Source organism: Phyllobates terribilis, unplaced genomic scaffold (genome assembly GCF_046119375.1).
Source record: "Phyllobates terribilis strain yellow unplaced genomic scaffold, ASM4611937v1 Scaffold_70__1_contigs__length_7381418, whole genome shotgun sequence".
In the NCBI taxonomy this organism is placed as follows: domain Eukaryota; kingdom Metazoa; phylum Chordata; class Amphibia; order Anura; family Dendrobatidae; genus Phyllobates; species Phyllobates terribilis.
The window spans coordinates 2,417,151-2,561,329 of record NW_027362830.1 but is presented as its reverse complement, the minus strand read 5'-3'; positions in this window follow the sequence as shown (position 1 = coordinate 2,561,329).

Below are 144,179 nucleotides of genomic sequence, written 5' to 3'. Positions count from 1 at the left end.
CAAATCTGGTGCTTAGCCTCCACTTTTTTCCACTGCCCTGTAGCTATGTCAAGTGGGGTAAAGGGGTTGGGGTTCACATCAGCCTTGTAATGGCGGCTGACTGAAGCCAGGGATAGTAATGGAGGGTGTCTTATAAGACGCCCTCATTACTAACCGCGTAGTTAAGTGGTCGCTGCTTTTTCAATAAATACACAGCCAGAATAAAGTATTTTAATTAAATAAAAAACACACGGCTCTAAAAGAAATTTTATTACCCTCTCAGTCCCTGAAGCCTTCGATCTTCTGAAAAAAAAGTCAAATAACAAACAACCATATCCCTCACCTATCCGCCGTCAACGACGTAGTCCACGCGCCGCCAACAATTGTCCTATGATGATCCGTGTCACTTCTACAGGAGTAATATGAAAGAAAACCTCGGCACACCATTAGAAAAATAGAATATGGACAATGCAGATTGTGGAAAAAGAATATAGTTTATTCAGCCATCCTTTTCATAGTCCAAAAAATAGTTATACGTAAACATATACCATCCTTTACTGATTCATAGTCCAAGCATATTGTGATCAAGCATTCACCGACGTTTCAACCTATGTAGGTCTTTATCAAGGTAATTTGGTGTTAGATCAACAAGGACTGACGTTTCGACCTATGTACAGTACTCGCCAAAAGTATTGGTACCCCTGCAATTCTGTCAGATAATACTCAGTTTCTTTCTGAAAATGATTGCAAACAAAAATTGGTATTATTCTCTTTATTTAATTTGTCTTCAATGAAAAAAACACAAAAACAATTGTCCTAAAGCCAAATTAGATATAATTCCACACCAAACCTAAAAAAGGGAGTGGACAAAAGTATTGGCACCCTTTGAAAAATCATGTGATGCTTCTCTAATTCGTGTAATTAACAGCACCTGAAACTTACCTGTGGCACCTACCAGGTGTTGGCAATATCTAAATCACACTTGCAGCCAGTTAACATTGATTAAAGTTGACTCAACCTCTGTCCTGCGTCCTTGTGTGTACCACATTGAGCATGGAGAAAAGAAAGAAGACCAAAGAACTGTCTGAGGACTTGAGAAACCAAATTGTGAGGAAGCATGAGCAATCTCAAGGCTACAAGTCCATCTCCCAAGACCTGAATGTTCCTGTGTCTTCCGTGCGCAGTGTCATCAAGAAGTGTAAAGCCCATTGCACTGTGGCTAACCTCCCTAAATGTGGATGGAAAAGAAAAATTGACGAGAGATTTCAACGCAAGATTGTGCGGATGGTGGATAAAGAACCTCGACTAACATCCAAACAAGTTCAAGCTGCCCTGCAGTCCGAGGGTACAACAGTGTCAACCCGTACTATCCGTCGACGTCTGAATGAAAAGGGACTGTTTGGTAGGATACCTAGGAAGACCCCACTTCTTACCCCGAGACATAAAAAAGTCAGGCTGGAGTTTGCCAAAACTTACCTGAGAAAGCCTAAAACGTTTTGGAAGAATGTTCTCTGGTCAGATGAGACAAAATTAGAGCTTTTTGGGAAAAAGCATCAACATAGAGTGTACAGGAAAAAAAAGAGGCATTCAAAGAAAAGAACACAGTCCCTACAGTCAAACATGGCGGAGGTTCCCTGATGTTTTGGGGTTGCTTTGCTACGACTGGCACTTGACTGCTTGCAGCATAATGTAGGGCCCAGTGTGAGAAAGCTGGGTCTCCCTCAGAGGTCATGGGTCTTCCAGCAGGACAATGACCCAAAACACACTTCCAAAAGCACTATAAAATGGTTTTAGAGAAAGCACTGGAGACTTCTAAGGTGGCCAGCAATGAGTCCAGACCTGAATCCTATACCCGGAAATACATGTCACTATATAGGGAGCATGCGCAAGAATCCCTATGCGGTTCACCATGCGTTCCACAGACAGGAAGCGCTCTCCCGGAAGTTCAATGATGTCACTCGGGCTCTTAGCGACGAGCTTCACCGGATATACCGACCATGCATGTGGGCTACGGACACGCGATTGGATGCGGACACAGGGCATAATCACCAGCGTGCATATATATAATACACCCCTGTGCTCACTTCACTCACCGCTCCTGACACGGGACGAATCCTTTGGCCAGCACTCTCTATCCCTCACACGTATGTCGGTACAACACTGCAATTCGGCAAATTAGGTTTGGATATGTATCCATTATCTCTCTAATAGTTTGGTCTTCTCTTTAAAAAGAATTTTTTTCCTTTTATCAGGTTTTCCCTTAGCACCCCAGCGGCCTTTATTCCATTGGTCACTATTGTCCTAACAACATATATCAGTAAGTTCTCTGACTTTATGGGCATTTGTTTTCATGATATACGATGATATCAGATTTTTTTTGATAATATTTATTCATTTATATATGCCCCTCTATGCAAACGGGCCTGAGTTTAGAACTAACAGTATATGTCAGTATCCTTTTCATATACGGATATTTGTCTATTAATTCACTTGCTCTTCCCCCCCCCCCCTTTTTTTCTTCCTCTTTCCCTTTCCTAACTACATTTCACTCTTATACGTGTGTAGTCGCTTACCTTTCTCCATTGTATATGACCAGTTCACCAATGTCTTTTTCTATTATAAAATTACCTTATATAGACCTACATAGGTCTAAACGTCAGTCCTTGTTGATCTAACACCAAATTACCTTGATAAAGACCTACATGGGTCGAAACGTCGGTGAATGCTTGATCACAATATTCTTGGACTATGAATAAGTAAAGGATGGTATATGTTTACGTATAGCTATTTTTTGGACTATGAAAAGGATGGCTGAATAAACTATATTCTTTTTGCACAATCTGCATTGTCCATATTCTATTTTTCTAATGGTGTGCCGAGGTTTTCTTTCATATTACTCCTGTAGAAGTGACACGGATCATCATAGGACAATTGTTGGCGGCGCTTTGACTACGTCGTTGACGGCTGATAGGTGAGGGATATGGTTGTTTGTTATTTGACTTTTTTTTCAGAAGATTGAAGGCTTCAGGGACTGAGAGGGTAATAAAATTTCTTTTAGAGCCGTGTGTTTTTTATTTAATTAAAATACTTTATTCTGGCTGTGTATTTATTGAAAAGCGGCAACCACTTAACTACGCGGTTAGTAATGGGGGCGTCTTAAAAGACACCCTCCATTACTGTCCTGGGCTTCAGTCAGCCACCAGTACAAGGCTGACGTGAACCTCAACCCCTTTACCCCACTTTACATAGCTACAGGGCAGTGGGAAAAGTGGAGGCTAAGCACCAGATTTGGCGCATCTTATGGATGCACCATTTCTGGGACTGTTGAGGGGTGATATTATTAGCTGCAGAGGGGGCTAGTATCCATCACCCCTTCCCTAGCTATTAAGATTAGCCCGCAGCTGCCTGTTTAGCCTTTTCTGGTTAGATTTTATAAGGGAACCCTACGTCAATTTTTTCTGGGGTCCCCCTGTAATCTAGCAAGTAAAGGCTAAACAAACAGCTATGGGCTGATATTAATTGCCAGGAAACATCTTTGGCTAATAGCTTCTTCCCCGTCTACTAATATCAGCCTTCAGCTGTCGGCTTTCCCTCTGCTGGTTATAAAAATGATGCGCTTTGGACGCATATTTTTTGCTGCGTCCAAAACGTTGCGTTCTATTGAATGTGTTCACTGAACCATGTAGATTTAACACATTCTATACTTTCTCATGATCAAATTTCAGTTGCGAAGACTAGCGACTCTGCAAGAGAATTTGACATGCAACTGTCCTGAAAGACACATTGCATGTCCGTCTCCACGAGTGATTCTTAGCCTCTGATGCACGCATAGCGGACATGGGATTCCTACAGATCCCATCCACTATGCTGTAACATCTGAATGCTGCGGGTATGACGCTGCACAAGTACACAGCGTAAAACCTGCAACGGCTCCTGAACGTGGCCTCGTACCCAAATTCACTGGCAGCATGTCAATTTCTTTAGCAGACACGCTAGTCTCCGCAGCAGATTTTGACCGAATGAAGTGTCATTATATAATTTAAATGAATAAAGAATGTGTCTGTTGTATTTCAAATAAAGTGTTTACTCTGTGTCTGTGTGTTTATTTTATTCTTTACTTTACTTAGGTGATGAAAGGGTCTGATTCACACTTTGTCATCACCAAACAAAAGAGTTAGATTTCAAACATGTTCCCTAATAATAACAACTCAGAGCTGATTCCTTATCCGCTACATCCCCACGAACAGATAGAAGGAGCACTTTAGACTCAGCGTATTTTGCATTGCATCCAAAATGCAGGGTTCTAATGCCGCAATTTTGTTGTCAGTAAATATGAATCCAATGCATATAATGACACTTCAATCTTTCAAAATCTGCAGCGGAGACTCGAGTTTAGATTTAGGATAAGAACCCCACGTTTTGAACACAACAAAAATACGCTGCATCCAAAGTGCTGCTTCTAGCTGTTCGTGGGGATGTAGCGGCTAATGAAACAGCTGTGAGCTGTTATTATTAGGGAACATGTCTATCTATAGATAGATAGATAGATAATAGGTAGATTATAGATAAATAGATAAAAGGTAGATTATAGATAATAGATAGATAAATATGTTTTAACCACCATTGTCTTATATAATATAATATTGCTATATACAGTACAATATGTGAACTTGTTGTGCTTCATATTTAGTTTGCGATTAATGAACTGACTTGGCACCACCTTTGTCACATGGATGATGGTCTGATGACGCAGGACGGCCAGGTGCTGTTTACATTTGGGATTTGCGCCAAAACATTTTATGCAATTCAGGATGTTGTTCTCTGCCAGCAAGTAAAGAACAAAGATCATAATGTTCCCAATTAAAGTTAGGATTATAGTTCATATAGAACTACAGATGCCATTGGCGCTTACAAGAGACCCTTCCCCACAAGCAGCCCTCCACCCACCCATCCAACCGGCACAACTTGTATATGATGCAAGTGTAAAGAGGTACGCGGATGCAACAGCATAGATAATGAGGAGACAGTAGCACTTACCAGACACTTCTAACGATGTACAGTGGGGTAAATAAGTATTTGATACACTGCCTACTTTGCAAATTTTCCCTCTAAAAATAAATCCTGAAAATCACATTGTATGAATTTTGCATAATTAATTTGCATGTTATTGCATGAAATAAGTATTTGAGACAGTAAGAAAACAGAACTTAATATTTGGTCCAGAAACCTTTGTTACAGTTACAGAGGTCAGACGTTTCCTGTAGTTCTTGACCAGGTTTGCACACAGTGCAGCAGGGATTTTGGTCCACTCCTTCATACAGATCTTCTCCAGATCTTTCAGGTTTCGGGGCTGTCGTTGGGCAACATTGAGTTTCCGCTCCCTCCAAAGATTGTCCATTGGGTTCAGGTCTGGAGACTGGCTAGGCCACTCCAGGACCATGAAATGATTCTTACGGAGTCACTCCATAGTTGCCCTGGCTGTGTGTTTTGGATCATTGTCATGCTGAAAGACCAAGAAACTTCAATGCTTTTACTGAGGGAAGGACGTGGATGGCCAAAATCTCGTGATACATGACCCCATCCATTCTCCCTTCAATACGGTGCAGTCATCCAGTCCCCCATGCAGAAAAGTGCCCTCAAAGTATGATGTTTCCCCCATCCATGCTTCACGGTGGGACGGTGTTCTTACGGTTGTACTCATCCTTCTTCTTCCTTCTTACACGACGAGTGGAGTTGATACCAAAACGTTCTATTTTGGTCACATCTGACCACATGGCCTTCTCCTATGTCTCCTTTGGATCATCCAGATGGTCACTGGTGAACTTCAATCGGGCCTGGACATGTGCTGTCATGAGCAGGGGGACCTTGCGTGCCCTGCAGGATTTTAATCCATGACAGCGTAATGTGTTACTAACGGTAATGTTTGAGACTGTGGTCCCATCTCTTTTCAGATGATTGACCAGCTCCTCCCATGTAGTTCTTGGCTGATTTCCAACCTCTCTTAGTATTATCATTACCCCACGAGGCGAGATCTTGCATGAAGCCCCAGACCGAGCAAGATTGACAGTCATCATGTGTTTCTTCCATTTTCTAATAATTGTGCCAATAGTTGTTGCCTTCTCACCAAGCTGCTTGCCTACTGTCCTATAGCCCATCCCAGCCTTGTACAGGTCTACAATTTTGCCCCTGGTGTCCTTAGAAGAAAGTATACAGGATGATACCCAGGGTGATACTACCCAGCCCAGCCTCATCTCAGCACAGAATGGGTAATAAAGAGGAGCAGGCTGAGGAGGAGAAGGAGGAACAGCAGATGGTTGCCTGCACTACAGAGGATACCAGCAAAACCATCTTCATTTAGTCTGTTCAGCGTGGATGGGCTGAAGAGGGGGAGAAAGAGAGGGAGTAGGAGTAGATGCAGAGTCATCCTCCTGGTGAGGACAGTGAAGTCTTGCCTGTTTGGAGTCTGGCACACAAGGCTGATTTTATGTCTCGCTGCCTTTTCCGTGAACTTCGCGTTATATGCATTTTGTCCAACACTGATTACTGGTTGTTCACCCTTCTCGACCCAGTCTACAAGGAGAACTTTTCATCACTCCTTCCTGTGGCGAACAGGACTAGTAAAATGGTGCAATACCAGAATTCCCTAGTCAAACAATTAGTTAAAAAAATTACCATCTGACAACACTGGCGGCAGAGGACATAGTTCCTTGGGCAACCAAAGAGGAGAGATGAGGGCGACACACACCAGGTCCAACAAAGGCAGGTCAACTGAAAATGCTGACAGGCCGACTCTTATCAAACTGAAAAAGGGCTGGATTGGGCCTGACTTCTCAACACCACCGGATGACAGCAGCGTAACGTAAAGCCAATTCAAATGTTACTTTTTTTTGTATTCCCATGCACCACGTCACATCCAAACAAGGGTATACGACTCATAGTTTCTTGTTTTTCTTGTCCTTATTTTTCACATTTCCCCATCCATTTCCATTGCCTCTTTTTCTTTCACCGTACTTTTTATTGCATTATAATTAATATTTGTTTTTACCGCCACAATTTCCACTTTCCAAAAAAAAGGAGCTAAGAAATTATAGATAAATGTCCAAAAAAATAACAGCAGCAAAAGTCTGCCTTATTAGTGTGTCATGTACACACATCGGATGAGACTAATTTAATAGGTGTGAAAAGCTGATATTGCTATGTGACAGGCGCACTAATTATTTTACTCACTTATATAGCGCCATTAATTCCACAGCGCTTCACAGACAATATCGGCACTGTCCACATTGGGGTTCACAATCTACATTCTCTATCAGCCTTTGGAGTGTGGGAGGAAACCGGAGAACCCGGAGAAAACCCACACAAACATGGGGAGAACATACAAACTCCTTGCAGATGTTGTCCCTGGTGGGATTTGATCCCAGGACCCCAGCGCTGCAAGGCTGCAGTGCTAACCACGATGAATCCGTCACAAATTGATATTCACTTCTCTATGGCATTTATTTATCACCATTATCCACTTCCCATAAAGGAGCGACCAAGGAATACAAGGTACACAATTAAATAACCGCAGCAGCAGTCCACATTATCATTGTGCTGTGAATATTTGGCAAATTAGATTAATAAAACAGGTGTTCAAAAACTCCTCCTGTTTGTGACATGAACACTTTGTGAGGTGTCATAGAGGTAAATGCTCTTTTTATTTTATTTTCTTTCAGCAATATTTGCGGCTTGTTTCTGCATAAATGTAAAAAAGAAAACATGCTGCAAGGTGTAACATACCTGGCGGCGTCCTTGCATGGTGGTCCATCTCCCACTGTGCAAGAGGGCGCACTTGATCTCCTGTCCAGAATGTCTCTCTGGCTTCCCTCCATGCTGTCTGTTTGTGTCTGTTTCTGCTGCTTAAGGGCGGCGCCCGATCACTTCCTGCCTTTTGTACCTGCTGTGGGTCACACCCCTTGTGCGTCCTCAGCCTATTGCTGTCTGTCACTTGGTATATAGCTCAGCAGCTCCCTTCTATCCCTGCCTGAGCATAGTGTTTCCTTCAGTGTGTGCTTGCACTCTGAAGGTGCCAGGTCCCGTCTCTTGTCTCCTGCTTTTTGTATCAGTTCCCGTGTCTGAACTGAGTCCTGTATGTCTCCTGCTTTGCGGTATCAGCTCCCGTGTCTGAACTGACTCCTTTCTGTGTTCTCTTGTCTGTCCTGTCTGAACACGCTCCTAGCCTGTTCCTCTCGCCTTCTAGTGGCCGATTTCCTAGACCCGCTCCTGTGTCTGGTCTGTCCTGTCTGAACACGCTCCTAGCCTGTTCCTCTCGCCTTCTAGTGGCCGATTTCCTAGACCCGCTCCTGTGTCTGGTCTGTCCTGTCTGAACACGCTCCTTGCCTGTTCGTTCCGCCTCTCTGGGGGCCGTATTCCCAGACCCGCTCCTGTATCCCTCTGCAGTGTCGGTCTCCTCCGTACACTCAGTTCCAGTCTGAACTCTCTCCTGTCCTTTACCTGTTTTGCCTCTATGTCCGTTCCCTTCCTTTTTCTGCAGAGTCTGAACTCGTACCTAACTCCTGCTTGTTGTCTCTGCAAGTACTGTGTGAGTATCTGGCTCTGTCTTTCCCTTCCTGTCTGTTCCGTGTGAACAGAGCCCTGTCCTCCCTGCTCAGCCTTGTCTGCACTCTAGCTGTGCTTGCCTGTAACCCTCTGCCTGTATTGTTCCTGAGTCCCGGTGTGTACTGGGTCCTATCCCGCCTGTGTTCCTACCTGCTAGTGCCTCCCTGTCTGCACTCTAGCTGTGCTTGCCTTTACCCCCCTGCCTGCATACCCGCCTGCCTGCATACCAGTCGTGCCTGCCTATACCCTCCAGTCTGTGTGCCAGCCTACCAGCCTGTTCCTGTATTTCCCTGTGTGGGTCAACAGCCGTGTCCGGGGTCTGTCCTGGAGTAGCACCTGGTCCCTCTGCTCGGTTCCTCCTTGGTGCACTGGCGTCGTATGCCGTCGTGCGACCCTGGTCGGATCGGGTGAATACTTAGTCACGCCCCTCCAGGCATTCACTCTCCGGCACGGTCCAGTGGAATCACTACCAATCACACGCACACGCCGCTTAGCCCGGGCGTGTGCATAACACAAGGGAAACCCAGCGGCACCATGCGAGGCCATGTGATCCTTCTCTGGCGGACGCCGTCTTCTGCAATGTAGAAAATCATCTTTGGAGACTTACACAAAGACAATCACATATTGCTTGATTTTGCCAAGTTAGGTGGATTTCTAAAATTTAACACAAATTCAATTTGCATCAATTTCATTCCCATATTTCTATTACCAGGATTATATATGATGAACGGTATCAGAGACGTCTCATTCATGGGGAAGGAGTGTCATGTTCTTGGAGAATGCCCCCTATTGGTGTCACCCAGGCTTTTCAGTATTGGGGTCTATACCAATTACTGAAGATAAGTGGATCGCCTGTCAGTACATTTATGCGTCTGGTGCTCCAATGTCATCAGGGGGCAGAGATGGTCAATGTGGCGTCTCTCGTACTTTACAAATCATTGCGTGAGCTGCAATCTTGGGGACAGCGTGACAATATTTGCTCTTAACTTTTTAAGCTGAGATCAGTATCCTCAACCTCATTAATGTACTGGCACAGAATCCAGAAGTAAACCACTCCTGTGTCTGCAGACAGTCATCCATGTGACAGAGACGGCCGCCAAATAATTTACGAAATTGCAAAGCAAATATGAAGCGCATGAAAAGACATACAGAAACATCTCTAAGTTTATTAAATGTACAGAGTATTATTATCCCATAAAAGACAATGGAGACTGAAGCCTGGATCTCACATCCATCTTACCCCGTGGGCTGTGGGGTACTCGGTGCTGGGGGATGTCACTGTGGCGGTAACCCAGTCCGTGACCCAGGGCGGTCAATAAAAAGGGGATTATAGTTTTTATAGGTTTATGCTCCTGACGACACCTGTGGAATGCGGCGATATGGAGCCGCCGCTGCGGTGCAGTTCCTCTGGACCTGATAGTGATGCAGCAGAGTTGGGACAGCTCTCCACAGGCAGAGCTTAGCTCCAGGGCAGGAAATGGTGATGTTATAGATGGTGCTGTGCAGTGTAATGCAGGGGATGGCGCAGATAATAACCAGTCCACAACTTAATGGTGGTTTCCTCTTATCTTTACTTGTGGTGGTTAGGCAGACCGGGGCACGGGTACTAGCTTGTAGTAGAGGTCCGGGCGGCTTGGAAGCAAGTTGGGAATCCACCTTGCCAGGTAAAGTTGGAGGCCTTCTCTTTGCGCTAATCTCTTTGGCCCTGCTGTAGATAGCTGTGCTGTGGCCCTTGTCCCTTAGTAAAACGTCTCTGTGCTCACCCGTATAGCAGGCAGCTCGGGCCTTCCTGGAGTGTCACTCCCACGTGGCGGTGCTGGACCCTCTGTGCTGCTGAGCCTCCGGGCATCTGATGGGGCCAGGAGACCTGCAGTCTCCTGCCCTCCGATTTCTGCTGCTGAGCCTTCAGTGCCCCACAACCTCAGACTCCGGTGTCCAGTTCTTCTACGCTCCTCTCTGGGGTGAGCTGTCGTGCAGGCTGGGTAATCTCCTACGAATTCTTTGGCTCACCCTGAGTACAACAGGTTCACTGCTAGCAGAGGGTAGATTCTCCTGATCTGCTGCTGATGAAGCATCTGTCTCTGGGGCTGATTGGTCTGTTTGCTGTTCTGGAGCCTCTGCAGCTTCCGGTGAGTCCGCTTGGAGAAAGGTCAGGACCGGTACCACAATTGCTCTGTTCACCTGCGTCCAAGGCCGGGAAAATGCTCCAAGGACTGTCTGGACCGTTTCCTTCACTTTTTCTATGGGCTGAGGGCTGTCTTGGTCTTCTTCTTTGTGTTTCAACTGTTCAGGGCATATCTTCAGGTGTTCTCTTGAGACTGCCGCTGAAGTTTCCCCTCCATCTTTACTGATGAGGCACATTTTGGTGTTATCGTAATTTGAGGGTAGGATGGTGTATGGCTCAACCTCCCACTGGTCAACCAATTTATGGACTTGTCTCTTCCTCTGTAGTGCCTGTTCTCCAGGTGATAAGGGAACTACCGGTGCGTGCTGATTGTAAGTATTCTCCTGCTTATGTCTCGCCTGGGACAAACTTCTCTCCACACATTCTACTATGGTCTACTATGCTCTACTATGTTGAGAGCGTAGACATAGCCTTACCGGCTTGGGGCTAGCTTCACGTGGTCCATGGCTACCAGTTCAAGTGGTTGTTTGGTGATTATGGGCTGCAGGGGAGCCCTCTGGCTGTCACGGTCTTTCTGTCTCAGGTTGCATGGACCACATTCTTGACACCATCTCTCGATTGCTTTCCTCATGCCAACCCAGTAGATAGCTCACATAGCAGGACTTCCAACTTCTTCCACCCGAAGTGTCCTGCTCCATCATGGTATGCTTCTAAGACCATTGGTGCATCCCGCCTCGGGAACACCACCTGCCAGACCAGTTCATGTTTTCGGGAGTTGATACATCTTGGACACAGCTTTCCCTCATAGATGAACAGTTTGCCCTTCTCCTTCCACAACTCTTGGTTCTCCTGAGAAGCATCTGGATCAGGGTGCGAGTCAGCTTGTGTCAGAAACTCCTTTACCAGGTGGACAGCCGCGTCGCTATCCTGCGTCTCTGCCCATCCATGGTGGGGAAATGGGTTGAACGTGGCCTCTCTGTTGGCGGAGCGCTGGTCCCTCACGCAGTGGGAACACTGGGTCACCCCATAGCGATGGAAAGCGGGTAGCTCTATCTCCTCCAGATCTTCCGGGTCTTCTCCCCAATCTGGCAATTTGGGCATCTTGGATAGCTCTTCAGCATTGGTGTTTTAATGCCCCACCTGATACTTGATGGTAAACTCATAGTTAAACAGTCGGGCCATCCATCGTTGCTCTAGGGCACCAATCTTTGCTGTCTCCAGGTCCGTCAGCGGATTGTTGTCTGTGAAGACTGTAAATCTGGAGGGGGTGAGGTAGTGTTTGAAGCGCTCCGTTACAGCCCAGACTATGGCTAAAAACTCCAACTTGAAGGAACTATAGTTGTCGGGGTTCCTTTCTGTAGGACGGAGCTTCCTGCTGGCGTAGGCAATCACTTTCTCTCTGTCCTGCTGTACCTGGGACAGCACCGATCCCAGTCCCACGTCACTGGCATCCGTGTAGAGTGTAAAGGGTTGGCCATAGTCGGGGTAGGCCAGGACTTCGTCTCCAGAAAGAGCCATTTTCAGTCGCCCTGCTGGTGCATTGTCGCTGCGGCGGTGGTTGGCGCGCAGCTCCGCTCCCGTTCAGGCAGGAAATGTTAGGACCCACTACGAGGTTTGCTGTGACGTGGCTGTGGGCTTCATACAGTCTGATCAGAATGTTAAACTAAGAACCTCATGTTCAGTTTTATATATTTTTGCCGAGAAGCATTAGATGAACGTATGTTTTTGGAGGTGCTCTCCATTCTCCTTTTTTCAGAGCATTAGATCAGGAACTGCGTGCAGTACAGTGGTGGGCACAATAGTTTAGGATAGAAACAGTTAATGTGTTTAGCAATAGCTCCAGTGTAAGAGGAGCCGGGGTAGTAATGGGGAAGTCTGCCCAGTAACCTAAGGAAGATTGGTGATTGGCCCAGTCAAAAGGGGGAGGAGTTTGGGCCAGGGCAGAGCAACGTTTTTTCCTGTCAGTTAGTTAGTTATAGTCTGAGGGAGAGATGTGACAGAGCAGTGGTTGGTGGTCCAGGGGGCACAGAAGCATGTTCAGTCCAGCAGCAGAGTAATTTTAGTCAGGGACTCTGAAACAAACTTTCCCTTAATGTTCGGGACCCACGATCCACAGGAGCGAGCAGAGCGGCTTGTCTCAAAAATCTACCCAAGAGGGTAAGTCTAACTGAGAACAGTACAGAGAAGACAATACGAGACTCTTAAAACTGCGAGCATCTCAGAGGCCAAAGAGGTCGACTATGGAAGGGACAGCTCAGGAGAAACGGACAGTGAATATTAAAATATGCTGTGCAATGAACTGTCAACCTGAAAAAGGATGTCCCCAATACTGCATGTTCCCTCAGGTTGAAGTTGGACTGTTAAGTAAAGTTCTTTTTTATAAAATGGAGTGGAAGTCCCCTATTGTCTGTGCGGTGGTTCCTGAAGTGGAAAAACTGAAGATAGCAGAGATCTACGACCAAAACGTGAGTGTTCTACACCACACGCACAGCACAGAAGAATTGGGACATTTGTCTTTGTCATGGAGCCAGGGTGTAAGAACACAACAACAGTCTCTCGCCACTACTACCACCCTGCACCCCTCACAGATGTATAGTTCAAGGCAGATGAAGACAGCGGGTGCCGCCCAGTGTCTGACCAGGAATCTACACCAGGGGATGAAGGTATCCACCTAAAGCCAGTGAGGTGTGCCGGCCGGTCAAACCTATGTGGCAAAAAAACAAAAAAAACAAGGATGTGTGCGCTCTGTATCAGTGTGACATCACAAAGGCTATGGGATTGCTCTGAAAGGAGGTTCACCCAGCGCTAATCCAATGAGTTTCTGAGTCTACGGCCTCCTTCATTAGGATTCCCAGGTAGTATCACATGTTTAACATTTTTATATAAATATGGGTAGCATTACAGCGCATCCTTGCAGTTTTTATTAAAGAAGTTGTCCACTACTTTATCCCCCCCTAATGTATCCCCCCCAATGTATCCCCCCCCCAATGTATCCCCCCGGGGCCCATAAGACTTCTTCTTCTAATACCTTCTATTGCTGATAATGCCTGTGAGCGGCGCTATCGGTGGCCACTCACAGGCATCTCGTGACCCCGCGCTGACATTACGGCAAATGAGGCATGATTCAGCGCTGGGTTCCCCGTGGTGGCAGCTGGGTGTGGGCAAGGTTACCCCCGCTTCATGCCCAATGAATGAGGAGAGGCAGAGCGCACTGTGGATGCCGGGTGTGACGCGGGGGTAACCCCGCCCACAGCCTGGTATCCATCGTGGAACCAGGAAGATCGTGACCCCCGGCTGCTGTCAGCAATTGTCATGACATCAGCGAATGTCAGAGCCGGCTGCAGCCGGGGGTCACATGATGCCTGTAAGCAGCCAGTGATAGCGCCGCTCACATGCATTTCAGCAACAGAAGGTATTTACAAGAAGTCTTAGGGCCCCGGGGGATACATGGCGGGGGGAAAGTAGTGGACAACCCCTTTAATACAGGATGTAACTCAGGATCAATACATGTTACACGCACAGCTCTAGGTTCAGATAGGGGCAAGATAGGTTACATGAATTTTTTGGAATCCTGGGGGAACCATTACTCAGGGCGACCAAAGACCATGTGCTGCAGATTCTTTCAGTCAAACAGGGGTATTGACCCTCAGGCACAGACACATATGTCGTTTCACTTGCTGACCAGACACACTTGACAAGAGTCCTCATAAACGGTAGAGCAGTAGCATTTAATAAGAAGCCGCACAGACAGTGCAAGTTAAGTCTTATGAGCAACAGGCTCCAGTGACAAAAAGTACAGTTTCCTTAGCAGCACAGCAGTTCACAGTCTTCCCATTAGTACAGAGCAGCACATTTCTAATGCAATGGCACATTAATGAACACAGCATTCTTTACAGCACAGTGAGATGGAGGAGTGGGTGAGGGAAATGATCCCTGTGACACCATTTCTTGCAGTCCTTATCTTTCTGCCTGACAATACTCCGCACTGCTAGTTCAGGAGCTCTACCTGACCTGTGCTTATCTTCACTCCGGACTTGAATCATTTTCACTTGCAGGGGCACTTCTGTGAGATACAGAACACACACAAAACCTTTCTCTTTGGATCCAGCCAGACAGTAAACAACTTCCCTACAATCTACCTGGGGCTCTGCTAAAACACTCCACTTCCACTGTGACTGTGTTAACCCCTCTAGCTACTGGATGCTTCTGGAGAACAACACTTCCTGTGCTTGTGCTACTTCTAATAGTTGCTGAATGCTTTTAAAGCAACAGCACTGCTTCTGCATGTCATACTCCGCAACAGCACTACTTCTGCATGTCACGCTCTTCCCTCCTTTTTGAATGTCATCCTTGACATTCGTCTTAATTGGTCAATCTGATCAATTCTGATACAGTGATGAAAGTTGGATAACTTCATATAAATTGATAACAACCTAATCTTATGACCTTTTTCTTGTAGGATGCCTGTAAGAAATAAACAATTAACACAATTAAAACAATCAGCATCTTTTCAGCTGGAGCTTTTTGTACGTCTTCAACCAGCTCTCTCTCACTAGGCTTTAACAGTTCTTTGTTTCTACAAAGTCTTTTAAGGAAAATCAAAGCATGAAAACAAGTCTTTCAACCAGGCAACATCTTCCATAGTGCCTCTCGGTGGTGAATACCACGCAAGTGAGCTTACCTGGTCTGCAGGCAGAGATACCTGTTTCCAGTTAAATGTCCTTGGCACTTGTCTTGGTTCACCAAGTGTCTCATCATGCCGTTTTACCTCATGCAGCCGTTATACCTCATGCGCCGTTCTGTGGTTTGGTGAGATTTGTATTTGCTTCGGGGGCCTCCTCCGTGTCATGGTTACCAGTCACTCCGCACTGGCAACTCATGTCTTTTAACCCAAATGACCATTTGCATTCCTTGGCATAATGTCATTCCTCACCAAATCTTAGACAGTGGACACACATAGTACTCTGATTTTATGAATGGCACACTTCACAAGCCGGGTATCTTCTGTTTTGGAACCCACTTCTGGGTCTGGGGGATACCAGTTCGGGCCTGAAACGAACCAACTTTTTCACCTCAATCAACTCGGCTCTCAGTTTTCCTATTACTTCCTCCCAGTCAGCGCTGGCAGTCCTCCCTTTTGTTGATGATTAAAGGTTCCCACTCGGAGGTGGCACTGGAGGGTCTCTATGATGATCTTCGGACTGGCCACTGGGGGTTTCCAACTTCAGCAGACTCATTTTGGTGATTTTAGGAGCAGAGCCTTTCTTTAACTTCAGTTCTCTCTCTGACTCCAAGCTAGCTGCCTCATTCATTTTTTCAATTAGGACTTCGTCCAGAATGCCAACTTGATGTCTTTGCTGATTAACCCTGATCCCAATGATCTGAAGAACTTCTTCTGGACTAGTTCAGCATCAAACTTCTCCTCCGCTTCTACATCTCTGGATGCAAACAACAGTCTATGTGAAGCCCAGCTGTGCTTGGTATCACAAATCCTAGAAGGGTGTATTGAAGGATTCCTCCACAAGAGGCCCCCATACCATTCACACATCTCCACCTTCCACCTCAGACCACCAGAGGGAGCCCGTTAGGGAGATATAAAAGGGAAGGTGGAGCCAGGCAGCAGTTAGTCTAAGTCAGAGTCTGGTCTAGACTGGAGTTGACAGAGAGTAAAAGTCTGTTGAGAGAGTTCCTGCAGAACGAGACATAGAAACAGGTCAGTCTGCAGTGGCGCACAGTCCAGACTCAGTTGTAGCTCAGAGCAGTGAGCTTTAGGTGTGCCGGCGCCATAAGATCGGTGAAACGCGGCACGCTGCCGTTAGTGTGAGTAGCCTATTGAGGGTCCGAGTAGGCCGAAGGCAAAAGAATAGAGAGTTAGTTCATAGGGGGCAGAGGAGCTTAATTAGCTCACCCCAAAGAAGAAGTAGTTACCGGACACCGGGTCCGAAGCTTGCCGGGATCTCCACGACCCAGTAAGATATAACCCGAATCCCTGGAGAACTACAGGTCCCAGGATTGCTAAAGTGCTGATACGTACCAGAGCCAGGAGACACATAGGCCCCGTAAGTCGGGAGCGTGCACTCCAAGAAAAGGCCCTACCACAAGATCAGCCGGTGCAGGACAGAGACAAAGTTAGGCCTAGCTCCAGGCAGGTCAGAAACTTACTACGCAGAAACCAGAACCAGGAGGCCCAAAACCTGCTCATTGGGGAGGATCCGGACATACACCCTTCACCCTACAGTGCTCCGGGGAGTGCCTGAAATTCCACCAGTAAAAGGTACTGAAGTGACAATCGTGTCTGTCCCTGTTCTTGCTCTGGTCCGGCGGAGTCTCTTTGTCCTGCATCCCAGTTCCTATACTGCCCTGAGGCCCAGCTCTACCTGTGGGGAGCAATACCATCAAGCTGCCTTATCACCGGCCTCAGTGGAGTGCGCAGCGCTGGTGATCCTCACCAGAAGCCACAGGTGGTGTCACAAACTCTTTCTTTTATAAACTTTACAAATATCAACCCCCATTTTAAAGAGCGACCCCAGGGTACGGGCCCGGGAGCCGACCACCGTGACATCCCTAAAGACCAGGCTAAAGGCCCAGGTACCGAGTCATCCCCATTCCCCTGGGCTGGTCATCTATCCTTCAGTTCAATTGCTCTGAACAAGAAACTTTGGGGTGATTTATTATTTTTCTGTGAGAGGTTAATGAGTCTGTGGAACAATTCTGAAGTACTCTTTATAGTGCCCTTTTAAAATCATCTTCAGCTGTTGCAAGGTCATTTGACTCTTCATTTCTAGCATACTACGGAGGTTCAGTCCTGGGCTGATCACCACCCCCTCAACGATCTCATCTGGCTGGTAGCCTTTCTGTAAGCCTGCATCGATCTGATGCAACAAGTTGCTATAAAACAGTATCTCTTTCTGTTCACACTCTCCAATCTGTCCAATCTGTCCTAGGATCTTGAATTCTTTCCTTATGGTGATTTGTGGTGTTAGAGAGGACTGTCTCCCTGATTTATCTAACCCGAGCAGGGTAGAGATCCTGTCTGAGTCCTGTCACCCGTTCAGAGGTTTTGCTCGATTCCTGCAGGGCTGTTGTTAGGGCTTTGAATTGTTCTTTCAATTCCTGTAGTTCAGTCTGTGGATGGAGATTCCCGCTTTTGGTAATTGGTGCTGCCCCTCTATCCTCCAACTTCAACCTGGTTAGAAACTGTGTTAGTTTCTGGAGGAATGTCCCCATGATGTCTTCAGCTTCTTTCTCCCCCAGCTCATCCATTTTTGCATTAATGGCAGCTAACAGTTGCCTGCGGTTGTGTGCTTTCGAAATCTGTTCTACTGACATCTTTATATGTTCTGCTACTGTTCTTCACAGGTTAACTGAAGAAGCAGCTCACTAATTCTGTCCATTTGTATTTTCACATTCATTGCTGCTAGTGAGTTTTCTTAAGGGCTGGTCCCCTTTAACTGGTGTAGCAGATTTGAGTTGAGGTGCTGTGCTGCTGTGTTTTTCCAGACACTTTTCCTCTTCTCCCTGTACACGCTAATTCCTGCTCAGGATTCCCCGTACAGGCCACCAATGTTACGCGCACGCCTCTAGTTTCAGATGGGGGTGAGACAAATTACATGAATTCTTTTGAATCCTGGGGGACCATTACTCAGGGTGCCCATAGACCATGTGCTGCAGCGTCTCTCAGGCACACAGGGGTATTGACCCTCAAGCACAGACATGTAGGTTGTTTGACTTGCTGACCAGACACACTTGACAAGAGTCCTCATAACCAGTAGAACAGTAGCATTTTATAAGAAGCCGCACAGCCAGTGCAAGTTAAGTCATATGAGCAACAGGCTCCAGTGACAAACAGTACAGTTTCCTTAGCAGCACAGCAGTTCACAGTCTTCCCAATAGTACAGGATAGCACATTTCTAATGCAATTGCACATTAATGAACACAGCATTCTTTACAGCACAGTGAGATGGAGGAGGGGGGGGGGGTTTGCTGAGGGAGAGGATCCCTGTGACACTATTTCTTCCAGTCCTTATCTTTCTGCCTGACAATACTCTGCACTGCAAGTTCAGCAACTCTACCTGACCTATGCTTAGCTTCACTGCTGACTTGAATCCTTTTCACTTGCAGGGGCACTTCTGTGAGATACAGAACACACACAAAACCTTTCTCTTTGGATCCAGCAAGGCAGTAAACAACTTCCCGACAATCTCCCTGGGGCTCTGCTAAAACAGTCCACTTCTCCCGTGACTGTGTTAACCCCTCTAGTTGCTGGATGCTTCTGGAGAACAACACTTCCTGTCTCATGTGCTTGTGTTACTACTAATAGTTGCTGAATGCCTTTAAAGCAACAGCACTACTTCTGCATGTCACACTCTGCAACAGCAGTACTTCTGCATGTCACACTCTGCAACAGCACTACTTCTGCATGTCTCATACAGGATCAGTAATGTAAAATGTATGTACATAGTGACTGCACGAGCAGAATAGTGAGTGCAGCTCTGGATTATAATACAGGATGTAACTCAGGATCAGTACAGGATCAGTAATATAATGTATGTTCATAGTGACTGCACTAGCAGAATAGTGAGTGCAGCTCTGGAGTATAATACAGGATGTAACTCAGGATTAGAGATGAGCGTTGTTCGACTCGAACTGTTCGCCAATCTCAAATTCGAGCTGTTTTGGGCGGTGTTCGAGCCTTTCGGCGAACACGAACGATTTGAGAAAAATTCGGCTGTTCGAGGTTATGTTCGATAACTGTTCGTGCACCAAAATCATAACTGGATTTTTTCTCAGTAATGATGAAAATTAATGTTAATACGCAGTTTGAGTGTACAGCGGAGTGGGGGGAGGGGCAGGGGATGGATCTCTGCAGGAATAATGAAGATCTCCATTTTTTTTTCTCTTTCCTGCATTTACAGTGGGAAGGTGCAATCTGTCAGCCTATCAGCAGCGCACACACGGAGCGAACTGCTTTTTTTCACACAAGCAAGGGCATGTGTCATTGGCAGTGTATGTCACATGTCCTTGCCCTATAAGACCCAGCCATTTTCCCCGTCGCCACCATTTTCTCACTGCTGCAGCTGCGTGTTAGACGGCACCGCTGTTGCTGTGTGCGCTATACCTTGTTAATTTCAAGCCAATTTTCGCACAAATTTACAGATAGCTTGGGAGTAGGGAATAGTTGTGATTGCAGTCCTTTTAAGGACTAGGTTACATCATTTCCTACGACTTTTATCAGGCAGGTCTGTGCTCTTAAATAGATAGGTTGGGAGTAAAGACTAATTGTAATTGCAGTCCTTTTGAGGGCTAGGTTACATCAGTTCCTATCAGTTTTTGCCATGTGGTCTGTGCCAGTGCTGTGCAAGTTTTTTTCACAGCATTTGGCTGAATCTAGCAAAGCTAATCCTTTTTGGCCTATTGCAGAGTGTGTTAGTCAGTGGAGTAGCCTATCTGTGTTGCAAGATATACCACCTGTGTATAGAATACCAATTTTTTTACTGCACCTAGTGAAGTAAAACCTTTTGGGCATAGCATCATTCTATTAGTCCATCTATACTGACCTCCATCAGGTTGCAAATTAAAAATAAATTTTTGTCTGCATCTAGCTCTGAAAAAATATTTGGCCTTCTAGCAGTGTGTGGGACTCATTGTATTAGGCCATCTATACCAAGCTCCACCAGCTTTTAAATTAATAATAATTTTTAGCTACATCTAGCCCTGAAAATAATTTTTTTTCCCAATAGTGGTAGCAATAGAAATATGGGGCGCGCTCCTGGCTCACACAAATATATTCTTCATAACAAAAACCACCAGCCTAGCGCACTGCATTAATAAGATGGCATCATCGTCTCTCCCAGTGCTAGGCCTACTACCCAGGCTAGCATTCCTGTGCCTAAAACACAATGTATGGGTCGCGCTAGCCACTATGCTGAGGAGTCTAAAGCTGCTGCTAACGCTTTATAACAATTCAATTGGCAGATTTTCACAGAGCTCTTCCACAACGCCCACCCATCGGGCAACAGTTGCCCACCTTCCCTATGGGATCTAGTGAGGAATAGTTGATGCCATTAATCAGAGCGTCAGTTGCCCCGTCGACGTGGCAAGCATACGGTAAGGCATGGGAAGAGTGGACACGACTAGTAGCAGGCAGACGGGTTGACCAATGTGAACAAGCCAGATCACAAGTCACCATAGAATTTCTCCACCAGCTAATGATGAGGGGCATATCAGGGGCGTCAGCGCAGCGGTGTCTGACCGGAGCAGCATTTCACTTCCAACTACTGAATTGGGGAGATGTGACAAAGATTCATCATCAAACAATCCATAAAAGGGTGGAAAAGGGGTCAGCCAAGTCAGGAGTGTAGACGTCCCGTCCCGTGTCACTAAAACTGATTTTTCACATCATATCCCTAACACCATTAACATGACTCTCACAATTTGAAGCAACACTACTGTCTACTGCATTTGTGATCGCCTTCTTCGGGGCGCTATGCATAAGCGAAGTAGTCCCTCAATCCAAAATTACCACAAGTGGAGGCTTATTACACCAGGACGTAGTCATAGCCAATAATGCAATATGTCTACGCATACACAAATCGAAAACTGTTCCAGCGGGCAGGGGCACTTGGGTACTTCTACAACTCACAAACGGTACACTGAGTCGGGTAACAATAGTAAAAACATATCTAACCATCAGATCACAAAGTAATTTCTTCCTATCACACATTGATGGAACGCCATTATCAAGATACCAGTTCCAAGCTATATTTAATAAATGCATTACATCGGCAGGGAACCACCCCAAAGATTACGGGACACACTCATTCCGCATAGGCGCGGCCACGGAAGCAGCAAGAGCAGGACTGTCAGAAACGGAAGTTCAGAGGATAGGGAGATGGCGATCCACGTGATTGGCAAGATACATAAGACTGGACTTGTTATCCTAACGTGGTTTGTTTCTTTTACAGGTGACGCTAAGACAACAGTGTGGGTGATAGGCCACTCGTATATATATTGGGCAGAAAAAAGGGCGAAAGTCCGCACAGGCGGGAGGAAATTAGAGTTTCATAACACATATTTCAACAGGAGAGGTATTAGAGGCCTGCTATGGCCACAGGTACTAATGGAGCTCATCAAGGTAGGGAGAGAGGCAAGATGTCCGGTCATCTTAGTTATACAGGCCGGGGGAAACAACCTAGGTCATCACAAGAGCGCATAACTATTGGCAATAATGAAACTAGACACTGAGCGCTTCAGAGAATTTTTCACAAAACTAGCTATAGTATGGTCAGAGATTGTGCCAATAGCGGTATGGCAAGGTGCGCGAGACATCACGGCCATCGAACGGACAAGGCGGGTAATAAATATTCGGATGGCAAAATTTAGAAGAGACAGAGGTGGTGTAGTGGTACGACACCGACAACTGAAAGGAGATAAAGCAGGCCTCATACGGCCCGACGGTGTTCACTTAATGGATATTGGACTGGGCATATTCCTGTCAGGACTCCAGGACGGAGTGGAACAAGCGTTAAGAGTGATGGGTGGGGGTCAGAGTCCTGCATACGAGTATGCAGGATCCTCCGTGGCCTGGAAATAGAAAGGACATGTTGGAGAGTTACACTTGTTGGCCAAGTTGCCGGAGTGGAGACCCAGGGCATGCTGCAACAAGCTGAATTATTTTAAAATGCCTTTCTAATGGAATGAGTATAAAGAGTTAATAAAGCTGTGACCGATCCTCACCCATCCAGTTGTAAGAGTTGCATTATTGTATTGTCAAGGAAAGGGGGGCGGTAGGGGGGCTGAGCGTCTGGGTTTGGTTGGGGGTCCCCATAGTCTGCCTAGGCTAGATGCATTTAAAAATTCTTATTAGATACACAGGCGGTGCAGCTTGCTTCGCAGCTGGGCTACTACGCCCAAAGTATTGCCTAGGCTAGATGCAGTTAAAAATTCTACGCTGACTAGCAGACACTGAAGATTTGGAGCAGACCTCTGAGTAAACAGCTCTTCAGACTCAACCATCTGTGTTACCCCAAGCCTTAGTGTATGTAGTTTCTTACAGTTAAAAGGGGGGGTAGCGACCCAACCCACCTGGAATTGACGATGCCAACGTCACGTAAGACACAGCAAGGGGACTCCAAAAAGAGTCTCCATTTTACCCCAAAATTGTGGCACAGACACCACTTAACCCTAGAACGCATACCTGGGGCCTCGCAGTCCCGCCCTGTTAATTGTTTTCTATTTTCTGCAAGATTACTTTAGTTAGAATTTTGAAACTCTAGGTATTCTTCATGTATATTGTTTGTCATTTGAGTTTCAGTTATTCCATGTTATTTGCACATGGGCCTAAAAGGCCCCAGGTATATGAATTGTAGATTTTTATGGTCATGCGTTCTAGGGTTAAGTGGCATCAATTGCCCCACAGTTGCTTAAAACGGTTGGTGAGGTGATATTACCAAATCCTCAAGCTTTTAGTCTCCCAAGGATAACACAGGGTTAGAAAAGTCCTTCCGAATCCATGATTTGTTCATCTTTATGAACGTGAGTCTGTCTACATTCTCAGTGGACAGCCGCGTGCGCTTATCTGTCAGCACACCATCAGCAGCGCTGAACACACATTCAGAGAGAACACTGGCTGCAGGGCATGACAAGATTTCCAAGGCGTGAGTGGCGAGCTCCGGCCATTTTTCCAGATTGGAATACCAAAATGAGCAAGGGTCCAGTGACACAGTCATGGCTTCGATGTTCACTTGGAGATACTCCTGCACAATCCTCTCTAGGCATTGACTATGTGTCAGACTTCTTGTCTCCTGTGGCCTTGCAAAGGATGGTCTAAAAAAGTGGTGAAACGATTCCACAAAATTGCTGTTACCAGCAGATACTGTGTTACTGTTACGGTTTGAGTGATGAAGACTCGACAGTCCCACGGTTGGCAAGTTAGAACTATGAGATTCACTTCGTGCACCACTGGTGTTTTGTGGAAAAGCACATGTAAGATTCTGCAACAGCGTCTGCAGATACTCCTGCATGCGTCAATCCCTTTTTATGGCAGGAATTATTTCGGCAAATTTACTTTTGTACCGGGGATCTAAGAGTGTGGCAACCCAGTAGTCGGGATTACTTCGAATTCTGCAATCTGAGGGTCATGTTGCAGGTAGTGCAGCAAGAAGGCACTCATGTGTCTTGCGCATCCAGGAGGACCAAGTCCTTGTTGTGTTGGTAGCGAGGTAAGAATCATGCTTCCTTCCTCTGCCCTCTCCCCCCAACCTAGCACAACAGAAATGTGATCAAGGTCTCCCTCATCTGATGAGTCTTCCATGCCCATCGCCAGTTCATCCTCCACTTCTTCCTCGGCTCCTGCACCTTCCTCAACAGTTTGGCTGCTACCATGCGCCCTGGTTAATCCCTCTCCCCCACCCTCCCATGCCTGCCGCCTTGGTGCTGCCAACCGTCTGGACCTTGGAGATGTTATCCCTTCCGCATACGACTCCTCCTCTACTTCCTCCACCTCCTCTTGTCCCACCACCTGACTCTGAATTCTGTTTAATGTGTGCTCCAGCATGTAAATCACCGGAATAGTCATGCTGATAATGGCATCGTCGTCAGCACTAAACATCTTCGTCGCCATTTCAAAACTGTGCAGAAGGGTGTGTGGCGCCCCTGAGGGTTCAGTCGCCACAGAGTTACTGCATCTCACTCAGAGGTGTGGTATCTCACCCTCAGGTAAGGAAGGCGTATGGCTCGGGAAACCTAACACCTGCATCCAACACATACCCGCAGTGGGGGTAGGGCGAGATTGCTCCTAACGGAGAGCACAATCCCAGGTCCCAAGCTGGTGGGAGGGTCCTATGTAGTGGGTGCTTAGGGGAGCAGCTTAGGGGAGCACATGACAGGGAGAGTATAAATAGGAAGCCATCTTAGAAAGAACAAGCCAGTCAGAGGAGGAAAAGTGATAGGAGCAGAGGCTCGGCATGAGCTCTGCTCCGGAGGCGGGCCTAGCCTGGGAGGCCCAGGACTGAAGGAGAGAAGAGAGGAGTGGGAGCAGGAAGGCTCCAGGAACCGAAGGGACCCTAGGGCTACTGGCCGTGCAGAAGGCCACCCGTACTCCCGCTGCTACCAGGAGGTGGAGGGGTCAGGCCAGATAAGGGGAACCGGTCCCTCAACTAGAGGAGAAACAGCAAGGCTCAACTAGAAACCGGAGGCTGCAGCATTTCATGTACTGCAGGCAAAAGTCCACACCAGTCTCACTAAGAAGGTAGCCACATAGGATCCAGGGGACGGAACACAAGTCGCACGCCAAGGCCCGAGGATACCGGATAGAAGTGTCACTGGGTGTGAGGTGCAGGGAGAAGGCCAGAGAAAGGACACACAGAAGGGGGTCCTGCTAAGTACTCCGGAGCTATCTGGGGGTGGACTGAGCCCCTCACTGAGTACGCACAGCACGACGGGTGAGATTGCTCTGGTACCTGTAATCTGGACGGCAACAACTGTGAGTAAAGATCTTGGGACTGCATCACACGGACTCTGTGTTCATTACTGACTCCCTGCACTACAACCACCATCATCCACCCACACTGCCCTGAAGCTACACTCTTCCTGTGGTGAGTAATAATACCATTGCTGCAAAACCACCAGCTTCAGAGGACAGTTCCGCTGCGGCGGCCCCTTTGGCCGCACTCCAGGTGGCGTAGTCGGACATTATAAAATCCATATAAACAAATTACCATTGGATTGACCACGGACCGGGTCACGGACACCGGGTCACCGCCACAGTGACTACAACCCCCAGCGTCTACCGGCCCGGCTCAGGGTACCCCACGGCCCAGGGGGCGCGTCAACCTCATAGGTCCCTGATCTGAGACCACTCCTGCAGCGTGATTTGCCCCACCTCTGGATCTCGTTGGCCCAGACTATACGTCAGAACGTATTGCACCAGGGATTTTCGGTACTGCCACAGTCGCTGCAACATGTGCAGAGTTGAATTCCACCATGTTGGCACATCGCATTTCAGCCAGTGAACTGGCAGGCCCAACGACTTCTGTTGAGATGTAAGTCGTTGAGCTGCGGGATGCGAACGGCGGAAGTGAGCACACAGCGACCGTGCCCTCTGCAGAAGGCCATCTAGTCCGGGATAGTGGGCTAAAAATTTATGGACAACCAGGTTCAACACGTGAGCCATACAAGGCACGTGTGTGACATTGCCCCGGCTAAGGGCCGCACCCAGGTTTGCAGCATTGTCGCACACGGCTTTCCCTGGTTGCAGGTCCAGTGGAGACAACCATTCATGAAACTGGGTCTCCAGAGCTGACCACAACTCCTCAGCTGTGTGACTCACATTTCCCAGACATTTCAAAGTAAGCACTGATGCCGTTGAGCCCTGCTGCCAGCATAGTAAGGAGGTGTGCAGGATTCCTTCTGCGCAGTTAGAAAGCAGGTGGCATTACCAGACAGGCTTTGGGTGCAGGTGGAGGACCGAGAGGAGGTTTAGGAGGCAGAAGCAGTGGAGGAACTTCTAGATAAAGAGGATTGACGCAAAACTCATGGGGACGGTAAGACTTGGACAGCAGCCTCTTGTCCTGCTGTCACCATAGTTACCCAGTGCCCAGTCAGCGACATGTAACGCCCCTGTCCATGCCTACTCGTCCAAGTGTCTGTGGTGAAATGCACCCTGTCACACACAGAGTTTCTCAAAGAAGCGGTGATGTTGTGTGCGACATGCTGGTGGAGCGCAGGCACACCTTTCTTTGAGAAGTAGTGCCGACTGGGCATCTGGTACTGGGGCACTGCGACGGACATAAGGTCTTGAAAATCCACTGTGTCCTCCAGGCGGAAAGGCAGCATTTCTGTAGCCAACAGCTTGCAGATGGTGAAATTCAACCTCTTAGCTTTCTCATGGCTAGGAGGAAATGGTCTTTTACTTTTCCACATCTGAGGGACCGAGGGCTGACTGTTGTGCTTTGACGGGGTTGAATAGGGTGTCCCCGGCAAACTGCCGGTCTGTGAGGAAGATGCAGGCGGACATGTTAGGTTGCCTTGATCCAAAGGTGGTGCTCTCGATGTCAGAGAGCGCTCAACACCAGCAGGTGTTTCCACTTCCCAATGAACTGACGACCTGCCAATCACACTGGCTATTGCAGGTAAAGAGGTGGCAGGTCTGCGTCCAAAAACATGTGTGACTGCTGTCCCCCCAGTCACAGAGGATGAAGAGGCCGCGGATGCACAAGATGGGGCAGACGGTGGTTGGCCCAGCCTGCTAGGCCGCATTGAAGCACAGTGAGCTTCCCACTGCAACTTATGCTTCATATAGCTTTTGGTGACAAATATTACAGATAACACGAGTTGGGTCATCCTTATCGATCTGAATAAATGCCCAGGCTATGCAAGGCTTAGAGCCCATGCGACCTGAAGAGCCACTACGACTTGTGGTCAGAGGCAGAGTTGTGGTTGAGGATGCAGTTGTTGACGTGCTTCCAGTACTCCGTCTCTGTCCAGGAAGGCGCAAAATAACCTCGTCGTCAATAGCATCTGTGACGCCCCGCTGCGCTTGGTATCACAGATCCTAGAAGAGTGTATTGATGGAATCCTCCACAAGAGGCCCCCATAAACATTCACACATCTCCACCTTCCACCTCAGACCAGCAGAGGGAGCCCGTTAGGGATATAAATAGGGAAGGTGGAGCTAGGCAGTTCAGTTCCTCTGAAGAGTTCCTGCAGTAGAGAAGCCTAAGAGAGGTCAGTCTGCAGTGGAGCTCAGTCTAGTCTAGAGAACTCAGTTAATAGTTCAGCAGTGGAGCACGAGGCTCCTGCTAGCTAGATTCAGGGAGCCCAGATAGAGCTTAAGGTGTGCCGGCGCCATAAGATCGGTGAAACGCGGCAAGCTGCCGTTAGTTTGTATAGCCTAGTCAGGGCCCGAGTAGGCCGAAGACGAGTGGCGAGTTAGTACATAAGGGGCAGAGGAGCTTAACCACCTCACCCCGAAGCATTTACCGGACACCGGATCCGAGCTTACCGGGATCTCTATGACCCAGTAAGGCATAACCGGAATCCCTGGAGAACTACAAGTCCCAGGATCGCTAAGGTGCTGATACGTAACAGAGCCAGGAGACGCTTAGGCCCCGCATACTGGGAGCGTGAACTCCAAGAGGAGGCCCTACCACAAGGTCAGCCAGCGCAGGACAGAGACAAAGTTAGGCCTAGCTCCAGGCAGGTCAGAAACTTACTACACAGAGGCAAGAAACAGGAGGCCCTACACCCGCTCATTGGGGAGGATCCTGATATGCACCCTTCACCCGACAGTGCTCCGGGATGTGCCTGAATTTCCTCCAGTAAAAGGTACTGAAGTGACTACCGTGTCCGTTCCCGTTCTTGCTCTGACCCAGCTGGGTCTCGCCTGTCCTGCATTCCCCCTGCATACGCTGCCCTGAGACCTAGCTCCACCTGTGGGGAGCTATTACCATCGAGCTGCCTTATCACGGGCCTCAGTGGACTGCTGCAGCGCTGGTGCTTCTCACCAGATACCACAGGTGGCGTTACGAACTCTTATAAAATTAACAATTATCCACCCTTTTAAAGAGTGACCCCAGGGTACGGGCCAGGGAGCCGACCACCGCGACATCCCCAAGGCCAGGCAATGGCCCGGGTGACCTCATAGACTGGCTGACTGTGGGTTGACAGTAAGTGGGATCTCCAACCTTGTCATCATCACCCTGTGTGTTATCACACCCGTCGTCCTCAAAGCCAACCTCTTCCTGCCCTGACCGAAAAGTCAAGTTGTCGCTCCAATCAGGTATTTGAGTCTCATCATCGTCTTCATCATTGTCTCCACCAACAGGAGTTACAGTTTGGGAACGAGGGTCTACATTATGCTCAGAACCTTCTTCATCTGGTCCTGGATCCGACTTATAAAGATTCTGGGCATCAGTGCAGATCATTTCCTCATCTGGATTAACAGAAGCTCTGGAGCAGACCTCCATTTCCCAGGCTATAGTATGAGTAAACAGCTCTGCTGACTCAACCATCTGTGTTACCCCATACTCAGACGGGCAGCTGGAGACTTGGGAGCTGTGAGGAAGCAAGTGCGATTGGGGTGACACCTCTGAGGGCTGGAGTATTTGTGATGTTGAAATTGAGGTGGAGGAGAGCCCACTTGAAGGAGCACTTGATATCCGCTGAAGCACCTGCTGTTTTTGTGCCTCATCTGGAATTTGTAGCGATGGGCGTGTCCGTAACAAAGGGATCGTATCACACTGTCCACGAAAAGAAGTCGACATGTTAGTTTGGCTGGAAGATGGTCTTTCTTCTGCAGATGTTACCCCCCCCCCCACACCGCGGGGGGGCTCGACCCACCAGCGGACAGGCACCAGTATTGGGAGAGGGGGGCTGGCCGTCAGGGTCCACCGCGGCTCTGGCACAAACCCGGCGACACGGAGGTGGCACGGGCAGGAACGGACTGGCCGTGTCGGCTTCTCACTTTTTGGATTTTAGAAGGGCATGACATGCCTATATCTGTGTCTCCCCCTCCTTTTACTCCTCCACCTCTTTTCTTTTCGCATGACTATATGTACTTGTCACTTTTCCATGTGTTAGTTATGTCTTCTGAGCAGTTTGTCAGCTTTTGGACACCTTTGAAGGTGTTTTTTATGTGTTTCTATGTGTTTTTGTTTGCCTGCCATTGGTTTTAACGGTGTTCGAAGGTGTTCGACGAACAGTTCGACGAACAGTTCGGCGAACACAAGGGTGTTCGACGAACCGAACCGAACTCGAACACTACGGGGGTGGCTCAACACTACTCAGGATCAGTAATGTAATGTATGTACACAGTGACTGCACCAGCAGAATAGTGAGTGCAGCTCTGGAATATAATGCAGGATGTAACTCAGGATCAGTAATGTAATGTATGTACACAGTGACTGCACCAGCAGAATAGTGAATGCAGCTCTGGAGTGTAATACAGGCTGTAACTCAGGATCAGTAATGTAATATATGTACACAGTGACTGCACCAGTAGAATAGTGAGTGCAGCTCTGGGGTATAATACGGGATGTAACTCAGGATCAGTGTAGGATCAGTAATGTAATGTGTGTACACAGTGACTGCACCAGCAGAATAGTGAGTGCAGCTCTGGAGTATAATACAGGATGTAACTCAGGATCAGTAATGTAATGTATGTACACAGTGACTGCACCAGCAGAATAGTGAGTGCATCTCTGGAGTATAATACAGGATGTAACTCAGGATCAGTAATGTAATGTATGTACACAGTGACTGCACCAGCAGAATAGTGAATGCAGCTCTGGAGTGTAATACAGACTGTAACTCAGGATCAGTAATGTAATATATGTACACAGTGACTGCACCAGTAGAATAGTGAGTGCAGCTCTGGGGTATAATACGGGATGTATCTCAGGATCAGTGTAGGATCAGTAATGTAATGTGTGTACACAGTGACTGCACCAGCAGAATAGTGAGTGCAGCTCTGGAGTATAATACAGGATGTAACTCAGGATCAGTACAGGATCAGTAATGTAATGTGTGTACACAGTGACTGCACCAGCAGAATAGGGCGTGCAGCTCTGGAGTATAATACAGGATGTAACTCAGGATCAGTAATGTAATGTGTGTACACAGTGACTGCACCAGCAGAATAGTGAGTGCAGCTCTGTGCTATAATACAGGATGTAACTCAGGATCAGTACAGGATTAGTAATATAATGTGTGTACACAATGACTGCACCAGAAGAATAGTGAGTGCAGCTCTGATCAGCTGTTGCTCACTGTGGTGATTATGGGTGTGGTGGCTGCAGATCCTGCTGTGTGCTCCAGCTCTCCTGGGAACCAACACCTCTCCACCTGGGGATCTGCTCTCTCTCCTACCCAGGGAGGGAGTGGGTTTCCTGGGATGAGTGATGGAGCCAAGTCCCAGGCTTCTGCTTCCCGAACCAAGCCGGCGGGGGGCAGGAGAAACCAGCAACCGGCCTGCACAATAGAGGATTCGGGGGTGAGACGCTCCACCAAGAGTCACAGAAATGTGGCTCCTACGCCCCCTGGGACTGTGGAGACTCCCATAAGCCACAATGCTTCCAGCATGTAGGTAAAGCCGACAGCGGCGTCCATGATGGTGCTCCTTCCGGAGGAAAGCTGAGTGCTCGCAGAGGTGAGGCTGACCTCACTGAGGGGGGTTGGGGGCTGCAGGGACCCCGGGAGTCTGTGTCCACCTATGCCTCCCGGGTCATGATCCAACTCCGTGAGTATGAAGATGCATGTAAGCTCGTCAGGAGGCTTCGGGAGGAGCTGAGCTGCACAAGCGCCAAAGCAGCAGGTGCCTCCAAACAGAGGAAAGCTAAACTCCAGGCTGAAGTAAAGAGGCTAACATCTGAAATTAATGTGCTGGAACTAAGAAAAGCCACCATCAGAGAACAGAGTGGTCCATTTAAGGAAAAGCTGATAATGAAGACCGCTTCAGAGAAATGGCTGATAACAGAGAGCAAAGGCAGATGGGGATGCAGCCTGAGAGCCAGGTGGATGATGAGAGTGATGATGACCAGCAGGAAGCCCCACTTGGCAGCCTGCAATGTCACCCGCAGGCCACATGCAGCAAGCTCCCTGCAGGACATGCGACAATCACATCCGGTCGCAGTTCTGCCGACTCTGGGGAGGACAGTGACAGCAGCGGCCAGGGAGCATAAGCGGATTATAATGAGGGCAATCTGGGCTACCGCCCGGGGCCCGAGGCTCCAGGGGGGACCCATGAATTGCTCCCATTATAATGCGCAATCTTTTTTTTTTGTCACCGCCGTGCTGGCCAAAGGTTTAGATCATCACCGCTGCGGGCCCACAGGCACAGGCAGCTTGAATCATGCTGTGCCCGCTCTGACAGTGTCACATGATGTCAGACAGGGCAGGACCTAAATTTCAAAGCAGCCACTCACAGACACGCTGGCTGCATCACGCATCTGCTCCCATCCGGCCGGCTGCATATCCACCAGCGCTGATGCTGAGACCGCCCTGCCACATGATGTCAGGGAGGGCCCAGCATACACCGCGCTGGCGCGGGTCTATTTAAAAGATGAAATGGCTCACATGAGCCAGTGTCATTCTGCTCTGCTGAAGAGAAGCCACCTGCTTCCACACCACGCACCGTGACCCAGAGTTTCCCTGCTGCCGGGTCTCCTGCTGAGCCCTGCTGCTCCAGTCTCAAAGTGTGTATTCTGTCAAAGAAGTATGTTTTTTGTGTATATCAATCAATAATGATCCCTGCCATTTTATACAAAGTGCTTGCTGGCTGCCTTCTAAAGTTCCTGCCACTTGCCATAGACAAACAGTAGCTTAAATCATCATGTGTGCAGCCAGCAGCACTTGGTATGAAAGGGCAGGGGACCATTGTCATTTTTAAAATTTGTACATAATGTTGGTGATGCGAGAGGAGTGAACTGTAACTACATAAAGACAAATGCCCCTGCACACTGTGTACTCCGTCCCCCCATCATCTTAGAAATTTTGCTTGCATCATGTATTATTTGTATAAATATATGATGCAATGCAAGCAAAATTTCCAAGGTGGAGGGGCACATAGTGTCCCATGTAGTTTCAGTCTACTCCCATCCCCCACATTTTTTACACAATAAAAGGCTCCTTGCCCTTAGATACAGAGCGCCATTGCAAATTCTGTTTGTATATGCCCACGATCAGGAATGGTAGCGTTTTGGATGCAGCGTATTTTCGCTGCATCCAAAACGCTGAATTGTAATTACTGTACTTGTGTTTAGTTACAAGCAAATTTACCGCATCTAATGACATGCTATTGGTCATATACTGGAGACACTGGTCTTTGCTACAGAAATTCACATGCAGCCATGCTGCATCTTGTAAACCCCCACCACGGGTGAGATTACATAGCATTAGGCCGGTTTCACACGTTCGGCTATTTCCGGTACTGGAAAAAACGGTACTGGAGATATCCGTGTCCCGTGTGGCAACCATTTGTTGCATCAGGACCAGCGCCTAGTAATCAGCAGTACAGTTAGTGCTGTTCCCAAGTGCGGGTGCCGAATGCTGCCCTCATCACTGTTCCCTGCCAGCGCTGCGATCAGCGTGAGTAAGGGACAATGATGAGGGTAGTAGTAGTCTGCTCCCGCAGTGTCCCTGTGTATAAATAAGATTAAAATAATAAAATCCATATACTCACCTGTCTGGAGATGTCCCCTGCTGTAATCCTCTGACTGTTGACAGAGGAGCCAGTGAAAATGAGCTGCGCTCTGGAGCAGTGTCCTGTCACTCACAGAGCGCAGCTACAGAGCTCCTCGGCAGCAGCAGTCACATGGATTACAGTGGGGGACACCTAGGAGAGGTGAGTACAGGGATTTTATTATTTTAATCTTATTTTTGCAGGTGGACCCTACGGGAGCAGACTACTACTCTCGCTATTGTCCCTGCTCATGCTGATCGCAGCGCCGGTAGGGATCCATGATGAGGGCAGTGTTCAGTCCCCGGCGCTTAGGGACAGTGCTAACTGTACCACTGATTCCCAGGCACCGGTACGTGTCACACTGATGACACACAGATGTCATCTGTGTGTGTTCAGTGTGAGACAATTTTGTGGACCGTGTATCTGCAGAAAAAATGGACATGTCTCCGTGTGGAGCACACGGACACATGGTCCATAGAAACACACTGAGATGTGCACAGACCCATAGATTTGAATGGGTCTGTGTGTCAGTGTCTCCGATACGTGTGGAAACTGTCACCACTCGTAGAGACTTCTTTACATATTAAAGTTGGTCTGTTCAATATTGTGGCTTAAAGTGTTTTTTTAGCTGAAGGTAAATTTTAGATTAACAGATGTTTTTTATGTTATAGTTTCACTCAGCAGCTATTTTTTTCCGAAATAATGTTTTAGGTATATGGTGAACCCTGACCTGTCTTGTGGGGCGGCGGGGGGGCCCACGCAGTCTCAACTTCCCGGGGCCCTGGCTATCCTTAATCCACCCCTGCCAGGGAGTGGCGCTAATGGCAGAGATAAAGCTCCTGGAGTCCCCAGTGTGCCTCCAAAACTTCCATCTTGGTGACGATTTACCAGAAGAGGCACCTGGGGGCCACAAAAAGGCTAAGAAGACCAAGCCAAAGCTGCAGGAAGCAGTAAGATACGTATATGCCCCCTCCCTGTACCCCCTGAGTCGGTGGCAGGCTCAGCTCGCTGTATAAGCCCCGTTGCTCAGCCCAGCCCGGGTTCTGCTGTGGATCCTGTGCAAAGGCGTAGGGAGATTGCACAGTGCGGTAGTGAGGCACAGAGCTCCGTCTCTGCTTGTAGTAGCGGGGACGCAGCAGGAGGTGCATCAGCCGAGAGGCTGGACAGTGAGGGTGGCCCGGCGGCGGGCGTTCCGTCAGGCCACGATGCTGTGGTGCGCTCCTCAGTGGGAGGGGGGAGCAGCCCGGTGTCGGGGGCAGCTCCGGTAGCCTCGGCGCCTCTGAATGCTGTTGCCGCTGATCACTTAGTTGAGAAGCGGTGGCAGTGTGAGGGGGCTGTCGGGGCTGAGCGTTCCGGTCCTCCCACGAAAGTGCTATTTTGTGTTGGCGTCGCTGGTCCGGAAGATCCTGATGCTAAAGATCAGCAGCGCCTCACAGCAGCTAAAGATCAGCGGCGCATTATACCGAATGGCAAACAGAAATTACCGACTGATGATGTGGAGGGCACACATAAGACCAGGGGTGAGGTCGCCTCCAGTTCTATGGAGGTGACAGAGCCCCTTGTGCCTGATGATGTGGAGGTCAAAATGTCATCCACCATTGCTATTTGTCCAGCAGGAATGAATGTGGTGGTGGGTGTGAATGAGGCCAATTCATTGTCTAGTGGTGTGGTTGCTGGTTTGGTGGAGGGTGAGATGGAGGTGGGTAATGGTGATGCTGTTGGGGCTGATGTAGTCACTGGTCCAGTTGCCCCCCCAGTGGTGGCAACGCCTGTCCAGAGTTATGCCAGTGTCACCTCCGGGGCAAACAGGGCATCCTCCTCCTCCTCATCTCCGGGCTTTGGGGACGGCATGTTGCAACGGCGCTTTCTGGAGGCTCTAAAGAAAGGGGAGAGATCGCTAATGGTAGAGGGTCGAGAGGTTGATCTATCCTTCTGGATAGAGAGGCATGGCCTCGGGGCCTTCCGAGAGCAAAAAGGGGGGGGTACAGTGTGGTCCCTCCCAACAGCCGGGCCAGGTAATGTGCGTAGGAATGTGGTCCGTCTTCAGTGGAGGGGCAGTGAAGCATGTCCTCCAAGGTCTAAAGTTGTGGAGCTCCTGCTGAGGATGGGCTTCAAGGCGATTGACATCTACGCCTTGATACATCCCTATTCTGTGCCTGAATTTGATGTCAGCTTTGTTCGGCCGGAGGGGCTTGAGCTCTTCTGGACGAATTATGAGTTGGAAAAAAATGACTTTGCTGTTCAGGCAGTGTCTCGCCAAAACCTGATCAAGAAAGTGACCGTGATGACTCGTAATTAGTGTTGAGCGATACCTTCCGATATCAGGAAATATCGTATCGGATTGGATCGGGCCGATACCCAAAAAGTATCGGATATCGCCGATTCCGATACCGGAAACCAATGCAAGTCAATGGGACACAAATATCGGAATGAAAATAAACCCTTTCTTTCCTTGTAGGTTAATTCTACATGAAGTAAAACAACTAAGAATAATGTAGAATGACATGAAAAGCCGGCAATTCATCAGCGGCATTCACCGGTACCCGACAATTTACAACAGAAAGAATAGAGCTTCACACATAGATTAGGTAGATAGAACCATGTCAGTCACATATATATGAAGTACAGTGATAGTGTTGCTTACAGAACTTGTCATTTAGTGTAAATGATTTATTTAAAAAAATATTAGTGTTTTCATGCACCGTCTCTTTAAAAAAGCCGGCCGGCAATTCAGCAGCGGTACCCGGCAATTTAGAATAGAAAGAATAGAGAATCACACATACATTAGATAGATAGAAACATGTCAGTCACATATATATGAAGTACAGTGACAGTGTTGATTACTGTACTTGTCATTTAGTGTTAAAATAAAGGATTTATTTAAAAAAAAATTGGCGTGGGGTTCCCCTTAATTTTAGGCTCTAGCGGAGGTTAAGCAGACAGCTGGGGCAAATGTTTGAAGCCTGGGAAGGGGGTAATACCCACAGAGCTTCCCAGGCTACTAATATCAGCCCCCAGCTGAATACCTAGCCTTTACTAGCTATTAAAATGGGGGAACCCCCCCAAAAAAATAACGTGGGGTCCCCCCTAATTTAATAGCTAGCAAAGGCTAGGCAGACAGCTGGGGGCTGATTTTAATAGCCCAGGAAGGGTGCCATGAATATTGGCCCCCTCCCAGGCTAGAAACACCAGCCGTCAGCCGCCCCAGAAATGGCGCATCCATAGGATGCGCTAATTCTGGCACTTAGCCTCGCTCTTCCCACTGCCCTGTAGCGGTGGCAGTGGGGTAATAGGGCTGGGGTTGATGTCAGCTTATAATGCCAGCTGACATCAAGCCCAGGTTAGTAATGGAGCGGCGTCTATAAGACACCCCCATTACTAACCCCATAGTCAAAGTTAAAGAAAAACACAAACACCCAGAATAAAGTCCTTTAATTTAAATAAACACACAATTCTTTATTGTTCTAAATTAAACCATACTTACAGTGCGAAGCCCCACATCAATATTTTTAAAATTATTTCAGGAAATTCATGAAATAATTAAAAAAAATTGATGTGGGGCTTCGCCCTATATTTGTGTCCAATCAGGTACAGCAGGCAGGAACGGGCTGCCCCCAACCACCAGCTGCCTATTTGTACCTAGCCGGACACAACAATATAGGGAAGCCCTTTTTTTCTTAATTATTCCATGAATTTCATGAATTTAAAAAAAAAATACGTGGAGCTTCGCCCTATTTTTGTGTCCAGCCAGGTACAACTAGGCAGCTGGGGGCTGGAATCTGCAGCGCAGGGAGGCCCAAGCTTTCTGGGCCCCACCCGCTGCAAATTGCAGTCCGCAGCCGCCCCGGAAAATGGCGCGTTCATAGAAGCGCCATCTTCTGGCGCTGTACCCAACTCATCCAGGGCCCTGGTGCGGTGGCTCACTGGGTAATAAAGGGGTTAAGGCCAGCTTGGCATTATCAGCTGGCCCTAAGCCCGAAATTCATGGGGTCACGCCAATATTAGACATGACCACCATGAATTTCTAGTAAAGTATTTAAAATAAACACAAACACCCAGAAAAAAGTCCTTTAATTGAAATAAAGACACAATGCTTTATTGTTCTAAATTAAACCATACTTACCGTCACGCCCATTCCAGCTGAAGCCAACGATCTCCTGCAATAAAAGTAAAATAATAAAGCAACATCATCCTTACCTTTCCATGGCTCCTACGACAGCTTCAGGTCTGCTACATCGAGATGACAGGCTGGACCGCAGCAGAACGCTGCCATCCAGCCTGTCATCCCGCAGACACTGAGAAGCGCAGGCATGCTTGCGCTACTCAGTGTCTGGCTGTGACGGCATTCAGATGAGCCGAGGTCATGTCCAATGAACTCGGCGCACCTCATGCACGTCACTGACAGCGTGGGAAAATTCTCACGCTGAAGCGCTGAGTGCAGGAGAATTTTCCCACGCTGTCAGTGACGTGCATGAGGTGAGCTGAGTTCATTGGACATGACCTCACCTCATGTATGTCACTGACAGCGTGGGAGAATTCTCACGCTGAAGCGCTGAGTGCAGGAGAATTTTCCCACGCTGTCAGTGACGTGCATGAGGTGAGCCGAGTTCATTGGACATGACCTCGGCTCATCTGGATGCCGTCACAGCCTGACACTGAGGAGCGCAAGCATGCCTGCGCTTCTCAGTGTCTGCGGGATGACAGGCTGAATGGCAGCGTTCTGCTGCGGTCCAGCCTGTTTTTTTTAAATACTTTACTAGAAATTCATGGCGGTCATGTCTACACTGTGTTCCAAATTATTATGCAAATAATATTTTCTCAGATTTTCCCAAATTACCTATATGATTTGCAGTCATTGTAATTTCCCAGTCAAATAACTATTAGAGTACAATTGAAAGGTTTTTGTACAAACTGCCTATGATAACAGTATATTTTTAAAAAATAAAAAACTCAAACTGCACTCAAAATGCATGTTCCAAATTATTATGCACAGCAGAGTGTTCAACCTTTTCATTTTAATAAAGAACAAAAAAATGGTCATTTTTGAAATCATAAGCATTAGCAGGTTATTACACACTGAAATCAAACAGTTTTCAACTCAAAACTTTATTCTAGGTGATGTTACATTTGCACATAGGACCGCTTGTTCGAATGGAGCTTCTGAAATCTCTCGTCCATTGAATTTGTCAGGTTTTGGATGGTTTCTGCTTTAATTGTTTTGCATGATGACAGAATACCCTCCCAGAGCTGTTGCTTAGATGTGAATTGCCTCCTGCCATCATAGACACTCCTTTTGATGATGCTCCAGAGGTTCTCAATGGGGTTGAGGTCAGGGGAGCATGGGTGCCACACCATAAGTTTGGCCCCTTTTATGCCCATAGCAGCCAGAGATGCAGATGTGTTATGTGCAGCATGAGACGGGGCATTATCATGCATGAAATGATCTCGATGGTCCAGATGGATGGAGTGGAGGATGGCTGGTTGATGGACACCCCATGCAAACACGGCTATGGCGCTAACAAGGAGGAGGTGGAGTAATGTTTTGGGGTGGAATCATGGGGAGAGAGATTGTCGGCCCTTTTAGGATCCCTGAAGGGGTAAAGATGAACTCTATAATGTATGTTGAGTTTCTCAAACAGCACTTCCTTCCATGGTTCAAGAAGAAGAATCGTGCATTCCACAGCAAGATCATTTTCATGCATGATAATGCCCCGTCTCATGCTGCACATAACAAATCTGCATATCTGGCTGCTATGGGCATAAAAGGGGACAAACTTATGGTGTGGCACCCATGCTCCCCTGACCTCAACCCCATTGAGAACCTCTGGAGCATCATCAAAAGGAGTGTCTATGATGGCGGGAGGCAGTTCACATCTAAGCAACAACTCTGGGAGGGTATTCTGTCCTCATGCAAAACAATTAAAGCAGAAAGCATCCAAAACCTGACAAATTCAATGGACGAGAGAGTTCAGAAGCTCCTTTCGAACAAGGGGTCCTATGTGCAAATGTAACATCACCTAGAATAAAGTTTTGAGTTGAAAACTGTTTGATTTCAGTTTGTAATAACCTGCTAATGCTTATAATTTCAAAAATGACCATTTTTTTGTTCTTTATTAAAATGAAAAAGTTGAAAACTCTGCTGTGCATAATAATTTGGAACATGCATTTTGAGTGCAGTTTGAGTTTTTTATTTTTTTTAAAATATACTGTTATCCTAGGCAGTTTGTACAAAAACCTTTCAATTGTACTCTAATAGTTATTTGACTGGAAAATTACAATGACTGCAATTCATATAGGTAATTTGGGAAAATCTGAGAAAATATTATTTGCATAATAATTTGGAACACAGTGTAATATTGGCGTGACCCCATGAATTTCGGGCTTAGGGCCAGCTGATAATGCCAAGCTGGCCCTAACTCCTTTATTACCCAGTGAGCCACCGCACCAGGGCCCTGGATGAGTTGGGTACAGCGCCAGAAGATGGCGCTTCTATGAACGCGCCATTTTCCGGGGCGGCTGCGGACTGCAATTTGCAGCGGGTGGGGCCCAGAAAGCTTGGGCCTCCCTGCGCTGCAGATTCCAGCCCCCAGCTGCCTAGTTGTACCTGGCTGGACACAAAAATAGGGCGAAGCCCCACGTATTTTTTTTTAATTATTTCATGAAATTCATGGAATAATTAAGAAAAAAAGGGCTTCCCTATATTGTTGTGTCCGGCTAGGTACAAATAGGCAGCTGGTGGTTGGGGGCAACCCGTTCCTGCCTGCTGTACCTGACTGGACACAAATATAGGGCGAAGCCCCACATCAATTTTTTTTAATTATTTCATGAATTTCCTGAAATAATTTAAAAAAAATTGCCGTGGGGCTTCGCACTATATTTGTGTCCAGCCAGGTACAGCAGGCAGGAACGGGCTGCCCCGAACCATCAGCTGCCTATTTGTACCTGGTTGGACACAACAATATAGGGAAGCCCTTTTTTTCTTAATTATTCCATGAATTTCATGAAATAATGAAAAAAAAAAAAAACGTGGAGCTTCTCCCTATTTTTGTGTCCAGCCAGGTACAACTAGGCAGCTGGGGGCTGGAATCTGCAGCGCAGGGAGGCCCAAGATTTCTTTCCCCCCCCCCCGCTGAAAATTGCAGTCCGCAGCCACCCCGGAAAATGGCGCGTTCATAGAAGCTGGATGCTGTACCTGGCTGGCATACAAAAATATGGCGAAGCCCACGTCAAAAGTTTTGGGAAAAATTAATTAAAAAATAAATAATAATTTAGGGACTGCATCTTTATTAACTCCTCAAATGTCATTTAGTGTTAAAATAAAGGATTTATTTAAAAAAAAAATGGCGTAGGATCCCCCATAATTTTAGTCTCTAGCGGAGGTTAAGCAGACGGCTGGGGCAGATGTTTGAAGCCTGGGAAGGGGGTAAAATCCACGGAGCTTCCCAGGCTACTAATATCAGCCCCCAGCTGAATACCTAGCCTTTACTAGCTATTAAAATGGGGGACCCCCCAAAAAAAATTGACGTGGGGTCCCCCCTATTTTAATAGCTAGCAAAGGCTAGGCAGACAGCTGGGGGCTGATATTAATAGCCCAGGAAGGGTGCCATGAATAATGGCCCCCTCCCAGGCTAGAAACACCAGCCATCAGCTGCCCCAGAAATGGCGCATCCATATGATGCGCCAATTCTGGCACTTAGCCTCGCTCTTCCACGCTGCCCTGGTGCGGTGGCAGGGGGTAATAGTGGTGGGGTTCATGTCAGCGCCAGCTGCCATGAAGCCCAGGTTAGTAATGATGGGCGTCTATAAGACACCCCCATTACTAACCTACAAAGTGTTAAAAAGAAAAAACACACTACACCCAGAAAAAAATAATTTATTTGAAATAAAACACACCATTTTATTTAATTCTTAGTTTACTAAAAATAATAGTTACCTGTCCACGTTCCTGCGCTGATCTCCCATGTACAGCTGTCACATCTGGAGATGGTGACAGCTGTGCATGGCTGCTGTAAGCTCACACTGCCGGGAACACGTCCGCTCCCGGCAGCGGGAGCCACTGACTGAGGTCACCGGAGTGCATTCAGGCAGCGCAGCTCCGGAGACCTCCTTTACGGCAGTGCTGTACCGTGGGAATTTCTCACGATACAGCAGGGCCGTAAAGCAGCTAACCGGAGCAGCGCTGCCTGAACTCCGGCGAACCCGCTTATGCAATGACGGGGCTGCTTTACGGCCCCGTCATTCTAGCGGCGGCAGCGGTTCAGAGCGGTCACATTCTATGTGGCTGCTCTAAACTGGAGATCATCGTGGGACACTCGTGGACTACTACGGAGGGGTAAGGATAAGGTTGTGGTTTATTATTTTATATTTTATTACAGGAGATCAATGGCTTCGGGGAATTAGGTGTCTAGGTGAGTATAGGTGTAGTTTTTTATTTTTTACTTTATTTTAGGTGGCGATCGGCGGGGACAGGTAATGTATGAACTAATTTATTGTAGGTAACCACTGGCCACCAATGACATGTATTTAAAATTTATTGGGGCACAGTAGGGCAATTTAAATAGCAGGATCAGGCTGATGGGAACTACTGCTCCCATCGAGCTGATCCTGCTGCCACGAGTGGACGGGGGACAGACATAGGCCGATGGGAGTAGTAGTGTCACATCGGCCTATGTCTGCCTGCACGCACAGACACCGCGCACACCCGCACACACCCACAAACATCGCACAGACACCGCACACACACGCAGACATCGCACACACACCACGCACACACACGCACAGACACCCGCACACACTCGCAGACACACGCACAGACACCCACACACACCAATCATGACGGGCTGATGGTCTGGGAGGTGAGGCTGACCTGTGCGGCCGTGGGAAAGTTCATGTGAGTTCATGCAGTCAAGCATGAACTCACATGAACCCTCTGAGGGCACCGCGGCTACTTCAAATGAACAGCTGATCGGCATCAGCTGATACCTCAGCTGTTCATTTGAAATAACCGGCGGGAAAGCGCAGCACAGAACGGGAAAGCCGGCGGTGAAGTCTTTTCACTGCCGGCTTCCCCGCCCAGGTCCTTCGCTCCCCGCTCCTTGGTGCTGCTAGCTCCCCGCCCGGTCCTGACTTACGATTGGGATTGGAGGTGGCGAGGGGAGCGGAGGATCGGGGTGGGAGGCTGCGGGGAAGCAGTATGGGGCTGTGTGATTGTTTAAAAGCCGGCGGCTTTTTACCGCGCGCCGGCTTTTAAACAATCAGGAGAATTCTCCCCCGCTGGGATGACATTCTGATGACAGGCTGGATCTCAGCTGAGCGCTGCCATCCAGCTTGTCATCGTTCACAGACACGCAGAAAGCAGGCATTATGGGAACTTCCGATTCCGGTATTCGATATTGTAAAAGTATCGGAATTAAGTATCGGAATTCCGATACCGCGAATATCGGCCGATACCCAATATTTCAGTATCGGAATGCTCAACACTACTCGTAATGAGTCGCTTTCTTGTTATGACATCATGACGTGGCTTGGTCGGTATGGAGAGGTGGTGGAGATGCCAAAATAAAAACCACGATGAGTTTGGTATCTGGTCAGTGGCCTGGACGTTTATGGTAAAACTTAAGCATTCAGGTGGTACGGTTGCCCACATTCCATCATCTGCCTTCCTGGGTAGGGATTGTATCCTGGTCTTCTACCAGGGGCAACCGAAGCTCTGTCACAGGTGCGGCGACCCCACACACTTCAGTGCAAACTGCACTGTGCAGAAATGTGCGTTATGTGGGGGTGTCGGCCATCTTGCTGCCTCTTGTGTGGAGATTAGGTGCCACCTGTGTGGTGAGTTAGGTCACCCATTCAGCCGTTGTCCTCGCTCCTTTGCTAATGCAGTCAAGACCCCGGTGGGAGAAAGCCTTGAGGCCGATTCTGCTGGGGAGGGGACTAGCAGGGGTGGGGTAGCTGAGGGGCCAGGGAAGAAAAGCAATAAAAAGACACCTGCCCAGCTGAGGAGTCTAGACAAGCACAGACAGGAGAGGGAGCGGGGCGAGCCCCAGGCTACTGGGGCAGCCCCTATCCTGGATGCCAGTGTTGCTGCTGAGGCCCCGAGAAATGATGAGTTGGATGAGGAGGTCAGGAGGATACACAGGGAGGAAACCGCCTCTGCCTCAGAATTCTCCCATTATGAAAGTATGGATGAGGATAATAAGTGGTGGCTAGAGAACAAGCGTAAGATTGGCACCAAAAAGAAGAGAAAGAAGGAGATAAAACATCTTCTCCCGCTCTGACCAAGGTACCTAAGTAAGGTAAAACTGACTCCCCTCTAGTTGGTCTTTCTTACCGGTTCCAAGCCCTTGATAACATCTCTTCCTCAGAAGAGGAGGCTGAGGGTGATGTTCCGGCTTCAGCGGAGCTTACAGGGTGCGCCGAGTCTCCTTCTCCTAGGGATGCAAGGTCCTTGGGGGGAGGGACTGGCCCAGAGTCCGGAGACGAGGATGAAAAAATAAGGAAAAATGTGGGAATGGACACCTCTGTATCATTAAAGAGGGGGAAGGATTCCTCCTCTGAGGCAGAGGATAAGGGGAGTGGGAAGAAGAAAGCCATGTAACTCAATCACCAATGATGGCGGTACCCACTCCGTTGACGCTGGCGTCCATTAATGTCGCCAGCATTAAGTCAAATATGGCTAGATTTGCGTCCTTTGATTTTCTCAGCCGGGTTGAAGCTGACATTTTCTTTTGGCAAGAGACCAGGCTGCCAAATATGGCAGAGGTGTTTATCGCTAAGAGGGAGTGGAGACTCGGACCCTCCTATTGGTCTCTTGCGGCCGAGCCGTATAGCGGAGTGGTGGTCCTTTTTACCGCACTGGTAGAATGCCGACGGGTTATTGAGTTAGAAATGGGGAGGTGCCTGATATTAGATGTCCTCATGAAGGGACAAGAGCTCCGGCTCATTAACATCTATGGTCCCCAATCTAAGTGGGACCGGAAGTGTCTCTTTATGAGGATCAAGCCCTACCTTTTTACGAGTTGGCAGGTCGTCTTTGGAGGGGACTTTAACACTGTCACGAGGCCCTGGGATAGAGGAAGTTCCAGAGACAAGCTGACTTATGATGGCGTCGCCCTTAATAGTCTAGCTAGTGAAGCTCGCCTGGTGGATGTGTGACGCTCGCAGCCCTAACCCTGGGAAGATGGGGTGTTACTCGGAGCTGGGTCAGATGTTTTGGCGGGTTGCAGCCGTGGCCTGGACTCGTTCCGTACCCAGGGCCGTCACATTAAAAAGGATGTAATGGGCTATCAGGGTTGAGTGGTTGCTATCGACTACGCCACCTGTGGTACCTGGTGAAGGCCACCAGCGCTGCTGCAGTCCTCCGAGGCGGGATGTTGTGGCAGCCGACGTTGATACTACTCGCCACAGGTGGAGCAGGGCCTCAGGGCAGAGACGAGGATGGAGGGGGTTGTAGTGTAGGAGGTCTGGTGCTACGTGGTGCAGTGCAGTGCAGAAATAAAGAGTCCAGAGGCCATAGGGGTCGACTTCCAGGGTTTTTACTCACGTTGAAGAGTACAGCTGCAAGGCTTCTCCCTGCTCCTCACGGAGTTCTGCGGTCACCAGGAACGGGGACCGACAACCTCCGAGTAATTCAAGCGCTAAATCAGGACCCCGCACCAGAGTGTTCCTAGACTTCAGACCGAGTCCCTTTCCTGTCTGTGTGTGTGTAGATAGGCCGGGTCTCCCTCTGGACTTCGCTCAGAAAAAGGGTACGGGTGGCAGTTCCGCTCCTTCCGTTACCCGGTGGGATCCTCAGGGCCTGCCGGACTTCCCTGACTAGGATGTAGAGTAGCAAAGTCAGGTGTCGGGGGCCGGTACCCCTCTTGCAGCCGGAATCCTTCTGACTAGGCAAGAATAGCGAGGACAGGTTGCGAATACCGCTCCGTCTGCATCCCCCTGGGATCCTTTTGCGGTGGAGCTACACTCCTAAGCTCCAGGCCTTCTTGGCTATGGTACTTGACCGGGTTTGAGACATTTGTTTACTCCAACCTGCCCCTCGACTCAAGGCCAGGGTACGAGAGCCGTGTCCTTCCGCTGCAGGTTCACCCAGAAGCTACGTTCAAGGATGGAGAACACAATCAAAGAACCATGAGCCAAGATGGCAGTTTATTAAATATCAAATATTAAGTGTAACTAAATGTGAGTCCTCCACCCTCACCCACTAATTGGTTCCCCCTATCTCTTGGTTCCCCAGTCTCCCAATTTCTAGTAGGGGCAGCACCCTAGTGCCTACTAGCCCCCTCTGGTGGGAGAAGTGTGGTGTTGGATGTGGAGGTGGGGTCCTGACCATTGCACCGTTCTTACCTCGAAGGAGAAACACCACACCCCATTGAAGAGGTGCAGCATCCCTGTGGCGGTCGAACCCTCAGGGGCGCCACAGATGTCCACATCCGGCACACCCCAGGCCACGAGGGATTCACCTATCTTAGAGGTAACTGTAGGTCCAGGATAGACAGGTTTTATTTAAAGGAGGAAGCCGTCTCTTCAGCAGTATCTGTTGTCGAGGTGGAGTTCTCCGATCACTGTTTGATTTTGTTTTCTCTGAATGTTACAGAGACCCCCCGGATGGGAAGAGGCTTTTGGAGGCTCAATTCGTCTCTCTTGGAAGAAGCGGAGATAAGACAGTCCTTTGAGGATTTTATTCAGAGTCAGGTACCCTTACTGGATCTTTGTAGTAGTAAGTCAGAGTGGTGGGAGATGTTCAAGAAAAGGGTGGCGAGATTCTTCCGCCAGCTCTCGAGCCACAGGAGCCTGGACAAGTATCGCCTGTACCAGGGTCTGAGGAGGAAACTCGAGCATCTTGTCTCAACTGAAGGTAGCCGCGAGGAGATCTCCAGAGTGAAATCTTTGTTAATGAGGTGTCAGTATGATAGACACGCATCTTTGGTTTTTGAGAGGGATTATGGGAAGTACCTCTTGCCCGACCCTTACAGAAACTGAAAGATGTCAGTGAATAGTAAAGTTGTTACAGGACTGGTTGACACTGAGTGGTCCCTGAAAAGATCCAGATCAGGGATGCTGGAGGTTGTCAGATCCTTCTGCTCGCACCTCTTGGGGAAGAGGGATCTGGATTGGGATGAGATGTCGGGTTTTCTGGCTGAAGCAGTCCCCGAACCAGGGGTAGACCCCTCTCTTGGCATTTTGACAGTGATGATCAGGGAAGAGGAAGTTAAGTTGGCTATTGAAGGGCTTGCCCTAAAGAAATCTCCCGGTCAAGATGGCTTAACATCTGAATTCTATAAGACCTTTAAGGACGCCTTGGTTCCCCTCTTGACTGAGGTATTCAATGAGTGTCTTTCCTCGGGCACTCTGCCAAAATCAATGAGGAGGTCTGCCCTGATCATCTTGTCAAAGGGTAAGGACTCATCTTGCATTGAGAATTGCGCTTCTCAATGCAGATAGGAAGGTTTTGGCAAAGGTGCTGTTTAATCGGCTGGTGAAATTTGCGCCCCGGCTCCTTTCGGAAGCCCAGCATTGTTCTGTTCCGGACTGCAGTACAATTAGTGCTGTACTCTGTGTCTGAGAGGTGGTGGAGCAGGGTAGGGCTGTTCACTGGAAGGGGTACATGCTGTCATTGGACCAGGCAAAAGCGTTTGATCGGGTTAATCATGAGTACCTCTGGTCTGTCCTTCTGAGGTATGGCCTGCCGGGGGGGTTTGTTGATTGGCTTAAGACCTTGTACTCTGGGGCAGAGAGTTTCCCGCTTGTGAACGGTTGGATTGGCAGCTCTTTTAAGGTTGGGTGTGGTGTTCGCCAGGGTTGTTCCTTGAGCCCGCTGCTGTATGTGTTTGCGATTGACCCACTTCTTAGGAGGGTGGAGCGTGGACCGTTGGCTGGGATCGGGATGGACCGGGCAGCACCGGAAGCCACTCTGAGAGTGGTGGCGTATGCCGATGACGTCACCTTTTTTTTTCCTCTGAAGGGGAGGCAGAGTGGCTGATGTCAGAGGTAAATCGCTACTCGGAGGCATCCGGGTCCAAGATCAACCGGGATAAGTGTGAGAGTCTCTGGCTCGGAGGAGGAGATCCTGGTTTTGATCTCCCGGACACCCTTTCAGGACCCAAAGTCTCTGCAAAAGTTCTTGGCATCGAATTTGGCCAGGGAGATTACCCCAAACAAAATTGGGACAGCAGGCTAGAGATCGCCACTCAGAAGGTGAACCAATGGAAGGGTTGGTCTTTGACCTTAAGGGAAAGGGTAAACCTGATCAAAACTTACCTGCTCCCTTTGCTGATCTATCTGGGCAGTATGTGCATCTTGCCGGAGCCTCTCTGGACTCGGGTCTACAGTTTGTTCTTCCAACTGTTATGGGGGAAGAGACTGAACATGGTCAAGAGGGAGGTTACTTACCGTACAAGGAGACTAGGAGGGTTGGGTATGGTCAACCCTGTGGTATTCCTTGTGAATACCTTCATTAAGATCAATATTTCAAACCTCTGGAAAGAGTGGGCTCCTCCGTGGGTGTTCTCCTGTAAGGGATGGTTTCAGCCTTTCTTCCAGGAATGGGAGACAGGAGGGCAAGTGAAGGATCTATGTACACCGCATGGACATCACCTGGCTTACGCTACCGTGGTTCTGAAGGTAATTCGCCGGTGGGGTCTGGGAATGTGGGAGGTCAGGACTCTGCCAAGGAAGCTCCTTGACAAAAGGGTTCTGTTGACCCATTTTCAGAGGCCTTTGGTGCTCAGGGATTGCCCAAGTTGGGATCTTGGGGTGGGTCTGCCTCTTTTGAATTCTATCAGGATCCCCTCGAAGTTTTGGGACTTGGCTTGGCGCTGCTTCCATGGGAAACTGTGTGTGAGGGACAATCTGAAGTGTAGGAGCTCTGAGGACAGGAACTCGGGAGCATTGTGGTACCATGCTTGAAAGCATGGACCACTTCCTGCTTCGTTGTCCCTTTAACACAGAGGTGTACAACAGGGTGGGCGCCTCCATTGGCTGGCCCCGGCTGGCCAGTCTCTCTTATGCGGAATGGGCCTATGGAGCATTCGGGGACATGGGTGGTCGGGACCGCTGCACCTTATTTCTAGTTGGCGCAGTGGTTAGGTATCACACGTGGAACGCACGGTGCTTAGTATCGACGCAACGGAAAATCCTCCCAGTGGACGATGTGTTTAGGACCATACTCGGTGACCTGGTGAAGGTGCGTTCTCTGGAGTATGAGAGACTGGGCACACGGAGGTCCGCTCTCCTCTGGAGGGGCTTTTCTTTTAGTGTGCCCTAGTCTGGTCATCTCCTCTCCTGGTGGTGGGCTGCTGCTGACACCATAGATTTTTGTTTTTGATCAGTAGACAGTGATGTAGGGCTGCAGGCACTGAACTTGGGCTTTGTCAGTTGTGGTTATTGTATTGTTTGTTTCTGTATATATTGTATATATGGGTTTGGGTGTAGGTGTTAGGTTGGGTGGTGGGAAAAGGGGGGAGGTGAGTTCATCTTGAGGGACACTGGTTATTTGGGGGAAAAACTGGCACTGCCTGATCTGGCCTAAGGACGTTGGACATGGATTGAGGCATGAGACGCAGGACCAGCTCTCAGGTCAGTGCCGGGGTTGGGACTGGTGGGCTCGAGTGTGGGGGGTTTTGTTTAGTATTGTATATATTTGTATAGTCAGTATTTATTTTATATTATTTATAAAAAAAAATGTTTATGTACAGTACAGACCAAAAGTTTGGACACACCTTCTCATTTAAAGATTTTTCTGTATTTTCATGACTATGAAAATTGTACAGTCACACTGAAGGCATCAAAACTATGAATTAACATATGTGGAATTATATACTTAACAAAAAAGTGTGAAACAACTGAAAATATGTCTTATATTCTAGGTTCTTCAAAGTAGCCACCTTTTGCTTTGATGACTGCTTTGCACACTCTTGGCATTCTCTTGATGAGCTTCAAGAGGTAGTCACCGGAAATGGTCTTCCAACAATCCTGAAGGAGTTACCAGAGATGCTTAGCACTTGTTGGCCCTTTTGCCTTCACTCTGCGGTCCAGCTCACCCCAAACCATCTCGATTGGGTTCAGGTCTGGTGACTGTGGAGGACAGGTCATCTGGCGTAGCACCCCATCACTCTTCTTCTTGGTCAAATAGCCCTTACACAGCCTGGAGGTGTGTTTTGGGTCATTGTCCTGTTGAAAAATAAATGATGGTCCAACTAAACGCAAAGCGGATGGAATAGCATGTCGCTGCAAGATGCTGTGGTAGCCATGCTGGTTCAGTATGCCTTCAATTTTGAATAAATCCCCAACAGTGTCACCAGCAAAGCACCCCCACACCATCCTCCATGCTTCACGGTGGGAACCAGGCATGTAGAGTCCATCCGTTCACCTTTTCTGCGTCGCACAAAGACACGGTGGTTGGAACCAAAGATCTCAAATTTCGACTCATCAGACCAAAGCACAGATTTCCACTGATCTAATGTCCATTCCTTGTGTTCTTTAGCCCAAACAAGTCTCTTCTGCTTGTTGCCTGTCCTTAGCAGTGGTTTCCTAGCAGCTATTTTACCATGAAGGCCTGCTGCACAAAGTCTCCTCTTAACAGTTGTTGTAGAGATGTGTCTCCTGCTAGAACTCTGTGTGGCATTGACCTGGTCTCTAATCTGAGCTGCTGTTAACCTGCGATTTCTGAGGCTGGTGACTTGGATAAACTTATCCTCAGAAGCAGAGGTGACTCTTGGTCTTCCTTTCCTGGGGCGATCCTCATGTGAGCCAGTTTCTTTGTAGCGCTTGATGGTTTTTCCAACTGCACTTGGGGACACTTTCAAAGTTTTCCCAATTTTTTGCACTGACTGACCTTCATTTCTTAAAGTAATGATGGCCACTCGTTTTTCTTTACTTAGCTGCTTGTTTCTTGCCATAATACTAATTCTAACAGTCTATTCAGTAGGACTATCAGCTGTGTATCCACCTGACTAATGCACAACACAACTAATGGTCCCAACCCCATTTATAAGGCAAGAAATCCCACTTATTAAACCTGACAGGGCACACCTGTGAAGTGAAAACCATTTCCGGTGACTACCTCTTGAAGCTCATCAAGAGAATGCCAAGAGTGTGCAAAGCAGTCATCAAAGCAAAAGGTGGCTTCTTTGAAGAACCTAGAATATAAGACATATTTTCAGTTGTTTCACACTTTTTGTTAAGTATATAATTCCACAGGTGTTAATTCATAGTTTTGATGCCTTCAGTGTGAATGTACAATTTTCAAAGTCATGAAAATACAGAAAAATCTTTAAATGAGAAGGTGTGTCCAAACTTTTGGTCTGTACTGTATATATTAGTTTGTGTATATTTTTGTCAGCTATTGTTTATTTTACTTAATATATTGTTAATATTTTGTTTGGTAACCGGACCAGATGTCACAGTGTAAGTTGTTATTATTGTGTATATATGTATAATATGTGTGTGAGGAGAGAGGGAGCGGCTGGACCAGGTCATTACATTGTTTATTTTGTGGTTGTTAATTTTGTTATGTTTCTGTTATTATTATTGTTGTGTTTTTCATTTTTATAATAAAAGATCTACAGGATGTAACTCAGGATCAGTAATGTAATGTATGTACACAGTGACTGCACCAGCAGAATAGTGAGTGCAGCTCTGGAGTATGATACAGGATGTAACTCAGGATCAGTAATGTAATGTATGTACACAGTGACTGCACCAGCAGAATAGTGAGTGCAGCTCTGGGGTATAATACAGGATGTAACTCAGGATCAGTAATGTAATGTATGTACACAGTGACTGCAACAGCAGAATAGTGAGTGCAGCTCTGGAGTATAATACAGGATGTAACTCAGGATCAGTTATGTAATGTATGTACACAGTGACTGCAACAGCAGAATAGTGAGTGCAGCTCTGGAGTATAATACAGGATGTAACTCAGGATCAGTAATGTAATGTATGTACACAGTGACTGCACCAGCAGAATAGTGAGTGCAGCTCTGGAGTATAATACAGGATGTAACTCAGGATCAGTTATGTAATGTATGTACACAGTGACTGCAACAGCAGAATAGTGAGTGCAGCTCTGGAGTATAATACAGGATGTAACTCAGGATCAGTAATGTAATGTATGTACTCAGTGACTCCACCAGCAGAATAGTGAGTGCAGCTCTGGAGTATAATACTGGATGTAACTCAGGATCAGTAATGTAATGTATGTACACAGTGACTGCACCAGCAGAATAGTGAGTGCAGCTCTGGAGTATAATACAGGATGTAACTCAGGATCAGTAATGTAATGTATGTACTCAGTGACTCCACCAGCAGAATAGTGAGTGCACCTCTGGAGTATAATACAGGATGTAACTCAGGATCAGTAATGTAATGTATGTACACAGTGACTGCACCAGCAGAATAGTGAGTGCAGCTCTGGGGTATAATACAGGATGTAACTCAGGATCAGTAATGTAATGTATGTACTCAGTGACTCCACCAGCAGAATAGTGAGTGCAGCTCTGGAGTATAATACAGGATGTAACTAAGGATCAGTAATGTAATGTATGTACTCAGTGACTCCACCAGCAGAATAGTGAGTGCAGCTCTGGAGTATAATACAGGATGTAACTCAGGATCAGTAATGTAATGTATGTACACAGTGACTGCACCAGCAGAATAGTGAGTGCAGCTCTGGGGTATAATACAGGATGTAACTCAGGATCAGTAATGATCCTCCCTGGGAAGGGAGGAGAGCCAGGCGGAGGTGACCGAGAGGACCGGGAGGACCAGTAGGAGGCGACCGGAGGGACGAGCGCAAGAGAGCGCTGTGGCAGCGTGCAGTGCCGGCCGGCGGAGGGTGCCAGGTGGTGGTGACCAGGAGGTGATCAGGAGGACCGGTAAGAGGCGACCGGAGGGACAAGCGCACTGTGATAGCGTGCAGCGTCCCTAGAGGAGGTGAGTGAGGGGCAGGAGGCCACGATAAGCGGCCCTACTGAACCCAAGTGTGTACTGTACTGTATTGTATTTGTATCTGTATTGTAATTGTATTGTATTCCCTAGTCCATATTTAATTGATTACCCCCGTCCATATTTAATTGATCACCCCCCGTCCATATTTAAATTGATTCCCCTGAACACCCCCGTCCATATCTAACTGATCCCTCTGACCACATTAAATTGACCCCCCCGTCCTCATTTAATTGATCCCCGACCACCCCCGTCCATATTAAAGTGATCCCCCTGACCACATTTAACTGATTGACCCCCCCAGCCCATAATCGATTGATCCCCCTTGTCCTATTTAATAGATTCCCCTTGTCCACTTTTACTCATCCCCAGTCCCTATCTATTTGCCTTATCCCCCACCATATTTAATTAACCCCTGTCCATAATTAATTGATTGATTCCCCAGACCACAATTAATTATTTCCCCAGTCCATATTTATTGATATTATTGATACTTATTGATCCCCAGTCCTTAGTTAATTGACCCACCGTCCATACCTATTTATTTGCTTTACCCCCCATCCTATTTAATTAAACCCCCTGTCCATAATTAATTGATTGATTCACTAGTCCACAATTAATTATTTCCCCAGTCCATACTTATTGATCCCAGTCCATAGTTAATTGACACACCGTCCATACTTAATTAATCCACCTGACCCACTCAGCTGATCCCCCGTCCATACTTAATTGATCCCCCGTCCATACTTAACTGATCCCCCGCCGATATCTAATTGATACACTTGCACATCCCTAATTGATCCCCGTCCATACACCTATATATAAATAATTGTGTTTTGTACTTGTACATATATACTGACTGTATCCCCATATTTAGAATGACGTCCATGTTGGCCGGAGCCGTGTAGTGTACATCTTGCGCAATGTATGCATTCCCTGAGCTACCGCTCAAGGATCCATACTGCTGCGAGAGATGTGAGCATATCGTGCACTTGGAAGCCCAAATCCTGGATCTAAGTGCTCAGATAGCGGTACTGAGGAGCATCGACAACATGGAACGGAGTTTGCTGCTCACCGAGCAGACACTCAATGGGTCAACACTGGGGGTGGAGCTTAGTGGGGAAGCGCTGGCTGAACAGGCAGGGAGTTGGGTAACAGTTAGAAGGGATAGAGGGAAGAAGTATAGGAAGGCTGGTTCAGATCCGGCATTATTGGAGCACGACAGATCCTCTGACCGCCGGGGGAGTGTATGCTCCAGTAATGAGGGGGAGGGGGGAAGTGTAGGGCAGGCTAGACAGGTCCTGGTAGTGGGTGACTCTATTATTAGGGGGACAGACAGGGCAATCTGTCACAAAGACCGGGATCGCCGAACGGTGTGCTGCCTCCCTGGCGCTCGAGTCCGGCACTTCGCGGATCGGGTTGACAGGTTACTGGGTGGGGCTGGCGAAGACCCAGCGGTCATGGTCCACATTGGCACCAATGACAAAGTGAGTGGTAGATGGAGGGTCCTTAAAAATGATTTCAGGGACCTTGGTAGGAAGCTTAGGGCATGGACCTCCAAGGTAGTTTTCTCAGAAATACTACCAATCCCGCGAGCTACACAGGAGCGCCAACGGGAGGTTAGGGAGGTGAATAAGTGGCTAAAGAGTTGGTGCAAGGCAGAAGGGTTTGGGTTCATGGAGAACTGGGCCGACTTCACTGTCGGTTACAGGCTCTACCGTAGGGACGGGCTGCACCTCAATGGGGAGGGTGCAGCGGTGCTGGGGAAGAAGATGGCTAATAGGTTGGAGGAGTTTTTAAACTAGAGACGGGGGGGGGAACCAAGGAAATAGGTGGGATGTGAGACAAGCAAGGGGGAAGGGGAGAAGTGAATATAATGAGGGTGGAGAGGGGGGTGGGGATAGCACAGTTAGATCGTTAGAGAAGAATAGGATGCTAAATAACCCCAAAGTTTTATCTTGCATGTTGACCAACGCAAGAAGCCTGACCAATAAGGCGGATGAGCTGCGGGCGCTTATATCGGAGGAGAGGTATGACATCGTAGGTATAACAGAGACTTGGCTAGACGATAGCTACGACTGGGCGGTAAATTTAATAGATTATAGTTTATTTAGAAGGGACCGGAAACAGGGGAAGGGCGGAGGAGTCTGCTTATATGTAAAGTCACGTCTAAAGCCCCGACTAAGGGAAGATATAGGAGAGGGAGAAGAGGGGGTCGAGTCCATGTGGGTAGAGATAGAGGGGGCAAAAAATAATAATAAAATATTACTGGGGGTCTGCTATAAGCCACCAAATATAACAGAGGAGAATGAGAATCTGCTATTAGGATAAATAGACAAAGTAGCAAAACATAATGAAGTGATTGTAATGGGGGACTTCAACTACCCGGATATTGACTGGGAAACAGAAACCTGTAGATCGCGGAAAGGAAAAAGGTTCTTGACAAATATCAAGGATAATTATCTCTCCCAACTAGTGCAGGAACCAACGAGAGGGAAGGCCGTGTTGGACTTAATATTGACTAATAGGCCTGATAGAATAACTGAGGTACAGATAGGGGGGCACCTAGGTAATAGTGATCATAATATTATCAATTTCAAAATGCCCTTCAGTAGGGTTATCAATAAGGGAACAACAAAAACATTAAACTTTAGGAGGGCGAAGTTTGATCAGCTGAAAGAAAGCCTTCAACTTATAGACTGGGACAAAGTTCTTAATCAAGGAAATACGAATAGTAAATGGGAAACCTTCAAAATAATTCTGAATACTCAGTGCGAGAGGTATATACCGTATGGGAATAAAAGGGCCAGAAATAAGAGGAAACCAATATGGTTGAATAAGAACGTAAAAGGGGCGTTAAATAGCAAAAAAGAGGCATTCAAGAGATTAAAACAGGAAAACAGTAAGGAGGCACTAATGTGTTACAAGGAAAAAACGAGAACCTGCAAAAAACAAATAAAAATAGCAAAGGAGGAAACAGAGAGACGTATTGCTAGGGAAAGTAGATCAAATCCCAAACTGTTCTTTACGTATATAAATAGTAAAAGGATTAAATCGGATAATATTGGACCGATAAAAAGTGAGGAAGGCAAAATCATAGAGAAAGATGAGGATAAAGCTAATCTATTAAATAATTTTTTTTCGACAACTTTCACAAAGGAAATAGAACTAACAGGAGAAATGAGAAGTGACAAGCTTAATCCTCCACTAAGTATGACAAATCTAACCCAAGCTGGGGTACAGAAACGCCTCAGTAACATTAAAATAAACAAATCACCAGGACCTGATGGCATACACCCACGGGTACTAAGGGAACTAAGTAATGTGATAGACAGACCGTTATATCTTGTATTTAAGGACTTTGTTGAGACTGGGTCTGTGCCACTTGATTGGCGACAGGCGAATGTAGTGCCAATATTCAAAAAGGGAGCGAAAAGTGACGCCGGAAACTATCGGCCGGTGAGTCTGACGTCCGTTGTGGGCAAAATTTTTGAAAGCTTCATTAAAGAGGCAATTACGGAGCATCTTGATGCTAATAATCTTTTAATCCCGAACCAACATGGATTCATGAGGAATCGCTCCTGCCAAACAAACCTGATTGACTTCTACGAGGAGGTTAGCTCTCGAGTAGATCAGGGGGAACCAGTGGATGTCGTGTATCTCGACTTCTCAAAAGCGTTCGATAGCGTGCCACATAATAGGTTGGTATACAAAATGAGAATGATGGGGCTGGGGGAAAATGTCTGCAAGTGGGTAGCTAACTGGCTAAAGGATAGAAGACAGAGGGTGGTTATAAATGGAATATTCTCAGATTGGGTAAGCGTCACTAGTGGGGTACCACAGGGGTCTGTACTAGGCCCAATGTTATTTAATATCTTTATTAACGACATAGTCAACGGGATAAATAGTAAAATATCAATATTTGCAGATGACACAAAGTTATGTAAAACAATTAATACAAAAGAGGACAGAGCAGACCTACAGAGGGATTTGGATAAGCTGGGTAGGTGGAGCATTAAATGGCAAATGAGGTTTAACGAGGAGAAATGTAAGGTCATACATATGGGAAGGAAAAATGGAAGTCACCAGTACTCACTGAATGGGAAATCATTGGGGAATTCAGAGATGGAGAAGGACTTGGGCATCTTGATTGATAGCAAACTAAATTGGAGTGCCCAAAGTCAGGCGGCTGCTGTAAGGGCAAACAGGGTAATGGGATGTATCAGAAGAGGTATAGCTGCAAAGGAGGAGAACATTGTTCTTCCACTGTACAAAGCACTGGTCAGACCACACTTGGAATACTGTGCTCAGTTATGGGCCCCAATATATAGAAAGGATATAAATGAGCTTGAAAAGGTACAAAGGAGGGCAACAAAATTAATAAAGGGAATGGAGGGACTGCAATACCCAGAGAGGTTGGCAAAACTAGGACTATTCAGCCTGGAAAAGAGAAGGTTGAGGGGGGACATAATAAATGTGTACAAATATGTTAGGGGACAGTATAGAGATCTTGCCCGGGATTTGTTCAAAAGGAGGGATATTACGGTAACAAGAGGGCACTCACTAAGACTGGAAGAGAAAAGGTTTCAGCACCAGCATAGGAAGGGGTTCTTTACGGTAAGAGCAGTGAGAATATGGAATTCACTGAGTGAGGAGACGGTAATGTCGGATTCACTACACCAGTTCAAGCGGGGACTGGATGCATTTCTAGATACCAGGCAGATTTCAGCATATACTTAAAAATAAAATAAAATAGTAGGTTGATACAGGGATTTATTCTGACTGCTGGTTTCAGAGTCGGGAGGGAATTTTTCCTCAGGTGAAGATTGGCCAAATCATTTGGGGTTTTTGCCCTCCTCTGGATCAACTTTAGCAATTACAGAATTAACAGGTCGAACTTGATGGACGCAAGTCTTTATACGGCTTTACAAACTATGTTATCCTGCATTATACTCCAGACCTGCACTCACTATTCTGCTGATGCAGTCACTGTGTACATACATTACATTACTGATCCTGAGTTACATCCAGTATTATACTCCAGAGCTGCACTCACTATTCTGCTGGTGCAGTCACTGTGTACATACATTACATTACTGATTATGAGTTACATCCTGTATTATACTCCAGACCTGCACTCACTATTCTGCTGATGCAGTCACTGTGTACATACATTACATTACTGATCCTGAGTTACATCCAGTATTATACTCCAGAGCTGCACTCACTATTCTGCTGGTGCAGTCACTGTGTACATACATTACATTACTGATCCTGAGTTACCTCCTGTATTATACTCCAGAGCTGCACTCACTATTCTGCTGGTGCAGTCACTGTGTACATACATTACATTACTGATCCTGAGTTACATCCTGTATTATACTCCAGAGCTGCACTCACTATTCTGCTGGTGCAGTCACTGTGTACATACATTACATTACTGATCCTGAGTTACATCCTGTATTATTCTCCAGAGCTGCACTCATTATTCTGCTGGTGCAGTCACTGTGTACATACATTACATTACTGATCCTGAGTTACCTCCTGTATTATACTCCAGAGCTGCACTCACTATTCTGATGGTGCAGTCACTGCGTACATACATTACATTACTGATCCTGAGTTACATCCTCTATTATACTCCAGAGCTGCACTCACTATTCTGCTGGTGCAGTCACTGTGTACACACATTACATTACTGATCCTGAGTTACATCCTGTATTATTCTCCAGAGCTGCACTCATTATTCTGCTGGTGCAGTCACTGTGTACATACATTACATTACTGATCCTGAGTTACCTCCTGTATTATACTCCAGAGCTGCACTCACTATTCTGCTGGTGCAGTCACTGTGTACATACATTACATTACTGATCCTGAGTTACATCCAGTATTATACTCCAGGGCTGCACTCACTATTCTGCTGGTGCAGTCACTGTGTGCATACATTACATTACTGATCCTGAGTTACATCCTGTATTATACTCCAGAGCTGCAGTCACTATTCTGCTGGTGCAGTCACTGTGTACATACATTACATTACTGATACTGAGTTACATTCTGTATTATACTCCAGAGCTGCACTCACTATTCTGCTGGTGCAGTCACTGTGTACATACATTACATTACTGATCCTGAGTTACATCCTGTATTATACTCCAGAGCTGCACTCACTATTCTGCTGGTGGAGTCACTGTGTACATACATTACATTACTGATCCTGAGTTACATCCTGTATTATACTCCAGAGCTGCACTCACTATTCTGCTGGTGGTGTCACCATGTACATACATTACATTACTGATCCTGAGTTACATCCTGTATTATACTCCAGAGCTGCACTCACTATTCTGCTGGTGCAGTCACTGTGTACATACATTACATTACTGATCCTGAGTTACATCCTGTATTATACTCCAGAGCTGCACTCACTATTCTGCTGGTGGAGTCACTGTGTACATACATTACATTACTGATCCTGAGTTACATCCTTATTATACTCCAGAGCTGCACTCACTATTCTGCTGGTGGTGTCACCATGTACATACATTACATTACTGATCCTGAGTTACATCCTGTATTATACTCCAGAGCTGCACTCACTATTCTGCAGGTGCAGTCACTGTGTAGATACATTACATTACTGATCCTGAGTTACTTCCTGTATTATACTCCAGAGCTGCACTCACTATTCTGCTGGTGCAGTCAATGTGTACATATATTACATTACTGATCCTGAGTTACATCCAGTATTATACTCCAGAGCTGCACTCACTATTCTGCTGGTGGAGTCACTGTGTACATTACATTACTGATCCTGAGTTACATCCTGTATTATACTCCAGGGCTGCACTCACTATTCTGCTGGTGGAGTCACTGTGTACACACATTACATTACTGATCCTGAGTTACATCATGTATTATATTCCAGGGCTGCACTCACTATTCAGCTGGTGCAGTCACTGTATACATACATTACATTACTGATCCTGAGTTACATCCTGTATTATACTCCAGAGCTGCAGTCACTATTCTGCTGGTGCAGTCACTGTGTACATACATTACATTACTGATACTGAGTTACATTCTGTATTATACTCCAGAGCTGCACTCACTATTCTGCTGGTGCAGTCACTGTGTACATACATTACATTACTGATAATGAGTTACATTCTGTATTATACTCCAGAGCTGCACTCACTATTCCGCTGGTGCAGTCACTGTGTACATACATTACATTACTGATCCTGAGTTACATCCTGTATTATCCTCCAGAGCTGCACTCACTATTCTGCTGGTGGAGTCACTGTGTACATACATTACATTACTGATCCTGAGTTACATCCTGTATTATACTCCAGAGCTGCACTCACTATTCTGCTGGTGGTGTCACCATGTACATACATTACATTACTGATCCTGAGTTACATCCTGTATTATACTCCAGAGCTGCACTCACTATTCTGCAGGTGCAGTCACTGTGTAGATACATTACATTACTGATCCTGAGTTACTTCCTGTATTATACTCCAGAGCTGCACTCACTATTCTGCTGGTGCAGTCAATGTGTACATACATTACATTACTGATCCTGAGTTACATCTTGTATTATACTCCAGAGCTGCACTCACTATTCTTCTGGTGTAGTTACTGTGCACATACATTACATTACTGATCCTAAGTTACATCCTGTATTATACTCCAGAACTGCACTCACTATTCTGCTGGTGGTGTCACCATGTCCATACATTACATTACTGATCCTGAGTTACATCCTGTATTATACTCCAGAGCTGCACTCACTATTCTGCTGCTGCAGTCACTGTGTACATACATTACATTACTGATCCTGAGTTACATACTGTATTTTACCCCAGAGCTGCACTCACTATTCTGCTGGTGCAGTCACTGTGTACATACATTACATTACTGATCCTGAGCTACATCCTGTATTATACTCCAGAGCTGCACTCACTATTCTGCTGGTGCAGTCACTGTGTACATACATTACATTACTGATCCTGAGTTACATCCTGTATTATCCTCCAGAGCTGCACTCACTATTCTGCTGGTGTAGTCACTGTGTACATACATTACATTACTGATCCTGAGTTACATCCTGTATTATCCTCCAGAGCTGCACTCACTATTCTGCTGGTGCAGTCACTGTGTACATACATTACATTACTGATGCTGAGTTACATCCTGTATTATACTCCAGAGCTGCACTCACTATTCTGCTGGTGCAGTCAATGTGTACTTACATTACATTACTGATCCTGAGTTATATCCTCTATTATACTCCAGAGCTGCACTCACTATTCTGCTGGTGGAGTTACTGTGTACATACATTACATTACTGATCCTGAGTTACATCCTGTATTATACTCCAGAGCTGCACTCACTATTCTGCTGGTGCCGTCACTGTGTACATACATTACATTACTGATCCTGAGTTACCTCCTGTATTATACTCCAGAGCTGCACTCACTATTCTGCTGGTGCTGTCACTGTGTACATACATTATATTACTGATCCTGAGTTATATCCTGTATTATACTCCAGAGCTGCACTCACTATTCTGCTAGTGCAGTCACTGTGTACATACATTACATTCCTGATCCTGAGTTACATCCTGCATTATACTCCAGAGCAGCACTCACTATTAGTGTTGAGCCACCCCCGTAGTGTTCGAGTTCGGTACGGTTCGTCGAACACCCGTGTGTTCGCCGAACTGTTCGTCGAACTGTTCGTCGAACACCTTCGAACACCGTTAAAACCAATGGCAGGCAAACAAAAACACATAGAAACACATAAAAAACACCTTCAAAGGTGTCCAAAAGCTGACAAACTGCTCAGAAGACACAACTAACACATGGAAAAGTGACAAGTACATATAGTCATGCGAAAATAAAAGAGGTGGAGGAGTAAAAGGAGGGGGAGACACAGATATAGGCATGTCATGCCCTTCTAAAATCCAAAAAGTGAGAAGCCGACACGGCCAGTCCGCTCCTGCCCGTGCCACCTCCGTGTCGCCGGGTTTGTGCCAAAGCCGCGGTGAACCCTGACGGCCAGCCCCCCTCTCCCAATACTGGTGCCTGTCCGCTGGTGGGTCGAGCGAGCCCCCCTGTGGTGGAGGCAGCTCTAAGCTTTTTAATTTAAATTGTCTCTCTAATTTGAATGAATACACTTTAAATCCATTTACAAGGATCTATTGGGGGGCAAGTCTCATGCCAGCAGCCGCGTAATTCCAGCTCCAGTAGCGTCCACTAAAGCTGCTGCAGTTAAAAAGCTTTTATAAGGATCGAGCTCGGCTGTCCACCGCAAGGCATCCTACTGCCAGTCCCAGCCCCTATGCCTTGGGGTGCCTCCTGATGCTCTTCACTGAGTATCCCGTGGTCCCGAAGCATTTCCTTTGAAAAAACTAAGTGTCCAAACTACAGGTGGTGTAGCTTGCTTAACAGCCGGGATAATCCGCTGACTAGCAGACACTGCTACTAGGCACAAAGTATTTCCTGGGCAAGATGCAGTTAAAAATTTGTAATTAGATACTCTCGTTGGATGCTGAGAAAGCATTCCATAAAGTCTCCTGGCACGCCATATATTATTCTCTTAAAAAGCTTGGGGTAGGGGTCTAGGGGACCCTTTTATAGCCAAAATCACGGCCCTGTATCGCAATACGTCACCTAGGCTGAAGATGAATGGAACTGTAGCACCCTGAGGGCTCGGTTGCTACAGAGGTATTGCACCTCACCCAGAGGTGTGATATCTCACTCTCAGGTAAGGATGGAGTGTGGATCAGGACCCGACACCTGCATGCATTACACCACATTGCCGTGGGGCAGGTCGACCAATATGCCCCTGAGATGGGCACGACAGTCCCTGTCCCTGGCTGGAGTGGGGGGAGGGAACACTGAGGAAGGGGAACCCTGTAGTGCAGGAGCAGGGAGGAAGCAGTTCCTGGGTGCATTGAGAAGGGAGTATAAAAGGTGGGCACCATCTTAGTTCAGTGCAGAGAAGTCTGAGCAGAAGTGACAGGGAGCAGGGGCTCTGCATGAGCTCTGCTCCGGAGGCGGGCCTAGTAACAGAGGCCCAGGCCTGGAAGAGGGAGAAGGAAGGAAGAGGAGCGGAGAAGGCTCCAGGAACGAGGAATGAAGGGATCCCAGGGGTGCGGACGGGCGAGTCGCCACCGCACGCCTGAATCCACCTGCGTGGAGGGGTCAGGCCAAAGGGGAAGACTGGTCCCCGAAACTAGTGGAGGCAGGAAACGACCCTCAGCTAGAAACCGGAGGCTGTGACATTTTATGTGGCGCAGCCCCTCGCTACACCCGCTAGGAAGGCTCCACATAGGGTCAGGGAAACTGGCGCCAAGTTTACCAAAAGGAGGCCCGAGGCAGCCGGACAGAAGGGTTGGTAAGAAAGGCCAGACAAAGGACACACAAAAGGGGTCCTGTGAAGCACTCCAAAGTTATCTGGGAGTTGTCTGAGCCCCTCACCTGGTGAGCACAGTACGACGTGGGCAGCCGTTACCTGCAGACGTGGTCTGGATAATAAGAACTGTGAGTAAAGGCCCTGGACTGCATCACTGACTCCGTGTCGTTACTGCTGCTGCCCTGCACTGTCACCCCCATCCTCCGCATACACTGCCCTGAGGCTATACTCCTCCCGTGGGGAGTTATGCTACGCTCTGCTGCACCCACAACACCAGCCTCAGCGGTCTGCCCTGCAGCGGCGGTTCACTCTGACCGCAATCCACGCGTGGCGTAGTAGGACATTTAAACATCAAAACCACATAAATAGTTCCGCCACTGGTTTGACCGCCCTGAGCCACGGAACCGGGTCGCCACCAAGGAGACTACAACCACCAGCATCCACCAAAAAGGGTCCGGCTCCGGGTGTCCCAAGGCCCAGGGGATGCATCAGAACATTTTCATCACCTTTCACAATCACCAATGGGACAAGGCAGGGATGTCCTCTGTCCCCTCTCTTATACATCCTAGTGACGGAGCACCTGCTCTCATCAATTCGCCATAACCCCAATATTAGGTGGATTGAGGTGGGAGGCACCGAGTACAAGTGCTCTCTATTTGCTGATGATGTCCTAGTATATATCACTCAATCACATATATCCATCCCTGCTGTTATGGCTGAAATAGATCACTTTGTTACATGGTCAAATTTTAAAATCAATGCAGCAAAGTCTGAGGCCCTCGATGTCTCCCTCCCCAAATCCATCCAGTCCAACTTTCCCTTTGCCTGGCCCTCACAGGGTATCAAATACTTAGGAATTCCTATTCATAGAGACCTTTCCCGTCTATGTTATCTTAATTTTGGGCCCTTTATTGAACAACTCCTTACAGACCACGGTTGGCAAGTTAGAACTGTAAGATTCACTACGTGAACCACTGGTGTTTTGTGGAAAAGCACGTGTACACTGTGTTCCAAATTATTATGCAAAAAGTGTTTAGGAGTGATAAGGGAAGAATTTGTTTGTTTGTCAGTTAAACTCATTGATGGTGATGTGTGTCAGGGCTCTTTATATTACTGTAAGCAATTGCAGACACCTGTGCTAATTAGTTTGGCAGGTGTGTCCAATGAAAGGCAAGACTACTTAAGAAGGCTGTCCCACATTATTAAGCAGCCTACATTTTCTGCCAAAATGGGAAAGAAAAAGGATGTGTCGGCTGCTGAGAAGCAACAAATTGTGGAGTGTTTAGGTCAAGGCATGACTACAATCAACATTGTGCGATGATCAGGATGAAATGTCTTGGCAATCAAGAAGTATGTAGCTGATTCACAGTACACACGTGTGCGTGCTGATAAGGGCAAATTGAGGACTCTTTCCTACAGGCAATTACGTCAGGTTAAAAGAGCAGCGGCAAAAAAGCCTTGTCATAGCAGCAGACAAGTTTTTGAAGCTGCTGGTGCCTCCAACGTCCCCCGAACAACAAGATGCAGGGTCTTTCAGAGGTTTGAAGCTGTGCATACGCCATCCTGTCGACCTCCTCTATCCACTGCACACAAGTAGAAATGGCTCTAGTGGGCCAAACAATACATGAAGACTGACTTCAAAACTGTTTTGTTCACGGATGAGTGCCGTGCAACGCTCGATGGTCCAGATGGATGGAGTGGAGGATGGCTGGTTGATGGACACCCAACGCAAACACGGCTACAGCGCCAACAAGGAGGAGGTGGAGTAATGTTTTGGGCTGGAATCATGGGGAGAGAGATTGTCGGCCCCTTTAGGATCCCTGAAGGGGTAAAGATGAACTCCATAATGTATGTGGAGTTTCTCAAACAGCACTTCCTGCCATGGTTCAAGAAGAAGAACCGTGTATTCCACAGCAAGATCATTTTCATAGATGATAATGCACCGTCTCATGCTGCACATAACACATCTGCATCTCTGGCTGATATGGGCATAAAAGGGGACAAACTTATGGTGTGACCCCCATGCTCCCCTGACCTCTACCCCATTCAGAACCTCTGGAGCATCATCAAAAGGAGTGTCTATGATGGCGGGAGGCAGTTCACATCTAATCTAAGCAACAGCTCTGGGAGGGTATTCTGTCCTCATGCAAAACAATTGAAGCAGAAACCATCCAAAACCTGACAAATTCAATGGACGAGAGAGTTCAGAAGCTCCTTTCGAACAAGGGGTCCTATGTGCAAATGTAACATCACCTAGAATAAAGTTTTGAGTTGAAAACTGTTTGATATCAGTTTCTAATAACCTGCTAATGCTTATAATTTCAAAAATGACCATTTTTTTGGTCTTTATTAAAATGAAAAGGTTGATCGAAGAGTGTGGGGGATCTAAGAGTGTGGCAACCCAGTAGTCAGGATTACTTTGAATTCTGACAATCTGAGGGTCATGTTGCAGGTAGTGCAGCAAGAAGGCACTTATGTGTCTTGCGCATCTCGGAGCCCCAAAATTATTTTCCGGGCTAGATGCAGCTAAAAATTATTATTAATTTTAAATCTGGTGGAGCTTAGTATAGATGGCCTAATAGAATCAGTACTGCACACTGCTACAAAGCCCAAATTATTTTCCAGCCAAGATACAGATAAACATGATTAGTAATTTGAAAGCTTAAAATGGTTGGTGAGGTGATTTTAACCAATCATCAAGCTTTTACTCTCCCCAGGATGACACAGGGGTAGAAAAGTCGTTTCGGATCCATGATTTGTTCATCTTTATGAGTGTGAGTCTGTCTACATTATCAGTGGAGAGCCGCGTGCGCTTATCTGTCAGCACACCACCAGCAGCGCTGAACACACGTTCAGACAGAACGCTGGCTGCGGGGCATGACAAGATCTCCAAGGCGTGAGTGGCGAGCTCCGGCCATTTTTCCAGATTGGAATACCAAAATGAGCAAGGGTCCAGTGACACAGTCATGGCTTCGATGTTCACTTGGAGATACTCCTGCACCATCCTCTCTAGGCGTTGACTATGTGTCAGACTTCTTGTCTCCTGTGGCCTTGCAAAGGATGAGCTAAAAAAGTGGTGAAATGATTCCGCAAAATTGATGTTACCAGCAGATACTGTGGTTCTGTTACGGTTTGAGTGCTGAACACTCGATGGTCCCACGGTTGGCAAGTTGGAACTGTGAGATTCACTACGTGCACCACTGGTATTTTGTGGAAAAGCACATGTAAGATTCTGCAACAGCCTCTGCTGATACTCCTGCATGCGTGAATCCCTTTCTATGGCAGGAATTATTTCGGCAAATTTACTTTTGTACCGGGGATCTAACAGTGTGGCAACCCAGTAGTCAGGATTATTTCTAATTCTCACAATTCGAGGGTCATGTTGCAGGTAGCGCAGCAAGAAGGCACTCATGTGTGTTGCGCATCCAGGAGCACCAAGTCCCTGTTGTGTTGGTGGCGAGGTAACAATCATGCTTCCTTCCTCTGTCCTCTCCCCCCAACCTCGCACAACAGAAATGTGATCAAGGTCTCCCTCATCTGATGAATACAAAGAAATAGTCGGCACTCCGTAGTCCTCGTTAGTAGTAGTGGTGCACGTGGAGAGATTACAAGTAAGATGAAGAAATCCCAGCACTCACGTGTATTCGATCAGTTCATTTATTCCACAAGTAGGAAAACTACAACAGGACGTTTCAGCCCCTCACAGGCTTTTTTCAATTGCGGATAACAAAAAAGACTTTCACATATATATAAAGGAATTCAAAGGAAATGACATCATACTCGTAGATTGTGAGCCCTCGCGGGCAGGGTCCTCGCTCCGCCTGTACCAGTCGCTGTCACATTGTGTTCAAGATTATTGAAATTGTTCTTGTATTATACCCCCTTTTTCACATGTAAAGCGCCATGGAATAAATGGCGCTATAATAATAAATAATAATAATAATAATAAGACAATTTTACAAAAAATGACAAAGGAATATACAACAGAATATAACACAAAATACAACATGTACAAGATAATAAAGTATCATAAAAAACAAATGATATCTCCATGCTGATACAAAAGCAAAAAATGAAAATAAAGTGTCCCATTTTAAATGGTCCAATCCACCTAATCATAATATATGAATGAACAATCCACAAATTGCTATAAATGGTATAATTTATAGAATATTTTTATACATCACTAATTATATATATTTTTATATTTTTATGTTTTTTATATATTTTTGTTTTTTTGTTTCTATTAATTTTATAATTTTTATTATTAATTAAATAATGCTCACTCTATCTAATTAGTAACCCCAGTATATTATCACCAATCATTAAAATATTACCAACATTTAAATCATGTCATATATAATGTAATATCACAACTGTAACATCGCAAAATGCAATTATTACATGGAAAGTTCCCTATATAAACATCATATCAAAAAAAGGGTTTTTTGCTGAAGAATTTTTTATTTATTATTATTATTCATCTCATAATGCTCTCTGGATTGAGAAAAAACTAATCTCTATATGTATATACTAGATAACTAGATCTTTCTATATATCGTGCTCATAATCATCCAACTGTTAATCCTATTGTGAGGATAAATTAATTCCAGGTGATGGAAAATCTCAAAAACATAAAATTTCATGTCCCAAATAATATATTATATTGCTACGGAATATAATCATATCCCCAGATCACCTCTTCATAATATCAATAATCAAGTAATATCATACATAATCAAATCATGATAATTCCATGAAGAGTTTTTTGCAGATATATATTCCTCATTGTAGAGGTTTTTTTGTATATTCTATTTATTTATTTATTAACCCTACGATATTCTCTAGATTAATATGTGAAGAGATCGATCTTATAAAGTAGCCTCAATAATAAATCTTATAATAGAAATAAATTAACTCAAAATAATCAAAAATAAAAAATAAATAAATAAAAAGTCTCAGAAACACATCATTTCATACCCCAAGTAATATGTAACACTACTGTAGAATATAGCCATATCCACAGGTTGTTTTTTCCTTGACTTCATCCAATATTGTAATATCCAGAAAAAATGTTCAATGATTTTGAATGGTCTAAAAACGGGAAAGGAAAAAGGTTTTTTAGAACATTTGACTTACATTATAATCCCTATTAAGACCATTGGGAAATAAACTATTAAGTGTAAAGATCCAATATGCCTCTCTCTTCAAAAGAAGTTTTTTGAGGCTTCCCCCTCTTCTAGGTGTGCAGATTTCCTCAATTACTTGGTATTTTAATTGTGCCACAGAATGTTTTTTTTCTTTACAATGTTGTGGCAACGGGAGTGTGACATCGCTACATCTAATAGTAGATTTATGCTTGTTAATACGTACACCGACAGCCTGTGTAGTCTCGCCTATATAGATAGAACCACAGGGGCACTTAATCAAATAGACAACATTGGTAGATTTACAAGTGAAAAAACCTTTTATATTAAATCTCTTCCCAGTATGGGGGTGGCAGAAATATTCTCCTCTGATAACATTATTACATTGCGCGCATCCAAGGCAGGGATGTGTGCCTCTATTTCTTGTACTAAGGAATGTCTGTCTGGGGATCAATAAATCACTGCCTACATCAGCACGTACTAATTTATCCCTGATATTGGGAACCTTTTTGTTACAAATTCGGGGAAGTGTTTGAAACTCATTCACATTTGGAAAAGCTTCCTTCAAAATATGCCAATGTTTTTTAATGATTTTATCAACTTTAACGTTAATCGGGTGATGTTGTCTAACAAAAGATATCCGAGACGTATTATCATCTCTTTTAACCCTGTCCAATTCCATATCTCTCTCTGCCTGATCCAGAACGTGTTTGGGGTAACCACGGTGTTGAAAATTGTTCCTCATTTCTTTCATGCGCTGTTCACAAATTGCAGGATCTGTAACAATCCTTTTTACTCTTAAAAGTTGTGATTTGGGAATCGCCTCTTTTATAGAATACGGGTGGGCACTTTTAAAGTGTAAAAACTGTTTCTATCTGTAGTTTTTTTATATAGATCAATATCTACACGTTCAGTCCCAGTCTTAATAATCATTGTATCCAGAAAATTCATGCGTAAATGATAAAGTAAATTTTAATTCTAGCCATATACCATTCAAATAATTCTGGAACTCTATGAGTGTTTCATGTGGCCCCTCCCATATGCAAAATATATCATCTATAAATCTTAACCAAATTTTAGCATGGGTTTTAAATAAATCATGACAATAGACGAATTTTTCTTCAAAAAATGTCATATATAGATTTGCATATGGGGGGCCACATTAGCACCCATCGCTGATCCCCTTTTTTGTTTGTAAAAAACATCCTGAAATAAAAAGTAATTCTCATATAGAACAATTTCAAGTAAATCTGATACAAACTCTCGCCGTGCTTCAGGGACTTGAAATTCCTCCAATGTCCAATTAACTGCATTTAACCCCTTCTGGTGTTCAATGGAATTATATAAACTGACCACATCAATAGTGGCAATAATGGCATTTTCAGAGATATCGTCAATATTTTTAATTTTTTGCAAAAAGTCTCCTGTATCAAGTAGAAAAGATTTACTTTTTTTAGTAAAGGGGGTCAAAATACATTCTAAAACAATCGACAGAGGGCTCAACACAGATTCTGATGAAGCCACTATTGGCCTCCCGGGGGGGTCAATTAAAGTCTTATGGACCTTAGGTAACACATAGATCACAGGGGTAATAGGGTCCACCTTAATCAAATATTCAACCAATTCATCAGAATCTGTGTTGAGCCCTCTGTCGATTGTTTTAGAACATATTTTGACCCCCTTTACTTATTAAGACTGGGACTGGACGCATGGATGTTGATCTATATAAAAAAACTACAGATAGAAACAGTTTTTACACTTTAAAAGTGCCCACCCGTATTCTATGAAACAGGCGATTCCCAAATCACAACTTTTAAGAGTAAAAAGGATTGTTACAGATCCTGCAATTTGTGAACAGCGCATGAAAGAAATGAGGAACAATTTTCAACACCGTGGTTACCCCAAACACGTTCTAGATCAGGCAGAGAGAGATATGGAATTGGACAGGGTTAAAAGAGATGATAATACGTCTTGGATACCTTTTGTTAGACAATATCACCCGATTAATGTTAAAGTTGATAAAATCATTAAAAAACATTGGCATATTTTGAAGGAAGCTTTTCCAAATGTGAATGAGTTTCAAACACTTCCCCGAATTTGTAACAAAAAGGTTCCCAATATCAGGGATAAATTAGTACGTGCTGATGTAGGCAGTGATTTATTGATCCCCAGACAGACATTCCTTAGTACAAGAAATAGAGGCACACATCCCTGCCTTGGATGCGCGCAATGTAATAATGTTATCAGAGGAGAATATTTCTGCCACCCCCATACTGGGAAGAGATTTAATATAAAAGGTTTTTTCACTTGTAAATCTACCAATGTTGTCTATTTGATTAAGTGCCCCTGTGGTTCTATCTATATAGGCGAGACTACACAGGCTGTCGGTGTACGTATTAACAAGCATAAATCTACTATTAGATGTAGCGATGTCATACTCCCGTTGCCACAACATTGTAAAGAAAAAAACCATTCTGTGGCACAATTAAAATACCAAGTAATTGAGGAAATCTGCACACCTAGAAGAGGGGGAAGCCTCAAAAAACTTCTTTTGAAGAGAGAGGCATATTGGATCTTTACACTTAATAGTTTATTTCCCAATGGTCTTAATAGGGATTATAATGTAAGTCAAATGTTCTAAAAAAACCTTTTTCCTTTCCCCTTTTTAGACCATTCAAAATCATTGAACATTTTTTCTGGATATTACAATATTGGATGAGGTCAAGGAAAAAACAACCTGTGGATATGGCTATATTCTACAGTAGTGTTACATATTACTTGGGGTATGAAATTATGTGTTTCTGAGACTTTTTATTTATTTATTTTTTATTTTTGATTATTTTGAGTTAATTTATTTCTATTATAAGATTTATTATTGAGGCTACTTTATAAGATCGATCTCTTCACATATTAATCTAGAGAATATCGTAGGGTTAATAAATAAATAAATAGAATATACAAAAAAACCTCTACAATGAGGAATATATATCTGCAAAAAACTCTTCATGGAATTATCATGATTTGATTATGTATGATATTACTTGATTATTGATATTATGAAGAGGTGATCTGGGGATATGGTTATATTCCGTAGCAATATAATATATTATTTGGGACAAGAAATTTTATGTTTTTGAGATTTTCCATCACCTGGAATTAATTTATCCTCACAATAGGATTAACAGTTGGATGATTATGAGCACGATATATGATGATATAATTGTGATCTGATTCTATATAGAAAGATCTAGTATATACATATAGAGATCAGTTTTTTCTCAATCCAGAGAGCATTATGAGATGAATAATAATAATAAATAAAAAATTCTTCAGCAAAAACCCTTTTTTTGATATGATGTTTATATAGGGAACTTTCCATGTAATAATTGCATTTTGCGATGTTACAGTTGTGACATTACATTATATATGACATGATTTAAATGTTGGTAATATTTTAATGATTGGTGACAATATATTGGGGTTACTAATTTCATAGAGTGAGCATTATAAAATTAATAATACAAATTATAAAATTAATAGAAATAAAAATATATAAAAAACATAAAAATATAAAAATATATATAATCAGTGATGTATAAAAATATTCTATAAAATTATACCATTTATAGCAATTTGTGGATTGTTCATTCATATATTATGATTAGGTGGATTGGACCATTTAAAATGGGACATTTTATTTTCAATTTTTGCTTTTGTATCAACATGGAGATATTATTTGTTTTTTATGATATTTTATTATCTTGTACATGTTGTATTTTGTGTTATATTCTGTTGTATATTCCTTTGTCGTTTTTTTGTAAAAAATTTTCTTATGATGTCATTTCCTTTGAATTCCTTTATATATATGTGAAAGTCTTTTTTGTTATCCGCAATTGAAAAAAGCCTGTGAGGGGCTGAAACGTCCTGTTGTAGTTTTCCTACTTGTGGAATAAATGAACTGATCGAATACACGTGAGTGCTGGGATTTTCTTCATTTTACTTGTAATCTCTCTACGTGCACCACTATTACTAACGAGGACTACGGAGTGCCGACTATTTCTTTGTATTCGTAATTAAACTGATAGGACTTGATTTGGAAAGGCACACACCTGTCTATATAAGACCTCACAGCTCACAGTGCATGTCAGACCAAATGAGAATCATGAGCTCAAAGGAACTGCCCAAGGAGCTCAGAGACAGAATTGTGGTAAGGCACAGATCTGGCCAAGGTTACAAAAGAATTTCTGCAGTACTCAAGGTTCCTAAGAGCACAGTGGCTTCTGTAATCCTTAAATGGAAGAAGTTTGAGACCACCAGAAGTCTTCCTAGACCTGGTCGTCCAGCCAAACTGAGCAATCGTGGGAGAAGAGCCTTGGTGAAAGAGGTAAAGAAGAACCCCAAGATCACTGTGGCTGAGCTCCAGAGATGCAGTAGGGAGATGAGAGAAAGTTCCACAAAGTCAACTATCACTGCTGCCCTCCACCAGTCGGGGATTTATGGCAGAGTGGCCCGACAGAAGCCTGTCCTCAGTGCAAGACACATGAAAGCCCGCATAGAGTTTGCTCAAAAACACATGAAGGACTCCCAGACTATAAGAAATAAGATTCTCTGGTCTGATGAGATGAAGATAGAACTTTTTGGTGATAATTCTAAGCGGTATGTGTGGAGAAAACCAGGCACTGCTCATCACCTGCCCAATACAATTCCAACAGTGAAACATGGTGGTGGCAGCATCATGCTATGGGGGTGTTTTTCAGCTGCAGGGACAGGACAACTGGTTGCAATTGAAGGAAACATGAATGTGGACAAGTACAGAGATATCCTGGATCAAAACCTCTTCCAGAGTGCTCTGGACCTCAGACTTGGCCGAAGGTTCACCTTCCAACAAGACAATGACCCTAAGCACACAGCTAAAATAACAAAGGAGTGGCTTCAGAACAACTCTGTGACCATTCTTGACTGGCCCAGCCAGGGCCCTGACCTAAACCCAATTGAACATCTCTGGAGATACCTGAAAATGGCTGTCCACCAACGTTCACCATCCAACCTGACGGAACTGGAGAGGATCTGCAAGGAAGAATGGCAGAGGATCCCCAAATCCAGGTGTGAGAAACTTGTATCATTCCCAAGAAGACTCATGGCTGTACTAGCTCAAAAGGTGCTTCTCCTCAATACTGAGCAAAGGGTCTGAATACTTGTTTTTCTTTTTTAATAAATTTGAAAAAATTTCTACATTTCTGTTTTTTTTTCAGTCAAGATGGGGTGCAGAGTGGACTTTAATGGGAAAAAAATGAACTTTTTAGAATTTACCAAATGGCTGCAATGAAACAAAGTGTGAAAAATGTAAAGGGGTCTGAATACTTTCCGTACCCACTGTAGTGATTCTTCCTTTCCGAGCCATGGAAGCGAGATCTTCTGCCACATTCTGGTGTCGCCTTATTGTTGAGAAACTGCTTTAAAAATTGTGTAGCCCCCTATAAGCTCTTCCTGCCCACAGTGCCCCCATCCAGCGAGTGTTTGAGAAAGGTTATTACACTGAAACGTCCCGATATTCACAACCAAGGATCACAATCTCATTTATCATTGCTGCGCGCTGTTTACTGCATCAATGGAGGGAACAGCTGAGATTCTCTATTACTGGGATCCAACTCCACTCGCTCCTCACACTCAGCAATGTCTGCACTCCAGACTATATACCCGAAGCATCGCACACACGGCATCGTACACGAACTACTTCTGTTATATTCGTTCTGCTCCGCACACACACGGCTCCTCTCCATACACCTCGTACACACGCGGCTCCACTCCGTACATCTCGTACACGCGCGGCTCCGCTCCGTACGCCTCGTACACGCGCGGCTCCGCTCCGTACGCCTCGTACACGCGCGGCTCCGCTCCGTACACCTCGTACACGCGCGGCTCCGCTCAGTACACCTCGTACACACACGGCTCTGCTCCGTACAACTCGTACACACGCGGCTCTGCTACATCCACACTGTAAACCCCTCCTGACCCCACACATAAACTTCAGCTCATCCAGCACCATGACAACCAGCACAGCAGAGTCCTGCATCCACTGAGGCCCCTGATCATGTGACCCCTGACTCCTCCCCTCCTGTGACCTCATCACAGCTCCTGTGCGCACACAACAGCCATATATGTGGTGGCGGCTCTGCAGGTGGAGGTATGTGGAGACCCCATTACTGGGCGCAGGAGCCATTAACCCCTTCAGCACGGAGGCTCTTTTGGGGTCCTGTGTTGCCCCTTTATAAGAATCATAAGGTTTCTGTTCTGTTTCCTGTAATAGATACATACGACCCCACTATGGAGACAGGAAGGGAGGAAACGTATTGTTCTCAGAGTACAGGACCCCACAGTGTAATGCCCCCATAGTACCGCCACCCCCCCACACAGTACAATCAGAGGCATAACTAGGGTCTGATGGGACCTGTTGCGAGATTTCGACCACCCACCATCCTGATATATACAGTGGGTATGGAAAGTATTCAGACCACTTTACATTTTTCACACTTTGTTTCATTGCAGCCATTTGGTAAATTCTAAAAAGTTCATTTTTTTTCTCATTAAAGTACACTGTGCACCCCATCTTCACAAGGAAATAGACAGCATGTGACTTAAATATGAGTGTCTGAGCAAAGGGTCTGAATACTTATGACCATGTGATATTTCAGTTTTTCTTTTTTAATAAATTTGGAAAAATTTCTACATTTCTGTTTTTTTCAGTGAAGATGGGGTGCAGAGTGTACTTTAATGAGAAAAAAAATGAACTTTTTAGAATTTACCACATGGCTGCAATGAAACAAAGAGTGAAAAATGTACTGTTATACCAATTAAATATGTGAATAGAGTTGTTATAGACCCAGTCTGCGTACGGGCACTCTGACCTCTCTATGCACCAGATTAGATGTATGTTATGTATTTATGTTTTGAAAAATCAAATAAAAATGATGTTGGAAAAAAAAAGAGTGAAAAATGTAAAGGGGTCTGAATACTTTCCGTACCCCCTGTATATGTATGTCCCTTATCCTGGGCCTCAACCTAGTATATGTCCCCTGTTCTGCCTCTGTTCTTTTGTGTATAGAAAAAAAATAAACTATTATACTCACCAGGGGCGCACATAGAAGTGATGGGGCCCCATAACAGAAGTATAATGCACAGCCCATAATCCTCCATACAGTATAATGCACAGCCCATAGTCCGTACATGTAGCATAATGCACAGCCCATGGTCCGTACATGTAGTATAATGCACAGCCCGCACTCATCCATGTAGTATAATGCACAGCCCATAGTCCATACATGTAGTATAATGCACAGCCCATAGTCTGTACATATAGTATAATGCACAGCCCATAATCCTCCATACAGTATAATGCACAGCCCATAGTCATACATGTAGTATAATGCACAGCCCATAGTCCATACATGTAGTATAATGCACAGCCCATACTCATCAATGTAGTATAATGCACAGCCCATAGTCCGTACATGTAGTATAATGCACAGCCCATAGTCCATACATGTAGTATAATGCACAGCCCATACTCATACATGTAGTATAATGTACAGCCCATAGTCCGTACATGTAGTATAATGCACAGCCCATACTCATACATGTAGTATAATGCACAGCCCATACTCATACATGTAGTATAATGCACAGCCCATACTCACACATATAGTATAATGCACAGACCACAGTCCATACATGTAGTATAATGCACAGCCCATAGTCTGTACATGTAGTATAATGCACAGCCCATACTCATACATGTAGTATAATGCACAGCCCATAGTCCGTACATGTAGTATAATGCACAGCCCATAGTCCATACATGTAATATAATGCACAGCCCATACTCATACATGTAGTATAATGCACAGCCCACAGTCATACATGTAGTATAATGCACAGCCCATAGTCCGTACATGTAGTATAATGCACAGCCCATACTCATACATGTAGTATAATGCACAGCCCATAGTCCATACATGTAGTACAATGCACAGCCCATAGTACATACATGTGGTATAATGCACAGCCCACACTCTTACATGTAGTATAATGCACAGCCCATAGTCGTACATGTAGTATAATGCACAGCCCATACTCATACATGTAGTACAATGCACAGCCCATACTCACACATGTAGTATAATGCACAGACCACAGTCCATACATGTAGTATAATGCACAGCCCATAGTCTGTACATGTAGTATAATGCACAGCCCATAGTCCGTACATGTAGTATAATGCACAGCCCATACTCACACATGTAGTATAATGCACAACCCATAGTCATACATGTAGTATAATGCACAGCCCATGGTCCATACATGTAGTATAATGCACAACCCACACTCTTACATGTAGTATAATGCACAGCCCATAGTCCATACATGTAGTATAATGCACAGCCCACACTCTTACATGTAGTATAATGCACAGCCCACACTCTTACATGTAGTATAATGCACAGCCCATACTCATACATGTAGTATAATGCACAGCCCACACTCTTACATGTAGTATAATGCACAGCCCACACTCTTACATGTAGTATAATGCACAGCCCATACTCATACATGTAGTATAATGCACAGTCCACACTCTTACATGTAGTATAATGCACAGCCCACACTCATACATGTAGTAGTATAATGCACAGCCCATACTCATACATGTAGTATAATGCACAGCCCATAGTCATACATGTAGTATAATACACAGCCCATAGTCCATACATGTAGTATAATGCACAGCCCATGGTCCATACATGTAGTATAATGCACAACCCACACTCTTACATGTAGTATAATGCACAGCCCATAGTCCATACATGTAGTATAATGCACAGCCCATGGTCCATACATGTAGTATAATGCACAGCCCATACTCATACATGTAGTATAATGCACAGCCCATACTCTTACATGTAGTATAATGCACAGCCCATAGTCCATACATGTAGTATAATGCACAGCCCATAGTCCATACATGTAGTATAATGCACAGTCCACACTCTTACATGTAGTATAATACACAGCCCATACTCATACATGTAGTATAATGCACAGCCCATGGTCCATACATGTAGTATAATGCACAGCCCATACTCATACATGTAGTATAATGCACAGCCCATACTCTTACATGTAGTATAATGCACAGCCCATGGTCCATACTGTGAGGAGTTGCCCATTTTCTAAAGACTATGATACTTTTCCAGCAACGGACCACCATTTTTGTTAATATTATTATTGTGTTTTATTAGTGATTTACTTGTCATGTTTTATATAGTTCTGCTAACTTGTCAGTGTGTACACTAGATTCACTTGTAAAATGTCCAGCATTCCACTAATCTGTATCTCAGGAGTCCATTGTTTCAACAGCCAATGGTCTCATTAGGTGAGTTTGGATTGAGACACAGTGGGACGTCATCACAGGGGGTCTTACATCCTTTCTCAAATGAAGGCTTCTAGAATATTCTTCATTGTTTTTGGCTTACAGTGAATGCTTGAGTGGGAGGGTGATCACTTCTGTGGTGGGAGGGGGCTGACCCCAGAGATACAGAGGAAAGACATGTTTTAGTGGGGAAGTTGATGGAAGGACACTGGAGAGATAGGACCTATGGTTGTGGACGCGGAGCTGATGGATGGCTTATGGAGTGTTGGAGCTCAGTTATCAACTGATCCCAGGTTGAGAACTTAAGGACTGAGAGAACTGTATTTTGGCCATTTACTTGGAATTGCTGCATTACCATGGATGTGATTAATAAAATATTGTTGCATCGATAACCTGCCTAGGTGATTACATACAACCCTCAACTGCACATCTTTACAAGTGGTGGCAGCGGTGGGATCACCTATCTCTGGAGAGCATACCAGGGAAAGTTACCGAGCGGTGACTTGGCAGAAGAGATGATGGAGGATGGACCGACTGAGTTGAGGAGGATGCTGGACGCGCTAGGAGAGCGGGCCACGGAGATGGAGCGGGCGGCAGTGTTAAACAAATTTCTGGGTGTGCATGTAGCAATACCCCCACCCGCCCCAGTGCAGAGGACAATGGATAACAGGAGAGAGGAGCCCGCATCTTTAAGGTACCGAGATATACCACAGTTCAATGAGGACACCTCTGATATTGATGAACATCTCCAGTTATTTGAGAACCTCTGCCTGCTGCATGAGGTGTCTGTCAGTGACTGGCCCAGATATTTGAGTGTTGGCCTGACCGGAAAAGCAAGAGAAGCTTTTAATAACTTGTCTTCGGTGGATCAGAGATGTTACTCTACCATTCGCAGTGCATTGCTAGAGAGGTATGCCGTCACGCCGGAAACCTACCGGAGAAAGTTTCGGGAGACTGACAAGCCCGCTGCACACACACATCGGGAGTTTGCCAACACACTACGAACGGCATGCACTCGGTGGATAGAAGGACTGGGGGCTCAGGAAGCAGAACATGTAATGGATATAGTCATGCTGGAACAATTTATGTCAAAGCTCCCAGGTAATTTAAAGGAATGGGTGGCAGATAGAAAACCACTCAGCCTGGGTGAAGCTGCAAGATTGGCGGATGATTGGTCTGCTAATCGACCAGGGCAACGTGGAAGTACAGCCCCAGTAAGTCAGGAACAGGATTTTACAGGGAGGCCATTGAGACCCATGGATCGGCCAGATGAGGAACGGCAGGGAGTTCAGACTTCACAAAGAGGGGGAGGTTGCCCAAGCCCCCAAGTAAGGCCCATGTTGGGGCAAAGAAGGCTTAACTGCCATAACTGTGGACGAATGGGACACTTTGCCAGGGAATGCTGGGAACGTTCTAGCCCACATCACAACCTAGGACGAGAATTGGTGTGCCACTGGGCCAATGTCGTAACCCAAAGCCCAAGACCGCTTCTCACTGCTTCAGCCGAGAGGGAGCGGCACTATCTGCAGACTAACCCCCCACCTGTGGTGAGTAATACTCAAAATGCCATGACTGTCACAATGAAGGAATGTAATCTGGGGGAGGGCAATTACATCAGTGAGGAGGCCCAGGGACTTCAGAACACTGGATCTACCCTCACCCTGGTAAGCCCAGATACTGTCCCCCCAGAGCTCCCTTTACCAGGCCGCCAAGTGACTACCCCCCTAACTGGGTGTCAGCACTCTGGGGTTTGTCGCAATGAATACAAGTTTGGTTCTCATTGGGCACGTGTGGAGTTTCCCAGGACAAACTGGGGATCAGGAGAGGGATATGGAGGACCCCGCAGAAAGGACAGACCCCGGATCCAGCGAACTAAATACAGAGTCCTTGTCTCAGGGCTTCCCCCATCGGGAAGTTGGCAGGATCTGAAAGACCATATGAGAGAAGCTGGATGTGTCTATTACACTGATGTATACAAGGGTGGAATGGGGACTGTGGAGTATATTCGCAAGGACGACATGGAATATGCTTTGAGGAAACTGGATGATACAAAGTTTCGTTCTCATAAAGGCGAGACTTCTTACATTCGTGTCCGTGCTGAAAAAGTGGGGGAGGTATGTGAGGAGTTGCCCATTTTCTAAAGACTATGATACTTTTCCAGCAACGGACCACCATTTTTGTTAATATTATTATTGTGTTTTATTAGTGATTTACTTGTCATGTTTTATATAGTTCTGCTAACTTGTCAGTGTGTACACTAGATTCACTTGTAAAATGTCCAGCATTCCACTAATCTGTATCTCAGGAGTCCATTGTTTCAACAGCCAATGGTCTCATTAGGTGAGTTTGGATTGAGACACAGTGGGACGTCATCACAGGGGGTCTTACATCCTTTCTCAAATGAAGGCTTCTAGAATATTCTTCATTGTTTTTGGCTTACAGTGAATGCTTGAGTGGGAGGGTGATCACTTCTGTGGTGGGAGGGGGCTGACCCCAGAGATACAGAGGAAAGACATGTTTTAGTGGGGAAGTTGATGGAAGGACACTGGAGAGATAGGACCTATGGTTGTGGACGCGGAGCTGATGGATGGCTTATGGAGTGTTGGAGCTCAGTTATCAACTGATCCCAGGTTGAGAACTTAAGGACTGAGAGAACTGTATTTTGGCCATTTACTTGGAATTGCTGCATTACCATGGATGTGATTAATAAAATATTGTTGCATCGATAACCTGCCTAGGTGATTACATACAACCCTCAACTGCACATCTTTACACATACATGTAGTATAATGCACAGCCCACACTCTTACATGTAGTATAATGCACAGCCCATAGTCCATACATGTAGTATAATGCACAGCCCATACTCATACATGTAGTATAATGCACAGCCCATACTCTTACATGTAGTATAATGCACAGCCCATGGTCCATACATGTAGTATAATGCACAGCCCACACTCTTACATGTAGTATAATGCACAGCCCATAGTCCATACATGTAGTATAATGCACAGCCCATACTCATACATGTAGTATAATGCACAGCCCATACTCATACATGTAGTATAATGCACAGCCCATACTCATACATGTAGTATAATGCACAGCCCATACTCATACATTTAGTATAATGCACAGTCCACACTCTTACATGTAGTATAATGCACAGCCCATAGTCATCCATGTAGTATAATGCACAGCCCACACTCTTACATGTAGTATAATGCACAGCCCATAGTCCATACATGTAGTATAATGCACAGCCCATACTCATACATGTAGTATAATGCACAGTCCACACTCTTACATGTAGTATAATGCACAGCCCATAGTCCATACATGTAGTATAATGCACAGCCCACACTCTTACATGTAGTATAATGCACAGCCCACACTCTTACATGTAGTATAATGTACAGCCCATGGTCCATACATGTAGTATAATGCACAGCCCACACTCTTACATGTAGTATAATGCACAGCCCATACTCTTACATGTAGTATAATGCACAACCCATAGTCATACATGTAGTATAATGCACAGCCCATACTCATACATGTAGTATAATGCACAGCCCATACTCATACATGTAGTATAATGCACAACCCATAGTCATACATGTAGTATAATGTACAGCCCACACTCATACATGTAGTATAATGCACAGCCCATGGTCCATACATGTAGTATAATGCACAGCCCATACTCATACATGTAGTATAATGCACAGCCCATGGTCCATACATGTAGTATAATGCACAACCCACACTCTTACATGTAGTATAATGCACAGCCCATAGTCCATACATGTAGTATAATGCACAGCCCACACTCTTACATGTAGTATAATGCACATCCCACACTCTTACATGTAGTATAATGCACAGCTCACACTCTTACATGTAGTATAATGCACAGCTCACACTCTTACATGTAGTATAATGCACAGCCCATGGTCCATACATGTAGTATACTGCACAACCCACACTCTTACATGTAGTATAATGCACAGCCCATAGTCCATACATGTAGTATAATGCACAGCCCACACTCTTACATGTAGTATAATGCACATCCCACACTCTTACATGTAGTATAATGCACAGCCCACACTCTTACATGTAGTAGTATAATGCACAGCCCATAGTCATCCATGTAGTATAATGCACAGCCCACACTCTTACATGTAGTAGTATAATGCACAGCCCATACTCATACATGTAGTATAATGCACAGCCCATACTCATACATGTAGTATAATGTACAGCCCATACTCATACATGTAGTATAATGCACAACCCATAGTCATACATGTAGTATAATACACAGCCCATGGTCCATACATGTAGTATAATGCACAACCCACACTCTTACATGTAGTATAATGCACAGCCCATAGTCCATACATGTAGTATAATGCACAGCCCATGGTCCATACATGTAGTATAATGCACAGCCCACACTCTTACATGTAGTATAATGCACAGCCCATAGTCCATACATGTAGTATAATGCACAGCCCACACTCTTACATGTAGTATAATGTACAGCCCATACTCATACATGTAGTATAATGCACAACCCATAGTCATACATGTAGTATAATGCACAGCCCACACTCTTACATGTAGTATAATGCACAGCCCACAGTCATACATGTAGTATAATGCACAGCCCATGGTCCATACATGTAGTATAATGCACAGCCCACACTCTTACATGTAGTATAATGCACAGCCCATAGTCCATACATGTAGTATAATGCACAGCCCATGGTCCATACATGTAGTATAATGCACAGCCCACACTCTTACATGTAGTATAATGCACAGCCCATAGTCCATACATGTAGTATAATGCACAGCCCACACTCTTACATGTAGTATAATGCACATCCCACACTCTTACATGTAGTATAATGCACAGCCCATAGTCCGTACATGTAGTATAATGCACAGTCCATACTCATACATGTAGTATAATGCACAGCCCATAGTCTATACATGTAGTATAATGCACAGCCCACATTCTTACATGTAGTATAATGCACAGCCCATAGTCCATACATGTAGTATAATGCACAGCCCACACTCTTACATGTAGTATAATGCACAGCCCATAGTCATACATGTAGTATAATGCACAGCCCATAGTCATACATGTAGTATAATGCACAGCCCACAGTCATACATGTAGTATAATGCACAGCCCATAGTCCATACATGTAGTATAATGCACAGCCCACACTCTTACATGTAGTATAATGCACATCCCACACTCTTACATGTAGTATAATGCACAGCCCACACTCTTACATGTAGTATAATGCACATCCCACACTCTTACATGTAGTATAATGCACAGCCCATAGTCCGTACATGTAGTATAATGCACAGTCCATACTCATACATGTAGTATAATGCACAGCCCATAGTCTATACATGTAGTATAATGCACAGCCCACATTCTTACATGTAGTATAATGCACAGCCCATAGTCCATACATGTAGTATAATGCACAGCCCACACTCTTACATGTAGTATAATGCACAGCCCATAGTCATACATGTAGTATAATGCACAGCCCATAGTCATACATGTAGTATAATGCACAGCCCATACTCATACATGTAGTATAATGCACAGCCCACACTCTTACATGTAGTATAATGCACAGCCCACACTCTTACATGTAGTATAATGCACATCCCACACTCTTACATGTAGTATAATGCACAGCCCATACTCATACATGTAGTAAAATGCACAACCCATAGTCATACATGTAGTATAATGCACAGCCCATAGTCATCCATGTAGTATAATGCACAGCTCATACTCATACATGTAGTATAATGCACAGCGCATAGTCCATACATGTAGTATAATGCACAGCGCATAGTCATCCATGTAGTGTAATGCACAGCCCATAGTCCGTACATGTAGTATAATGCACAGCCCATAGTCCGTACATGTAGTATAATACACAGCCCATACTCATACATGTAGTATAATGCACAGCGCATAGTCCATACATGTAGTATAATGCACAGCGCATAGTCCATACATGTAGTATAATGCACAGCGCATAGTCATCCATGTAGTGTAATGCACAGCCCATAGTCCGTACATGTAGTATAATGCACAGCCCATAGTCCGTACATGTAGTAAAATGCACAACCCATACTCATACATGTAGTATAATGCACAGCCCATAGTCTGTACATGTAGTATAATGCACAGCCCATAGTCTGTACATGTAGTATAATGCACAGCCCATACTCATACATGCAGTATAATGCACAGCCCATGGTCCATACATGTAGTATAATGCACAGCCCATACTCATACATGTAGTATAATGCACAGCCCATAGTCCGTACATGTAGTATAATGCACAGCCCATAGTCCATACATGTAGTATACTGCAGAGCCCACACTCATCCATGTAGTATAATGCACAGCCCACACTCATACATGTAGTATAATGCACAACCCATAGTCATACATGTAGTATAATGCACAGCCCATACTCATACATGTAGTATAATGCACAGCCCATACTCATACATGTAGTATAATGCACAGCTCATAGTCATCTATGTAGTATAATGCACAGCCCATGGTCCATACATGTAGCATAATGCACAGCCCATAGTCATCCATGTAGTATAATGCACAGCCCACACTCTTACATGTAGTATAATGCACAGCCCACACTCATACATGTAGTATAATGCACAGCCCACACTCTTACATGTAGTATAATGCACAGCCCACACTCTTACATGTAGTATAATGCACAGCCCATACTCATACATGTAGTATAATGCACAGCCCACACTCTTACATGTAGTATAATGCACAGCCCACACTCTTACATGTAGTATAATGCACAGCCCATACTCATACATGTAGTATAATGCACAGTCCACACTCTTACATGTAGTATAATGCACAGCCCACACTCATACATGTAGTAGTATAATGCACAGCCCATACTCATACATGTAGTATAATGCACAGCCCATAGTCATACATGTAGTATAATACACAGCCCATAGTCCATACATGTAGTATAATGCACAGCCCATGGTCCATACATGTAGTATAATGCACAACCCACACTCATACATGTAGTATAATGCACAGCCCATGGTCCATACATGTAGTATAATGCACAGCCCATACTCATACATGTAGTATAATGCACAGCCCATAGTCCGTACATGTAGTATAATGCACAGCCCATAGTCCATACATGTAGTATACTGCAGAGCCCACACTCATCCATGTAGTATAATGCACAGCCCACACTCATACATGTAGTATAATGCACAACCCATAGTCATACATGTAGTATAATGCACAGCCCATACTCATACATGTAGTATAATGCACAGCCCATACTCATACATGTAGTATAATGCACAGCTCATAGTCATCTATGTAGTATAATGCACAGCCCATGGTCCATACATGTAGCATAATGCACAGCCCATAGTCATCCATGTAGTATAATGCACAGCCCACACTCTTACATGTAGTATAATGCACAGCCCACACTCATACATGTAGTATAATGCACAGCCCACACTCTTACATGTAGTATAATGCACAGCCCACACTCTTACATGTAGTATAATGCACAGCCCATACTCATACATGTAGTATAATGCACAGCCCACACTCTTACATGTAGTATAATGCACAGCCCACACTCTTACATGTAGTATAATGCACAGCCCATACTCATACATGTAGTATAATGCACAGTCCACACTCTTACATGTAGTATAATGCACAGCCCACACTCATACATGTAGTAGTATAATGCACAGCCCATACTCATACATGTAGTATAATGCACAGCCCATAGTCATACATGTAGTATAATACACAGCCCATAGTCCATACATGTAGTATAATGCACAGCCCATGGTCCATACATGTAGTATAATGCACAACCCACACTCATACATGTAGTATAATGCACAGCCCATACTCTTACATGTAGTATAATGCACAGCCCATGGTCCATACATGTAGTATAATGCACAGCCCACACTCTTACATGTAGTATAATGCACAGCCCATAGTCCATACATGTAGTATAATGCACAGCCCATACTCATACATGTAGTATAATGCACAGCCCACACTCTTACATGTAGTATAATGCACAGCCCATAGTCCATACATGTAGTATAATGCACAGCCCATACTCATACATGTAGTATAATGCACAGCCCATACTCATACATGTAGTATAATGCACAGCCCATACTCATACATTTAGTATAATGCACAGTCCACACTCTTACATGTAGTATAATGCACAGCCCATAGTCATCCATGTAGTATAATGCACAGCCCACACTCTTACATGTAGTATAATGCACAGCCCATAGTCCATACATGTAGTATAATGCACAGCCCATACTCATACATGTAGTATAATGCACAGTCCACACTCTTACATGTAGTATAATGCACAGCCCATAGTCCATACATGTAGTATAATGCACAGCCCACACTCTTACATGTAGTATAATGCACAGCCCACACTCTTACATGTAGTATAATGTACAGCCCATGGTCCATACATGTAGTATAATGCACAGCCCACACTCTTACATGTAGTATAATGCACAGCCCATACTCTTACATGTAGTATAATGCACAACCCATAGTCATACATGTAGTATAATGCACAGCCCATACTCATACATGTAGTATAATGCACAGCCCATACTCATACATGTAGTATAATGCACAACCTATAGTCATACATGTAGTATAATGCACAGCCCACACTCATACATGTAGTATAATGCACAGCCCATGGTCCATACATGTAGTATAATGCACAGCCCATACTCATACATGTAGTATAATGCACAACCCATAGTCATACATGTAGTATAATGCACAGCCCATAGTCCATACATGTAGTATAATGCACAGCCCATAGTCCATACATGTAGTATAATGCACAACCCATAGTCCATACATGTAGTATAATGCACAGCCCATGGTCCATACATGTAGTATAATGCACAGCCCATGGTCCATACATGTAGTATAATGCACAGCCCATGGTCCATACATGTAGTATAATGCACAACCCACACTCTTACATGTAGTATAATGCACAGCCCATAGTCCATACATGTAGTATAATGCACAGCCCACACTCTTACATGTAGTATAATGCACATCCCACACTCTTACATGTAGTATAATGCACAGCTCACACTCTTACATGTAGTATAATGCACAGCCCATGGTCCATACATGTAGTATACTGCACAACCCACACTCTTACATGTAGTATAATGCACAGCCCATAGTCCATACATGTAGTATAATGCACAGCCCACACTCTTACATGTAGTATAATGCACATCCCACACTCTTACATGTAGTATAATGCACAGCCCACACTCTTACATGTAGTAGTATAATGCACAGCCCATAGTCATCCATGTAGTATAATGCACAGCCCACACTCTTACATGTAGTAGTATAATGCACAGCCCATACTCATACATGTAGTATAATGCACAGCCCATACTCATACATGTAGTATAATGTACAGCCCATACTCATACATGTAGTATAATGTACAGCCCATACTCATACATGTAGTATAATGCACAACCCATAGTCATACATGTAGTATAATACACAGCCCATGGTCCATACATGTAGTATAATGCACAACCCACACTCTTACATGTAGTATAATGCACAGCCCATAGTCCATACATGTAGTGTAATGCAGAGCCCATGGTCCATACATGTAGTATAATGCACAGCCCACACTCTTACATGTAGTATAATGCACAGCCCATAGTCCATACATGTAGTATAATGCACAGCCCACACTCTTACATGTAGTATAATGCACATCCCACACTCTTACATGTAGTATAATGCACAGTCCATACTCATACATGTAGTATAATGCACAGCCCATAGTCTATACATGTAGTATAATGCACAGCCCACATTCTTACATGTAGTATAATGCACAGCCCATAGTCCATACATGTAGTATAATGCACAGCCCACACTCTTACATGTAGTATAATGCACAGCCCATAGTCATACATGTAGTATAATGCACAGCCCACACTCTTACATGTAGTATAATGCACAGCCCACACTCTTACATGTAGTATAATGCACAGCCCATAGTCCATACATGTAGTATAATGCACATCCCACACTCTTACATGTAGTATAATGCACAGCCCATACTCATACATGTAGTATAATGCACAGCCCATAGTCCATACATGTAGTATAATGCACAGCTCATACTCATACATGTAGTATAATGCACAGCGCATAGTCATCCATGTAGTATAATGCACAGCCCATACTCATACATGTAGTATAATGCACAGCGCATAGTCCATACATGTAGTATAATGCACAGCGCATAGTCATCCATGTAGTATAATGCACAGCCCATACTCATCCATGTAGTATAATGCACAGCCCATACTCATACATGTAGTATAATGCACAGCCCATACTCATACATGTAGTATAATGCACAGCGCATAGTCATACATGTAGTATAATGCACAGCCCATAGTCATCCATGTAGTATAATGCACAGCCCATACTCATACATGTAGTATAATGCACAGCCCATAGTCATCCATGTAGTATAATGCACAGCTCATACTCATACATGTAGTATAATGCACAGCGCATAGTCCATACATGTAGTATAATGCACAGCGCATAGTCATCCATGTAGTGTAATGCACAGCCCATAGTCCGTACATGTAGTATAATGCACAGCCCATAGTCCGTACATGTAGTATAATACACAGCCCATACTCATACATGTAGTATAATGCACAGCGCATAGTCCATACATGTAGTATAATGCACAGCGCATAGTCATCCATGTAGTGTAATGCACAGCCCATAGTCCGTACATGTAGTATAATGCACAGCCCATAGTCCGTACATGTAGTATAATGCACAACCCATACTCATACATGTAGTATAATGCACAGCCCATAGTCTGTACATGTAGTATAATGCACAGCCCATACTCATACATGCAGTATAATGCACAGCCCATGGTCCATACATGTAGTATAATGCACAGCCCATACTCATACATGTAGTATAATGCACAGCCCATAGTCCGTACATGTAGTATAATGCACAGCCCATAGTCCATACATGTAGTATACTGCAGAGCCCACACTCATCCATGTAGTATAATGCACAGCCCACACTCATACATGTAGTATAATGCACAGCCCATAGTCATACATGCAGTATAATTCACAGCCCACAGTACATACATGTAGTATAATGCACAGCCCATACTCATACATGTAGTATAATGCACAGTCCATAGTCCATTCATGTAGTATAATGCACAGCCCATAGTCCATACATGTAGTATAATGCACAGCCCATAGTCCATACATGTAGTATAATGCACAGCCCATACTCATACATGTAGTATAATGCACAGCCCACAGTACATACATGTAGTATAATGCACAGCCCATACTCATACATGTAGTATAATGCACAGTCCATAGTCCATTCATGTAGTATAATGCACAGCCCATAGTCCATACATGTAGTATAATGCACAGCCCATAGTCCATACATGTAGTATAATGCACAGCCCATACTCATACATGTAGTATAATGCACAGCCCATGGTCCATACATGTAGTATAATGCACAGCCCATACTCATACATGTAGTATAATGCACAGCCCATAGTCCGTACATGTAGTATAATGCACAGCCCATAGTCCATACATGTAGTATAATGCACAGCCCACACTCATACATGTAGTATCATGCACAGCCCATGGTCCATACATGTAGTATAATGCACAGCCCATACTCATACATGTAGTATAATGCACAGCCCATAGTCCGTACATGTAGTATAATGCACAGCCCATAGTCCATACATGTAGTATAATGCACAGCCCACACTCATACATGTAGTATAATGCACAGCCCACAGTCATACATGTAGTACAATGCACAGCGCATAGTCCACACATATAGTATAATGCACAGCCCATACTCATACATGCAGTATAATTCACAGCCCACAGTCCATACATGTAGTATAATTCACAGCCCATAGTCCATACATGTAGTATAATGCACAGCCCATACTCATACATGTAGTATAATGCACAGCCCATACTCATACATGTAGTATAATGCACAGCCCATACTCATACATTTAGTATAATGCACAGTCCACACTCTTACATGTAGTATAATGCACAGCCCACACTCTTACATGTAGTATAATGCACAGCCCATAGTCCGTACATGTAGTATAATGCACAGCCCATAGTCCATACATGTAGTACAATGCACAGCCCATAGTCCTCCATGTAGTATAATGCACAGCCCATACTCATTCATGTAGTATAATGCACAGCCCATACTCATACATGTAGTATAATGCACAGCCCATAGTCCGTACATGTAGTATAATGCACAGCCCACAGTCATCCATGTAGTATAATGCACAGCCCACACTCTTACATGTAGTATAATGCACAGCCCATAGTCATCCATGTAGTATAATGCACAGCCCACACTCTTACATGTAGTATAATGCACAGCCCATAGTCCGTACATGTAGTATAATGCACAGCCCACAGTCATCCATGTAGTATAATGCACAGCCCACACTCTTACATGTAGTATAATGCACAGCCCATACTCATCCATGTAATATAATGCACAGCCTATAGTCATCCATGTAGTATAATGCACAGTCCATAGTCCATACATGTAGTATAATGCACAGCCCATAGTCCATTCATGTAGTATAATGCACAGCCCATGGTCCATACATGTAGTATAATGCACAGCCCATAGTCCATACATGTAGTATAATGCACAGCCCATACTCATACATGTAGTATAATGCACAGCCCACACTCATACATGTAGTATAATGCACAGCCCATAGTCATCCATGTAGTATAATGCACAGCCCATGGTCCATACATGTAGCATAATGCACAGCCCACACTCTTACATGTAGTATAATGCACAGCCCACACTCATACATGTAGTATAATGCACAGCCCACACTCTTACATGTAGTATAATGCACAGCCCACACTCTTACATGTAGTATAATGCACAGCCCATACTCACACATGTAGTATAATGCACAACCCATAGTCATACATGTAGTATAATGCACAGCCCATGGTCCATACATGTAGTATAATGCACAACCCACACTCTTACATGTAGTATAATGCACAGCCCATAGTCCATACATGTAGTATAATGCACAGCCCACACTCTTACATGTAGTATAATGCACAGCCCACACTCTTACATGTAGTATAATGCACAGCCCATACTCATACATGTAGTATAATGCACAGCCCACACTCTTACATGTAGTATAATGCACAGCCCACACTCTTACATGTAGTATAATGCACAGCCCATACTCATACATGTAGTATAATGCACAGTCCACACTCTTACATGTAGTATAATGCACAGCCCATACTCATACATGTAGTATAATGCACAGCCCATAGTCATACATGTAGTATAATACACAGCCCATTGTCCATACATGTAGTATAATGCACAGCCCATGGTCCATACATGTAGTATAATGCACAACCCACACTCTTACATGTAGTATAATGCACATCCCATAGTCCATACATGTAGTATAATGCACAGCCCATGGTCCATACATGTAGTATAATGCACAGCCCATACTCATACATGTAGTATAATGCACAGCCCACACTCTTACATGTAGTATAATGCACAGCCCATGGTCCATACATGTAGTATAATGCACAGCCCACACTCTTACATGTAGTATAATGCACAGCCCATAGTCCATACATGTAGTATAATGCACAGCCCATACTCGTACATGTAGTATAATGCACAGCCCATAGTCCACACATGTAGTATAATGCACAGCCCACACTCTTACATGTAGTATAATGCACAGCCCATAGTCCACACATGTAGTATAATGCACAGCCCATACTCATACATGTAGTATAATGCACAGCCCATACTCATACATGTAGTATAATGCACAGCCCATACTCATACATTTAGTATAATGCACAGTCCACACTCTTACATGTAGTATAATGCACAGCCCATAGTCATCCATGTAGTATAATGCACAGCCCACACTCTTACATGTAGTATAATGCACAGCCCATACTCATACATGTAGTATAATGCACAGTCCACACTCTTACATGTAGTATAATGCACAGCCCATAGTCCATACATGTAGTATAATGCACAGCCCATAGTCCATACATGTAGTATAATGCACAGCCCATACTCTTACATGTAGTATAATGCACAGCCCATAGTCCATACATGTAGTATAATGCACAGCCCACACTCTTACATGTAGTATAATGCACAGCCCACACTCTTACATGTAGTATAATGTACAGCCCATGGTCCATACATGTAGTATAATGCACAGCCCACACTCTTACATGTAGTATAATGCACAGCCCATACTCTTACATGTAGTATAATGCACAACCCATAGTCATACATGTAGTATAATGCACAGCCCATACTCATACATGTAGTATAATGCACAGCCCATACTCATACATGTAGTATAATGCACAACCCATAGTCATACATGTAGTATAATGCACAGCCCACACTCATACATGTAGTATAATGCACAGCCCATGGTCCATACATGTAGTATAATGCACAGCCCATACTCATACATGTAGTATAATGCACAACCCATAGTCATACATGTAGTATAATGCACAGCCCATAGTCCATACATGTAGTATAATGCACAGCCCATAGTCCATACGTGTAGTATAATGCACAACCCATAGTCCATACATGTAGTATAATGCACAGCCCATGGTCCATACATGTAGTATAATGCACAGCCCATGGTCCATACATGTAGTATAATGCACAACCCACACTCTTACATGTAGTATAATGCACAGCCCATAGTCCATACATGTAGTATAATGCACAGCCCACACTCTTACATGTAGTATAATGCACATCCCACACTCTTACATGTAGTATAATGCACAGCTCACACTCTTACATGTAGTATAATGCACAGCTCACACTCTTACATGTAGTATAATGCACAGCCCATGGTCCATACATGTAGTATAATGCACAGCCCATACTCATACATGTAGTATACTGCACAAACCACACTCTTACATGTAGTATAATGCACAGCCCATAGACCATACATGTAGTATAATGCACAGCCCACACTCTTACATGTAGTATAATGCACATCCCACACTCTTACATGTAGTATAATGCACAGCCCACACTCTTACATGTAGTAGTATAATGCACAGCCCATAGTCATCCATGTAGTATAATGCACAGCCCATACTCATACATGTAGTATAATGCACAGCCCATAGTCCATACATGTAGTATAATGCACAGCCCACACTCTTACATGTAGTATAATGCACAGCCCAGACTCTTACATGTAGTAGTATAATGCACAGCCCATACTCATACATGTAGTATAATGCACAGCCCATACTCATACATGTAGTATAATGTGCAGCCCATACTCATACATGTAGTATAATGCACAACCCATAGTCATACATGTAGTATAATGCACAGCCCATGGTCCATACATGTAGTATAATGCACAACCCACACTCTTACATGTAGTATAATGCACAGCCCATAGTCCATACATGTAGTATAATGCACAGCCCATGGTCCATACATGTAGTATAATGCACAGCCCACAGTCTTACATGTAGTATAATGCACAGCCCATAGTCCATACATGTAGTATAATGCACAGCCCACACTCTTACATGTAGTATAATGTACAGCCCATACGCATACATGTAGTATAATGCACAACCCATAGTCATACATGTAGTATAATGCACAGCCCACACTCTTACATGTAGTATAATGCACAGCCCATAGTCCATACATGTAGTATAATGCACAGCCCATGGTCCATACATGTAGTATAATGCACAGCCCACACTCTTACATGTAGTATAATGCACAGCCCATAGTCCATACATGTAGTATAATGCACAGCCCACACTCTTACATGTAGTATAATGCACATCCCACACTCTTATATGTAGTATAATGCACAGTCCATACTCATACATGTAGTATAATGCACAGCCCATAGTCTATACATGTAGTATAATGCACAGCCCACATTCTTACATGTAGTATAATGCACAGCCCACACTCTTACATGTAGTATAATGTACAGCCCATGGTCCATACATGTAGTATAATGCACAGCCCACACTCTTACATGTAGTATAATGCACAGCCCATACTCTTACATGTAGTATAATGCACAACCCATAGTCATACATGTAGTATAATGCACAGCCCATACTCATACATGTAGTATAATGCACAGCCCATACTCATACATGTAGTATAATGCACAACCCATAGTCATACATGTAGTATAATGCACAGCCCACACTCATACATGTAGTATAATGCACAGCCCATGGTCCATACATGTAGTATAATGCACAGCCCATACTCATACATGTAGTATAATGCACAACCCATAGTCATACATGTAGTATAATGCACAGCCCATAGTCCATACATGTAGTATAATGCACAGCCCATAGTCCATACGTGTAGTATAATGCACAACCCATAGTCCATACATGTAGTATAATGCACAGCCCATGGTCCATACATGTAGTATAATGCACAGCCCATGGTCCATACATGTAGTATAATGCACAACCCACACTCTTACATGTAGTATAATGCACAGCCCATAGTCCATACATGTAGTATAATGCACAGCCCACACTCTTACATGTAGTATAATGCACATCCCACACTCTTACATGTAGTATAATGCACAGCTCACACTCTTACATGTAGTATAATGCACAGCTCACACTCTTACATGTAGTATAATGCACAGCCCATGGTCCATACATGTAGTATAATGCACAGCCCATACTCATACATGTAGTATACTGCACAAACCACACTCTTACATGTAGTATAATGCACAGCCCATAGACCATACATGTAGTATAATGCACAGCCCACACTCTTACATGTAGTATAATGCACATCCCACACTCTTACATGTAGTATAATGCACAGCCCACACTCTTACATGTAGTAGTATAATGCACAGCCCATAGTCATCCATGTAGTATAATGCACAGCCCATACTCATACATGTAGTATAATGCACAGCCCATAGTCCATACATGTAGTATAATGCACAGCCCACACTCTTACATGTAGTATAATGCACAGCCCAGACTCTTACATGTAGTAGTATAATGCACAGCCCATACTCATACATGTAGTATAATGCACAGCCCATACTCATACATGTAGTATAATGTGCAGCCCATACTCATACATGTAGTATAATGCACAACCCATAGTCATACATGTAGTATAATGCACAGCCCATGGTCCATACATGTAGTATAATGCACAACCCACACTCTTACATGTAGTATAATGCACAGCCCATAGTCCATACATGTAGTATAATGCACAGCCCATGGTCCATACATGTAGTATAATGCACAGCCCACAGTCTTACATGTAGTATAATGCACAGCCCATAGTCCATACATGTAGTATAATGCACAGCCCACACTCTTACATGTAGTATAATGTACAGCCCATACGCATACATGTAGTATAATGCACAACCCATAGTCATACATGTAGTATAATGCACAGCCCACACTCTTACATGTAGTATAATGCACAGCCCATAGTCCATACATGTAGTATAATGCACAGCCCATGGTCCATACATGTAGTATAATGCACAGCCCACACTCTTACATGTAGTATAATGCACAGCCCATAGTCCATACATGTAGTATAATGCACAGCCCACACTCTTACATGTAGTATAATGCACATCCCACACTCTTATATGTAGTATAATGCACAGTCCATACTCATACATGTAGTATAATGCACAGCCCATAGTCTATACATGTAGTATAATGCACAGCCCACATTCTTACATGTAGTATAATGCACAGCCCATAGTCCATACATGTAGTATAATGCACAGCCCACACTCTTACATGTAGTATAATGCACAGCCCATAGTCATACATGTAGTATAATGCACAGCCCACACTCTTACATGTAGTATAATGCACAGCCCACACTCTTACATGTAGTATAATGCACATCCCACACTCTTACATGTAGTATAATGCACAGCCCATACTCATACATGTAGTAAAATGCACAACCCATAGTCATACATGTAGTATAATGCACAGACCATAGTCATCCATGTAGTATAATGCACAGCTCATACTCATACATGTAGTATAATGCACAGCCCATACTCATACATGTAGTATAATGCACAGCCCATACTCATACATGTAGTATAATGCACAGCCCATACTCATACATGTAGTATAATGCACAGTCCACACTCTTACATGTAGTATAATGCACAGCCCATACTCATACATGTAGTATAATGCACAGCCCATACTCATACATGTAGTATAATGCACAGTCCACACTCTTACATGTAGTATAATGCACAGCCCATAGTCCATACATGTAGTATAATGCACAGCCCACACTCTTACATGTAGTATAATGCACAGCCCACACTCTTACATGTAGTATAATGTACAGCCCATGGTCCATACATGTAGTATAATGCACAGCCCACACTCTTACATGTAGTATAATGCACAGCCCATACTCATACATGTAGTATAATGCACAACCCATAGTCATACATGTAGTATAATGCACAGCCCACACTCTTACATGTAGTATAATGTACAGCCCATGGTCCATACATGTAGTATAATGCACAGCCCACACTCTTACATGTAGTATAATGCACAGCCCATACTCTTACATGTAGTATAATGCACAACCCATAGTCATACATGTAGTATAATGCACAGCCCATACTCATACATGTAGTATAATGCACAGCCCATACTCATACATGTAGTATAATGCACAACCCATAGTCATACATGTAGTATAATGCACAGCCCACACTCATACATGTAGTATAATGCACAGCCCATGGTCCATACATGTAGTATAATGCACAGCCCATACTCATACATGTAGTATAATGCACAACCCATACTCATACATGTAGTATAATGCACAGCCCATAGTCCATACATGTAGTATAATGCACAGCCCATAGTCCATACGTGTAGTATAATGCACAACCCATAGTCCATACATGTAGTATAATGCACAGCCCATGGTCCATACATGTAGTATAATGCACAGCCCATGGTCCATACATGTAGTATAATGCACAACCCACACTCTTACATGTAGTATAATGCACAGCCCATAGTCCATACATGTAGTATAATGCACAGCCCACACTCTTACATGTAGTATAATGCACATCCCACACTCTTACATGTAGTATAATGCACAGCTCACACTCTTACATGTAGTATAATGCACAGCCCCCAGTCATACATGTAGTATAATGCACAGCCCACAGTCATTCATGTAGTATAATGCACAGCCCATGGTCCATACATGTAGTATACTGCACAACCCACACTCTTACATGTAGTATAATACACAGCCCATAGTCATCCATGTAGTATAATGCACAGCCCATACTCATACATGTAGTATAATGCACAGCCCATACTCATACATGTAGTATAATGTACAGCCCATACTCATACATGTAGTATAATGCACAACCCATAGTCATACATGTAGTATAATGCACAGCCCATGGTCCATACATGTAGTATAATGCACAACCCACACTCTTACATGTAGTATAATGCACAACCCACACTCTTACATGTAGTATAATGCACAACCCACACTCTTACATGTAGTATAATGCACAGCCCATAGTCCATACATGTAGTATAATGCACAGCCCATGGTCCATACATGTAGTATAATGCACAGCCCACACTCTTACATGTAGTATAATGCACAGCCCATAGTCATACATGTAGTATAATGCACAGCCCACACTCTTACATGTAGTATAATGCACAGCCCACACTCTTACATGTAGTATAATGCACATCCCACACTCTTACATGTAGTATAATGCACAGCCCATACTCATACATGTAGTAAAATGCACAACCCATAGTCATACATGTAGTATAATGCACAGCCCATAGTCATCCATGTAGTATAATGCACAGCTCATACTCATACATGTAGTATAATGCACAGCCCATACTCATACATGTAGTATAATGCACAGCCCATACTCATACATGTAGTATAATGCACATCCCTTACTCATACATGTAGTATAATGCACAGCCCATAGTCATACATGTAGTATAATGCACAGTCCACACTCTTACATGTAGTATAATGCACAGCCCATACTCATACATGTAGTATAATGCACAGCCCACACTCTTACATGTAGTATAATGCACAGCCCACACTCTTACATGTAGTATAATGCACAGCCCACAGTCATACATGTAGTATAATGCACAGCCCATAGTCCGTACATGTAGTATAATGCACAGCCCATAGTCCGTACATGTAGTATAATGCACAGCCCACAGTCATACATGTAGTATAATGCACAGCCCATAGTCCGTACATGTAGTATAATGCACAGCCCATAGTCATCCATGTAGTATAATGCACAGCCCACACTCTTACATGTAGTAGTATAATGCACAGCCCATACTCATACATGTAGTATAATGCACAGCCCATAGTCATACATGTAGTATAATACACAGCCCATAGTCCATACATGTAGTATAATGCACAGCCCATGGTCCATACATGTAGTATAATGCACAACCCACACTCTTACATGTAGTATAATGCACAGCCCATAGTCCATACATGTAGTATAATGCACAGCCCATGGTCCATACATGTAGTATAATGCACAGCCCATACTCTTACATGTAGTATAATGCACAGCCCACACTCTTACATGTAGTATAATGCACAGCCCATAGCCATACATGTAGTATAATGCACAGCCCATGGTCCATACATGTAGTATAATGCACAACCCACACTCTTACATGTAGTATAATACACAGCCCATAGTCCATACATGTAGTATAATGCACAGCCCATGGTCCATACATGTAGTGTAATGCACAGCCCATACTCTTACATGTAGTATAATGCACAGTCCACACTCTTACATGTAGTAGTATAATGCACAGCCCATACTCATACATGTAGTATAATGCACAGCCCATACTCATACATGTAGTATAATGCACAGCCCATAGTCATCCATGTAGTATAATGCACAGCCCACACTCTTACATGTAGTATAATGCACAGCCCATAGTCCATACATGTAGTATAATGCACAGCCCACACTCTTACATGTAGTAGTATAATGCACAGCCCATACTCATACATGTAGTATAATGCACAGTCCACACTCTTACATGTAGTATAATGCACAGCCCATAGTCCGTACATGTAGTATAATGCACAGCCCATGGTCCATACATGTAGTATAATGCACAGCCCATGGTCCATACATGTAGTATAATGCACAACCCACACTCTTACATGTAGTATAATGCACAGCCCATAGTCCATACATGTAGTATAATGCACAGCCCACACTCTTACATGTAGTATAATGCACATCCCACACTCTTACATGTAGTATAATGCACAGCTCACACTCTTACATGTAGTATAATGCACAGCCCCCAGTCATACATGTAGTATAATGCACAGCCCACAGTCATACATGTAGTATAATGCACAGCCCATGGTCCATACATGTAGTATACTGCACAACCCACACTCTTACATGTAGTATAATACACAGCCCATAGTCATCCATGTAGTATAATGCACAGCCCATACTCATACATGTAGTATAATGCACAGCCCATACTCATACATGTAGTATAATGTACAGCCCATACTCATACATGTAGTATAATGCACAACCCATAGTCATACATGTAGTATAATGCACAGCCCATGGTCCATACATGTAGTATAATGCACAACCCACACTCTTACATGTAGTATAATGCACAACCCACACTCTTACATGTAGTATAATGCACAACCCACACTCTTACATGTAGTATAATGCACAGCCCATAGTCCATACATGTAGTATAATGCACAGCCCATGGTCCATACATGTAGTATAATGCACAGCCCACACTCTTACATGTAGTATAATGCACAGCCCATAGTCATACATGTAGTATAATGCACAGCCCACACTCTTACATGTAGTATAATGCACAGCCCACACTCTTACATGTAGTATAATGCACATCCCACACTCTTACATGTAGTATAATGCACAGCCCATACTCATACATGTAGTAAAATGCACAACCCATAGTCATACATGTAGTATAATGCACAGCCCATAGTCATCCATGTAGTATAATGCACAGCTCATACTCATACATGTAGTATAATGCACAGCCCATACTCATACATGTAGTATAATGCACAGCCCATACTCATACATGTAGTATAATGCACATCCCTTACTCATACATGTAGTATAATGCACAGCCCATAGTCATACATGTAGTATAATGCACAGTCCACACTCTTACATGTAGTATAATGCACAGCCCATACTCATACATGTAGTATAATGCACAGCCCACACTCTTACATGTAGTATAATGCACAGCCCACACTCTTACATGTAGTATAATGCACAGCCCACAGTCATACATGTAGTATAATGCACAGCCCATAGTCCGTACATGTAGTATAATGCACAGCCCATAGTCCGTACATGTAGTATAATGCACAGCCCACAGTCATACATGTAGTATAATGCACAGCCCATAGTCCGTACATGTAGTATAATGCACAGCCCATAGTCATCCATGTAGTATAATGCACAGCCCACACTCTTACATGTAGTAGTATAATGCACAGCCCATACTCATACATGTAGTATAATGCACAGCCCATAGTCATACATGTAGTATAATACACAGCCCATAGTCCATACATGTAGTATAATGCACAGCCCATGGTCCATACATGTAGTATAATGCACAACCCACACTCTTACATGTAGTATAATGCACAGCCCATAGTCCATACATGTAGTATAATGCACAGCCCATGGTCCATACATGTAGTATAATGCACAGCCCATACTCTTACATGTAGTATAATGCACAGCCCACACTCTTACATGTAGTATAATGCACAGCCCATAGCCATACATGTAGTATAATGCACAGCCCATGGTCCATACATGTAGTATAATGCACAACCCACACTCTTACATGTAGTATAATACACAGCCCATAGTCCATACATGTAGTATAATGCACAGCCCATGGTCCATACATGTAGTGTAATGCACAGCCCATACTCTTACATGTAGTATAATGCACAGTCCACACTCTTACATGTAGTAGTATAATGCACAGCCCATACTCATACATGTAGTATAATGCACAGCCCATACTCATACATGTAGTATAATGCACAGCCCATAGTCATCCATGTAGTATAATGCACAGCCCACACTCTTACATGTAGTATAATGCACAGCCCATAGTCCATACATGTAGTATAATGCACAGCCCACACTCTTACATGTAGTAGTATAATGCACAGCCCATACTCATACATGTAGTATAATGCACAGTCCACACTCTTACATGTAGTATAATGCACAGCCCATAGTCCGTACATGTAGTATAATGCACAGCCCATAGTCATACATGTAGTATAATGCACAGCCCATAGTCCATACATGTAGTATAATGCACAGCCCACACTCTTACATGTAGTATAATGCACAGCCCATACTCATACATGTAGTATAATGCACAGTCCATACTCATACATGTAGTATAATGCACAGCCCATAGTCATCCATGTAGTATAATGCACAGCCCACACTCTTACATGTAGTATAATGCACAGCCCATAGTCATCCATGTAGTATAATGCACAGCCCATACTCATACATGTAGTATAATGCACAGCCCATACTCATACATGTAGTATAATGCACAGCCCATAGTCATACATGTAGTATAATGCACAGCCCACACTCTTACATGTAGTATAATGCACAGCCCATAGTCATCCATGTAGTATAATGCACAGCCCATACTCATACATGTAGTATAATGCACAGCCCATACTCATACATGTAGTATAATGCACAGCCCATACTCATACATGTAGTATAATGCACAGCCCACACTCTTACATGTAGTATAATGCACAACCCATAGTCATACATGTAGTATAATGCACAGCCCATACTCATACATGTAGTATAATGCACAGCCCATACTCATACATGTAGTATAATGCACAGCCCATACTCATACATGTAGTATAATGCACAGCCCATACTCATACATGTAGTATAATGCACAGCCCATACTCATACATGTAGTATAATGCACAGCCCATAGTCCGTACATGTAGTATAATGCACAGCCCATACTCATACATGTAGTATAATGCACAGCCCATAGTCCGTACATGTAGTATAATGCACAGCCCATACTCATACATGTAGTATAATGCACAGCCCATACTCATACATGTAGTATAATGCACAGCCCATACTCATACATGTAGTATAATGCACAGCCCATAGTCATCCATGTAGTATAATGCACAACCCATAGTCCGTACATGTAGTATAATGCACAGTCCACACTCTTACATGTAGTATAATGCACAGCCCATAGTCCGTACATGTAGTATAATGCACAGCCCATAGTCATACATGTAGTATAATGCACAGCCCATAGTCCATACATGTATTATAATGCACAGCCCACACTCTTACATGTAGTATAATGCACAGCCCATGGTCCATACATGTAGTATAATGCACAGCCCATACTCATACATGTAGTATAATGCACAGCCCACACTCTTACATGTAGTATAATGCACAACCCATAGTCATACATGTAGTATAATGCACAGCCCATACTCATACATGTAGTATAATGCACAGCCCATAGTCCGTACATGTAGTATTATGCACAGCCCATAGTCATACATGTAGTATAATGCACAGCCCATACTCATACATGTAGTATAATGCACAGCCCATACTCATACATGTAGTATAATGCACAGCCCATAGTCCGTACATGTCGTATAATGCACAGTCCACACTCTTACATGTAGTATAATGCACAGCCCATAGTCCGTACATGTAGTATAATGCACAGCCCATAGTCATACATGTAGTATAATGCACAACCCATAGTCATACATGTAGTATAATGCACAGCCCATACTCATACATGTAGTATAATGCACAGCCCATACTCATACATGTAGTATAATGCACAGCCCATAGTCCGTACATGTAGTATTATGCACAGCCCATAGTCATACATGTAGTATAATGCACAGCCCATACTCATACATGTAGTATAATGCACAGCCCATACTCATACATGTAGTATAATGCACAGCCCATAGTCCGTACATGTCGTATAATGCACAGTCCACACTCTTACATGTAGTATAATGCACAGCCCATAGTCCGTACATGTAGTATAATGCACAGCCCATAGTCATACATGTAGTATAATGCACAACCCATAGTCATACATGTAGTATAATGCACAGCCCATACTCATACATGTAGTATAATGCACAGCCCACACTCATACATGTAGTATAATGCACAGCCCATAGTCATCCATGTAGTATAATGCACAGCCCATAGTCCATACATGTAGTATAATGCACAGCCCATACTCTTACATGTAGTATAATGCACATCCCACACTCTTACATGTAGTATAATGCACATCCCACACTCTTACATGTAGTATAATGCACAGCCCATACTCATCCATGTAGTATAATGCACAGCCCATACTCATACATGTAGTATAATGCACAGCCCACACTCATACATGTAGTATAATGCACAGCCCATAGTCATCCATGTAGTATAATGCACAGCCCATAGTCCATACATGTAGTATAATGCACAGCCCATACTCTTACATGTAGTATAATGCACATCCCACACTCTTACATGTAGTATAATGCACAGCCCATACTCATCCATGTAGTATAATGCACAGCCCATACTCATACATGTAGTATAATGCACAACCCATAGTCATACATGTAGTATAATGCACAGCCCATAGTCATCCATGTAGTATAATACACAGCCCATAGTCATACATGTAGTATAATGCACAGCCCATAGTCCATACATGTAGTATAATGCACAGCTCACACTCATCCATGTAGTATAATGCACAACCCATAGTCATACATGTAGTATAATGCACAGCCCACACTCATACATGTAGTATAATGCACAGCCCATACTCATACATGTAGTATAATGCACAGCCCACACTCATACATGTAGTATAATGCACAACCCATAGTCATACATGTAGTATAATGCACAGCCCACACTCATACATGTAGTATAATGCACAGCCCATAGTCATCCATGTAGTATAATGCACAGCCCATAGTCCATACATGTAGTATAATGCACAGCCCATACTCTTACATGTAGTATAATGCACATCCCACACTCTTACATGTAGTATAATGCACATCCCACACTCTTACATGTAGTATAATGCACAGCCCATACTCATACATGTAGTATAATGCACAACCCATAGTCATACATGTAGTATAATGCACAGCCCATAGTCATCCATGTAGTATAATACACAGCCCATACTCATACATGTAGTATAATGCACAGCCCACACTCTTACATGTAGTAGTATAATACACAGCCCATACTCATACATGTAGTATAATGCACAGCCCATACTCATACATGTAGTATAATGCACAGTCCACACTCTTACATGTAGTATAATGCACAGCCCACACTCTTACATGTAGTAGTATAATACACAGCCCATACTCATACATGTAGTATAATGCACAGCCCATACTCATACATGTAGTATAATGCAAAGCCCACACTCTTACATGTAGTATAATGCACAGCCCACACTCTTACATGTAGTATAATGCACAGCCCACACTCTTACATGTAGTATAATGCACAGCCCACAGTCATACATGTAGTATAATGCACAGCCCATGGTCCATACATGTAGTATAATGCACAACCCACACTCTTACATGTAGTATAATGCACAGCCCATAGTCCATACATGTAGTATAATGCACAGCCCATGGTCCATACATGTAGTATAATGCACAGCCCACACTCTTACATGTAGTATAATGCACAGCCCATAGTCCATACATGTAGTATAATGCACAGCCCACACTCTTACATGTAGTATAATGCACAGTCCATACTCATACATGTAGTATAATGCACAGCCCATAGTCTATACATGTAGTATAATGCACAGCCCACATTCATACATGTAGTATAATGCACAGCCCATAGTCCATACATGTAGTATAATGCACAGCCCACACTCTTACATGTAGTATAATGCACAGCCCATAGTCCATACATGTAGTATAATGTACAGCCCACATTCTTACATGTAGTATAATGCACAGCCCATAGTCCATACATGTAGTATAATGCACAGCCCACACTCTTACATGTAGTATAATGCACAGCCCATACTCATACATGTAGTAAAATGCACAACCCATAGTCATACATGTAGTATAATGCACAGCCCATAGTCATACATGTAGTATAATGCACAGCCCATAGTCATCCATGTAGTATAATGCACAGCTCATACTCATACATGTAGTATAATGCACAGCCCATACTCATACATGTAGTAAAATGCACAACCCATAGTCATACATGTAGTATAATGCACAGCCCATAGTCATCCATGTAGTATAATGCACAGCTTATACTCATACATGTAGTATAATGCACAGCCCATAGTCCATACATGTAGTATAATGCACAGCCCATACTCATACATGTAGTATAATGCACAGCCCATACTCATACATGTAGTATAATGCACAGCCCATACTCATACATGTAGTATAATGCACAGTCCACACTCTTACATGTAGTATAATGCACAGCCCACACTCATACATGTAGTATAATGCACAGCCCACACTCTTACATGTAGTATAATGCACAGCCCATAGTCCATACATGTAGTATAATGCACAGCCCACACTCTTACATGTAGTATAATGCACAGCCCACACTCATACATGTAGTATAATGCACAGCCCACACTCTTACATGTAGTATAATGCACAGCCCATAGTCCATACATGTAGTATAATGCACAGCCCATACTCATACATGTAGTATAATGCACAGCCCACACTCCTACATGTAGTATAATGCACAGCCCACACTCTTACATGTAGTATAATGCACAGCCCATAGTCCATACATGTAGTATAATGCACAGTCCACACTCTTACATGTAGTATAATGCACAGCCCACACTCATACATGTAGTATAATGCACAGCCCACACTCTTACATGTAGTATAATGCACAGCCCATAGTCCATACATGTAGTATAATGCACAGCCCATACTCATACATGTAGTATAATGCACAGCCCACACTCTTACATGTAGTATAATGCACAGCCCACACTCTTACATGTAGTATAATGCACAGCCCATAGTCCATACATGTAGTATAATGCACAGCCCACAGTCATACATGTAGTATAATGCACAGCCCATAGTCCGTACATGTAGTATAATGCACAGCCCATAGTCCGTACATGTAGTATAATGCACAGCCCACAGTCATACATGTAGTATAATGCACAGCCCATAGTCCGTACATGTAGTATAATGCACAGCCCATACTCATACATGTAGTATAATGCACAGCCCATAGTCATCCATGTAGTATAATGCACAGCCCACACTCTTACATGTAGTAGTATAATGCACAGCCCATACTCATACATGTAGTATAATGCACAGCCCATAGTCATACATGTAGTATAATACACAGCCCATAGTCCATACATGTAGTATAATGCACAGCCCATGGTCCATACATGTAGTATAATGCACAACCCACACTCTTACATGTAGTATAATGCACAGCCCATAGTCCATACATGTAGTATAATGCACAGCCCATGGTCCATACATGTAGTATAATGCACAACCCACACTCTTACATGTAGTATAATACACAGCCCATAGTCCATACATGTAGTATAATGCACAGCCCATGGTCCATACATGTAGTGTAATGCACAGCCCATACTCTTACATGTAGTATAATACACAGCCCACACTCTTACATGTAGTATAATGCACAGCCCATAGCCATACATGTAGTATAATGCACAGCCCATGGTCCATACATGTAGTATAATGCACAACCCACACTCTTACATGTAGTATAATACACAGCCCATAGTCCATACATGTAGTATAATGCACAGCCCATGGTCCATACATGTAGTGTAATGCACAACCCATACTCTTACATGTAGTATAATGCACAGCCCATACTCATACATGTAGTATAATGCACAGCCCATACTCATACATGTAGTATAATGCACAGCCCATGGTCCATACATGTAGTATAATGCACAGTCCACACTCTTACATGTAGTATAATGCACAGCCCATACTCATACATGTAGTATAATGCACAGTCCACACTCTTACATGTAGTATAATGCACAGCCCATACTCATACATGTAGTATAATGCACAGCCCATAGTCATCCATGTAGTATAATGCACAGACCATGGTCCATACATGTAGTATAATGCACAGCCCACACTCTTACATGTAGTATAATGCACAGTCCACACTCTTACATGTAGTATAATGCACAGCCCATACTCATACATGTAGTATAATGCACAGCCCATAGTCATCCATGTAGTATAATGCACAGCCCATAGTCCATACATGTAGTATAATGCACAGCCCACACTCTTACATGTAGTATAATGCACAGCCCACACTCTTACATGTAGTATAATGCACAGCCCATGGTCCATACATGTAGTATAATGCACAGTCCACACTCTTACATGTAGTATAATGCACAGCCCATACTCATACATGTAGTATAATGCACAGCCCATAGTCATCCATGTAGTATAATGCACAGCCCATAGTCCATACATGTAGTATAATGCACAGCCCACACTCTTACATGTAGTATAAGGCACATCCCACACTCTTACATGTAGTATAATGCACAGCCCACACTCTTACATGTAGTATAATGCACAGCTCACACTCTTACATGTAGTATAATGCACAGCCCACACTCTTACATGTAGTATAATGCACAGCCCATGGTCCATACATGTAGTATAATGCACAGCCCATAGTCCATACATGTAGTATAATGCACAGCCCACACTCTTACATGTAGTATAAGGCACATCCCACACTCTTACATGTAGTATAATGCACAGCCCACACTCTTACATGTAGTAGTATATTGCACAGCCCATAGTCATCCATGTAGTATAATGCACAGCCCATAGTCCATACATGTAGTATAATGCACAGCCCACACTCTTACATGTAGTATAATGCACAGCCCATAGTCATCCATGTAGTATAATGCACAGCCCACACTCTTACATGTAGTAGTATAATGCACAGCCCATACTCATACATGTAGTATAATGCACAGCCCATACTCATACATGTAGTATAATGTACAGCCCATACTCATACATGTAGTTTAATGCTCAACCCATAGTCATACATGTAGTATAATGCACAGCCCACACTCTTACATGTAGTATAATGCACAGCCCATAGTCCATACATGTAGTATAATGCACAGCCCATGGTCCATACATGTAGTATAATGCACAGCCCATACTCATACATGTAGTATAATGCACAACCCATAGTCCATACATGTAGTATAATGCACAGCCCATGGTCCATACATGTAGTATAATGCACATCCCACACTCTTACATGTAGTATAATGCACAGCCCATAGTCCATACATGTAGTATAATGCACAGCCCATGGTCCATACATGTAGTATAATGCACAGCCCATACTCATACATGTAGTATAATGCACAGCCCATAGTCCATACATGTAGTATAATGCACAGCCCATAGTCATACATGTAGTATAATGCACAGCCCATAGTCCATACATGTAGTATAATGCACAGCCCATGGTCCATACATGTAGTATAATGCACAGCCCATACTCATACATGTAGTATAATGCACAGCCCATAGTCCATACATGTAGTATAATGCACAGCCCATAGTCATACATGTAGTATAATGCACAGCCCATAGTCCATACATGTAGTATAATGCACAGACCATGGTCCATACATGTAGTATAATGCACAGCCCATACTCATACATGTAGTATAATGCACAGCCCATAGTCATACATGTAGTATAATGCACAGCCCATAGTCCATACATGTAGTATAATGCACAGCCCATAGTCATACATGTAGTATAATGCACAGCCCATAGTCATACATGTAGTATAATGCACAGCCCATAGTCCATACATGTAGTATAATGCACAGCCCATAGTCATACATGTAGTATAATGCACAGCCCATAGTCCATACATGTAGTATAATGCACAGCCCATAGTCATCCATGTAGTATAATGCACAGCCCATAGTCCATACATGTAGTATAATGCACAGCCCACACTCTTACATGTAGTATAATGTACAGCCCATACTCGTACATGTAGTATAATGCACAACCCATAGTCATACATGTAGTATAATGCACAGCCCATGGTCCATACATGTAGTATAATGCACAACCCACACTCTTACATGTAGTATAATGCACAGCCCATAGTCCATACATGTAGTATAATGCACAGCCCATGGTCCATACATGTAGTATAAAGCACCGCCCACACTCTTACATGTAGTATAATGCACAGCCCATAGTCCATACATGTAGTATAATGCACAGCCCATAGTCTATACATGTAGTATAATGCACAGCCCACACTCTTACATGTAGTATAATGCACAGCCCATAGTCCATACATGTAGTATAATGCACAGCCCACACTCTTACATGTAGTATAATGCACATCCCACACTCTTACATGTAGTATAATGCACAGCCCACACTCTTACATGTAGTATAATGCACAGCCCATACTCATACATGTAGTATAATGCACAGCCCATAGTCATCCATGTAGTATAATACACAGCCCATAGTCATACATGTAGTATAATGCACAGCCCATAGTCCATACATGTAGTATAATGCACAGCTCATACTCATACATGTAGTATAATGCACAGCCCACACTCTTACATGTAGTAGTATAATACACAGCCCATACTCATACATGTAGTATAATGCACAGTCCACACTCTTACATGTAGTATAATGCACAGCCCATACTCATACATGTAGTATAATGCACAGCCCACACTCTTACATGTAGTATAATGCACAGTCCACACTCTTACATGTAGTATAATGCACAGCCCATAGTCCGTACATGTAGTATAATGCACAGCCCATACTCATACATGTAGTATAATGCACAGCCCATACTCATACATGTAGTATAATGCACAGTCCACACTCTTACATGTAGTATAATGCACAGCCCATACTCATACATGTAGTATAATGCACAGCCCACACTCTTACATGTAGTATAATGCACAGTCCACACTCTTACATGTAGTATAATGCACAGCCCACACTCTTACATGTAGTATAATGCACAGCCCACAGTCATACATGTAGTATAATGCACAGCCCATAGTCCGTACATGTAGTATAATGCACAGCCCATAGTCATACATGTAGTATAATGCACAGCCCATAGTCCATACATGTAGTATAATGCACAGCTCATACTCATACATGTAGTATAATGCACAGCCCACACTCTTACATGTAGTAGTATAATACACAGCCCATACTCATACATGTAGTATAATGCACAGCCCATACTCATACATGTAGTATAATGCACAGTCCACACTCTTACATGTAGTATAATGCACAGCCCATACTCATACATGTAGTATAATGCACAGCCCACACTCTTACATGTAGTATAATGCACAGCCCACACTCTTACATGTAGTATAATGCACAGCCCACACTCTTACATGTAGTATAATGCACAGCCCATAGTCCGTACATGTAGTATAATGCACAGCCCATAGTCATACATGTAGTATAATGCACAGCCCATACTCATACATGTAGTATAATGCACAGCCCATACTCATACATGTAGTATAATGCACAGCCCACACTCTTACATGTAGTACAATGCACAGCCCATTGTCCATACATGTAGTATAATGCATAGCCCATAGTCCATACATGTAGTATAATGCACAGCCCATAGTCCGTACATGTAGTATAATGCACAGCCCATAGTCATACATGTAGTATAATGCACATCCCACACTCTTACATGTAGTATAATGCACAGCCCATAGTCCATACATGTAGTATAATGCACAGCCCATAGTCATACATGTAGTATAATGCACAGCCCATAGTCCGTACATGTAGTATAATGCACAGCCCATAGTCATACATGTAGTATAATGCACATCCCACACTCTTACATGTAGTATAATGCACAGCCCATAGTCCATACATGTAGTATAATGCACAGCCCATACTCATACATGTAGTATAATGCACAGCCCATGGTCCATACATGTAGTATAATGCACAGCCCATACTCATACATGTAGTATAATGCACAGCCCATAGTCCATACATGTAGTATAATGCACAGCCCATAGTCATACATGTAGTATAATGCACAGCCCATAGTCCATACATGTAGTATAATGCACAGCCCATGGTCCATACATGTAGTATAATGCACAGCCCATACTCATACATGTAGTATAATGCACAGCCCATAGTCATACATGTAGTATAATGCACAGCCCATAGTCCATACATGTAGTATAATGCACAGCCCACACTCATACATGTAGTATAATGCACAGCCCATGGTCCATACATGTAGTATAATGCACAGCCCATACTCACACATGTAGTATAATGCACAGCCCATAGTCCATACATGTAGTATAATGCACAGCCCATAGTCCATACATGTAGTATAATGCACAGCCCATAGTCATACATGTAGTATAATGCACAGCCCATAGTCATACATGTAGTATAATGCACAGCCCATAGTCATACATGTAGTATAATGCACAGCCCATAGTCCATACATGTAGTATAATGCACAGCCCATACTCATACATGTAGTATAATGCACAACCCATAGTCATACATGTAGTATAATGCACAGCCCATGGTCCATACATGTAGTATAATGCACAACCCACACTCTTACATGTAGTATAATGCACAGCCCATAGTCCATACATGTAGTATAATGCACAGCCCATAGTCCATACATGTAGTATAATGCACAGCCCACACTCTTACATGTAGTATAATGTACAGCCCCTACTCATACATGTAGTATAATGCACGACCCATAGTCATACATGTAGTATAATGCACAGCCCATGGTCCATACATGTAGTATAATGCACAACCCACACTCTTACATGTAGTATAATGCACAGCCCATAGTCCATACATGTAGTATAATGCACAGCCCATGGTCCATACATGTAGTATAATGCACCGCCCACACTCTTACATGTAGTATAATGCACAGCCCATAGTCCATACATGTAGTATAATGCACAGCCCATAGTCCATACATGTAGTATAATGCACAGCCCACAGTCCATACATGTAGTATAATGCACATCCCACACTCTTACATGTAGTATAATGCACATCCCACACTCTTACATGTAGTATAATGCACATCCCACACTCTTACATGTAGTATAATGCACATCCCACACTCTTACATGTAGTATAATGCACAGCCCACACTCTTACATGTAGTATAATGCACAGCCCATACTCATACATGTAGTATAATGCACAGCCCATACTCCATACATGTAGTATAATGCACAGCCCACAGTCCATACATGTAGTATAATGCACATCCTACACTCTTACATGTAGTATAATGCACATCCCACACTCTTACATGTAGTATAATGCACAGCCCACACTCTTACATGTAGTATAATGCACATCCCACACTCTTACATGTAGTATAATGCACAGCCCACACTCTTACATGTAGTATAATGCACAGCCCATACTCATACATGTAGTATAATGCACAGCCCATACTCCATACATGTAGTATAATGCACAGCCCACAGTCCATACATGTAGTATAATGCACATCCCACACTCTTACATGTAGTATAATGCACATCCCACACTCTTACATGTAGTATAATGCACAGCCCACACTCTTACATGTAGTATAATGCACAGCCCATACTCATACATGTAGTATAATGCACAACCCATAGTCATACATGTAGTATAATGCACAGCCCATAGTCATCCATGTAGTATAATACACAGCCCATAGTCATACATGTAGTATAATGCACAGCCCATACTCATACATGTAGTATAATGCACAGTCCACACTCTTACATGTAGTATAATGCACAGCCCATACTCATACATGTAGTATAATGCACAGCCCACACTCTTACATGTAGTATAATGCACAACCCATAGTCATACATGTAGTATAATGCACAGCCCACACTCTTACATGTAGTATAATGCACAGCCCACACTCTTACATGTAGTATAATGCACAACCCATAGTCATACATGTAGTATAATGCACAGCCCACACTCTTACATGTAGTATAATGCACAGCCCATAGTCCATACATGTAGTATAATGCACAGCCCATACTCATACATGTAGTATAATGCACAGCCCATACTCATACATGTAGTATAATGCACAGTCCACACTCTTACATGTAGTATAATGCACAGCCCATACTCATACATGTAGTATAATGCACAGCCCACACTCTTACATGTAGTATAATGCACAGCCCACACTCTTACATGTAGTATAATGCACAACCCACACTCTTACATGTAGTATAATGCACAGCCCACAGTCATACATGTAGTATAATGCACAGTCCATAGTCCGTACATGTAGTATAATGCACAGCCCATAGTCATACATGTAGTTTGATGCCCAGCCCATAGTCATCTATGTAGTATAATGCACAGCCCATAGTCATACATGTAGTATAATGCACAGCCCATACTCATACATGTAGTATAATGCACAGCCCATACTCATACATGTAGTATAATGCACAGCCCACACTCTTACATGTAGTATAATGCACAGCCCATAGTCCATACATGTAGTATAATGCACAGCCCATAGTCCATACATGTAGTATAATGCACAGCCCATAGTCCATACATGTAGTATAATGCACAGCCCATAGTCATACATGTAGCATAATGCACAGCCCACACTCATACATGTAGTATAATGCACAGCCCATAGTCCATACATGTAGTATAATGCACAGCCCATAGTCCGTACATGTAGTATAATGCACAGCCCATAGTCCGTACATGTAGTATAATGCACAGCCCACAGTCATACATGTAGTATAATGCACAGCCCATAGTCCGTACATGTAGTATAATGCACAGCCCATACTCATACCTGTAGTATAATGCACAGCCCACAGTCATACATGTAGTATAATGCACAGCCCATAGTCCGTACATGTAGTATAATGCACAGCCCATAGTCATACATGTAGTATAATGCACAGCCCACACTCTTACATCTAGTATAATGCACAGCCCATACTCATACATGTAGTATAATGCACAGCCCATACTCATACATGTAGTATAATGCACAGCCCACAGTCATACATGTAGTATAATGCACAGCCCATAGTCCGTACATGTAGTATAATGCACAGCCCATAGTCATACATGTAGTATAATGCACAGCCCATAGTCATCTATGTAGTATAATGCACAGCCCATACTCATACATGTATTATAATGCACAGCCCATAGTCATACATGTAGTATAATGCACAGCCCATACTCATACATGTAGTATAATGCACAGCCCATACTCATACATGTAGTATAATGCACAGCCCACACTCTTACATGTAGTATAATGCACAGCCCATAGTCCATACATGTAGTATAATGCACAGCCCATAGTCCATACATGTAGTATAATGCACAGCCCATAGTCCATACATGTAGTATAATGCACAGCCCATAGTCATACATGTAGTATAATGCAAAGCCCACACTCATACATGTAGTATAATGCACAGCCCATACTCATACATGTAGTATAATGCACAGCCCACACTCTTACATCTAGTATAATGCACAGCCCATAGTCATACATGTAGTATAATGCACAACCCACACTCTTACATCTAGTATAATGCACAGCCCATAGTCATACATGTAGTACAATGCACAGCCCATAGTCATCTATGTAGTATAATGCACAGCCCATACTCATACATGTAGTATAATGCACAGCCCATACTCATACATGTAGTATAATGCACAGCCCATAGTCATCCATGTAGTATAATGCACAGCCCATACATACTCATACATGTAGTATAATGCACAGCCCATACTCATACATGTAGTATAATGCACAGCCCATACTCATACATGTAGTATAATGCACAGCCCATAGTCACCCATGTAGTATAATGCACAGCCCACACTCTTACATGTAGTGTAATGCACAGCCCATACTCATACATGTTGTATAATGCACAGCCCATAGTCACCCATGTAGTATAATGCACAGCCCACACTCTTACATGTAGTGTAATGCACAGCCCACACTCTTACATGTAGTATAATGCACAGCCCATAGTCATACATGTAGTATAATGCACAGCCCATACTCATACATGTAGTATAATGCACAGCCCACAGTCATCCATGTAGTATAATGCACAGCCCATGGTCCATACATGTAGTATAATGCACAGCCCACACTCTTACATGTAGTATAATGCACAGCCCACAGTATTACATGTAGTATAATGCACAGCCCATAGTCATCCATTTAGTATAATGCCCAGCCCATAGTCATCCATTTAGTATAATGCCCAGCCCACAGTCATCCATGTAGTATAATGCACAGCCCATAGTCCATACATGTAGTATAATGCACAGCCCATACTCATACATGTAGTATAATGCACAGCCCATACTCATCCATGTAGTATAATGCACAGCCCACACTCTTACATCTAGTATAATGCACAGCCCATAGTCATACATGTAGTATAATGCACAGCCCATACTCATACATGTATAATGCACAGCCCATACTCATACATGTAGTATAATGCACAGCCCACACTCATACATGTAGTATAATGCACAGCCCACACTCTTACATGTAGTATAATGCACAGCCCATAGTCCATACATGTAGTATAATGCACAGCCCATACTCATACATGTAGTATAATGCACAGCCCACACTCTTACATGTAGTATAATGCACAGCCCACACTCTTACATGTAGTATAATGCACAGCCCATAGTCCATACATGTAGTATAATGCACAGCCCACAGTCATACATGTAGTATAATGCACAGCCCATAGTCCGTACATGTAGTATAATGCACAGCCCATAGTCCGTACATGTAGTATAATGCACAGCCCACAGTCATACATGTAGTATAATGCACAGCCCATAGTCCGTACATGTAGTATAATGCACAGCCCATACTCATACATGTAGTATAATGCACAGCCCATAGTCATCCATGTAGTATAATGCACAGCCCACACTCTTACATGTAGTAGTATAATGCACAGCCCATACTCATACATGTAGTATAATGCACAGCCCATAGTCATACATGTAGTATAATACACAGCCCATAGTCCATACATGTAGTATAATGCACAGCCCATGGTCCATACATGTAGTATAATGCACAACCCACACTCTTACATGTAGTATAATGCACAGCCCATAGTCCATACATGTAGTATAATGCACAGCCCATGGTCCATACATGTAGTATAATGCACAACCCACACTCTTACATGTAGTATAATACACAGCCCATAGTCCATACATGTAGTATAATGCACAGCCCATGGTCCATACATGTAGTGTAATGCACAGCCCATACTCTTACATGTAGTATAATACACAGCCCACACTCTTACATGTAGTATAATGCACAGCCCATAGCCATACATGTAGTATAATGCACAGCCCATGGTCCATACATGTAGTATAATGCACAACCCACACTCTTACATGTAGTATAATACACAGCCCATAGTCCATACATGTAGTATAATGCACAGCCCATGGTCCATACATGTAGTGTAATGCACAGCCCATACTCTTACATGTAGTATAATGCACAGCCCATACTCATACATGTAGTATAATGCACAGCCCATACTCATACATGTAGTATAATGCACAGCCCATGGTCCATACATGTAGTATAATGCACAGTCCACACTCTTACATGTAGTATAATGCACAGCCCATACTCATACATGTAGTATAATGCACAGTCCACACTCTTACATGTAGTATAATGCACAGCCCATACTCATACATGTAGTATAATGCACAGCCCATAGTCATCCATGTAGTATAATGCACAGACCATGGTCCATACATGTAGTATAATGCACAGCCCACACTCTTACATGTAGTATAATGCACAGTCCACACTCTTACATGTAGTATAATGCACAGCCCATACTCATACATGTAGTATAATGCACAGCCCATAGTCATCCATGTAGTATAATGCACAGCCCATAGTCCATACATGTAGTATAATGCACAGCCCACACTCTTACATGTAGTATAATGCACAGCTCACACTCTTACATGTAGTATAATGCACAGCCCACACTCTTACATGTAGTATAATGCACAGCCCATGGTCCATACATGTAGTATAATGCACAGTCCACACTCTTACATGTAGTATAATGCACAGCCCATACTCATACATGTAGTATAATGCACAGCCCATAGTCATCCATGTAGTATAATGCACAGCCCATAGTCCATACATGTAGTATAATGCACAGCCCACACTCTTACATGTAGTATAAGGCACATCCCACACTCTTACATGTAGTATAATGCACAGCCCACACTCTTACATGTAGTATAATGCACAGCTCACACTCTTACATGTAGTATAATGCACAGCCCACACTCTTACATGTAGTATAATGCACAGCCCATGGTCCATACATGTAGTATAATGCACAGCCCATAGTCCATACATGTAGTATAATGCACAGCCCACACTCTTACATGTAGTATAAGGCACATCCCACACTCTTACATGTAGTATAATGCACAGCCCACACTCTTACATGTAGTAGTATATTGCACAGCCCATAGTCATCCATGTAGTATAATGCACAGCCCATAGTCCATACATGTAGTATAATGCACAGCCCACACTCTTACATGTAGTATAATGCACAGCCCATAGTCATCCATGTAGTATAATGCACAGCCCACACTCTTACATGTAGTAGTATAATGCACAGCCCATACTCATACATGTAGTATAATGCACAGCCCATACTCATACATGTAGTATAATGTACAGCCCATACTCATACATGTAGTTTAATGCTCAACCCATAGTCATACATGTAGTATAATGCACAGCCCACACTCTTACATGTAGTATAATGCACAGCCCATAGTCCATACATGTAGTATAATGCACAGCCCATGGTCCATACATGTAGTATAATGCACAGCCCATACTCATACATGTAGTATAATGCACAACCCATAGTCCATACATGTAGTATAATGCACAGCCCATGGTCCATACATGTAGTATAATGCACATCCCACACTCTTACATGTAGTATAATGCACAGCCCATAGTCCATACATGTAGTATAATGCACAGCCCATGGTCCATACATGTAGTATAATGCACAGCCCATACTCATACATGTAGTATAATGCACAGCCCATAGTCCATACATGTAGTATAATGCACAGCCCATAGTCATACATGTAGTATAATGCACAGCCCATAGTCCATACATGTAGTATAATGCACAGCCCATGGTCCATACATGTAGTATAATGCACAGCCCATACTCATACATGTAGTATAATGCACAGCCCATAGTCCATACATGTAGTATAATGCACAGCCCATAGTCATACATGTAGTATAATGCACAGCCCATAGTCCATACATGTAGTATAATGCACAGACCATGGTCCATACATGTAGTATAATGCACAGCCCATACTCATACATGTAGTATAATGCACAGCCCATAGTCATACATGTAGTATAATGCACAGCCCATAGTCCATACATGTAGTATAATGCACAGCCCATAGTCATACATGTAGTATAATGCACAGCCCATAGTCATACATGTAGTATAATGCACAGCCCATAGTCCATACATGTAGTATAATGCACAGCCCATAGTCATACATGTAGTATAATGCACAGCCCATAGTCCATACATGTAGTATAATGCACAGCCCATAGTCATCCATGTAGTATAATGCACAGCCCATAGTCCATACATGTAGTATAATGCACAGCCCACACTCTTACATGTAGTATAATGTACAGCCCATACTCGTACATGTAGTATAATGCACAACCCATAGTCATACATGTAGTATAATGCACAGCCCATGGTCCATACATGTAGTATAATGCACAACCCACACTCTTACATGTAGTATAATGCACAGCCCATAGTCCATACATGTAGTATAATGCACAGCCCATGGTCCATACATGTAGTATAAAGCACCGCCCACACTCTTACATGTAGTATAATGCACAGCCCATAGTCCATACATGTAGTATAATGCACAGCCCATAGTCTATACATGTAGTATAATGCACAGCCCACACTCTTACATGTAGTATAATGCACAGCCCATAGTCCATACATGTAGTATAATGCACAGCCCACACTCTTACATGTAGTATAATGCACATCCCACACTCTTACATGTAGTATAATGCACAGCCCACACTCTTACATGTAGTATAATGCACAGCCCATACTCATACATGTAGTATAATGCACAGCCCATAGTCATCCATGTAGTATAATACACAGCCCATAGTCATACATGTAGTATAATGCACAGCCCATAGTCCATACATGTAGTATAATGCACAGCTCATACTCATACATGTAGTATAATGCACAGCCCACACTCTTACATGTAGTAGTATAATACACAGCCCATACTCATACATGTAGTATAATGCACAGTCCACACTCTTACATGTAGTATAATGCACAGCCCATACTCATACATGTAGTATAATGCACAGCCCACACTCTTACATGTAGTATAATGCACAGTCCACACTCTTACATGTAGTATAATGCACAGTCCACACTCTTACATGTAGTATAATGCACAGCCCATAGTCCGTACATGTAGTATAATGCACAGCCCATACTCATACATGTAGTATAATGCACAGCCCATACTCATACATGTAGTATAATGCACAGTCCACACTCTTACATGTAGTATAATGCACAGCCCATACTCATACATGTAGTATAATGCACAGCCCACACTCTTACATGTAGTATAATGCACAGTCCACACTCTTACATGTAGTATAATGCACAGCCCACACTCTTACATGTAGTATAATGCACAGCCCACAGTCATACATGTAGTATAATGCACAGCCCATAGTCCGTACATGTAGTATAATGCACAGCCCATAGTCATACATGTAGTATAATGCACAGCCCATAGTCCATACATGTAGTATAATGCACAGCTCATACTCATACATGTAGTATAATGCACAGCCCACACTCTTACATGTAGTAGTATAATACACAGCCCATACTCATACATGTAGTATAATGCACAGCCCATACTCATACATGTAGTATAATGCACAGTCCACACTCTTACATGTAGTATAATGCACAGCCCATACTCATACATGTAGTATAATGCACAGCCCACACTCTTACATGTAGTATAATGCACAGCCCACACTCTTACATGTAGTATAATGCACAGCCCACACTCTTACATGTAGTATAATGCACAGCCCATAGTCCGTACATGTAGTATAATGCACAGCCCATAGTCATACATGTAGTATAATGCACAGCCCATACTCATACATGTAGTATAATGCACAGCCCATACTCATACATGTAGTATAATGCACAGCCCACACTCTTACATGTAGTACAATGCACAGCCCATTGTCCATACATGTAGTATAATGCATAGCCCATAGTCCATACATGTAGTATAATGCACAGCCCATAGTCCGTACATGTAGTATAATGCACAGCCCATAGTCATACATGTAGTATAATGCACATCCCACACTCTTACATGTAGTATAATGCACAGCCCATAGTCCATACATGTAGTATAATGCACAGCCCATAGTCATACATGTAGTATAATGCACAGCCCATAGTCCGTACATGTAGTATAATGCACAGCCCATAGTCATACATGTAGTATAATGCACATCCCACACTCTTACATGTAGTATAATGCACAGCCCATAGTCCATACATGTAGTATAATGCACAGCCCATACTCATACATGTAGTATAATGCACAGCCCATGGTCCATACATGTAGTATAATGCACAGCCCATACTCATACATGTAGTATAATGCACAGCCCATAGTCCATACATGTAGTATAATGCACAGCCCATAGTCATACATGTAGTATAATGCACAGCCCATAGTCCATACATGTAGTATAATGCACAGCCCATGGTCCATACATGTAGTATAATGCACAGCCCATACTCATACATGTAGTATAATGCACAGCCCATAGTCATACATGTAGTATAATGCACAGCCCATAGTCCATACATGTAGTATAATGCACAGCCCACACTCATACATGTAGTATAATGCACAGCCCATGGTCCATACATGTAGTATAATGCACAGCCCATACTCACACATGTAGTATAATGCACAGCCCATAGTCCATACATGTAGTATAATGCACAGCCCATAGTCCATACATGTAGTATAATGCACAGCCCATAGTCCATACATGTAGTATAATGCACAGCCCATAGTCATACATGTAGTATAATGCACAGCCCATAGTCATACATGTAGTATAATGCACAGCCCATAGTCATACATGTAGTATAATGCACAGCCCATAGTCCATACATGTAGTATAATGCACAGCCCATACTCATACATGTAGTATAATGCACAACCCATAGTCATACATGTAGTATAATGCACAGCCCATGGTCCATACATGTAGTATAATGCACAACCCACACTCTTACATGTAGTATAATGCACAGCCCATAGTCCATACATGTAGTATAATGCACAGCCCATAGTCCATACATGTAGTATAATGCACAGCCCACACTCTTACATGTAGTATAATGTACAGCCCCTACTCATACATGTAGTATAATGCACGACCCATAGTCATACATGTAGTATAATGCACAGCCCATGGTCCATACATGTAGTATAATGCACAACCCACACTCTTACATGTAGTATAATGCACAGCCCATAGTCCATACATGTAGTATAATGCACAGCCCATGGTCCATACATGTAGTATAATGCACCGCCCACACTCTTACATGTAGTATAATGCACAGCCCATAGTCCATACATGTAGTATAATGCACAGCCCATAGTCCATACATGTAGTATAATGCACAGCCCACAGTCCATACATGTAGTATAATGCACATCCCACACTCTTACATGTAGTATAATGCACATCCCACACTCTTACATGTAGTATAATGCACATCCCACACTCTTACATGTAGTATAATGCACATCCCACACTCTTACATGTAGTATAATGCACAGCCCACACTCTTACATGTAGTATAATGCACAGCCCATACTCATACATGTAGTATAATGCACAGCCCATACTCCATACATGTAGTATAATGCACAGCCCACAGTCCATACATGTAGTATAATGCACATCCTACACTCTTACATGTAGTATAATGCACATCCCACACTCTTACATGTAGTATAATGCACAGCCCACACTCTTACATGTAGTATAATGCACATCCCACACTCTTACATGTAGTATAATGCACAGCCCACACTCTTACATGTAGTATAATGCACAGCCCATACTCATACATGTAGTATAATGCACAGCCCATACTCCATACATGTAGTATAATGCACAGCCCACAGTCCATACATGTAGTATAATGCACATCCCACACTCTTACATGTAGTATAATGCACATCCCACACTCTTACATGTAGTATAATGCACAGCCCACACTCTTACATGTAGTATAATGCACAGCCCATACTCATACATGTAGTATAATGCACAACCCATAGTCATACATGTAGTATAATGCACAGCCCATAGTCATCCATGTAGTATAATACACAGCCCATAGTCATACATGTAGTATAATGCACAGCCCATACTCATACATGTAGTATAATGCACAGTCCACACTCTTACATGTAGTATAATGCACAGCCCATACTCATACATGTAGTATAATGCACAGCCCACACTCTTACATGTAGTATAATGCACAACCCATAGTCATACATGTAGTATAATGCACAGCCCACACTCTTACATGTAGTATAATGCACAGCCCACACTCTTACATGTAGTATAATGCACAACCCATAGTCATACATGTAGTATAATGCACAGCCCACACTCTTACATGTAGTATAATGCACAGCCCATAGTCCATACATGTAGTATAATGCACAGCCCATACTCATACATGTAGTATAATGCACAGCCCATACTCATACATGTAGTATAATGCACAGTCCACACTCTTACATGTAGTATAATGCACAGCCCATACTCATACATGTAGTATAATGCACAGCCCACACTCTTACATGTAGTATAATGCACAGCCCACACTCTTACATGTAGTATAATGCACAACCCACACTCTTACATGTAGTATAATGCACAGCCCACAGTCATACATGTAGTATAATGCACAGTCCATAGTCCGTACATGTAGTATAATGCACAGCCCATAGTCATACATGTAGTTTGATGCACAGCCCATAGTCATCTATGTAGTATAATGCACAGCCCATAGTCATACATGTAGTATAATGCACAGCCCATACTCATACATGTAGTATAATGCACAGCCCATACTCATACATGTAGTATAATGCACAGCCCACACTCTTACATGTAGTATAATGCACAGCCCATAGTCCATACATGTAGTATAATGCACAGCCCATAGTCCATACATGTAGTATAATGCACAGCCCATAGTCCATACATGTAGTATAATGCACAGCCCATAGTCATACATGTAGCATAATGCACAGCCCACACTCATACATGTAGTATAATGCACAGCCCATAGTCCATACATGTAGTATAATGCACAGCCCATAGTCCGTACATGTAGTATAATGCACAGCCCATAGTCCGTACATGTAGTATAATGCACAGCCCACAGTCATACATGTAGTATAATGCACAGCCCATAGTCCGTACATGTAGTATAATGCACAGCCCATACTCATACCTGTAGTATAATGCACAGCCCACAGTCATACATGTAGTATAATGCACAGCCCATAGTCCGTACATGTAGTATAATGCACAGCCCATAGTCATACATGTAGTATAATGCACAGCCCACACTCTTACATCTAGTATAATGCACAGCCCATACTCATACATGTAGTATAATGCACAGCCCATACTCATACATGTAGTATAATGCACAGCCCACAGTCATACATGTAGTATAATGCACAGCCCATAGTCCGTACATGTAGTATAATGCACAGCCCATAGTCATACATGTAGTATAATGCACAGCCCATAGTCATCTATGTAGTATAATGCACAGCCCATACTCATACATGTATTATAATGCACAGCCCATAGTCATACATGTAGTATAATGCACAGCCCATACTCATACATGTAGTATAATGCACAGCCCATACTCATACATGTAGTATAATGCACAGCCCACACTCTTACATGTAGTATAATGCACAGCCCATAGTCCATACATGTAGTATAATGCACAGCCCATAGTCCATACATGTAGTATAATGCACAGCCCATAGTCCATACATGTAGTATAATGCACAGCCCATAGTCATACATGTAGTATAATGCAAAGCCCACACTCATACATGTAGTATAATGCACAGCCCATACTCATACATGTAGTATAATGCACAGCCCACACTCTTACATCTAGTATAATGCACAGCCCATAGTCATACATGTAGTATAATGCACAACCCACACTCTTACATCTAGTATAATGCACAGCCCATAGTCATACATGTAGTACAATGCACAGCCCATAGTCATCTATGTAGTATAATGCACAGCCCATACTCATACATGTAGTATAATGCACAGCCCATACTCATACATGTAGTATAATGCACAGCCCATAGTCATCCATGTAGTATAATGCACAGCCCATACATACTCATACATGTAGTATAATGCACAGCCCATACTCATACATGTAGTATAATGCACAGCCCATACTCATACATGTAGTATAATGCACAGCCCATAGTCACCCATGTAGTATAATGCACAGCCCACACTCTTACATGTAGTGTAATGCACAGCCCATACTCATACATGTTGTATAATGCACAGCCCATAGTCACCCATGTAGTATAATGCACAGCCCACACTCTTACATGTAGTGTAATGCACAGCCCACACTCTTACATGTAGTATAATGCACAGCCCATAGTCATACATGTAGTATAATGCACAGCCCATACTCATACATGTAGTATAATGCACAGCCCACACTCTTACATGTAGTATAATGCACAGCCCACAGTCATCCATGTAGTATAATGCACAGCCCATGGTCCATACATGTAGTATAATGCACAGCCCACACTCTTACATGTAGTATAATGCACAGCCCACAGTATTACATGTAGTATAATGCACAGCCCATAGTCATCCATTTAGTATAATGCCCAGCCCACAGTCATCCATGTAGTATAATGCACAGCCCATAGTCCATACATGTAGTATAATGCACAGCCCATACTCATACATGTAGTATAATGCACAGCCCATACTCATCCATGTAGTATAATGCACAGCCCACACTCTTACATCTAGTATAATGCACAGCCCATAGTCATACATGTAGTATAATGCACAGCCCATACTCATACATGTATAATGCACAGCCCATACTCATACATGTAGTATAATGCACAGCCCACACTCTTACATGTAGTATAATGCACAGCCCACACTCATACATGTAGTATAATGCACAGCCCATGGTCCATACATGTAGTATAATGCACAGCCCACACTCTTACATGTAGTATAATGCACAGCCCACAGTCTTACATGTAGTATAATGCACAGCCCACAGTCATCCATGTAGTATAATGCACAGCCCATAGTCCATACATGTAGTATAATGCACAGCCCATACTCATACATGTAGTATAATGCACAGCCCATACTCATACATGTAGTATAATGCACAGCCCATACTCATACATGTAGTATAATACACAGCCCATACTCATACATGTAGTATAATGCACAGCCCATACTCTTACATGTAGTATAATGCACAGCCCATAGTCCATCCATGTAGTATAATGCACAGCCCATAGTCATCCCTGTAGTATAATGCACAGCCCATAGTCCATACATGTAGTATAATGCACAGCCCATGGTCCATACATGTAGTATAATGCACAGCCCATACTCATACATGTAGTATAATGCACAGCCCATAGTCCATACATGTAGTATAATGCACAGCCCATAGTCATACATGTAGTATAATGCACAGTCCATAGTCATACATGTAGTATAATGCACAGCCCATAGTCATACATGTAGTATAGTGCACAGCCCATAGTCCATACATGTAGTATAATGCACAGCCCACACTCTTACATGTAGTATAATGCACAGCCCATACTCATACATGTAGTATAATGCACAACCCATAGTCATACATGTAGTATAATGCACAGCCCACACTCTTACATGTAGTATAATGCACAGCCCATAGTCCATCCATGTAGTATAATGCACAGCCCATAGTCCATCCATGTAGTATAATGCACAGCCCATAGTCATCCCTGTAGTATAATGCACAGCCCATAGTCCATACATGTAGTATAATGCACAGCCCATGGTCCATACATGTAGTATAATGCACAGCCCATACTCATACATGTAGTATAATGCACAGCCCATAGTCCATACATGTAGTATAATGCACAGCCCATAGTCATACATGTAGTATAATGCACAGTCCATAGTCATACATGTAGTATAATGCACAGCCCATAGTCATACATGTAGTATAGTGCACAGCCCATAGTCCATACATGTAGTATAATGCACAGCCCACACTCTTACATGTAGTATAATGCACAGCCCATACTCATACATGTAGTATAATGCACAACCCATAGTCATACATGTAGTATAATGCACAGCCCATGGTCCATACATGTAGTATAATGCACAACCCACACTCTTACATGTAGTATAATGCACAGCCCATAGTCCATACATGTAGTATAATGCACAGCCCATAGTCATACATGTAGTATAATGCACAGCCCATAGTCCATACATGTAGTATAATGCACAGCCCACACTCTTACATGTAGTATAATGCACAGCCCATACTCATACATGTAGTATAATGCACAGCCCATAGTCCATACATGTAGTATAATGCACAGCCCATACTCATACATGTAGTATAATGCACGACCCATAGTCATACATGTAGTATAATGCACAGCCCATGGTCCATACATGTAGTATAATGCACAACCCACACTCTTACATGTAGTATAATGCACAGCCCATAGTCCATACATGTAGTATAATGCACAGCCCATGGTCCATACATGTAGTATAATGCACAACCCACACTCTTACATGTAGTATAATGCACAGCCCATAGTCCATACATGTAGTATAATGCACAACCCATAGTCATACATGTAGTATAATGCACAGCCCATGGTCCATACATGTAGTATAATGCACAACCCACACTCTTACATGTAGTATAATGCACAGCCCATAGTCATACATGTAGTATAATGCACAGCCCATAGTCATACATGTAGTATAATGCACAGCCCATAGTCCATACATGTAGTATAATGCACAGCCCACACTCTTACATGTAGTATAATGCACAGCCCATACTCATACATGTAGTATAATGCACAGCCCATAGTCCATACATGTAGTATAATGCACAGCCCACACTCTTACATGTAGTATAATGTACAGCCCATACTCATACATGTAGTATAATGCACAGCCCATAGTCATACATGTAGTATAATGCACAGCCCATGGTCCATACATGTAGTATAATGCACAACCCACACTCTTACATGTAGTATAATGCACAGCCCATAGTCCATACATGTAGTATAATGCACAGCCCATGGTCCATACATGTAGTATAATGCACCGCCCACACTCTTACATGTAGTATAATGCACAGCCCATAGTCCATACATGTAGTATAATGCACAGCCCATAGTCTATACATGTAGTATAATGCACAGCCCACACTCTTACATGTAGTATAATGCACAGCCCATAGTCCATACATGTAGTATAATGCACAGCCCACACTCTTACATGTAGTATAATGCACAGCCCACACTCTTACATGTAGTATAATGCACAGCCCATACTCATACATGTAGTATAATGCACAACCCATAGTCATACATGTAGTATAATGCACAGCCCATAGTCATCCATGTAGTATAATACACAGCCCATAGTCATACATGTAGTATAATGCACAGCCCATACTCATACATGTAGTATAATGCACAGTCCACACTCTTACATGTAGTATAATGCACAGCCCATACTCATACATGTAGTATAATGCACAGCCCACACTCTTACATGTAGTATAATGCACAGCCCACACTCTTACATGTAGTATAATGCACAGCCCACACTCTTACATGTAGTATAATGCACAGCCCACAGTCATACATGTAGTATAATGCACAGCCCATAGTCCGTACATGTAGTATAATGCACAGCCCATAGTCATACATGTAGTATGATGCACAGCCCATAGTCATCTATGTAGTATAATGCACAGCCCATACTCATACATGTATTATAATGCACAGCCCATAGTCATACATGTAGTATAATGCACAGCCCATACTCATACATGTAGTATAATGCACAGCCCATACTCATACATGTAGTATAATGCACAGCCCACACTCTTACATGTAGTATAATGCACAGCCCATAGTCCATACATGTAGTATAATGCACAGCCCATAGTCCATACATGTAGTATAATGCACAGCCCATAGTCCATACATGTAGTATAATGCACAGCCCATAGTCATACATGTAGCATAATGCACAGCCCACACTCATACATGTAGTATAATGCACAGCCCATAGTCCATACATGTAGTATAATGCACAGCCCATAGTCCGTACATGTAGTATAATGCACAGCCCACAGTCATACATGTAGTATAATGCACAGCCCATAGTCCGTACATGTAGTATAATGCACAGCCCATACTCATACATGTAGTATAATGCACAGCCCACAGTATTACATGTAGTATAATGCACAGCCCATAGTCATCCATGTAGTATAATGCACAGCCCATAGTCCGTACATGTAGTATAATGCACAGCCCATAGTCATACATGTAGTATAATGCACAGCCCATAGTCATACATGTAGTATAATGCACAGCCCACACTCTTACATGTAGTATAATGCACAGCCCATAGTCCATACATGTAGTATAATGCACAGCCCATAGTCCATACATGTAGTATAATGCACAGCCCATAGTCCATACATGTAGTATAATGCACAGCCCATAGTCATACATGTAGTATAATGCACAGCCCATACTCATACATGTAGTATAATGCACAACCCATAGTCATACATGTAGTATAATGCACAGCCCACACTCATACATGTAGTATAATGCACAGCCCATGGTCCATACATGTAGTATAATGCACAGCCCATACTCATACATGTAGTATAATGCACAACCCATAGTCATACATGTAGTATAATGCACAGCCCATAGTCCATACATGTAGTATAATGCACAGCCCATAGTCCATACATGTAGTATAATGCACAGCCCATAGTCCATACATGTAGTATAATGCACAGCCCATGGTCCATACATGTAGTATAATGCACAGCCCATGGTCCATACATGTAGTATAATGCACAGCCCATGGTCCATACATGTAGTATAATGCACAGCCCATGGTCCATACATGTAGTATAATGCACAGCCCATGGTCCATACATGTAGTATAATGCACAGCCCACAGTCATACATGTAGTATAATGCACAACCCACACTCTTACATGTAGTATAATGCACAGCCCACACTCTTACATGTAGTATAATGCACAGCCCACAGTCATACATGTAGTATAATGCACAACCCACACTCTTACATGTAGTATAATGCACAGCCCATAGTCCATACATGTAGTATAATGCACAGCCCACACTCTTACATGTAGTATAAGGCACATCCCACACTCTTACATGTAGTATAATGCACAGCCCACACTCTTACATGTAGTAGTATAATGCACAGCCCATAATCATCCATGTAGTATAATGCACAGCCCACACTCTTACATGTAGTATAATGCACAGCCCATAGTCATCCATGTAGTATAATGCACAGCCCACACTCTTACATGTAGTAGTATAATGCACAGCCCATACTCATACATGTAGTATAATGCACAGCCCATACTCATACATGTAGTATAATGTACAGCCCATACTCATACATGTAGTATAATGCTCAACCCATAGTCATACATGTAGTATAATGCACAGCCCATGGTCCATACATGTAGTATAATGCACATCCCACACTCTTACATGTAGTATAATGCACAGCTCACACTCTTACATGTAGTATAATGCACAGCCCATAGTCCATACATGTAGTATAATGCACAGCCCATACTCATACATGTATTATAATGCACAGCCCATAGTCCATACATGTAGTATAATGCACAGCCCATACTCATACATGTAGTATAATGCATAGCCCATAGTCCATACATGTAGTATAATGCACAGCCCATAGTCATACATGTAGTATAATGCACAGCCCATAGTCATACATGTAGTATAATGCACAGCCCATAGTCATACATGTAGTATAATGCACAGCCCATAGTCCATACATGTAGTATAATGCACAGCCCACACTCTTACATGTAGTATAATGTACAGCCCATACTCGTACATGTAGTATAATGCACAACCCATAGTCATACATGTAGTATAATGCACAGCCCATGGTCCATACATGTAGTATAATGCACAACCCACACTCTTACATGTGGTATAATGCACAGCCCATAGTCCATACATGTAGTATAATGCACAGCCCATGGTCCATACATGTAGTATTATGCACCGCCCACACTCTTACATGTAGTATAATGCACAGCCCATAGTCCATACATGTAGTATAATGCACAGCCCATAGTCTATACATGTAGTATAATGCACAGCCCACACTCTTACATGTAGTATAATGCACAGCCCATAGTCCATACATGTAGTATAATGCACAGCCCACACTCTTACATGTAGTATAATGCACATCCCACACTCTTACATGTAGTATAATGCACAGCCCATACTCATACATGTAGTATAATGCACAGCCCATAGTCATCCATGTAGTATAATGCACAGCCCATAGTCATACATGTAGTATAATGCACAGCCCATAGTCCATACATGTAGTATAATGCACAGCTCATACTCATACATGTAGTATAATGCACAGCCCACACTCTTACATGTAGTAGTATAATACACAGCCCATACTCATACATGTAGTATAATGCACAGCCCATACTCATACATGTAGTATAATGCACAGTCCACACTCTTACATGTAGTATAATGCACAGCCCATAGTCATCCATGTAGTATAATGCACAGCCCATAGTCATACATGTAGTATAATGCACAGCCCATAGTCCATACATGTAGTATAATGCACAGCTCATACTCATACATGTAGTATAATGCACAGCCCACACTCTTACATGTAGTAGTATAATGCACAGCCCATAGTCCATACATGTAGTATAATGCACAGCCCATAGTCCATACATGTAGTATAATGCACAGCCCATGGTCCATACATGTAGTATAATGCACAGCCCATGGTCCATACATGTAGTATAATGCACAGCCCATGGTCCATACATGTAGTATAATGCACAGCCCATGGTCCATACATGTAGTATAATGCACAGCCCATGGTCCATACATGTAGTATAATGCACAGCCCACAGTCATACATGTAGTATAATGCACAACCCACACTCTTACATGTAGTATAATGCACAGCCCACACTCTTACATGTAGTATAATGCACAGCCCACAGTCATACATGTAGTATAATGCACAACCCACACTCTTACATGTAGTATAATGCACAGCCCATAGTCCATACATGTAGTATAATGCACAGCCCACACTCTTACATGTAGTATAAGGCACATCCCACACTCTTACATGTAGTATAATGCACAGCCCACACTCTTACATGTAGTAGTATAATGCACAGCCCATAATCATCCATGTAGTATAATGCACAGCCCACACTCTTACATGTAGTATAATGCACAGCCCATAGTCATCCATGTAGTATAATGCACAGCCCACACTCTTACATGTAGTAGTATAATGCACAGCCCATACTCATACATGTAGTATAATGCACAGCCCATACTCATACATGTAGTATAATGTACAGCCCATACTCATACATGTAGTATAATGCTCAACCCATAGTCATACATGTAGTATAATGCACAGCCCATGGTCCATACATGTAGTATAATGCACATCCCACACTCTTACATGTAGTATAATGCACAGCTCACACTCTTACATGTAGTATAATGCACAGCCCATAGTCCATACATGTAGTATAATGCACAGCCCATACTCATACATGTATTATAATGCACAGCCCATAGTCCATACATGTAGTATAATGCACAGCCCATACTCATACATGTAGTATAATGCATAGCCCATAGTCCATACATGTAGTATAATGCACAGCCCATAGTCATACATGTAGTATAATGCACAGCCCATAGTCATACATGTAGTATAATGCACAGCCCATAGTCATACATGTAGTATAATGCACAGCCCATAGTCATACATGTAGTATAATGCACAGCCCATAGTCATACATGTAGTATAATGCACAGCCCATAGTCCATACATGTAGTATAATGCACAGCCCACACTCTTACATGTAGTATAATGCACAGCCCACACTCTTACATGTAGTATAATGCACAGCCCATAGTCCATACATGTAGTATAATGCACAGCCCACACTCTTACATGTAGTATAATGTACAGCCCATACTCGTACATGTAGTATAATGCACAACCCATAGTCATACATGTAGTATAATGCACAGCCCATGGTCCATACATGTAGTATAATGCACAACCCACACTCTTACATGTGGTATAATGCACAGCCCATAGTCCATACATGTAGTATAATGCACAGCCCATGGTCCATACATGTAGTATTATGCACCGCCCACACTCTTACATGTAGTATAATGCACAGCCCATAGTCCATACATGTAGTATAATGCACAGCCCATAGTCTATACATGTAGTATAATGCACAGCCCACACTCTTACATGTAGTATAATGCACAGCCCATAGTCCATACATGTAGTATAATGCACAGCCCACACTCTTACATGTAGTATAATGCACATCCCACACTCTTACATGTAGTATAATGCACAGCCCATACTCATACATGTAGTATAATGCACAGCCCATAGTCATCCATGTAGTATAATGCACAGCCCATAGTCATACATGTAGTATAATGCACAGCCCATAGTCCATACATGTAGTATAATGCACAGCTCATACTCATACATGTAGTATAATGCACAGCCCACACTCTTACATGTAGTAGTATAATACACAGCCCATACTCATACATGTAGTATAATGCACAGCCCATACTCATACATGTAGTATAATGCACAGTCCACACTCTTACATGTAGTATAATGCACAGCCCATAGTCATCCATGTAGTATAATGCACAGCCCATAGTCATACATGTAGTATAATGCACAGCCCATAGTCCATACATGTAGTATAATGCACAGCTCATACTCATACATGTAGTATAATGCACAGCCCACACTCTTACATGTAGTAGTATAATACACAGCCCATACTCATACATGTAGTATAATGCATAGCTCATACTCATACATGTAGTATAATGCACAGCCCACACTCTTACATGTAGTATAATGCACAGCCCACACTCTTACATGTAGTATAATGCACAGCCCACACTCTTACATGTAGTATAATGCACAGCCCACAGTCATACATGTAGTATAATGCACAACCCATAGTCCGTACATGTAGTATAATGCACAGCCCATAGTCATACATGTAGTATAATGCACAGCCCATAGTCATCTATGTAGTATAATGCACAGCCCATACTCATATATGTATTATAATGCACAGCCCATAGTCATACATGTAGTATAATGCACAGCCCATACTCATACATGTAGTATAATGCACAGCCCACACTCTTACATGTAGTATAATGCACAGCCCATAGTCCATACATGTAGTATAATGCATAGCCCATAGTCCATACATGTAGTATAATGCACAGCCCATAGTCCGTACATGTAGTATAATGCACAGCCCATAGTCATACATGTAGTATAATGCACATCCCACACTCTTACATGTAGTATAATGCACAGCCCATAGTCCATACATGTAGTATAATGCACAGCCCATGGTCCATACATGTAGTATAATGCACAGCCCATAGTCATACATGTAGTATAATGCACAGCCCATAGTCCATACATGTAGTATAATGCACAGCCCATACTCATACATGTAGTATAATGCACAGCCCATAGTCCATACATGTAGTATAATGCACAGCCCATAGTCATACATGTAGTATAATGCACAGCCCATAGTCCATACATGTAGTATAATGCACAGCCCATGGTCCATACATGTAGTATAATGCACAGCCCATACTCATACATGTAGTATAATGCACAGCCCATAGTCCATACATGTAGGATAATGCACAGCCCATAGTCATACATGTAGTATAATGCACAGCCCATAGTCATACATGTAGTATAATGCACAGCCCATAGTCCATACATGTAGTATAATGCACAGCCCATAGTCCATACATGTAGTATAATGCACAGCCCATACTCATACATGTAGTATAATGCACAGCCCATAGTCCATACATGTAGTATAATGCACAGCCCATAGTCCACACATGTAGTATAATGCACAGCCCATAGTCCATACATGTAGTATAATGCACAGCCCATAGTCATACATGTAGTATAATGCACAGCCCATAGTCATACATGTAGTATAATGCACAGCCCATAGTCATACATGTAGTATAATGCACAGCCCATAGTCCATACATGTAGTATAATGCACAGCCCACACTCTTACATGTAGTATAATGCACAGCCCACACTCTTACATGTAGTATAATGCACAGCCCATACTCATACATGTAGTATAATGCACAACCCATAGTCATACATGTAGTATAATGCACAGCCCATGGTCCATACATGTAGTATAATGCACAACCCACACTCTTACATGTAGTATAATGCACAGCCCATAGTCCATACATGTAGTATAATGCACAGCCCATAGTCCATACATGTAGTATAATGCACAGCCCACACTCTTACATGTAGTATAATGTACAGCCCATACTCATACATGTAGTATAATGCACGACCCATAGTCATACATGTAGTATAATGCACAGCCCATGGTCCATACATGTAGTATAATGCACAACCCACACTCTTACATGTAGTATAATGCACAGCCCATAGTCCATACATGTAGTATAATGCACAGCCCATAGTCTATACATGTAGTATAATGCACCGCCCACACTCTTACATGTAGTATAATGCACAGCCCATAGTCCATACATGTAGTATAATGCACAGCCCATAGTCTATACATGTAGTATAATGCACAGCCCACACTCTTACATGTAGTATAATGCACAGCCCATAGTCCATACATGTATTATAATGCACAGCCCACACTCTTACATGTAGTATAATGCACATCCCACACTCTTACATGTAGTATAATGCACAGCCCACACTCTTACATGTAGTATAATGCACAGCCCATAGTCCATACATGTAGTATAATGCACAGCCCACACTCTTACATGTAGTATAATGCACATCCCACACTCTTACATGTAGTATAATGCACAGCCCACACTCATACATGTAGTATAATGCACAACCCTATAGTCATACATGTAGTATAATGCACAGCCCATAGTCATCCATGTAGTATAATACACAGCCCATAGTCATACATGTAGTATAATGCACAGCCCATAGTCCATACATGTAGTATAATGCACAGCCCATACTCATACATGTAGTATAATGCACAGCCCATACTCATACATGTAGTATAATGCACAGCCCACACTTACATGTAGTATAATGCACAGCCCACACTCTTACATGTAGTATAATGCACAGCCCACACTCTTACATGTAGTATAATGCACAGCCCATACTCTTACATGTAGTATAATGCACAGCCCACAGTCATACATGTAGTATAATGCACAGCCCATAGTCCGTACATGTAGTATAATGCACAGCCCATAGTCATACATGTAGTATGATGCACAGCCCATAGTCATCTATGTAGTATAATGCACAGCCCATACTCATACATGTATTATAATGCACAGCCCATAGTCATACATGTAGTATAATGCACAGCCCATACTCATACATGTAGTATAATGCACAGCCCATACTCATACATGTAGTATAATGCACAGCCCATAGTCATACATGTAGTATAATGCACAGCCCATACTCATACATGTAGTATAATGCACAGCCCATACTCATACATGTATTATAATGCACAGCCCATAGTCATACATGTAGTATAATGCACAGCCCATACTCATACATGTAGTATAATGCACAGCCCATACTCATACATGTATTATAATGCACAGCCCATAGTCATACATGTAGTATAATGCACAGCCCATACTCATACATGTAGTATAATGCACAGCCCATACTCTTACATGTAGTATAATGCACAGCCCATAGTCCATACATGTAGTATAATGCACAGCCCATAGTCCATACATGTAGTATAATGCACAGCCCATAGTCATACATGTAGCATAATGCACAGCCCACACTCATACATGTAGTATAATGCACAGCCCATAGTCCATACATGTAGTATAATGCACAGCCCATAGTCCGTACATGTAGTATAATGCACAGCCCATAGTCCGTACATGTAGTATAATGCACAGCCCACAGTCATACATGTAGTATAATGCACAGCCCATAGTCCGTACATGTAGTATAATGCACAGCCCATACTCATACATGTAGTATAATGCACAGCCCACAGTCATACATGTAGTATAATGCACAGCCCATAGTCCGTACATGTAGTATAATGCACAGCCCATAGTCCATACATGTAGTATAATGCACAGCCCATAGTCCATACATGTAGTATAATGCACAGCCCATAGTCCATACATGTAGTATAATGCACAGCCCATAGTCATACATGTAGCATAATGCACAGCCCACACTCATACATGTAGTATAATGCACAGCCCATAGTCCATACATGTAGTATAATGCACAGCCCATAGTCCGTACATGTAGTATAATGCACAGCCCATAGTCCGTACATGTAGTATAATGCACAGCCCACAGTCATACATGTAGTATAATGCACAGCCCATAGTCCGTACATGTAGTATAATGCACAGCCCATACTCATACATGTAGTATAATGCACAGCCCACAGTCATACATGTAGTATAATGCACAGCCCATAGTCCGTACATGTAGTATAATGCACAGCCCATAGTCATACATGTAGTATAATGCACAGCCCACACTCTTACATCTAGTATAATGCACAGCCCATACTCATACATGTAGTATAATGCACAGCCCACAGTCATACATGTAGTATAATGCACAGCCCATAGTCCGTACATGTAGTATAATGCACAGCCCATAGTCATACATGTAGTATAATGCACAGCCCATAGTCATCTATGTAGTATAATGCACAGCCCATACTCATACATGTATTATAATGCACAGCCCATAGTCATACATGTAGTATAATGCACAGCCCATACTCATACATGTAGTATAATGCACAGCCCATACTCATACATGTAGTATAATGCACAGCCCATAGTCCATACATGTAGTATAATGCACAGCCCATAGTCCATACATGTAGTATAATGCACAGCCCATAGTCCATACATGTAGTATAATGCACAGCCCATAGTCCATACATGTAGTATAATGCACAGCCCATAGTCATACATGTAGTATAATGCAAAGCCCACACTCATACATGTAGTATAATGCACAGCCCATATTCATACATGTAGTATAATGCACAGCCCACACTCTTACATCTAGTATAATGCACAGCCCATAGTCATACATGTAGTATAATGCACAGCCCACAGTCATCTATGTAGTATAATGCACAGCCCATACTCATACATGTAGTATAATGCACAGCCCATACTCATACATGTAGTATAATGCACAGCCCATACTCATACATGTAGTATAATGCACAGCCCATAGTCACCCATGTAGTATAATGCACAGCCCACACTCTTACATGTAGTGTAATGCACAGCCCATACTCATACATGTAGTATAATGCACAGCCCATAGTCCATACATGTAGTATAATGCACAGCCCATAGTCATACATGTAGTATAATGCACAGCCCATACTCATACATGTAGTATAATGCACAGCCCACACTCTTACATGTAGTATAATGCACAGCCCACAGTCATCCATGTAGTATAATGCACAGCCCATAGTCCATACATGTAGTATAATGCACAGCCCACACTCTTACATGTAGTATAATGTACAGCCCATACGCATACATGTAGTATAATGCACAACCCATAGTCATACATGTAGTATAATGCACAGCCCACACTCTTACATGTAGTATAATGCACAGCCCATAGTCCATACATGTAGTATAATGCACAGCCCATGGTCCATACATGTAGTATAATGCACAGCCCACACTCTTACATGTAGTATAATGCACAGCCCATAGTCCATACATGTAGTATAATGCACAGCCCACACTCTTACATGTAGTATAATGCACATCCCACACTCTTATATGTAGTATAATGCACAGTCCATACTCATACATGTAGTATAATGCACAGCCCATAGTCTATACATGTAGTATAATGCACAGCCCACATTCTTACATGTAGTATAATGCACAGCCCATAGTCCATACATGTAGTATAATGCACAGCCCACACTCTTACATGTAGTATAATGCACAGCCCATAGTCATACATGTAGTATAATGCACAGCCCACACTCTTACATGTAGTATAATGCACAGCCCACACTCTTACATGTAGTATAATGCACATCCCACACTCTTACATGTAGTATAATGCACAGCCCATACTCATACATGTAGTAAAATGCACAACCCATAGTCATACATGTAGTATAATGCACAGACCATAGTCATCCATGTAGTATAATGCACAGCTCATACTCATACATGTAGTATAATGCACAGCCCATACTCATACATGTAGTATAATGCACAGCCCATACTCATACATGTAGTATAATGCACAGCCCATACTCATACATGTAGTATAATGCACAGTCCACACTCTTACATGTAGTATAATGCACAGCCCATACTCATACATGTAGTATAATGCACAGCCCATACTCATACATGTAGTATAATGCACAGTCCACACTCTTACATGTAGTATAATGCACAGCCCATAGTCCATACATGTAGTATAATGCACAGCCCACACTCTTACATGTAGTATAATGCACAGCCCACACTCTTACATGTAGTATAATGTACAGCCCATGGTCCATACATGTAGTATAATGCACAGCCCACACTCTTACATGTAGTATAATGCACAGCCCATACTCATACATGTAGTATAATGCACAACCCATAGTCATACATGTAGTATAATGCACAGCCCACACTCTTACATGTAGTATAATGTACAGCCCATGGTCCATACATGTAGTATAATGCACAGCCCACACTCTTACATGTAGTATAATGCACAGCCCATACTCTTACATGTAGTATAATGCACAACCCATAGTCATACATGTAGTATAATGCACAGCCCATACTCATACATGTAGTATAATGCACAGCCCATACTCATACATGTAGTATAATGCACAACCCATAGTCATACATGTAGTATAATGCACAGCCCACACTCATACATGTAGTATAATGCACAGCCCATGGTCCATACATGTAGTATAATGCACAGCCCATACTCATACATGTAGTATAATGCACAACCCATACTCATACATGTAGTATAATGCACAGCCCATAGTCCATACATGTAGTATAATGCACAGCCCATAGTCCATACGTGTAGTATAATGCACAACCCATAGTCCATACATGTAGTATAATGCACAGCCCATGGTCCATACATGTAGTATAATGCACAGCCCATGGTCCATACATGTAGTATAATGCACAACCCACACTCTTACATGTAGTATAATGCACAGCCCATAGTCCATACATGTAGTATAATGCACAGCCCACACTCTTACATGTAGTATAATGCACATCCCACACTCTTACATGTAGTATAATGCACAGCTCACACTCTTACATGTAGTATAATGCACAGCCCCCAGTCATACATGTAGTATAATGCACAGCCCACAGTCATTCATGTAGTATAATGCACAGCCCATGGTCCATACATGTAGTATACTGCACAACCCACACTCTTACATGTAGTATAATACACAGCCCATAGTCATCCATGTAGTATAATGCACAGCCCATACTCATACATGTAGTATAATGCACAGCCCATACTCATACATGTAGTATAATGTACAGCCCATACTCATACATGTAGTATAATGCACAACCCATAGTCATACATGTAGTATAATGCACAGCCCATGGTCCATACATGTAGTATAATGCACAACCCACACTCTTACATGTAGTATAATGCACAACCCACACTCTTACATGTAGTATAATGCACAACCCACACTCTTACATGTAGTATAATGCACAGCCCATAGTCCATACATGTAGTATAATGCACAGCCCATGGTCCATACATGTAGTATAATGCACAGCCCACACTCTTACATGTAGTATAATGCACAGCCCATAGTCATACATGTAGTATAATGCACAGCCCACACTCTTACATGTAGTATAATGCACAGCCCACACTCTTACATGTAGTATAATGCACATCCCACACTCTTACATGTAGTATAATGCACAGCCCATACTCATACATGTAGTAAAATGCACAACCCATAGTCATACATGTAGTATAATGCACAGCCCATAGTCATCCATGTAGTATAATGCACAGCTCATACTCATACATGTAGTATAATGCACAGCCCATACTCATACATGTAGTATAATGCACAGCCCATACTCATACATGTAGTATAATGCACATCCCTTACTCATACATGTAGTATAATGCACAGCCCATAGTCATACATGTAGTATAATGCACAGTCCACACTCTTACATGTAGTATAATGCACAGCCCATACTCATACATGTAGTATAATGCACAGCCCACACTCTTACATGTAGTATAATGCACAGCCCACACTCTTACATGTAGTATAATGCACAGCCCACAGTCATACATGTAGTATAATGCACAGCCCATAGTCCGTACATGTAGTATAATGCACAGCCCATAGTCCGTACATGTAGTATAATGCACAGCCCACAGTCATACATGTAGTATAATGCACAGCCCATAGTCCGTACATGTAGTATAATGCACAGCCCATAGTCATCCATGTAGTATAATGCACAGCCCACACTCTTACATGTAGTAGTATAATGCACAGCCCATACTCATACATGTAGTATAATGCACAGCCCATAGTCATACATGTAGTATAATACACAGCCCATAGTCCATACATGTAGTATAATGCACAGCCCATGGTCCATACATGTAGTATAATGCACAACCCACACTCTTACATGTAGTATAATGCACAGCCCATAGTCCATACATGTAGTATAATGCACAGCCCATGGTCCATACATGTAGTATAATGCACAGCCCATACTCTTACATGTAGTATAATGCACAGCCCACACTCTTACATGTAGTATAATGCACAGCCCATAGCCATACATGTAGTATAATGCACAGCCCATGGTCCATACATGTAGTATAATGCACAACCCACACTCTTACATGTAGTATAATACACAGCCCATAGTCCATACATGTAGTATAATGCACAGCCCATGGTCCATACATGTAGTGTAATGCACAGCCCATACTCTTACATGTAGTATAATGCACAGTCCACACTCTTACATGTAGTAGTATAATGCACAGCCCATACTCATACATGTAGTATAATGCACAGCCCATACTCATACATGTAGTATAATGCACAGCCCATAGTCATCCATGTAGTATAATGCACAGCCCACACTCTTACATGTAGTATAATGCACAGCCCATAGTCCATACATGTAGTATAATGCACAGCCCACACTCTTACATGTAGTAGTATAATGCACAGCCCATACTCATACATGTAGTATAATGCACAGTCCACACTCTTACATGTAGTATAATGCACAGCCCATAGTCCGTACATGTAGTATAATGCACAGCCCATGGTCCATACATGTAGTATAATGCACAGCCCATGGTCCATACATGTAGTATAATGCACAACCCACACTCTTACATGTAGTATAATGCACAGCCCATAGTCCATACATGTAGTATAATGCACAGCCCACACTCTTACATGTAGTATAATGCACATCCCACACTCTTACATGTAGTATAATGCACAGCTCACACTCTTACATGTAGTATAATGCACAGCCCCCAGTCATACATGTAGTATAATGCACAGCCCACAGTCATACATGTAGTATAATGCACAGCCCATGGTCCATACATGTAGTATACTGCACAACCCACACTCTTACATGTAGTATAATACACAGCCCATAGTCATCCATGTAGTATAATGCACAGCCCATACTCATACATGTAGTATAATGCACAGCCCATACTCATACATGTAGTATAATGTACAGCCCATACTCATACATGTAGTATAATGCACAACCCATAGTCATACATGTAGTATAATGCACAGCCCATGGTCCATACATGTAGTATAATGCACAACCCACACTCTTACATGTAGTATAATGCACAACCCACACTCTTACATGTAGTATAATGCACAACCCACACTCTTACATGTAGTATAATGCACAGCCCATAGTCCATACATGTAGTATAATGCACAGCCCATGGTCCATACATGTAGTATAATGCACAGCCCACACTCTTACATGTAGTATAATGCACAGCCCATAGTCATACATGTAGTATAATGCACAGCCCACACTCTTACATGTAGTATAATGCACAGCCCACACTCTTACATGTAGTATAATGCACATCCCACACTCTTACATGTAGTATAATGCACAGCCCATACTCATACATGTAGTAAAATGCACAACCCATAGTCATACATGTAGTATAATGCACAGCCCATAGTCATCCATGTAGTATAATGCACAGCTCATACTCATACATGTAGTATAATGCACAGCCCATACTCATACATGTAGTATAATGCACAGCCCATACTCATACATGTAGTATAATGCACATCCCTTACTCATACATGTAGTATAATGCACAGCCCATAGTCATACATGTAGTATAATGCACAGTCCACACTCTTACATGTAGTATAATGCACAGCCCATACTCATACATGTAGTATAATGCACAGCCCACACTCTTACATGTAGTATAATGCACAGCCCACACTCTTACATGTAGTATAATGCACAGCCCACAGTCATACATGTAGTATAATGCACAGCCCATAGTCCGTACATGTAGTATAATGCACAGCCCATAGTCCGTACATGTAGTATAATGCACAGCCCACAGTCATACATGTAGTATAATGCACAGCCCATAGTCCGTACATGTAGTATAATGCACAGCCCATAGTCATCCATGTAGTATAATGCACAGCCCACACTCTTACATGTAGTAGTATAATGCACAGCCCATACTCATACATGTAGTATAATGCACAGCCCATAGTCATACATGTAGTATAATACACAGCCCATAGTCCATACATGTAGTATAATGCACAGCCCATGGTCCATACATGTAGTATAATGCACAACCCACACTCTTACATGTAGTATAATGCACAGCCCATAGTCCATACATGTAGTATAATGCACAGCCCATGGTCCATACATGTAGTATAATGCACAGCCCATACTCTTACATGTAGTATAATGCACAGCCCACACTCTTACATGTAGTATAATGCACAGCCCATAGCCATACATGTAGTATAATGCACAGCCCATGGTCCATACATGTAGTATAATGCACAACCCACACTCTTACATGTAGTATAATACACAGCCCATAGTCCATACATGTAGTATAATGCACAGCCCATGGTCCATACATGTAGTGTAATGCACAGCCCATACTCTTACATGTAGTATAATGCACAGTCCACACTCTTACATGTAGTAGTATAATGCACAGCCCATACTCATACATGTAGTATAATGCACAGCCCATACTCATACATGTAGTATAATGCACAGCCCATAGTCATCCATGTAGTATAATGCACAGCCCACACTCTTACATGTAGTATAATGCACAGCCCATAGTCCATACATGTAGTATAATGCACAGCCCACACTCTTACATGTAGTAGTATAATGCACAGCCCATACTCATACATGTAGTATAATGCACAGTCCACACTCTTACATGTAGTATAATGCACAGCCCATAGTCCGTACATGTAGTATAATGCACAGCCCATAGTCATACATGTAGTATAATGCACAGCCCATAGTCCATACATGTAGTATAATGCACAGCCCACACTCTTACATGTAGTATAATGCACAGCCCATACTCATACATGTAGTAT